At 31.3% G+C, this 128,709-nt stretch overlaps 2 protein-coding genes across 2 annotated transcripts in view; both read left to right on the forward strand.

The window, feature by feature from the left end:
- The window catches only part of LOC129975851 (uncharacterized), a 17,956-nt gene extending 9,050 nt beyond the window's left edge, over window positions 1-8,906 (forward strand). Inside the window, exons 5-9 of the mRNA XM_056089100.1 lie at window positions 1,163-1,625; window positions 2,598-2,666; window positions 2,845-2,916; window positions 6,478-6,640; window positions 8,340-8,906. Of these exons, the coding sequence (XP_055945075.1) occupies window positions 1,163-1,625; window positions 2,598-2,666; window positions 2,845-2,916; window positions 6,478-6,640; window positions 8,340-8,421 (849 nt within the window). The 3' untranslated portion in view covers window positions 8,422-8,906. The remainder of the gene's footprint in view (window positions 1-1,162; window positions 1,626-2,597; window positions 2,667-2,844; window positions 2,917-6,477; window positions 6,641-8,339) is intronic.
- A 17,792-nt stretch (window positions 8,907-26,698) lies between these two features.
- Window positions 26,699-119,643, forward strand: LOC129976160 (uncharacterized protein CG3556-like). Its single transcript, XM_056089589.1, has 11 exons — window positions 26,699-26,817; window positions 72,060-72,197; window positions 77,944-78,072; window positions 81,769-81,897; window positions 86,021-86,411; window positions 91,170-91,432; window positions 103,429-103,595; window positions 108,464-108,665; window positions 109,592-109,757; window positions 116,298-116,485; window positions 118,120-119,643. Exons 1-11 carry the CDS (start codon window positions 26,742-26,744, stop codon window positions 118,182-118,184), a joined length of 1,914 nt encoding a protein of 637 aa, XP_055945564.1. The 5' UTR covers window positions 26,699-26,741; the 3' UTR covers window positions 118,185-119,643.
- Window positions 119,644-128,709: the final 9,066 nt, after the last annotated feature.

Genomic DNA, 128,709 nt, shown 5'->3' on the forward strand with positions numbered 1-128,709 from the left:
CCATTCCGTATTTGCATAAAATTGAATTTATCTATAAACTTTTAGGAAGGTTATTTCTGTTTACTCTACAATTTAAAAATTGACATTAAATATACAGGGTAAAATTGCTGTTTTATCAATGTTGCACACATAACATACCTTTACAGTAATTTGCACTGAAATACATAACTTATATTATATATATATATGGCTAAATACAAGATTCTATGAACTTTTGGGACAGAGTGTGCATCAAATAACATGACCAGATGAAAGTTATAATCCGATTACAAATAAATAAATCAAATTAAATTAAAGCTATAATCCAATTGGATGCACTTACACAATTTGACATCAACTCCAAAAAGCACTTTTTAAAATATAATCATTAAAAAATACAGCTGCAAATTTCTTTTAGCATTAATTAATAGCAGGAGCTGATTTAGTCCTGAGCTTAGAATAAGGCAACTAAAATGAGCACAAGCTTTTAATGCTTATAAATAATTGAATTTACATTAAAAAGCATCATAACTCATCTGTGGATTTATATATAATGTTTTTTTTCTCCATAAACTACAAATCATAGATTACATTACAGCCTGAATCCTATGCTTCTGCATTAAAAAGAATTGAATATTTTCTGAGGTACATCAATAATTGTGTTATGTTGCATTAATTTTCAGTGATTTCTATAGCTAAATAGTTTAATAACCAGCTTAGCATCAAGATAAATTGTAATCTTTTTGCTGAAAATAAAAAAAAGATGTATTATACTTTGAATTAATATCAAATAATGTTAAAAATATTTTATTATGCTTAATTTTAGTTTGGTATTTTTAAACAAGTGCAAAAATATATCAAATTTGCGATACATTTTCAAACTGTATGGATCTTTCTAGTTTTGTTATTTTTACAATAAATTTTTTTAAATGTTTTGTAGATATAACCAAATGGAAATGAACTTCTTTAAAATAAAATTGTGCATTGTAATTTGTTAATAGAAGTATTTTTTCCTGCCTGATATCTGACTTCTCAAATTATGTAACATTTTTTCTTATAAACACTTGAATTTGGTTTATTTGATGCTTTTTTTTTTTTTTTTTTTTTTGGAAATATGGCATTGCATCTTTCAATTTTTTAATCTGTAATTATTATCATGTTTTAATTTGTGATTTTTTTGCAGAAATTACTAAAAGGAACTAAAGAATATATAAACAAATCACAGACATTTACAGACCCTTCTGCTTCTAAATCCAATAAATTAGAATTGCAGCACAAAATGCGTATGCATAAAAACATTAAAGAGGCAAGTGGAGATAAAAGAGTAATAGCTCACAGCAAAAGTTGTTTAATTTCTTCAACAGTAAAAGCTGCAGTGGTATCACGATCAAAGTCTGCTAATGTATATCAAGTTACCAAAGATATTGATAAAGTGCCAAAAACAAATGAAACTGTCACCAAAATGAGTAATACAAAAAATAAGTGCCTAAACAAAAAAAGTGAGCAAAAAATATATGATAAATGCAACTTGGCTGTTCTTTCAAACAAAGACTTCAAAAAATTATTTTCTGATCAAAATGACTGTGACAAACAAACAAATGATAAATTATTGAGTACAGAAAATTTCAATACTCCTCTGAGTTCAGGTAATATGTTAATTTTATATTATTATAAAAAGATTGTTGATATGTATCTTTAACCCTTTAAAAGGTAATTTTTTTCTACTTATGGTATACTAACACATTTTTACAACTAAGAATGATTTAAGAAAGAAATTAATTTATCTTATTAGATAAAATTATTCTCAATAGTATGTTAATTTTTTGTTCCAATATTTGTTTCTGGGCTTGTGTACAATATTTTGTTTTCATTGCTGCTTAATATTTGAAAATAATATGAAAAATCAAAGAATGTTGGAAAATAGGCATAGATAAATTGGGATATTCTGGTGCAGATCTAATAGCTGAAATGATGTTGAGGTATATAATATTTACTTTGTCTTGCTGTTATAGACTTTTATTTTGATTATTTCAAATTTATTATTGTCATTTGAACCAGAAATCAGTTTTAAATTCAAACAACAATGCATTTCTTTTTCCTATTTCACATTAATTTTATTTTGTTAACTCACAACTTTTCTTAGTTAATGAAAATTATGTAGATGATGGTGGCGGTGGAGAGGAAATGTGGGCAAAATGAGATCAGCTTGTGTAATTTACTGAAAAAACACTTGACTTTCTGAAAACCTGATATTTATGTTGTCTTGTGTATTGTGTTAAAAAAAAAATCAAAGTGTACAAATTTTATTCAATAAACAGAGACGTTTTCTATTGAAGATCCAAAATTACTGGGGAAAAAATAGATTTTTAGATTTTTGGTATATGGCAATTAGAATTGTATAATAAAAGTTTACTTAACTTACTTTTTCATTTAAAATTTTGCCACTTCAAACTTTTGAGATGCTATAAAATTATAAATATATTTTATAATTTACTATTCATCAAAACAAATGAAATTGTTTTTACTATTGAATGCAAATGTTACTCTCTATGTCACAGAAGATAATATGTTTTATATATTTGACTTTGTTTCTAAGTTACATTTTCTACCCAGATTAGATTGCTTTCAATTTTCAAATCATCAAAGTTATTTTCCTACATACAGAAAATTCCAGAATGAACTAAAACGTAAATATGATTTTCTTTCTTTTCCCTAGAAAATAGTATCTTTGAATCTTATATGAATTAAAGAAATTATTGCTTTGTAATTTAGTTATATTTTTATACTTGGAAGTTGGATTTTTGCATTATTTTCTTTAGGATGCTGATTTTGTTTTATTATTTATCCACTTCTTTTATATAACAGAATCGTATGCGTCAAAATCTTGTTTTAAGCTGCATCCAAGTGTCATATGGTATCCATATTTAACTGCTAAAAGTAAGTCTTAATACTCTTTTTTCCATAATTTTTTTTCAATTTTTTTGATTGAGCAACATAAATTTATGTGTTAACCAATCTAAATGGGGAGAATTTTATTAATTTGGATTTTAAAAAAATTAAATTTTTGAAAATAGAATTATCGTATAAATTTACTACTAATTTTTTTTTTTTTTACAATTGTCTAAACTTAATAATAAAATATGTGTTTATATATATATATATATATATATATATATATATATATATATATATATATATATATATATATATATATATATATATATATATATATATATATATATATATATATATAATTTCAAAAAAAAATCTGTTCATTAATTGTATAGTGAAAAAATGTAATAAGTTGAATAACAAATAACGATGTTTTGCTCTTCACAAAAACAAAAAAAAAACAGATCAAAGAGTATATAAAACATAATCAAAGGATATAGAACAGTGATTCTCAATCACTGTGCCGCCAAATTTTAGAAATGTATGTAGTAAAAATTATAATGCTTTTTTAAAATTATGAGTAAAGTTTGTTTAAATTAAAGAAAAGGGCACTGTAAAATAAAACTATTTTCCAGAAAAACAGTTTTCAACTGTTTTTATCTTTGTTAACTGTGACCTTTCTTAAAGTGAAATATTTTCCCCACATGAAGCAATTTCAAATGTTCACAGTATCCTTATCTCCATCGCTCAATCAAATAATTGAAGTATAAATAAGTTAAAAAGAAGTAAGGGAATAGTTTCCCATGATAGCCAAAAAAGCTTTAAAAATATTATTACAATTTTCTACATCTTATTTGTGTGAATTCGGATTTTAAGTATTAACCAACATAAAAACGAAAAAAAAGATCAAGACTGTTAAATGTGGAAAATGGTATGAAAGTAGTATTATCATTTTTATGACCAAATATAAATGAAATTATCAAAAAACATCAAGCTCAAATTTCTCATTAAAAGTATTCTTATTATTACCTTGTAATTAATCCCTTAGTAAAAATACTGTTGTTTTTGTAGTACATCTTATATTATTTTATTTTACATTCAAAATTATTACTGTAAACTATTTCACACAGTATATTATAGGTAAGTAAGCATTTTTTAAACTTATCTTTTTTTTTGTATGTGCTGTCAAATTTTGAAATCACTAAAAGTGTGCTGTGATAAAAAAAAAAAAGGTTGAGAATCACTGGTATAGAAGAACAGTGCTTGCAATAAACAGCAGAAAATCATTATTAAACAACAGCAAAGGCACGAACCTTTGAGAGGGACTTCGCTTACTTAATCATTCGAGCTCAACTCAACTGCCGGTTATTGCTGTATGACTGACTTCTCTTTAGTTTTGTCATTCGGCCTTTTATAGTTTCCATGAAAAAGAAGCTTTTTAGAACTCTTGTCCTAATCGAGATATCGCCATAATTCTCGGATGTTTTGGGTCCGTCGCTTTTGTGGCCAAATTTTCTCTTAGGCTGGGAGTCATAGATTCGGCATCCATTCATCACCCGATTACTATATCTGTAAAATGTTTTTTCTTTCAAAGAGAATTACTGCACTGTGAAACAATATTACAAATTTATAGTAATTTATATACGTATATGTTCTGCATCTCTTCTTAAACAATTGAACCGAATTCAACCAAACTGTACAAATTTATTGCTTAAGAGAAGAAAAAGAATATTGTCAACTTTTCGAAGTATATAGAAATTAACCAAAATTTTATCTTTTTTCCATAGTAATTTTAAAGGAAATTACCCCAGAAATTTTTTATTGAAATTTGTTGTGATTCATGACAGTGGCTGATTTATTTTAGGTTGCTTATAAAGGTCACTGATCTGAGGGAGTGTATAAAAGGTTTGGTTGAAAAAAATGTCAAATAAATCTGCAAAAGATACAAATTCCATGAATTATAAAATATTAGCTTTTTGTGAAGTGTGATGGGTCAAATTCCAAAATATTTCATTACATGCACATTATTATTAAGAAATTTATAGACATCAAAAGTCTACATGGATAAAATTGTGTACCGAGTAGATGATACAGCCATATGTCATAATAAATAAAAACATTTGCATTCCTTATTGAAATTGGAATAAAAAATTCACCTTATATAAATCTTGATATTTTGATTATTTTTGGTAGGTTAAAAATGTGTTGTAATGCATAATTCAAATGACTAGTTTTATGTCAGTTATAAGTGGAACCCTATTATATGCACTGCCTTTATCCTAAATTGCTTGAATCTGCTACTAATTCAAAAATAATAAAGATGATTCTTTAAAAAAAAAAATGGCATTCCGATTTACTGCTCAATATTCAGTAGAGTTCTCCTTCGAAGAACATTCAAGTAGCATTTAATACAAACCATTCTCAGTCTTTGTTGTATGTCTCGAATTTTGAGCACAAAGTGATAGAAAATCAACATATTAGTAGAACTTTTGAAAATCCATCTGAGGATTAACAGGTCATTTCAAATTTCCTGTGCTGAGGATTTTAACTTTTTTATATATGAAAGAAGAGTACTATGTTTGTCAAAAAAAATCTAACTCCAGGATTTCTCCACGTTTAGATGATTGCTATACAATTTTATCACCATATTTTTTACCATCAATAATATATTTGTGTGTATTTACCCTCAATAGTCTTTTGAATTTCTTAATAGCATAATATTTTAATATTGTCTGTATTCTGAATATATTTTGATTAATTTAATGTCAAAACTAGAAATAGTAAATAAAAAAATAGCTTTTTTTAATTATTATTAATTAAAAAGTTTATAATTTGTGTCTATCATAAATGCTTTATTTTGTATTTCATTTTATTCATTTCTCTAGAAGTAAAAAAATTCTCATATTTTTAAAAAGCTTTCAACACATTAGATGTAAATTGTACAAAAAGACTTCAAAAAATAATTAGTATAATTGTTATGTTCAAAGTGCCATTCAAAAGTAATAATAACTATTTGTTTCATCATTAAAATTAGTATTAAAAAATTCTGTTTATTTATTAAAATGCTTTTTATCAAATGAAAATTCATAACAAGTTTAATAACTGTGATGTGGAGTGAGTTTCATGCATCGAATTGTTATAATTTTAAACTTACAGTTTAGAATTAAGTCATTCATATACATTGTTTTAATACAGAAATGATCAGTTATCTATAATTTTCTCAAGTGTTCTATGGACATTTAGTTGAATCAAAACAATTACACATTTCCAAAGCAGAAAAAGGTTTAATCTATTTAGACTGTGGATAATATAAACTGGTATCGTAATAAAATAGCATAACTTAAAAACTGTTATTGTTGTCAGTTTAATTATCAAAATTACTGTTTATTTATTATATATTTGTTAAATATTGTTGCAATTTTTAATTAAAAAAATTGTAGTTTTGATCTGTTTGAAGTAATTTTTTGTCCTAATTTTTCTTAATTCAAATTTTTGGATTAATATAGTTTTTATTGTAAAGTCTTTAATTTTGAATTAACCAAGTTAAACTTCACTATTGATTTGTTGTTCCAAACTAATATATTAATTGCATATTTTTCATTCTAGATAAAAGTTATCTTTGCAGTGTTAAGCAATTTGATTCATTTGATAATTTCAAGAAAACCATGGAAATTCTGCATAAAATACAAGAGACAATGATTTGGATAGATATTCTTAATTTTGTTGGAAACACCTTATTTAAATTACAGTTGTTGGATAGAAATGATGAGTATGAAAAACTTTATTTCCACTTTTTTCGTTTTCTAGAAAATTTAAATTAACTTATTTCAGAAATAAATATAAATTGATAATTAAGATTGTTAAACTATCAAGATTAAGTGTTCTGCCAAAATGCAATGATATTGAACAAAATTTTCAGTACATGGTTCCAAGGTTCATACCATCATGAAAAGTGCTTAATTTTTTTAAGAAATGCAAAGATTTCTTTTCTTCTTTTTATTCTGTTTCTGCAGACATTGAATACAATAAATCGAAAGTATAATCATAAACCGACGGAAGGGAAGAATTTGGGAAAGGGACCCAGGAATTTCAGCATATGTTAAGATAATGCTTAATTAACTTTTTTCCATTCCCTCTTTCTTCAACAGTAGGTATCAATATATATTGAAATGGTTATTCTTAAGGGGATGAAATAAGAAACGAAATGTGTATACTTGTTGCTACTTGAAAGAGGTTTGAACATCTTTCATCTTTAGTGTTCTATATAAGGAAGAATTTATTTTAATACTTGTTAACTTTTTATTTAATCCTTTGTGGTTTTTAAAGATTGCACAGATTGGCTCTGATTGGCGAAAAATAAGAATAAAGTAAAATGCATTTAGTATGCTAGAGAAATGGATGCATTTAACATGGGAGAAACTGCTCTAAAGACACTAATGTAAAATATATATATGATATTTAGTCACTTATATTCTCATTACCATGAAGTCTCTTTAGCATGTTACTCGTTCGAATATTGCTCTTGTGAATATGTTGTTTTGGAATGATCTTTTGAACAAGCTATGAAAGAGATTTTACTATAAGATATTGAATTGATATTTATTGCAGTATGTTTTTATGTTAGTCAATAGTGTAAAATCCACTGTGAGGAAATTTTAATTCGATGCATTAAGTTTTCAATAATAGTGATTTCTTTTGTAGTATTCTTTTTAAATGTCCTCATTCCTTTAAAAAAATTTGCTAGTTTTGATAATTAAAATTAATTTTTTTAAGTTTTAAGAAACTTTTATTTTTTAGATTCTATCGATTTTTGCTTTTTCTTTTCTTCTAACTCTTACACAATGCTTTTGGTTTCCCAGTGAAATTTCTTTCTCTCTACATAATGCTTTGACTGACAGAGAAATACACAGCCTAAACCACTGAAGTTAAGAACATGAAATTGAGTGGGAAGTTACTTCTTGGGTATTACAGAATCACTAATTTTGCAAAATTTTAGTTAGAAGTTTAATTAATTAGAAGTTAAAAAAATTAACATAATTTTAACGTTTCCACCATAAATAAAAGATATTCTCATTCAAAAATTATTTTTACTTTCGTAAAGGTTTAACAAAAAGCTTTTCAATAATATTGGTTTTGTTTAAATGGATGCTTTTTTGAGGTTTAATAATTTTTTAATTAGGTTTGGACACCATTTATTGCTGTGATTTGTTTTTTATTATTATAATGAAAATCAAAACAATACATTTGCTTAATTAAATCTCTGAATCATGTATTTTACACTATTAGCAACTATCTGCCACTTGTGTCGCCGTTTGTTATTTTACATTTATTTTGGTAGAGCATGATCTATAAGTCTTTTCACATAAGCTGTGGATTTATTACTTCATTCTGTAATTATTTAAATTGCATTAAATTTTATTATTTTCGGAAATCATTCCAAATAACATGATTTTTTTTTTTATTTGCAGAAATGTCATACAGGTGTGCTCTTATCTGAGTAGCATTTGCCGTAAAGACCTTCAAAGAATGCCCGTCTTAGATTTATGCTGATTTAGATGGCTGTTTTATCTCAAAATTTCTATCACTCTATAAATATCTCATTGAATCATTTGTTTAGTTCTTTTTGTGTATAATCATTAGATATCTTAACTAAGTCTTTTTTATATGCTACAGTTTTAATTCAGCAGTTTTTTTCCCTTTTTTTGTATTAGTTAATAAGAAATATTCCTACTGTACTGAAAACACTGTAGTTTTACAGATTTGTTAAAAAAAAATAATAATTTGTGAATAAACTGCAGCCTTTTTATTTGGAAGTATAATTTAAGCTGCTTTCTAAGTTGTAAGATCTGGTTTGATAAATGAATTGTTTATAATCTAGTCCTCAATTATTTTTCATCCTCTCATTATCAATTTTTGAATAATTTTAATTGTAAAATAGTTTTGCCTTGTAATAAAATTGGGAATTATTTTGTCACAAGTCATTAGTATTTATTTGCATTGTAAAAATCATAAAATATTGCCTCTGATATTGTTAATGCAAAAAAGGCATAATAAGCAGATTTTTTCCCCACCCTTTCATCACAGAAGGGCTTTTATTAAAAATGCCTGAATGTCTCTACAGATTTTGTTTACAAAGTTTCATTCAATAAGGTAAGCAATAGTGTGAAAATACTTTGTGTTCTATTGAAGTTAATAAATTAAATTTTTATGCAGCCATTACAATGTAAAAGTATCAATTAGTAAAATGCTTCTCTATAAAGTTTTTCTAGTTATTTACACTATGCAGAGATAAGCTTATTTTAAAATTTTCGGAAGCTTATCACAAATTTTGATATAGACATACGTTATATCCAAAACTGAGAAATGAATACTTCAGAAAAGTAATGGAATGAAATATAAGAAAGGAAAATTCTTTTATAGCAGTTGTGTGTGCTTTATGCTGGTAATGTAACATGTTTCGATTATTCATATTTATAATAGTAATGATGGCTTAGTTTTCGAGGAATAATAACACCATTTTCCGAGTTCCTAGCTAGAAAACATATTCACAGAACTGTTTCATGATTACAGAAGTATTTACAGATTGTTTAGTGATTTTCCAAGGAAAATGAGGATTGCAAATGAAACAGAAATTAACATTTTGACATTTAATTTCAAGCTACCCTCACGCTATTGCACAAACAGTCATTAGCAAAATTTTATTCTAACAATATTAGAATAAAAGTTACATATTATCAAGAAAAAAAAAACTATTTTCTTATTCCTTCATGTGCAAATAATATTTGTAACATTATAAATTAATAATCATAGATCACTGTAGCATAAGCCAAAATACATTTATGCACAGGGACCATGATTATATTGATATCTCTTCAGCAGACTATGAGAATAGGTAAAAAAAAAATTATCACATTTTGTTTAAATTCCCTTGTATTAATTATATAGTTGCCAGAAATAATGAGCCTCTATCAAGGATGTCAAATATGAGTTGCTGTCAGAACAATAATTTTAATATAAATAAAAGTCATTGTAATTATTATGTAAATATATGCTTCCTCTCTTCCTAAACTACTAGACTGAATTCAATAAAAGAAAGAATACTGTCAAATTTTCAAAGTTTTTGTTGCTTATGGAACTTGTCATAAAGCCGAGTTTTAGTGCCTCTTGTTTCAGTACTGCCATCTACGGCCAAGAGTACGTCTTAGCTCCTCATGTGTCACATCCCTTTCCACGGAGTGGACTTCATTCATGCATTTCATTCACAGATCGTAATTTGGACCTGAATCAGAGCGATCACCTCTGATCCAGTATAAAATTCAGATATTATTTACAGTAGTCGTGGTATCTGGATCCAAGCTAAAGAATAGAGCTGGTCGATGACCGAACTTCATCATCGCGATATATCGTCCAACACATATCGATAATTTTCGATATATCGTGATATCATTAGTTATTTATAACCAATATAAGTTACAAACAGCACCTCTTTACATATTGATTGATCAGAACGACTCCAAATAAAAGGAAGTTTCAATTTATATAATAAAAATATTCGCTTTCTTTTGAACAAAAATAGTTATAAAATAAATGTGTTAAAACCCTTTAGCAAAGTGTGTCAAAGCAAAGTCAGCATGTTACGATTTATAATTTTGCGTTTTTTCAATGTTATAATTTTTTAAATTTTACCCTTTTTACTACTGACGTTAGAAAAACTTGTTTCTTTCACTCTTCATAGGAAAAACTAAAATAAAAACATAATAATGCATTTAACTAGTAAAATTAAGTAGTTTTAATAAATCATGAATTCAAAATATGATGTCTTGAAAAATTAATTTTGCATATGAATTACATAAATTTTTACTCTTATTTTAATAGTATTATTGGCAGATTTCATTTAAATATGCGCTAGAATTTTAAAAATAGGCATGTTATACAACTAAAATTAATTATTCAATTTACTATTTGAAAACTCAAAAAGAGACGAAAAATAGTAATTCCGGAATGAGAGAAAATTAATATTATGGAGAGACAAGTATTATGGAGGATAAATTTATTTACGGACAAATGATGTTAATACATTAAAAATTTTAGAAAAGGTCCTGATCATGTTCAAATAAAAGAAAAATATGTTATTATATAACATTATAAATAAGAATTCAATGAAAAAATTACCAGCACTCAAGTACAACGCTATTTGTAAATTTTAAAATTATAGCCTATTATCTTTTATTTCTTAGTATTCTATCAACATTTTGGCATATTATAAAATTTGAAATGAAATAAAAAATTAAGTATGAAAAATTAAAATGAAGGAAAAAAGTATTATATAAAAAAACAGTTAAAAGACTGAAATTTCACCACTAAAATATCTACATTAAAAAATGAAAAATAATACTTTTACAAAACAATTTCTTAAGTCAATTCCATGGAAGAAGTTTTAAATCAATTCAAAATACTGTGTGTTTGAAAAAAAAAGGAAAGAAAAGAAAACTTTTAAACTGCGTAAAAATTTGAAAAAAGCGCAACATATAATCCAATCACATAAAAGTCAATTCAATTATCTTAAATAAAAAAAAATAATATATTGTATTAAAAAATATATAATGAAATTAAAAAGAAAAAGCATTTTTTTAAAGATATATAACAAGAAAAATTATACACTTTTAGAAATATAAAAGCGTATACTACAGAAAAACAAGCGGATTCTTTCCGTCCATATATAAAACACTGCCTTGGAAATTCAAAAATATTTGTAAAAGATTGCCAGGACTGATTCTCAATAGTCATGCAAATTCGATCAGTATTGAAATCTCGAAATTACGCAAAATTTGATAAGTATCGAAAATACCACATATATCGGAAATTGGATAAGCATCGAAAATGCGATAAATATCGGGGATTCGATAACTAGCGCAATTCGATATTATGAGAGTATGACTGAGAGTGAAAATGCGAGCTGGAATGAAATTGTGAGTTTAATCTGTATTAATGCTTTTTGCTTTTATTTTTGAAGATGAATATTTAGCGATTAAAGAATTATAAGGAGAATCAACGACCTTCTGATAACCGCAATTATTTTTAAAAAATAGTATCATTCGGTTAGAGAACAGTAATCAGTTTATTCCAAAATGACATGCTTAAAAACAAGTGTTTTTTTAAAATTAGAATGACAGTATTTATCGAAATATTCACAAAATTTTTGCATGAAGGTCAATAAGAGCAACAAAAGTAAACACTAACCGGTAACCAAAATGAAAACGTAAATTAGTTGTAAATATCAATTTGTTGTATCACGATTTGTCGTGAGCTGCCAAGTGAAAGCGGAAGTATAACGGAATTTCTTTTCTTAAGGTGGGTTCACACGAGGCTTTTTATTGCGCGCAATCGTTGTCTTTCTACTGTTGTCCCTCTATTGTCCCCGTGTGAACAGTTGAGACAACGTTGATGGGACAATGGCTAATAGTTGTCCCGACGGGACAACCATTTGCCATTGTCCCGTTGCAGTCACGTGATTTTCCTGAAGTAGGCGTGACCTTCTATTGCGCGCAATAATAAGCCTCGTCTGAACCCACCTTTACGCGAATACATTTCAGTTGAAATACATTGAAAATGCGAGCTGCGCATAAAATTGCGTATTTAATCTGAATTAATCCTTTTTGCTTTTATTTCTGAAGATGAATATTTAGCGATTAAACAAAGGACAGTCGACAACCTTCTGATAACCGCAATTATTTTTCCATAATGGTATCATTCAGTTAGGGAACAGAAAACGATTTATTCCAAAACGACATGCTTCAAACAAGTATTTTTATACATTAGAAAAAGACACTATGTATAGAAATATTAACAGAAATTACGTATGAAGGTGAAAAAAAACGAAGAGCAACAAAAATAAACACTAATCAATAAATGAAACAAAATCGAAAACGCAGATTAATATCGATTTATTGTATCGCGAATTATAGTGAACCATTATTCATGATCACGATACCGATAGATCGATATTTTTCGAAAATTGGCGTGAAAATAATCGATTTGTCAAAATATCGATTTTTTCGATAAATCGAAAATCTGTACAGCTCTAGTTTTGACTTGTTCACTTTTAGCAATATACTTACAATATTTGTAGATAGTGAATTTTATCTAATAAGAATATCTTGTCCACGGAAATATTCTCTGTCCTGTATTGCTTCTTGATTTGTTTTGTCACTTTAAATTTTGAAATATTTGATAATTTTTGGTTCCTTTACTCTAGAAAAGCTTTTTTTTTTTTTTTTTTTAAATATATATATATCTACGCGTATCTTAATAAATTTTTGTAATGAAACTTTTTTCTCTTTTAGATATTAAATCTAAGTAATTATTTTGAAAATCAAACTCTTTGTGTACAAATAAATGAAAAATTCTTTAACAGATTTTAATATATTAAATATTTACATTGAATTGTCTAGATGAGTTCTAGAGAATTATGTAGATGTGTTTGAGAGAAAAAAAAAAGAACAAGAGAACTCTTAAATTGTTTAAAATTTTATGATGTAGCAACAATTTTAAGAATTTGTTTACATCCAAGTTTTCTTTGCGCATTATATATATCTTTTATTAAAAAGTCATAATCATATAAAAAGTAAAAAAATAAAACTTTTGAAAAAAATCTAGTGAAATTTAAAGTGTTATAACCATTTGTAAATATCCCTTCTGTAGCCATCAAAGATTCTGAGTGTTGAAAATATGTCGATACCAAATGAACACTTACTTACAAATATGGGGGGGGGATGTTTATTTTTTCACCTTTATTTTCAATTATTATGTGTTTTTAAAGAACTTGATTTCAAGGAGCAATGGGTTTTAGAAAGTCTTTATCATGAGTTCTTTTCAAAAATGTTTCTCTTCTCAACTTATAAAAAATTTATAAAATACAAAAAAATAAAAAATTACAAAATTTTACTATAGTATTCTCCCGCAAGGGAAATAACTCTAGTTATCAACAAAAGGCTAACATAGGCAATCACAAACTACCAAAAAAATTGTATTTGTTTCGGTGTATGAATACTTATTATACACCAATAAATCCCAAAATTTCATTTTTCATATATAATTAAAACTATTCCGATTTTTTCCATGCATTCATATTTTAAAAATAATGTGTGCATGTCACTCATTTGTGTATAAAGAAAATTCGATAAAATAAGCACATCAAAATAATTTCTGTCTCATAGGAATATCTTCAATCTTCACTATAGGTAAGGCTTGAAGGGCATTTTCTTTAAGTGATTAGTGCTAAATAAGCAGTGACAAATAAATTGTCCTGGCTTTGGGGTTGTGCGTCTTCCCCGGCGTCAGGGCATCCCGGGTTCGAGTCCTAGTTCGGACATGGGTGTTCTTTACCCTGTGTTCTTTCTGTGAGGTGTGTGAAAGAGCTCCCCTGTAAAAAGGGGTCGTGCAAGCAAGTGTCGTTTTCATACGAGTTCGAAGTTCAAACTTCTGCTCTGGGGTACTCAGGTGCCTTTACCCTCAGAAGCTACTGCACAAAATTTGGCTTAAATGGCTGACTTCGCCAGCGGGCTTGCCTATGGCAAGTGCCATAAAGTAACAACAACACATTAATTTTGGACAAACACATTAATTTTCATTCCAAATTTCGTAGTTAGATGAATACACATTTGTCATCTGAGTTGATTTCGTTTGTTTTGAATACTGCCGTGGCGTATAATCGCTTGTGTTCTTTTCAGATAAATAACGGTTCGATAGCAAACTTAGAAATTTAGATGTGTCAGAAAAAAAATGCACTGAGTAAAAAAAAAAAAACTTTTTAAAGGAAACATAACTTTTTCCCCAATGGTTTAAGATGCTTGTTAGTGAGCCACAGAACTGAATATTTGTTTATGTTAGGTTTTACAGCGCAAGAGATATATCTTGCCTCTCGGCGATGAAGCGATATTTGTATTTAAAACGTCAATCGGAGGAGGTTTTTTTTCCTCTTGGGATTTTAAATATTTGTTTATAAAAGAAATTTATTTAACGTCGCATTCACTTATATCACATATACCATGCTTGCATTAGTTTTTTTTTTTAAATTAAAAATGAATCTTTCAACAACAACAAAAACTTTATTTATCAGAAATATTAACAGATTCGTAAAATAAATATCGAAATGTACCGATATACTTTTTTTTGCGTGCATTTTAATTCCAACTTATACGTCATAGACTCAATATATATATATATATATATATATATTGTAAGCATATTTACTTTATTGTATGCGAAGTACAGAGAAGGTATTGTAGTCGTCAAAAAGTTAGAACTCAAGATTTAGACGAATCTCCACATTTTAGAGCTCCCTGTACTCCAAAAACAAATACTTTCAAAACATTCGTCTGAAAAAAATAGCTCAAAAACGTTTTAAATTAGATGGATGATCTTTGATATATGATGTGTACATCAAATTTGTAGATTTCTACCACATTTTGAACAAAATCTATTCGGAGGAAGTCCATCTGTCCGGCCGTTCGAACATAAATAAACAAGATTACTACAAAATGAAGAGAGCCAGATAGATAAAATTCAGCACACACATTTCGCATTTATAGTATATTGTATTCAGTATACAAATTTTGAGCCAAATCCATGAAAGAATGGATCATCTGTCGATCGGTACTTTCAAAATTATAATGATTACTATTGATAACTCAAAATTATAAAGATTTAAATGTACCAAATTTGGTATGCGATTTCGTGACTGCATCTGTAGTTGTGTGTCAGTTTGATTTTAATCGGTTTTAAAGCACAAATTCACTTTTATTAGAGAGTTTGGAAAGCGTTGGGGAGATGACTACCGCTGGTGTTTGCTGAGAGCGGCACCAAGGAGCAATGATTTACTAATTATTACGTTTAGATATTTTCATCTAAGTAAAATGATGGATGATTTGATTTCAATAGACAGAGTAGTGACTACAAACAACTGCCAGCTGTCGGTCTCTGAAGACGATGACACGAGTTATCTCGCAATCCGATCGTGCTAGATGCGAAAAAGCGTGGTCTATGAAGAATGAATACAAAAAGAATCTGATCCCTGCAACAGCCCGCTGTCACAAAGCTTTTCAGCCGCGGTTAATGCAAAGGTGCGTGCGTGGAATACAATTCTTCTCTTGGCACCTTCATCTTGTTCGTCGCCCCATTTCATCAGAACTTCACTCATCAGCCATTTTAAGCCATGGTTTAACATCTCTTGTTTTGTAGCGCCATCTCATGTGCCAGAGCCCTTTTAACACGGCGGACTTCATTCATACATTTCATTCACAGATCGTAATTTAGATCTGAATTAGAGAAAGATCACATCTGATCCAGTACCCCCCAGTAATATTGTCTCGACATGGAGGACTTTGTGGACTTTATGGTTTGTGCGTGCACCTGCCACATGTACACGGAGAGTCTTCGGCCGGCGGGGTCGAACTCACAACCAAAGGAATGTAAATCCAACGACATACTAACCAGGTTATCCCGGCCTTATCGCTGTCTCTTAAGCATATTATTTGTCCGACGTAAAAATCACATGGGGTGAAATCAGGTGAATAAAATGGTTGTGGAAGAATATGATGCCTTGGTGGACATCAGGAAGGATCTGTTAGCAGGCGGTTTACAATGAGGGAGTAACCACTACATGCCTTTGACATGAACTATTGCATGTCTGTTATCAGGTTTAGATTAGGTATCAGCATGTTAGTCCCGTTTTAAAACAACACTAGGGCTATTTTGAAACGGAACTCATAATTTTGAACCGCGGTCAGATGACGAGGATGATACCTGAGCTTACAGAAGAGTGTGTATAGACAGAATGATAGAAAAAAAAAAGAGAGAATATCAAAGAAGACGTTGCTTAGTTTCGGCTTAGAATCAGTTCCAGTCATCAGAATTCCTTTCACATTTCTTGTATCATCATCAGAACCTTCTTAAGATAAATAAGGGTCAAACATCCTTTTTACATCTTTGCAAAAAACTAAAATCATCACTGCGATTATCTTTCTTCACTTATTAATAGTTGGCTCCAGATAAATTATTTTTTAATTACATAGAAAGATAAAAACGGAGATAAATAATAGCTACAAACATAACACGAATGACACTTGCTGACTCGCATGCACACACGCACGAATCTGACACGTTACTACGCATTTTAGCAGCAATAATTCATCACGAGTGTCGTTCGTTCTTCTGCGCGAAGGTTTAACTTTTATGTAAATAGTTTTAAGCAACAAATTTCAACATACAGAAAGAGCAAAACGCTTAATTGCAGATCATTTCCTGGAAAACTAATTTCAGCATATCGAATATAAAAATTTAAAAGTAATTTGAGATTTGACAGTAGTTTAAAAAATAATTTGAAAAACTTGAAAGCAATTTTAAATAAAATAGTAAAAAAAAAGTGACGAAACTTATTTTTTAACACAATCTAAATAGAACTTAATAGTTTTTAAATAACAAATTCTATTATCTAGAATTTTTAAAATTCTAGATGAAATTTGGAATTTTTAATTATGAAGCTCCATATTTTATTCTGAATTATAAAATGAGACAAAATAAAACTTGCAAATGGTAATTAAAAATGTTACTCGAATAATGCTACAAAATGAATTAAAACAATATTCGATTTTAAATTGAATAATTTCATCTACATGGCATTTATAATTAAATAAACGAACAAAATTGAATTACTTCTCAAATATTACAAAAAGAAATCACGAGGTTCAGGGCTCTTAGGCAGCTGCCTATTTCGCCAATTTAACAATCCGGCATGTCTCATACAACTTTGATGTCAGAAGAACTCACTCCATTTTATTTGACTCCACATCAACGGAAACTGCACTACATCGAATTCGATTATTATTAGAAAAATATAGTAAAAAATGTCTGTTATAATTGATTAAGAAGTAAAATAATAGATTATATAGTTTCATTAGAGCAAATGCAAAAATAACAAAATGAAAGAAGATTTTATTTTTGTGTGTGTGTGTTACTACTCGTGTATTTGGAACTGATATAATAAAAACAAGTAATTTTCAGCAGCAAATATAAAAACATTTGTTGGTCGCTAAAATGAATATGGGCATGTGAAATAAGGATAAAAGAAAAAAAAAAAAAAAAAAAAAATCACGAATTTCTTTCCTAGAAGGGAAATGAATGAATTTATTATTATTTAGGAAATCCTAGGGCAAACAGCGAAATTGCTTTTGAAGTAAACTTGGTGAATTATCTCCTGCGTAAGAAAGACGTAAAATGAGCAATTTCACTTCCTGTGGTTACCTTCCGTGCCAGCGCTCACGTCCTTCACCGAGGTTCTTTTTCTTATGTCGAAAAGCAAAGGAGGGCGTCGGACGATGCGTTGACGTGAAGAGGCGATGATGAGTTATGCACTCGTTGATGTCCGAGCCGAGTTATCGAGTCCTCATCATCAATTCGTCTTCTCATTAAACTTTGAACTTGCGCTACCTCCATCTTTGGCGATTTATCGCTCCTTCAGGCGCTGTAGCATTTAAGTTTCTTGGTTTCTTTTTTTCAAATATACGTTGTAGCAATCTAATTGAATTTTCAATAAACTCAGGAGATCGCTTACTGTAAAAGACAAAGGTGGATTTTCTATTAAGCTGACTAGGCAGCTTCCGTTAGGCCAAATGGGGTTCACAGGTACGTCGAATAATAAAAGCTATTAGCCTAATTGAGAACTAAATTTGTTTAAAATATGAATTTTAAAATATAAGGTATATGTACACTTTAAATTATTAAATTATTTGAAATTAATTAAATAATTCATAATTACCTTTTTATGACATATTGGTTTACCAATTATGCTTTAAGTAGTTATATTATATTCGATTGCACAGGTCCTGTTAAATAGTAAGTTTTAATAAAACATTTTTAAAAAGTTTGTCTTTCGGCGTCCTGGCTTAGGGGTAGCGCGTCTTCCCCGTGCTCTGGGCGTCTCGGGTTTGAGTCCTGGTTTTGGCATAGTTGTTCTTTATCCTGTGTTCTATCTGTGAGGTGTGTAAAAAGGGGCTGTGCAAGTGAGTGTCATCTTCATATGAGCTAAAGTCAAACTTCTGCCCTCGGGTGCACAGGGGTCTTTACCCTCAGAAGCTATTGCACAAAAACTCGGCTTAAAACCACTGGCAGTCGTCAGTGGGCTTGTATAACAAGTGCCATAAGTAGCAAAAGTTTCTATTTTTAAAATAATTTTTCATAAAAATGAAATGCTTATATTTATAAGTAACGACATCATGACTAATAATGATGGTTCATTTTTCAAGAATTTTATTTTTTGGCAATTTTTTTCCATGAGTTACATATTTAAAAAAATAAATAAAGGCATTTTTACGAAATTACTAAAATAAAAAATAAACTAAAATGAATCATTAATATATTGATGGAATTAAAAATACATTGAAATGTGAAGCTAAATTGACAAGTTGTTAAAAGAGGGATGTGCCTTTTCCAGGGCCACCACTGATGGAGAGTGTAATGCTTTTATGACTGACTGCTTGATTGGACGCATTGATTGACAATGATTTCCCAAATGCAATTTACATCTGTAATTGTATTGTTGGAAAAAATTCATCGCACATAAATAGACGCCTTCTTATAGCTCTTATGAAGAATTTCATTTTCATGTCTTATCAATTAATTTTTAAAAAATATAATAAAATTCATACGCATATCACAGACAGGGAAAGAAAAATTAATTAAAGGAAAATTAGTCAAAGATTGGTTTGAAATAATCTCAATTTAAGTTTGGAAGCATGACGCCATGTCAGAAATATTAAAAATAAAATTTTAAAGAGAAATTCGAAAAGTAAAATTTCAATTTTTGAAATTGTTAAGGAATTTTTTTTATTATACTAGAATTAAAAAAAAAACATTCTTTTGAGACAAAAGCAGCGCTAAACAATCGCTTGTTATATTAACGTCCCGTTTTAAAGCAACACTAGGGCTATTTCGGAACGAACCTCGTCATTTGGAGCCGCTGTCATATGACGAGGAGGACATCTGAGCTGGAGCCCCTTCTCAAAGCTTCCACACCACACCAGCGTGAGGACATTTGGTCCTGACAGATTTAACGTGCACCAGATTCGCTTACACGACGGTTTTTTGGCGGAATCGGGTCTCGAACCTGAAGCTCTCCCCTTCCGAAGCCAAGACCTTACCACCAGGTCACCGCGGTCACTTTCTTTGCTTGGAATAAATAGATGTTAAAGCAAGAAATCCTAGTATTACAAATAAATTTTTCATGAATAGTTTAATAAGCATTTTATCCTTAAGAATAGGCTACAGGTATGATTATTATTTTATTAAAATCACCCCAAATGTAATATAAGAAGTATTAAGAACGACTCAAAGATAAATATTCCGAAAGTCGTAAATTTCAAATTCTAGTAATTTAATTTTGCTGATAATTGGATGAACAAAATACCATTAATTATCAAGACAATTTTTAATGTTATCATGTTCGCATACCAGATACAATACGATTCAGATAGCATGAAATTTTGCGTCACTTTCGTAGGAGAGAATACATTTTAAAATGGAATATTTCCTCTGTCAAATTCAAACATTTGATTTTCTAACCAGATCATAGGCTGAATATTCATCTAATTAACATGCATTTCAACGGTCATTATGGCCGATATTCCGATCAGAGAGTTAAATATAAAAGTAAGTTCCTACTTCACAATTTTAGATAAATCTTACACTTTCTGACGTTAATAAAATTCCTGCGACTAAATCTTTCAAATTCAAGATATATGTTCTTTTTTTTTTTGAAGTGTGAGGAATCGAATGCAAGTGTAATAGTTGAAAGCTCAGTAGTTACCACGATGTGCAAAAACTAAGTTCATTGAAAATTTAGAGACGTTGTCTTTAATACAATAAACATTATTGATTTTGTTTTTACTCAACCTTGCCATTAAAGTGACCTGGTGAGCTTCCTCCCCAATAAATCTGATTTGGAATTTCTGAGACCTTGAAATGATCATTAATCGAGTCAGCACTAAGGTACTTAGTAATTAAATAACCCAAACTCTCCGACTCTCTACAATATTTCATATAGCCTTTAAAGAGGAGAGTTGATAATCGAAACTCCTCGACTCTTCAATATTTGAAAATAGCCGTAAAAAGGGAGAATTGATAATTCAAACTCTCTGACTCTCCACAATATTTTAAAATAATCTTAAAAAGGGATAATTGATAATCCAAACTTTCCGAATCTCCACAATATTTTAAAATAGCCGTAAAAAGGGAGAATTGATAATCCAAATTCTTCGACTCTTCAATATTTTAAAACAGCCAAAAAGGGAGAATTGATAATTCAAACTCTCCACGCTATTTTAAAATAGCCATAAAAGGGGAGAGTCGATAGACTAAATCTTTCTTCGGAGTTTCTACAAAAAGTATTGAGCCCTTTCAAATACAGTTTTTAATTCATTGTTTGGATCTGATTTTATTTTCTTAGTCATCTTCTAACTAGTTTGTTGTTGTTGTTGTCATGTGACAAGTGCAATAAAAATAAGGAGAAAAAAAAGAGGGGGAGAAGGGGGGCAATTAGATTGGGCCGAAAGCATGCAGTATAGCCTTGGCTACTTCTTCAGTTTCATTGGAATAAAGAACATCCCTGTTGCAGTCAATGTCTATTTTGAAGAGGGCTGAAATAATGGAATGGCAACTAGAAATATGCTCCAGATCCAGTTGCACGTCTGGACAATGTCTGCATTCGTCACAGAGTCTGGAACCATCAGTGTGATCCTCATGCCCCTCAGGTGTCTTGCAATTGTGGTTGTGATGTCTTTTTTATAATTTAGATTTGTCAGAGAGAATTTCTTTCGATTGGCACAGAGCCTTTGTCTTGCCACGACATTAGCATCCAGAGCAGTAGCAGATAGAGGATCCACTGCTTTGACCTCCTTGGCAAGATTGTCTGCCTGCTCGTTTCCCTCAATGTCCATGTGGACTGGGATCCATTGCAATGTGCACAACTACTTAATTCCCACAATAGATAACATAAGAACTTCCCTCGGGGGAATCTGTAACCCCTAGAGGCGCGTCCCCAGGTGGGGATGCTACCTTTGGTTCCTCCATTGGGTGGTAGGATGGAAATAAGCCAAGGAGGGCTACTGGGTGATAAGGAACTCAAGTGCACCAATGAGAAAATTAGAGGTGGCGATTTGATGGAAATAAAATGCGGGATTTTTGTTTTGAGAAGATCAGTGAGAGCCGTTTAAAGAGTTCCTATCACAAAGCGTTTAAATTTATTTTTGTGTAGATTAAAAACTTTCTCCTTAAAGCACATTTTTTGATTTATTTTATATTAGCTTTATTTTGTCTGAATATATTTACTAGTAGCTCGACGAACCATTTCTAGAACATTAATAATAATAAATCGCAATTCCATTCACTAGCTATGCGCAGCAATGGTGTAATGGCCTGAAATTCGAAGGATGGTTTGTTTAAATTGCGCTGCCGCCATCAGACAATAAGTAAAAGGAACGATTTCTATGCTATATACTTTAGTATTATATATACAAGGTGTTATCGAATTCGACCGACAAATGAAGAGAAGTGATAGTAGGTACCAAGAGGATAAAAAATCACCATGCAACATAGGGTCCTAAACGACGTTTAGTAGGCAAAAATTGCAAAAATCCAAGTCCAAGGGTGTCCAAGAATCTGAGAACTATAAAAAATTAATCAAAAGATAACAAATCATGTTTCAACTACAAATTTTTTTGAAGTGGAAGTACATTCTTAAAATTTTTTTTTTCATGTAGGTAACATGCGGTTTGACGATTCAGGAGTTCGTACATTATTGAAAATAATAAAGTAGTTTGAATATTACCTGCAAAAATATTAAAACTTGAAGAAAAATAAAGCATGAAAATGTAAGGAACTTCATACTCTTTAATTTGATACAAGCATTTAATATCAAAACTGAAGAGTTTTTTAGATATTCAAGAGAAACTAAAATGGGTACCAGAAAACACGAATTGGTGTCTGTTGATCGAAAGCAATATCTCTACCGATATCTGCTGAAAGTGTTGCCAAATTCGAAAGATCAATTCAGAAAGGTGATTGTAGACATTAATGTGATGTAAAATTGCCATAAAACATAGGGTCGCAGGTGACGTTTATTCGGAGAAAATCGCAAAAACAGATATCGAAAAGACAATGAGCGTGACTAAGAAAATGGCACCATGAATGGGAGGATTAGGAACAAGGTAGTCGAGAAGAAGAAGCCTTCTCATATGGAAATTTTCCGAGCGTGCTAGAAAAATAAAAATAAAAGCTGTGAACAAGTATTAATTAATGAGCATTCTAGAATCGATGGTCGTTAAACTTCATTTGCAAACAAAATGTGAGGTTTCACATTTCACATGGTTTCAAATGTGAAACGAAATGTGAGGTTTCACAATATGCGGTTATCCATTTAATTTATAGCCGAGTGGATGGCAATGGACGCCTAGCACAAAGAATGTACCAAGAGCAATATCCGAGGAGGCGTTGTCCGCCCCATACCACCTTTGCAAACATCGACCGATGGCTGCGGGAGACAGAATTCTTCAAAATAACGAGGCCAAGTTTAAAACAAGAATGCAGTTTGCGCACACGTGACACAAAAACAGAGTTTTGCAGCGCTATGACGAAACCCCATTAATAAGCGCACGATCAGTTGCAACTGAGCTTTGTATTTGGCATGAAACGGCAGGGTTACGCATGCTGAAAACATGAACCTTTTCCACTTACATAAAGCTCAACTCCTATGCGATGATGAGGTCGGCTGGAGTTCGGACGCTGTATGCTTGATTCCACATAGGAAGACGCACACTTTCCTGCAAGTTTTATTTTCAAATGAAGCCTGCTTTACGAGAGAAGGCATCTTTAACAAGCACAATGCGCATATTTCGTCATCTGAAAATTCCCACATCACTCTCTTGTCGGATAAGTTTAATATTAGCATCTGAGCAGGGATTCGCAGAAAGCATCTGTTGGGAGCGTAACTTCTGCCCGAAACTGCAGGGAATAGGGACACCAGAATATGTGATTAATGCATGAAGGGGCATCAGCCCATTTTTCAATTGCAGTGCATATTATCTCGATGTTATATATCCCAGGAGGTGGATTGAACTGTTACTTCGCCTCTGGACCTTAATCCCTTCGAATTCTTCTTCTGGGGCTACATGAAATCACTTGTTTATAGGACACCTTTGAATACAGTGGAGATATCGTCGTCGTTGCTGGAAACATCAAAGCACACTGGATGTGTTTGAAAGCTACCAGCGATCCTTTAAACGTCAATGTCGGCAGCACAATGACCTTAGCGGCAGCAACATCGAGTAATTTTTATAAAAGTTTCTCATCGTCTCCTTTTTGATGTCTGCGCTGTAATTGAATGTTGCATCTGTAATACCATAATCACCTGTAATATCTGTAATCACCATATAAATATCGTTGTCCGTTGGAATTTCTTATCTCCTTGATGCCTACTTTCACCCCTCTTAATTTTTTGGTAGAATTCAGCAACTCCCTCTGAAAACATCGGTAAAGTGTTGTTACCGATCAGCAGGCGCCAAATCATTCTTCAGGAGACAATTTTATTTTTTCTTTAATATCTCAAAAACTTTTCAGTTTTCGCACTACATACTTATATCAAATTAAAGAGTGTAAGATATTTTTACTGACGCCTGTTTTTTTTTTTAATAAAAAATATGAGCACAGTAAAAAGATCGCTTAGCTCTGATAAGTTTGGATCGGTTAGTTAGTAGTATTATCATCCCATTTTAAAACGACTTTAAACTATTTTGGGACGGATCTCGTAATTTTGAACTGTAGTCACATGACAAGGGGGAGATCTAAGCTGGCACTCTTTTTTCCAAACTTCCGCACCAAAATAAATAAATAAAAAAATAAAAATCGATGCTTGAAATAATCTTGGTTTCGCATTACTAAAACTTTGGAACATTCATCAGATTCTCACCACTGTTGCAGAAGTCTTAAATGGCGAATGTCGGCAACAGTGGTTTTGCCTTTTGACAAAAATTTTTTTAGTTTCTTTACAGTAAAACCTTATCTTCGATAGAATATGATGGTTTGGAAACCATATTGAAAAAACAATGAGAAAAAGACAATTTCATTTTTTTTTCATTCGTGTACGACATCTGAGAAATTATTTGAACTTACAGATTAAAGTTATTTAAAACTTGCCGAGCGTACAAATGTTTTCCAATGAGAATGATGATAGTTTTCAGTTGGCAAAATGAACTTTACAAAAACTATACAGGGTGTCTCAAAAACCTTGACCACGGCTTTTATTCTGGAAATATTGATCGTAGACATATACTGTAAATTACAAAGTTGCGTAAAAAAAGATGCAAATTGCTATGAAATCAATTAAAGTTTTCAAGGGATTAAACTTTAAAAAATACAAAATTTAAATTTTTATACGAACCCCGTACAAATAAATTCCCAGTGAGTAAAATGTACCGCATCCTCTAATAAGGTCATGTACGAAATTTCAGCATTTTATCACAAAAAGTCTAAAACATATGAGAGTACATAAATGCTGACTTAAACCATTTTTCGATGCCTGGATATGAGTTCGCAAAGAGAAAAATTCACGTCGGATGTTCGTGTTTTAGGGGTCGTACACATATTAAAAAAGAAAGTAATGATTGAATAAATAAGTAATAATTTTACTATTTATTGATTCAAAAGTATTAAAAATGTGTAGAAATAATAACTTAAAGGAAAGATTACATAAGATTTTTTACAAGTTCACTGACTGTGCTATTTTTAAGTTATATTCTTAATTCATGATATAAAATTTTAAAGTATTTTTCAGGAAGCATAGATTTTAAAATTTGTATTTAAAACTAAAGATATGAAGCATATTTAATTTTCTTATGATGCATTCCTGCGTCGCGTCATCTGCACTGAAGCTGTAAATATTTGCATTTTAATTTGTGATTGATCCTTCTCCAACTTTGTTTTAACATATCTTTGAGAATTTTTATGATAAAATTCCAAAATTTTGTACATGACCTTATTAGAGGATGGGACACATTTTACTCAGTGGGAATTTTTTTGTACGGGCTCCGTATAAAAATTTAAATTTTGTATTTTTTAAAGTTTAATCCCGTGAAAATTTTAATCGATTTCATAACATTTTGCACCTTTTTTTACGCAACTTTGTAATTTTCAGTATATGTCTACGATCAATATTTCAGGAATAAAAGTCGCGGTCAAGGTTTTTGAGACACCCTGTATATGCAACTAATGCAGAATAATATACTAACTAATAAAGTAAATACTCATTTAAAAACTGTAGTTGCCCAATTTACCGTTTTTTATTTCGATTTTCCTCCTCAAAAAACCCCCCATCAAAAAGTACTTTTTTTATTATTATTTCATCAAATTTGAATGCATAATTCATAATTTAATTCTTTGATTTGCTTTGACAGTATCTTATGTATGAAAGTGGGAATGGAAAATTTTTCAAAAAAATAATTTTTAAAACCTAAATGAAATTGAAATTATTAATTTTCTGTGAAAAAAAAAGTAATACGTTTTTTTTTTTTTTTTTTTTTTTTTTTAAAAAATTCAAATAATGATTACATCAAAGAGGACCAAGAATCGAAAACTGGACTGGTTCGAGATGTCTGGTCACTTGATTCACATGAGAAGCAAAACATAACTTTCCGCACAAGGCTTTCTGAAAAGTCGCCAAAACTCTCCTCTGGCGACGGCAACCTTGTCCGGAGAGTTCAAGCAATGCGAGGGCTTTGAAGACAGCGGCATTCGTTTTTCAATCGGTGGCTTTCTTGTGCTCTGTGATGGCGGCAAGCCTTCTAGCCCTCTGCGCTGCATGTTTCGTCTGCACTGCAGCCAGTTACATGCAAAATGACATCCGTGAGTATTCAAGTTTTTTTTTTTTTTATATTGACTGGCAAAAAATTAAAAAAGTTTTAAGTACATAGCATAAATTACTTATAGACTGCAGCAATAAACGATTCTTTTAACATTACGCAAAAAAATTCCTCAAATATTTCATGGAATAATATTTAACCGGTTTAATTCCAAATAGCTCGAGATAAACATATGGTTATACACATTTTTTTCTTCTTTTAAGTAGCGGGGTATGAGAAAAATTCTTTAAAAAACAAGTCTAGACTACTCTGATTTTTGCGGTATTTCTATATTTTTACTTTAGCGAAAAAGTGAAAGATACAGCATTTTTGTAATGGATTAAAACATTCCTTTTTTAACTTATAATATATAAATAATATTTGTCACTTCATGTCGATTCATTTTGCAGCTTAGGATTTCAGCTGTAAAATTAATTTAGTAAAATCATGTTGATAAAATAATTTCAATGAATTTCTAAATTCATTCGCCTTCACTAAGAGTTTCGATTTCTAATTATATTATTGTAATAATATGTATTTGGAATCCCGATTTTGAAAATTTATTTGAACAATCTGAATGGATTTTTAAGTTTTTTAATCAATTACAATTTATTAAATTAATTTTTTAATACACTTTATTTTTTTTAAAAAATACAAAGTCTTTTAATAAATTAGAATTGAAATTGCAAATTTTTTAAATGAAAAATATGTTTTCTCTGAAAAAGAAGTCCCAAGAAAATTTAACTGTATCCTGAAAAGTTGTTTATGCAGTAATGTGCTTAAACATACTTAAATTTAAAAATAGAAAAGATGTTACAATGTTATTCGGTTTTTATTCTCCTATTTGACGTTTTCCGATGTTTGCAACAATAGGGGCTCCTCAAACTAAATTTCACTAAATGCTAAATAAGGTATTTGGTTTTTTCTGCTATTTACATTTCCCTGATTTACAGGTAAATGCAAGGTAATGAAAGTTGTTAAAGCTGTGTAATGTTGTATATTAAAGAATACAACTAAAGAAATAAAGCATAATAAATCTCTCTAAAATTACCTATATTTCCTGAGAGAAATTGTCTGAACAATAATATACTCGATACATTCTAAATTTAGAAATCTTGATTGAAAAAAAAACATTTTAAAGATATTGTCTCTACTAGATTTTACTTATTTGACACTATTTTATCACACTACAATAAATTTGAGCAGCAATATTTTATAAATATTTTTCTCTCATTGTTTATTTTGTAGTAGAGTAATTTCTAAATTTTCTAATTGTTTACTAAATTACATTCAAGAATTTAATAATTTTGCCACACTGCTGATATGTATTGAAACAATGTTTTGCGATATCTTTTATCTCGGTGTAAAAAATATTTCTCTATTTCTTTTTCAAAGTTTAAGCCGGAATATTTAGTAATACAGTTTTATGCAAAATATTTCCTTAGCAATTAAACGTTGAAAAATATGTCACAGAATGTCTATTTCAGTTCCATTTCAGCATTTCACTTGTTGAGAAATGAATCGTCCTTTGTATAATATTACTCTCTTCTCTTTCAGTAATTGCACCTGGCATAATTATTTACTGAATAATTTCGCTTCTTGATTATGCACCTGGCATGGCTACCGGCTGAATCAGCTGTAGTGCCTGTAATTCCCTTCAGGTTGAATATAGAATGCAGGTCCCGCCCCCTCTTTTGTTTTTGTTTTTGCACATTATGTATTTACTCAGAAGAAAAAGGGAAATATGAGTAGTTTAAGAACCAACATGAAATCATTTGGAGCTATTATTTTTATATCTCCTCATCTTTGGATCTAGTTTCTTTTTTTTTAAAGTACAATGTGGACTTGTTGAAAATGACCGGTTTTCAGCACTTCAAACAGGCACGTCTGATACCACCAGTCTATACACAAAGGAAATGAATCATATTCGCAGGAATTAGGATGGCAAACTATCGTTCTCCTCTAAAATAGTTTCATCGTGTTCTACGTAAGGTCAGCGTTGGGGAAATGATTCTCCAAAAGCAATTTTATTTTTACTTAAAACGTTCTTTTTTTTTTTCTCTCTCTTTTAACTGCGCTTGCTTTATATTAGATAGGATTGAATTTTGCAACCGATTGTTCTCTGTCTTTTTTCATGCACTAGAGCTCTAAAAATTTGTTTAATTATTAATCCCGTTGAATATTTTATAATTTTTGAATTCAGAATAAAAATCAATACATTCATTTAGCCAATAATTAGTTTCACATAGGTACTGCTATTTAGAAATTAATTTAAAAATTATAAATTTTTAAGTTCTATAATACTTGCAGCTATGAATTCGAAATACATTAAAAATTTGAATAATTTTAAAATAACGAAAATTGAAAGCTTTTAAACACTCTTTTATTAGTGTAATAGAAAGTAGGAAATAATCTGAGATCAAGCAATATTATATAAAAAAAATTAGACATGATGAAATCACAAAATTAAAAAAAAAAAATCGTTAAAAGTGAAATTATATCATACATTTAATTATAATTCTTTTTATACTAAACATTTCAGTTTGAATCTGCAATTTACAAATTTATTTTTATGTGCATAATTTAAATGAAGAAATTAAAGTGAAAAATTATATTATGAAAATATAATTATATAAATATAATCTATTAAAAATCTATTTTTAGAGTAAGAATATACCAGCTAAATGAGTTACTATTCCAATAGAATATTAAATAAATACCTTAATAAATTAAAATATTTATCCTTAGAAATCTAGAATATTAATGTGAAGCAATTTTCATTAAAATAAAATTGTGTGTTTGTTTAGAATATATGTTTAAACATGAAGAACATTGGCTGATTGGGATGAGTGGTTTGCGTATGTTGTTGCAGAATCAGGATAATGGTGTTCTATTCCCGAATAAGACTAAGGTGCAGAGGTTTTTTCTTATTTTATTTTTAAGACGTAATGAATAAATTAAAAAAATAACAAATAAAAAGTAAATAGAAAATGATGAATATAAAAAAAGATAAATAATTATTTAAAATCAAACATCAATAGATAAGATTTTTTTTTTTTTATAAAAACATGATGCACAGGAAATAAAATAATAACTAATAATCATAAGAAAACAAAACATTCACTAAGAGAAAACTAAGATTTATCATAGATGTGATTATGATTTTTATTTGCTTACAGTTTTTCTGTATGTATCTCAAGCTTTTTGTTTTGACTTCCAGATTTTTTATTTAATGAAATAATTTCCCCCTTTTATGCACTGATAAAAGTTTTAACAAAGTTTTACATTATTTATTTATGTATTAAGCAAACAATTTACTTATAAATGAAAACTTGTGCAATTACAATCAAAAACAATTAATTTAAAATCAGAGTAAATATTCGATATTTTTCAATAGGAGAGAAAGAATAAAAACTTCGGAGAATCTCTGCTGGTGTTGGACGTTCGGTTGTTTTTAATTTGTGAGATATCGAATTATTTACTTTTTACTTTTCGATGCAATTATTCAGGATTTTGTCAAAATGGCAGAACATTTAGTGTAGTTTAAAGTCCCGTATTAAAACAACACTAGAGCAATTTTAGAATGGACCTCGTACTTTTGAATCGCGGTCAGATGACGAGGACGACACCTGAGCTGGCACCTCCTCTCCAAACTTCCACACCACACCACCGAAAGGACGTTTGGATCCGATGGATTTAACGTGTACCATATCTATTTACGCGGCGGTTCTTCGGTGTAAGCGGGTCCCGAACCTGAAACTTGCCGGTTCTGAAGCCGGGAGCTTACCACCAGGCCACCGCAGCCACCGTCAGTAAGGTAGCATTTCTTATAGAATTATTTTAATCTCATTGTTGTTATAACTGAATGGCTTTGCAATTTTGGAAAGGGCGGAGGCAAGGTGTATAGACGCTGTCAGTTTTAGGAGCCGACATGGAGATAAAACTTTAATGATTTCCTGTCACTGTTTACAACCAAAGAGACGAGACGAGCGAAAAACTGTCTCGGACTCTATGTCCACTTCTTAAGTCGCTGCTGGCTCCAGTTTCAGTCTACTGTCACTATGCCACTGCTCGCTCCGGACAGAATTATTTCAATTGTTTAGTGGAAACTCAGCAAGATTTGAGAGAAATTATCACTGTTTCCGCCTCAATTTAATCCCGTTAATACTGTTAAAGTGGAGTTGCGAGAAGAGTTTGAACACAAAATAAAGACACAATTTTCGCTTTGTCAGTATCTTTTAGTTGAAACATTTCGACGCCTTGCGATCTTTAATAAATCTCGAGGAAGATTTGTTTATGCATTCTTTACGCCAATATATTTAAAATCGATGATCATTTTAACTTATTGAAATCGCTTTGGCACCAAAATGAATTTTTTCTTGAATTGGAGGATTTTATTTTTTATAAATAATGCAACCTGAAACTTAAGGTCCCGATCTAGGTAAGGCGTCATAATATATGTCAAAGGGTTGAGACATTTTTCGGAGTTCCATTTTCTTTAGATCCTTTAATATTTGAAAGGAAAAAAAATGATATTTCGTTGCAATGAAATGAATCACTTCGATAAAATGATCTACATAACTATTTTAATTTTGTTATTTATCACTAATTAATATTTGTGTTCCTCATTTTGGGTGTATGAAAATGAGACAGCTTTGCTTTGCCATCTGAAAAAAGGATCTAAAGTGGACTGGGCCGATTACAAATTTTTTTTTTCACATATAAAAACAAACAAACAAACCAAGAACTTTTTTCAACCACACTTCATTTACAAATTTGTGAAATCGCTTACTTATTAACTTATTACTAATTTTTTATTAACTTATTACTAATTACTTATTATTCGCTTACTTATGACCTCTGTAAGTTATAAAGTTGACGAACATTAAGTCTAGGAACTTTTTGTAAGCGCCAGCAAGTAAATTTTCATTTTAATAAGTGCCTTCATTTTCTGGAATAAAACACGATAACTCAAAAGCGCCTTGAGTCGGATGGATGAAATCTGGCAATGGTCTTAACACCAAGTTTCTGGATTTTTGGAAATGAAAATTTTTGGAAATGAAAATAATAATGATTTGTAAAATTCAATAATTCCTAAAACGTATCTAATATTTACAACAAATAAATAATGCAGGTAAAGAACTCTCGGTGAACTTTTTGAAAATGAAAATGATAAATATCACTAAATGTCCATAATTTCTTAAAAGGCATCTAACTCTTAAAAAAATAAATAAAGCGAATGAATTTTAGGTGAATTTTCCGAAAATTAAAATAATAATGACTACGATAGTGTCAATATGCGGAAATCACTCATAAAAAAGACATAATATTATCAGTGATCAGTGATTTATTATGAGTGAATATAAGACGGGGCAAAAAAAAAAAAAATAAAAAAATAAAATAAAATAAAAAAAAAAATAAAATAAAAAATAAAAGATAAAATAAAATAATCCCTTACCTATTGAGGGAAAGAATAAACGAAAATTTGATTTATATATATCTATTTAGAAATAAATGCAAATGTGTTCAGAAAAGATTAAGACCCAACGAGATGTGAATGCTGGCCGTTTGGTAGAGTCAGATTGCAAAAGCAATCAAAATCTGTTCTTCTTACGAAAAGTTCACTTTCGAAGCATCCTGTGTCTGTAAAAATGCTATGGGCATTAAATATAAATGTATCTTATCTACATATCATTCAATTTATTTTTTTTAAGTAAAAGAATGCGATATTTTTTGTTTAATTATTACTTTTAAAATAACTATTTTAATGTTTTTAATTAAAATCAAACTACCTGTATTTAATTAGAAAAAAAATAGTTTGTTTTAAAAGGTAGTCATTTGATTAGTTTCGGTATGAATAGGGTTGTGTATATATTATCGGTGTGAATGTTCCGTTTTGATTCCATATGAGGACGTTGATTGATATATCTTATATGACATATTTACTAGCAAAGAAGATCTATCCTATATGACATATTCTTAAGTAGATGCCCATTGCGTTTTTAACTTCCTTGTTGTAATGCAAATCTGACTTGTTTCATGTTCTGACATTTTTGCTAAAAACTGTTGTGTATCTATATTTTAGAATTTATATTAGTTCAAATTCAGCCTTGTCACTTTCTTCAGGAATATCGTTATCAACTCACCTTGAATTCTGACCGGATAACCTTTCCACTACAATTTAGAAATGCTGTATGAAAGTGAAAGATCATGTTAACATTTTAAAAAAATGAATCCATTTAAATGTCTCTTAAGTTTTTTTTTCTCAAAGTAATATTTGGATTTTTTTCCTTCCGATTTCGAACTGATTATTAAGCAGCAACATAAGTTATTTTGTAAAAATTGTTACTTCAACATTTACTTTTATTTACATTGCCTATGATGAAGAAGAGTAAGAAATTTTTTATTGAAATACTATAGAATCAATTATTTGAACATCTCAACTATAATAAATGTTTTTTGATTGACGTTTTATTTACGTTAAATGTTTGCACAGATGTTTGGACTGAAACATTCCATTCAGTGATCCTCGGATGGCGGTTTCGGTAACTCTATCCCACTAAATCCGCAAAAATGTATCTTTTTTTTATTTATTATTTTTATTTTCTGATTACTTCTTCCGCGTCATTTTCTTCTTAATTGCCTCGCCTCGAATTTGCCTGAGTATAAAAAAAATGTGTACAACATTTCATCTTCCATCTCAGAGATTTGTCATTCTTTCATGACAGTTACTGAGCGTGATTTTTATAATGATCAGTGTAAAATTGTCAATGAAATTTAAATTCAACCCGGGATTTTGAAAAGAAATTAGAAAAATAACCATACTCTGTGGCTTATTCGTCATTTCTCATACTGGTTTATTCGCAATTTTGATATCATTCCTTCTTCATTTATTTATTTAGTTGACTCGTTGCGATGTTTGCAAAGATGCACATTTCTTGATATGTTAGAGTTGTGGAATTGTATTTACGAAAAGATGATACGGTATTGTATTATTTTTTGAACTAAATTATCGAATCATCTGAAAAAAATTGAATCCATACCAAGAAATCTATCTAGCAGTTCATTAAGAGGGAGAGGGTATTGATTCAAGATTCCATTCTCACTATAAAAGTAAATTCAAAAATTAAAAATAATTAAAAACATTTTTTTATTCACTGATAAAAATGTGTTTTCTGAAAATTTATTTTAAATATTTCATTGCCTTTCCTCAGAATTCTGTCGATATTTTTTTCTTTTTGTCTTTATAATGATCCAAATAAAGCTGGTCTGATTTATATTCCTATCACAGTTGTCTTGAGAACAGAAAAGGTTAGATTTCTAATTCTGCTTTTTCTTTTCATCGACCATTTTGAAAACATGAGAACAATCTAAATCAGAGTAGAACACAGCCACATGGTTACCCAAATATTTTTTTATACTTATGGAGCAGTGATTTAATCGTTTTAGAAATCGTATATTTTAGTTTTCTTCTTTCTGGATTGAAAATTAATTTTCTAGTCTTTTTTTATTCAGTTGAAAGTAATCAAATGTATCATCGAAACGTATTTACGGATCTTAGCAGGTGATCATTTTATGTGTTGATTTGCAAACAGCCTCCCTCGATAAGATGAAACGTTGTTATGAGGGGACGTATCATCTGCTGCTATCATAAATGCAAAAAAAAAAAAAAAAAAAAAAGAGGAAGAAAACAGCTTTTTCTTCTTTGTATTTGAAATTGCATTGTTCATGAACTGAGTTCGTTCGAAAACCAATATTCAAGAAAGAAATGAAGCTGAACTGTGCCATAAATATAAGACTATAGGATGGAAGCAAATTTAGGAAGAAAGAAAAATGAAATGATAATGGATAGGTGTGTTTATTCTAAACTTGATGGATAAAAAAAATGAATGGTTAAGTTCCAAATAAATGGTCACCAAATGATCAAGCAAAGATATTAAAAAAATCAAATGTAACAATTCATGAGACTAACCTTTTGATTTTCTTCTTGGGCATTATAAGAAACAAGTAATATATATATATAAAGTCAATTCCTACATTCGCAAGAACTGAACTGGCATTCGTCACCTTCACTTGAAAAACACTGAAAGCCTTGCATTTTACCGATTGAGCTACTGCCTGTTGATTTCAGTTTTTATTACAAGCTGCTAAAACTTATTTAAAGTATTAAAATGAATTAAATTTTAATTAATGAATTAATATTTGAAACAACTGTATTAACATCAAGTGTCATCCACTACAAGTTTAAAAAAATGCATTTGAACTTGAGTGGATGAATAAAAAGTATTGTATTAACGATTGAAAATTTGAACAAGATATATAAATTTATATGGAGAGTGTGAACTAGTAGTAGGAATTGAAAAATCAGTGATGGGAAAACAATAACTCTCTTAGACAGAAACCAAAGATTTTTAAATATTAAATAAAATCTGTGTGTCTGTTAGCGCTCTACAAATAAAATCGTTTGAAGTACAGCCACCAAATTGGGTACAGAATATATATTGGAAAGTGAAAACATACATTTTCTAGCAATTTTTTGAAACTTTCTTTAGAATTTTAATCAATTAAAAATAAGCGAGATTTTATCGTTTTCCCGCTATAACCGCAGAAAATATTATACTATAAAACATTTTTTTTACTGTTTTGAAATTTAAAAAAAAAAAAACTTTTTAAGGAATTCACAAGTCTGTTTTTAAAATTTCTTTTAAGATGGTTTTTTTTTCTCAGAATTCTCAAAAATAGATTTCATTGTCGTTTTAAAAATCAAACCATTTTTATTGTTTCATCAAATATTTAAACGCGTCATTTTGTACCATTGTTGAAAGCTAAGAAAGGAGACTATTTAATGTCTGCAAAATTTTACATGAGGAATTAGAAATTAACAATATCGCGGAAATGCACAATGGCGTCATGGAACGCGTTTCCATTAGGAAGGTGCATGTACGGAATAGGCGAAAGAAGTCAAAACAGCATGTTTTTAATAGCTTTGACAATTTGATGCTTAAAAATAGTTTGTCGATGAAATCCTGAACATGAATTTAAGTGTAAGAAATTTAATTGGAGTTAAATACTACTATTCCATCTGAACCAGCTGATTCAGGTGGCATTAATTATTTATGGTAGGTAGCCATTTAAAAGTAGTTTTTTTTTTTTTTTTTTTTTTTTTTTTTTTTTTTTGCGAAACTACGAATTTATTTGTTTAAAATTTTTAATGTTTGAACAGGTTTCGTTGTAATGCGGTTAGAATTTTGTTTCTAAGTCTATTTTTTTGGGAAGTCACATTGTTTTTTATATTTGCAATTACATACGTTTTAATGCTGTTTTACATTTATAGATTTATTATTTTCTCACATATAGAATATGATTGCATTTTCTTACAATAAACTTCATAAATTAAAATCTGATGCATATTTTTTGTTCAAATTTGGTATAATAATTTTTTAATAAGCTCTGCAATTCCTGAACAAGAAAATAAGCAGTCTGCTCATTTAGAAGTATTTTATGGCTGTTTTAATGCTTCACAATGTTAAAAAAAATAGAAAATTTCGTGTTGTTTATCAGTAGAACGACAATATTTAAAGAATGTATAGAAATAGCTTATTTTTTAGTTCAAGAGCTTGATAATATATTCCTTAAGAATATCCCCAAAGCGTTAAGCAAATCATTTGATAAGCCTCTAAACTAGAAGATGTTTACTTTGTAATTTGATTTAGCCAAAAAATGCCCTTTTTTCCAATTTTTAAAAAAACTTTTGGTACTTAAGTGGTGTATTTTGCTTTCATAAATGTTTTTTTTTCAATCTTTTTTCATGCAAATATTCAAAAATATAACAATTTTTGAACGTTTTTCAAAAAATTCATCCGAATGTTGTCACATACAAACAATAGTGAAATCAGCTGACATCTCTGTAGGAGAAACTTTTGGAAATCCAATCACAGCTTTATTCATAGCATTAGTTTTGCAATTCACCACAGTACTCTCCCTCCAGTGAGTTGCATATAAGTCCAGTAACGATCCGATTTTACCAAAACAGCTGTTCGGCTAGAAGCGCTGTTACTGGCTTATATGCAATTCACCACAGTTTTATAAAATTTTTAAAATATAATTTTTAATCAATCAGTTTTATAATAAACTAGCCGCCTTTGGCGACTAACTGACATTTTAGGCTATTAAAATACTAATGCGGAATGAAATGTCTCAGTGGCACTTTGTTGTTTGATAAAATTAAAAAAAAACATGAATTTAATTGAATCAATAAAAAAATTCTATTATGCATGTAAGTTAAACAGGTATATGCAACAAAATAAAGCGGAAATGATAATTCCATTTCTGACTTCATATCCAAGGAAAAAGATATTATTTGATTTTAATTTTCACAGCAGGAAAAGGACGCATTTTGAAGGATAATTTTGAATTTCATCATGACATTACTGGTCGTGCATTAAATGAAATTAAAAAAATATTAAGAATAAAGAAAAATTGTATAAAAATGAAATTGATACATTGAAAAGATTTTTTTCTCTAATTTTATGATAATCTAAAAAAACCTTTTATGTGAAAAAATAATTTTGGAGTATAAAGCCATTAGTTTTCATTTCTTGATTACTTTTACATCTTCGTTTTTGGTGGCATGCCGGCTTTTCTCTAGAATAATATTTCACATTTTCATTATTTAGCAAAGTGTTGTATTAAGTGCAGCTGCAAAAACATCCAATGAAACAGCTTGAAAGTTCATGTAACAATTTGCTTACATTTCACTGTCGTTATTGTATAATAAATAATATAAGTGAATTCTAGATCACGTACGCTAGCGTTTTATATAGAAATTATAATGATCCGGCAATTTTTATTCTTTCGCGCCCCCGAAAAACTGTGCACTTTCATATTTTATGTGTCCTTATAAAATGAATTCACAAATTTTGTTAGTCAATCCGCTCAGCTTGAAAATGAAATTTGATTTTGAAATTTGCTTAGTTCACATTTTTTTTATTGAATTTATTTAAAAATAAATGAGCCATTTAGTATTTAAGCCAGGGGTGGCATACTTTTCCAAGGTACGGGCTACTTCTAATTTTTTCAAGGTGTTGCGGTCCCCCCAGTGACGTAGGTATGCTGAACTAAAAAACTGGCCTACAATATTTATTATAACTTAATAATACATACAGAATATGTACTTACCTACATAAGTGCAAACATAATAATAATAGCCACAATATAATAATATCAAATGATGCATTTAATATCAAACAATTCAAAATGCATTAGAAAATAAATCACTTTCATCTAAAGTTAGTTATCTTAATTAAAGTTAGTAGAAGACTTAGTCTGCGTATTGTCCGCCAATCTTGAATTACTAACTGCTCATCTTGCACCTTATTCTAGGTGGCCGTCTGTGGGACGGAAACGAACGGTCTTAATTAAATTCATCGTTGAAAATGCAGATTCACACAATTAGGTAGTGCGATGTGAAATGATATGGAGCTTTTTTTTAAAGCAAGATACTTTATTTCGTCCATTAGATTCCAAAAGTCATTCTTAGATTCTGAAGTACGTGCTTTTAAAATGATGCCATTTTGAAAGAGAAAAGTTTCGTTTTCCTTAAGAGAATATATTTATGTTTTCAGTTATTTCTTCTACATCAACATTGCCAAATGGTTAACACATGATTTAATAACTGATTCTAGTCAAGTAAATTGTTGAAAACGTCCCTCGGATTCGGATTTTTTCATAATATTTCTCTTTGTTTAATATACCTCCGTTTTCAAACAATTTGCCGGAAATATTTTTGAAATTTTTCGACGGTGTTCCAAAAATTTGTTCCTTTTAGTATGTGCATCTTAGGTCTTAGTAAACGCAGTCAGCCCAACATGTCTTCGCGGCACAACGATCGATTGCAATCGACTTAATGCCCACCTCTGCTTTAATCAATATATTTAAACTCTCTTATTTTTCATATTTCATTTGATATATTACATACATACACATTTTCCGACAATTCGTGCCCATTTACACACGGTGAAAAGAGCATGAATTGTGAAATTTCGGGTCTTTGAAACTATTTATCCAGAAAACAAATCATACCTTTTTTTCTTCCCCCCCCCCCGAAAAAAAAACACTTTCATTTCTGATGTCTTTCTGGTGAAACTAACTATGCACTTAGCTCAGTGGACCCTTTGGTTTGCAGTATAAACAACGAGAATTATTTGAACTGAAATTACATATTGAGAATGGAAAAAATTTAAGAAGTTCGTTTCTTCTTGGATTTCTGATTCAACATATTTTGTGATCACAATGTTGTGCCATTCAATTTTAAGACACTCTTGAACGGAAGCTTCGAAGTTGTAAACTTTAAACTAGTCTAAATCTTATTAGTATTGATTTTATAGAACATTATTTGGAATTAGTGTCAAGTTTGGAGAAGGGGGGGGGGTGTCGTCCTCGTCATCTGATCGCTGCTCTAAATTACAAGGTCCATCCCAAAATAGTCCTAATGTTGTTTTAAAACGGGGCGTTAATACAACCAAACTAAGCTAAAGTTGAGATTACTGGCAATCTGTACTCATTTTATTTAATTTCTTTTATTTAGAAGCGAATGCTTCTTCAAAATATTTGCTGTATTCGTTTCTCTGCAATTCTTCCAATGCAGTCTTGAATGCAACAGAAGTACGAATGGAAATAACATTTTTTAAACAAAATATTCGTTTATTATGAATTCCAATCATCAATAAAATAAAAGGGAAAGCGAAAAACTTTTTCTCAATTCATTGCAGATGGATTACTTTTTAGATACTTGCGGGGGTGGTCTTCGCAAATAATTCTCGCATCCTCTCCAAAGAAGATGAATTTGTGTTGTAGATGCGTTTTTTCTAATCCATTGGAACTAAAATTTGACACAAAACTTCTATTGCAATCAATCAATCAATCTAATCTAATCGTATCGTAACCCTTTGATATATATATATAAGTCATTACGTTTTTAAGTTTCTGCTTCTGAAAGCACAGACCGATAAACCTTTAACCCTTTGTTGGATATGACTCCAAATTTCATTGGACTCGACAATATAATTGTTGAATCTGTGTACCGAAATTTATTAATTTAGCTCTCTTCGTTTCATAGTTATCGTTTTAACCTATATTTGAACAGTGGGATTGACAGACTTGCCCTGAATGGATTTTGTTCAAAATGTTATAGAAATCTACAAATTTGGTGTCTAGATCATATACAAATTGCAAACGTCTAGATGAAAACGTTTTTGAGTTATCTTTGTCAGAGACAGACAAACATTTTCCAAAAATATAGTTTTCGAACTCAGTGATGTCTAAAACGCGGAGATTCATCACAATCTCGAGTTCGAATTTTTTAAATATATTTTCTCAATACTCTGAATGTGAGAAAGTTAAAAAAAACATTATAACCCCTCTTTACTATATTATATAATTCTAAGCATTATGAAAAAACATTCTAAGGAGGCTTATAATTGTTCAATCAGATTATTGTTTGATTCATTTCTTTTCATCTGAATTCCGGTCGGTTCTACATTTCCAAATGAAGAACAATATTTAGTTTATAAATGGAGTCTAAAATCCTAACAAAAATAATTTATCATTTAGAAACCTGACAGACAATATTGAAATTCTAATACTGCACGCAACTTTCGAACTGAAGTGTCAGATTCCAGAATTTGTTGTGGGAAAAAAACATTTATTAACCAATAGAATGTTTAGTTTTTGTGCGATTGGATAGCCAATTGAATTATGGAGTCTTTAAAATTTCCAAAGGGCCCAGAATTTAAGCTTTGACATGTTAGAATTTAAAAAGAAAATCCGTTTCTTTCAGCATTTGATTCAAATTTATCTATTGAATCATCTTTCATTCTCGTGTGAAACAAATATGGCGAATAACTATCTATTTAATGAACGATGATAAACCTCCAAACTTTATTTTTTTCAAAACCCGAAAATGAATCTCTGAAGTAATATAGTTTATAAATGGAATATGTTGTATTCCATTTATATGGAGTATGTCGAATAATATGTGTATGGCGAATGTAGGCATTTTTGGATCCTGGGCATTGCTTAGTGTAAGGTCCCTCTTTTGATAAGCTGATGAATTGAATTGTGCATTTCTACCCATTTTTAACTTTATGTTGTTAATGATTTATTTTTAGTTTAATAATTTTGTGAATATACTTGCGTTTTTATTTTTTATTATGATTCACGATTCAAAATATTCGAAATCAAGATTTTGACGTCTCCACGTTTTAGACGAAACATGCTTTTTTTGGAAAATGTCCGTCTGTTATATATCTGACAAACGGTTTGAGTTAAACGGATTCATTTTGGTATACAGTCTTTACGCCACATTTGTAGATTTTTATCAAATATTGAGCAAATTCCCCTTTAAAGGACGCCTGTATGTCCAGCTGCTTGAATATAAATGAACATGATAACTGCAAAATGAAGAGAAGTAGATGAATAAATCTAGACATACAAATTTGGCGTCTATAGTCTAGGCACCTGGCAGATTTTGAGTCAAATCCATCAAGGGGTTGACGTCAGTCGGTCTGTAGTTTTAGAAACAGGTAAACTCGGTAACTCAATATCCTACTGTCATAAATGTATCCATTTTGGTATGGGATTTTCGATAAAGGTTGTATAAAATTTTGTTTTTAATTGTTTGGAAAAAACACGTGTTTAAAATTTGAAAACGCAAATTCGATTTTCTGATATGATTAACCGCATGCCAGAGGTGGATCGCCAAAGATCACCTGATAGATTCAGTAAAAATCTAAATTCATGCCAAAGGTTAATACTTCGTAACGAATGTACGCCAATGCCATACAGAACCTCTCTGGGATAACACCTTTATTTAAGAGTATGCGAGAAAGTTTGGGAAGACCACTCCCGCTGTTATATTATTAATTTATTTAGAACTAGCCGCCTTTGGCGACCAGCCGGTTTGCCAATCTTAATGCTCGTTAAAATTTTAATAATTAAATATTTTATATAATTCCTACTTTAATAGCTTCTTTATCAAAATATTTTAAAACTTCAAATTTTGATAGTCATATAATTCACTCATAATATTATAAAGCTCTTCAGTCATAACGTAATATGTATCTCTAATTTTTGTTAGCTCCCGTAGAATTTATGCTTTAAATTAAAGTGGAAATGATGAATCTACAATTAATATAATACAAAGCATACAACTAACCTAAAAATAATTTAAATCAAGTCCGCATCCGTTTAAAATAGTTGTCAACAATCAGAACACAATGCGCATGCGTGAATTTTCAACGCCAGTTGGTAACGCAAATGAGCGAATTTTTCTACGCCAGTTGGGATAACGCTATGCAGGTTAGAAATTTTTAATTTCCTTTATTCTGTTTTATTTTAATTCAAAAGTGCTTCAGAATGAATCTGAAAGATCGATTCATTAACAATGTTTAATTTTAAATGCATCAAACATTAAGAAAATAAACAGAATCGTTTCAAATAATCAGCCGAAAAATGTTAACCCTAGCCTCATTAGAGTGGGAAAAAAAACTGAAACCTTACTCATTTGGCGGTGAAGAAATGATTTATTGGGGAATTAAATGAACGGATGTAAGGCATTGAAGTTAAAATACATTCTCATAGATGGGTACTTTTAAAAAAAGTAAGATATTATAATATTTCTAAGAATAAAATAACAAGTTCATCACTTGGTGGTAAAGAGAAGGAAAGTCTGCTGATTTATTGTCAAAATTATAAGAAATGTAAAAATAGAACTTTGCGTGCAAATGACTTCATTGGCTCTATTTTTTTGGCACTAAAATAACGAATGAACATGAAACGCATAGCTTCAAAAGTGACGCTCTGCTCTGTGAGGCATAGTTATCATTTCGTGTTGCTAGAAATTGAATATCTCATCGTTTCATGCATATTCAAGCGAGTCTTCATGTTACAAGTTCAGTTACGTGAAAGTCATTTCCATTTTTATTTAAGGTCAGTTCCGTTGGGAAATTCTCTTCATGCAGTCTCTAATGCAATGATCTAAATATGAACCAAAAAATAATAATGAAGAAAATTCGCAAGAAACATCCTTTATGGCCTACATCCTGAAAATCAATACTTTTGCCAACATAATATCTGGGCTCTCTTGACTCGTTTGGACCATCTATCATCTTGAATGCCTTTGCGAACGTCTCCACTCCGATATGAATACTGCCATTAAGAGAGAGAGAGAGAGAAAAAATAAACTCTTGTCACAACCCATAGTAACACTCGCGCCGTGATGGACGGTGAACTTGGCATCTTTTTACGCTTCATAACTCATTTCAGCAGCACGTGCTGGGAACGCAGCTAAGCAACGGATTAGGACAAAAAAAAAAAAAAAAAATAGATGGTTTTGACGGGTTTTTTTGCTTGCTGTGATATATCTCAGTTTGATGTCTCCACCCGAATCACACGCAGAAGAAATAAGCAAATGCAGCATCACTTTGCGAGGGGAAAAAAATGGTAAGAAAGCAGATATTCAGCTTGACTGCCCTCGTGAGGGTTTGGCCGGAAGAAGTCTTAACTCCCCACACATTATTTTTTTCTATCAAATAAAAGCATTTATTGTTTATTAAATGGTGAGACATGTTTGCCATTTTCCTGAGATTCGATTGAACCTCTCCGCTCAGATCTTCATCGTTCTTTCACACTTTACAAAAGATTTCGATGCTTCCTTTCACCTTCTTCACTCCACCTTTTATAATGATCTAGTGTTAGAAATCGTTTTTTCTTATAATATTTTGTTTATAAGTGTATTAGGCATTTATTTAAAAAAAGGATTAAACCATGCCATTTTTATCGGAAAAAATTCTATTCAATTGAATCAGACTTCTTGAATGATCGATTCGAAAGGTTGCCCTTTGCAGTAGATGTACAGTGAATGGATTTGAGAATCAGAATACCGAACCAGCTGAGCACCGGAACCATTGAAAAAGTAATAAAGCGATTTTTACTAAGAACCATTGAAAACGAAAATGAAATGTAAGTTTCTGTGATACCTGTTCTAGGTAGATGCAGTGCTAGAATAGGAATCTCAGAATATTTGCCCTGATTTTAAAACATTTGCTTAAAATTTTTTCTTCAGCTTTTCTCTACTGCCAAAACTATTCCATTATAGTGCAATTCTAAGCAAAAAATACAATTGTCACATAAAACAACGATTACTGAAAGCACAAATAAATTTGGTTTTATATATATATATATATATATATATATATATATATATATATATATATATATATATATATATATATATATATATATATATATATATATATATATATAAATTTTGGTCAAATATGCACCGTTTCATTCTATAATTGTTGCCATTTTAAAGACAGCTTCATAATGCCTCTCTCATAAAAGTCTTGATCCCGAAAAGCTCTAGTAATCGAATTTTGCACTCTTCTCTTGATGCTAATATCGTATCACTAAGAAAGTTTTACAGCGCAAGTAAAGCATGGTAATAGCTTGGAGCCAGGTCCGAACTACCTGGTGGATGTATGGAGCAACGAAGAATTAAAAATAAACTCACGCGCAATTTAAAACCATTTTATTATTGAACTTAGAAGTTGTGTGAAAACTCAATTCTGCTTGATAGATTGACTTGTGTTCGAAAGATTTGATATACGCATTATCGTTACCTCTGTTAATCTACGATCTTTATACATAAATGTAAATATTAAATGTTCATACCGTCTTATTTTGAATTGAATTATTTTAACAAGAACACACCTAATGTATGACAGCACTTCTTCAGTTTCTCTTTAGTTATCACATGTTGGTGAACTTGGAAGTGATCTTTTCTTCATTTTGAAATATTTTATTACGATCAATAAAGATATGCGCATATCAATTTAAATATTATTAATTGATTTATATCTTTTATCAAATAGGATTGATAACACATAAACGATAATATAAGTTTAACCATGCAAATAGCAATCCAGAAATAAACAGAGTGGCTATAAAACCACCAGTTTTTTGGAGACATAATCCAAAATGATGGTTTTTGCAACTCGAGGCATAGTTTTCGAACAGTAATATCACTCAAAATTTAACCAAATATAACATCGTCATTGCTGCATGAGACGAAAATGCGCTAGATTTTGTCGTAGATATTTTAACAAATCCACCAATGGATGGTAAATACGACACTTTGAAAAATGCATTTCTTAATAGATTAACCGATACAGAGGAATCCAAGCTAAAAAAAGTACCGACTGATCTTAATTTTGGACATAAACGTCCATCCAATTTATTACGACAAATGAATGGTTTAGCTGAAAATTCCATCTCCGAAAGAAGTACTAATATCTCTTTGGCTGTAGCGTTTGCCGCGGCAAGCTCAAGCCATACTATCTACTATAAGCACTGATTCATCAGATAAAATTGCAGAAATGGCAGATAAGATTATCAATATTTACAGTTCGACAGAAAAATGTTCCGTTAATAGTACCTCCGAGCCAAATAACACTAAGGATGAAAAAATTAATTCTTTGGAAACTAGCATCGCAGAATTAACTCGAAAATTTGACAATTTCATAGCGAGAGGTAGCAAAAATTCTGCGAATTTTTGCAATCGTAGCCGTTCAAGGTCGAATTCTTCTCGGTGCAGATTATGTTGGTGTCATCGTAAATTCGGTAATAATTAGGGATTGCAATACCGGACCAAAATTTCAATACCGGTATTCGGTATTTTTTAAATCTTAATACCGGGATACCGGTTTTAATACCGGTATTAGAAATTTTGGAAAAAGAAATAAAAAACAGGTATTTCTTTTTTTTTATTTGCCAGTTTTGTTAGAGAGTGTAAATATCACAAAAAATAATTTGTAACTTATAAATTATAACAGTATATAATCACAAAAAAGTAAAAAAACATCTTATTTATTTAAATCACAAAAAAAGTGTAAATATCACTATTCAGTTTGTGGTACTATTAAATTTTTGAAATGTGATCTAAAAAAACATATTACATAAATTGCACTGTCATTAAGCCTGAAAAGTAATTTTGTGTAAAAATTACCAGCTGTCGAAAACGCTCTTTCGGCATCTACGCTAGTTCGTGGTACTGTTAGCAATGCGCGATATACTTTTTCCAAGTATTTACCTCTAAATCCCTCATCTTCAAATAAATCGATTTCTCGTCGGATGGTTTTGGATATAACTGATTTCTGTATTGTATTTTGGTTCGCTGAATCTTTTTTATTTATCGCTAATTCTAATTTTTGTTCAAGAGACAATTCCTTTTCACTATCGACAGCAGTGACATCATAATCTTCGATAATTGAACCGAATTCTTCTAAATGTGGATAGGTTTGTGGGAAAAAATTTTAAGAAACGTTACTCTAACTTAATCAGATTTGAATTGGTTATTTTCTTTTCTTCTTTTCCTTTTCATTTATAAAATCATTAGAATTATGTAAATACCATAAGACATTTTCTATTTCTGTATGCCTTTCTTCTGTGCGATTTTTCAATGTAATATATAATTCTTCAGATACAAATGTGTGCTGTTCTTTCAGTGACTGCAACATGAAATTTATTGTTGCATTAGCTGTTAATAAATTAGAATCTTTCCTACATAATGCTTCAAAAGTCAGTTTTATTGGAAGTAGAGCTGATATAGTTCTGGATATTAAGTTGAATTCACTATCTAAAAAATTAATTTACAAGTTTATATAGATTATTGCTTTTCGGATTGGATTTCTCAATTTCAAAAATTGTTCCACCATTAGGAGTAAACTGTTCCAATGTGTTTTAGAATCTAATATTAACATATATTCTGTTTTATTTTCAGTTAGTGCATATTTTAGTAATATATCCTTTTTATAGGTTAACGTTTAAATATTTTAACAATTTTTTGAACTTTATAAATTATAGGAAGCAATTTTTGTTAGGTCAATATTTCATCCTCATTAGCAATATCTTCTTCAACAATTACATTGTCATTATCTTCATTGTCAATATCACTCTCACTCTTACTCTTTTCAAAGTTGGAATACGAAGTTTCTATATCCACAGTATTTGGATTCTTCTGTTCTTTATATTATTGGTATAAATACATCTATTACCACTAATTGAATTCCATATACATAGCACAACTGCTGATTTGCACCAATCAATTTTCCAACTTTTTTCATAATTGTTGCTCCATCAGTCATTATGGATACAATATTTTCTTTCAGGGTAATCCATGTTTCGCTAATTTAGATTTAAGCAATTAATTAAGCCATTAATTAGCTAATTAATTTCGGCAGTTAGGGAGACATAAAAACAAAAACGTATACTACATTGCTATGTTCGCGATACCTGAACATATAGTGGAGACAATTTAAAAAAATTTCTAGTAAATACCGAAAAACCGGTATTTAAACTTGTGAATACCGGTATTACAAAATTGTACAAATGGCTCAAAATACCGGTATTCGGTATCCCGGTATACCGGTATTGCAATCCCTAGTAATAATGCTTATAACTGTAATAAGCCTTGCGAGTTCAATACATCTGAAAATACTTCAGGAAACTAACGGGCCGTTCGATTGAAGAGGACTACAGCCAAATGAATTGCCGCCTCTTTCTTTTTGATAAATCTAGCAGAAAACATTATCTTACCGATACCGGGGCTGATGTATCCGTTATTCCGCCAATAAAACCAAATAAACTGTCTCCATCTGATTTTAAACTTTATGCCGCTAATTCAAGTTCAGTTAAAACTTACGGCAAACAACTTATTAGTTTAGATTTAGGCTTGAGAAGATGTTTCAAGTGGAATTTCATCATAGCGGATATCTTGAATACAATAATTGCAGCGATTTTTCTTAAAACCACGGACTGCTGGTCGATATTAAGCGAAAGCGCTTGATTGATCCATTAACTTCATTATCAGCTCCAGTTAAATTAATTAAAGGACCATCTTCATTTTTAACCCCCCCCCCGGATATTAATAGTCTTGATATAGATACAAATTCTCTGCAAGGAGAATTCAAAACCTTATCTTCTGAAAATTACCCATTCTATTATTACAAAAGGTCCACCTATAGCATCCAAAGTTCGTAGATTGGCTCTAGATAAATTAAAAAACGCCAAAGCGATACTCGCCAACATGCTAGAACAGGGCATATGCCGTCCATCCAGCAGCTGTTGGTCTAGCCCATTACACATGGTCATGAAAAAGAATGGCGGGTAAAGGCTGTGCGGGGATTATCGTTCTTTAAATTCGGCTACATTACCAAATCAATATCTCATACTCCACCTGCATGATTTCACGCCTCAATTAGAAGACTGTACTATTTATTCCGCATTAGATCTCCGAGTTTATTGTCAAATTCCCATGGAACCTGCAGACATAGAAAAAACAGCTATTTCTATGTCATTCAGACTTTTTGAATTTCCCGCTTCGGACTTTTCGAATGATTACTTGCAACTATTTGCCCTGCTTTAGCATGATACAAAACTAGCCTAATAATGATTTCTATCCGGATCCTTGGCAATATTTCGCCAATTTGTAGACATTAAGTTCATTTTAACCCTGTTCTCTGCCCTCATCAATACCATACTGCTAATTTTGAGTACGTAAATTTCCTCATTTCGAATTAATTCTAATCTATTTTTTATAATTCGTATATCCAACATTCTTTTTCTTTTTTCTTTTGCTAATGTTGATTCAGAAGGATTCATTTTATATGCTTTTATTTATATTTTCTTCAGTTATTATAGTCATTTTCCTAGCTTTTTTTTACATAAATTCTAGATTAATGCAGTAGATATTTTAAAATTATATACTAACTACAAAATGATATTTACTGTTTACGAAGCAGGCAATAGATATTTAAGCCACCTCGTCATAATTACTTCTGTCATTTTCAAAGGAAACTCATGTGTTCATTAAACTTAACGAATCAGAATAAAATCTACATATTTCTCTACGCATTATTTCAAAATTTTGAAAACTGCTGTTGTAAATGAGTACGCCGTTTATAAATAACGGAAAAATTAAAAAAAAAAAAAAAAACGAATTTAATATTTATTTTAAAAGATTTGGTGAATTGTTACTTCGCAGTTGGCGTAGTATTGAAACGAGTCCGTTTGAATTCTGTTATATGATATCGCAGCGGCTATTTATAACGAAAATATCAATGTGCCTTTAGCTTTTTTTTTTCAGCGAATGAAGAACTTTATGCATTTCAGTTGTGCATGTCAGTGACTTTCAAACAGACAAGGAACACTCTTCATCTGGAAAATTAAATAAGATCCACACTCTTTTTTTGCGTGCGTATTTTGTTTCTATCTTGATAGATAGAAAGGAAGAGCTCTCTTCTGTGCCAATGACCGGAAACACGTGACCCCTGTCCCATCCATGCACCCTGTCGCTTTTCAAAAGAAGAGCTGAATGATTCTTGAAAAACTTTTGGAATTATTATCCCAATTCGTTTCAAACGAATCTTCTCATTTAGATAAATGAAAAAATGCGATGTGGATTCCTATTTTCTCAGCTCACTCCTTTTTGAAGGACGGCGGCATCGATGCAATTTCTGAAGAGATGAGGGGAAAATCAGGTGAACAAATTTCAATTTGTAAACATTTTCAATCTTGAGCACCTTTTCAATCTTTGAATATTTTTGAAGGCTGCAAACGAGTGGGTGTTTTATAACAATTATACACCACTTGGGTCTTATAACGAGCTGTATAATTATATAATGTGTGTGTATCCTATAATAAGCATCCAATATATGCACCAATCTTTCTTTTCCAAAAGATGGGCTTGTAGGGAAACCAGTTACATTTTATGAGAATTCAGGCACTTCATTCATGCAGTTATCTTTCTAATGAATTGAATCCAGGCCATTTTCTGATCAAAGTATCGTGGAAGACAGTAGATAGGACACCAAAATGTCAATGATGTTGTCCTGTCATTTTAAGAACATCTTTGTTTATTATTGTCATTGGAGATGAATGGAGTCATATCTAGGGCTGGGCAATGACGGAACTTCATCATCGCGATGTATCGTCCAAGACATACCGATAGTTTTCGATATATCATGATAACATTTTTTATTTATAGCAATTATAAGTTATAAATAGCATCTCTTTAACATATTGACTGATCAGAACGACTCCAAATAAAAGAAAGTTTCAATTTGTATAATAAAAGCATTTGTTTTCTTTTGAATAAAAATAGTTAGAAAATAATTTTGTTAAAACCCCTTTCATGAAGTGTGTCAGTGCCAAAGCAATGTCCATTTGTAACATTGCGTTTAAAATAAGTATTTTTATATATTAGATTAGGACAGTATTTATAGAAATATAAACAAAAATTCTGTATGAAGGGCAGGGAGAATAGAGAGAAACAGAAATAAGCACTTACCGGCAACCAAAACGAAATCAAAAACGTAAATGAATTGTGAATATCGATTTATAGTATCGCGACTCATCGTGAACTATTATTTATGATCATGATTTCGATATATCGATATCTTTCAAAAACTGGCATCAAAAAATCGTTTTTTTTTCTCGATAAATCGAAAATTGGCATATCGAATCGGTCCTATCATACTACTCCATTCATTCCCCACCCATCGTTTGTTTGCGCGCTGTTTTGCTAAGGTCTAATACTGCGAGATATGAATTAAAGATTTCAAAATAAAATTGACGTCCTGTATTTTATGAATATTATAAGAGCGGGATCTGACCTCTTAACGGGAGGTCTTAGTGGAGGTCTGACCTCTAAGCGAGATTTGACTTTAACTATATGTATAATTCTTTTTGCCGAATGCATTTTTCTTAAAATACTCTGAAACCACTTATTATCTAATTGTCTTATCCACATCTCAAAATTCTTTGGAAATTTCATTTTTTTACTATGAAATATTGCTTAAATATCTGTGGTTTCGAAGTATCTCGATCTGACTTTTCCCATGAAAGGATCTCTACCGATTATAATCATGTTCCGTGTAATCTTTTAATCTCACACCGGCCTCTTTCTGCTTTTGCCCATTAGGGCTACTCCATGGCGCCAGTTTGTGGTAATACCACGTAATCTCCCTCTTGTAGCAGCATTAAACCTTTATCCAGATAATGTTACGCTATGAGGGTTAATGAACATGAATGTTGAAAGCTAGTTAGCTGCTACACTTGTACAATTAAGAGAAAATTGTAAGGAAACGAAATTGATATCACTAAAAAGATAATTTTTTTAAGTTTAAAGATAATGCGAAGAGTATTTTTATAAGATAATAATTTTGAAAGATATGAACATCCATTTCAGCTGTTAAGTCATTGCGATTGCCCATCCGGCGACTTATAAGCCTGTTTTCGGTCCCAATTAAGGGTTTTTGTTTGAAACCTATTCCTTGACTTTTTACGTGGTCAACATTTCTAGTAATATTTTGCATCTCAATTAATTATCTTAATGAAACATTGAACTCAATGGAGTTATAAAAACATTCGATGAAACATTTTGAAATTCGTACAATGGTTTGTTTACATTTGATTGTTGCCATTCAATAATAAGTAATAAGAGTGATTTCTGTGCCACGTACATTAGCTTTTTTATAAATATTTATAAATTATTTATATATTGGATATGGAGGATTTATGTGAACTCACGATTTTGAGTCTCTAGTTCGAAAGATCGTAGTATGATAATGTGATAGACTCGATTCTCTTGCATTTGTTCGCCCTTTTTTACATCAACCATAGCGTAACAAATAAAAAAAAATAAAAATAAATTCCTCACCTATTTAATTTTACAGTGCTTTTTTTTATATTACTTATCCCACCCCTTTTTGTTACGTTGCCTGTCTTATCACACAGTTAACGCAACGTCGTTATTTAAATGAACTAGAAGGACTATTACGCACTCTTCACTCTTTCTCGCATTCTCTCTAATACAAGCGTTGTCCCGCAATGCTCGCAAAAAGTTATGGATCTTCTATAAGATAGAGAATGCCTTGCTTGATATTAGCGTACAATAGTTACGAAATATTAGCATTTGCCGTGGATGTAGCATGTATGCTGCATCTGTCGTGTGATACTTGGCGAATGTTTTGGCAATTAATCCTTGGCAAACAGCTCATAGTATCCGGAAATCCAATTTGCTTTTTCGAAGCGTTTTTCTCAACCGAAAATTTGATACAGAATCATCAAGTTTTAATTGATCGTAAATGAAAGATGTATTCTTGTGATGATGTAATGTAGTCACAAAATGACGTATCAAACTTGAGTTTTAGACGCATTTTTCCAAACCAAATGGAACCAAAACAGAGCCACATTTATTGTTGCTAAATGGCATACCAAATTTGATATATTGAAGGCGCTTTTGATCTATCGCTTCTACATATGTCTGAAAGTACAGACAATCGGCCCCTTCCCAATCAACCCCTTTTGGACTTGGTTCACAATTCGATTGGCGTTTAAAATATCGATGTTAAATTTGTGTGTTGAATGACATCGATTTCATTTTCTTCGTTTTGTAATTGTTATTTTAACTTATATTCGAACAGCTGGACATTAGACAGACTTTTCTGAATGGATTTTGCGCAAAATTTTATAGAATCTACAAATTTGATGTAACATATCTTTATCATAGAAAGATAGACAACATTCTAAAAAATGTATTTTAAGAATTCAGACTGGCTTGAAAAATGGCGATTCGTCAAAATCTCGAGTTCGAATTTTTTGATGATCACACTATTTTCTCGGCACTTCGTGTGTGAGAAAACAAGAAGTACTCCCACAGGACAAGTGACAACGTTGAAACATTTTTTCCGCTAAGATTAATACGCATCGAATTTCGCAAAATTGTAAGTAATAATTCGAAAAAGCACTTTTTTATATAAAATTGTAAAAGGTATAAATATCTTATTTTAAAATATGGAATATAAAATTATTTAAAATACTTGTATTTAAAATTGAAAAATAAAAGTATATTAAATTTTCTGTCATTGAAAGCCTCCAGATTATTGATACAAACCGTAGTTAGAATATCTTATTTAATTTTTTTTTAATTTAAAATTTGTTTTATCATACGCATGTCTATTTTATATGAAAATTTTTAGTTATATCTGAATTCTTTTCTTTAGCTGAAAGTGACAGTTTTTACAATTGTTGCTTACATATTGAACAGAGATATGTGGTTTCGTGGGAAGATCGACGCATGTTTCGCTGATTTTTTGCTAGTCTTCAGTTCGAATCTCGAAACCGAAAAATGTTTTTGCTGGCGTCTTGGCCTAGCGGTAGTGCGTCTTCCCCATCCTGGGTTCGAGTCCTGTTTCGGGCATAGTTGTTCTTTCCCCTGTATTCTATCTGTGAGGTATGTGAAAGAGCCTCCCTGTAAAAAGGGGTTGTGCAAGCAAGTGTGTGAGGGTCATCTTCAAATGAGCTGGAAGTCAGACTTCTGCGCTATGGTACTCAGGGGTCTTTACTCTCAGAAGCTACTGCACCCCTCTTTCCCAGACCTCTTAGACTTGGTTTGAATTGGAATTCAATCCGAGGTGGATAAGCAACAACAACAATATTTTGAACACCGGCGTATTTATATGACACTTTTTCGGACAATTCTTCAGTTACTGAATGAATTTAAAAAATAATTGCCATTTGATTTTTAATTTCGATTTTTTTATTGTTATCTATTTACTTGTGTAGAATTCAGCGTTTTTTGGAAATATTTGTAAAAGTTTCTTATTACTACAGTACTTTCATGCTATCGCTGTCTTTAATTCGAAGAGTCATTGAGTCATATTTTAGCTATTATTCTTTACAACTATTTCTACTGAGATTAAACTAAATGCATTTTAGTTTTGCTCAGGGAAATGCCAAAAGTTATTCTTTGTGATTTCTAGTGAAATATTTTTTCTTATAGCCACTTCCATCCAATTCACACGCTTGGGGATACTATTCCTGATTCAGATTATTTATTTTATGTTTTCTAAACATCCTGGCACAATAACATCTCATTTTTTTCCTCTCGTTATCTGCCAGTTGTAATAGGAGAGAGTTTGGGACATGTCCTAGTTTGCTGATTGAAACAAAGACGGCTAACATCTGAAACCCGAATTGGAATTTTTTATTTTTTTATTTTTTTGGAATCAGTACCGAGGAATGCATGCGACGGCCTAAAGAAAATAAACACGAAATCATCGTCTGTTTGATACAAAATGAAAAGACCAACACGAATGAAAGCTCCTCGTATTTTTGGAGATTGCTGATTTTTTTTTGTTGCTGGAAGTTATGAATGAATTGCATAACAGGATGTACCAATCGGAAACGTCGATCCAATGAATGGAACCATTTTATGTATCTGAGTCACTGAGAAATGATGTTGATGGCTGCGATATTTTCTTATCGTCTCGTCCTACATCGGATTCGAGCATGAGAATGAGTCGTGTGAAAGATGCTTATAAACAAGATCATTTTGCTGTGTTTCTCCTGGGGATGAAACACTCCCGAAATATCCTATCGATGTTAGGAAATATATTTATCACAAGCGATGAAAGTGAAGCTTATAAGTAATCAATGGAAACAAGCATGCATGCACTGAGTTATTTTCGGGCGGAAAAAAGCAACGTGTGACAGTTTACAGTTTCTTATGTTTTGTGTGGATTTCATGCAAAGAGAAATAAGTTAAAAATCGACTCCGAATGAAAGCCTTTTACGAATTCAGAAAAAAAAAAAAAAAATGAAACATTCGGAGCCAAAATGAAGCAATGTACGACACCAAATGATTCATTTTATGAGAGTAACGCGAATGAGCCCTTCCACTAATTTACATTTTTAAATATCATCAATAAATTATCTTTAATAATTTACTTGCTTCACATTGAAGATTTCTATAGTGCACTGTTACATTTTACAAAAATAATTTTGTAAGTTTCAAAATAATTTGTAATGCTTCTTCAGTTAATTCATGTAGTTATATTTTCGTTTCGTAATAATTTATATTATCTCTTCTGGTAAGAGATACTATATTCGAAAATGCAATGAAAAACGAATATCATTATTCCAGAGTCCGAATGGTTCAGATGTGAAACATTTGTTATTGAAACTAAATCATTATCTCAATACTGCGGATTTGCTTTATTCTATATAATCTACTCTAAAAACAATTGATTGTTAAATCGTCTGAATTATTCCAAAATGGCGAAGAAAAACCAAGACTTTATTATGAATTTATCAGTATTGACTTTTATGCACAATTTGTTTTGTGTACTATTTTCAAAAGTATTCATACTAGTTCATTTGGTTTTTGTTTAAATATTTAATGTACTTTTCTGAATTCGAAAGATATATTTGCTTCGGCTGAAAACTTAAAACATTAATCACATTTAAAAATGCTTTCCCAAACCTCAAAGTAACTGGCTGAAATCATGCATATTATGCACCTAAGTAAATATTTCGTGTTATTTAAACTAATTTAAAAAAAATATTGGAATTGAGAAGTTTTTAGCTGATTTCGAATTCTTAATATGACTATAAATTCTGGGATTTCTTATATTTCGACTTTGATAAAATACTTTTGTAAACTTATTGAATGTAAGTGCTGTATAATATTTACTATTTTTTTCAGTTTTTTTCAATAAATGTTTTAATATCTCGTTAAATATTATACTAAGTTAAAAATTTAGTTAAAAATTTACCACTTACATTTTAATAAATTTTCCAAGTAAAAAATATAATAGTTTGAAGAAGAAGGAAACATAATATCATTAATTATTAAAATGTTTTGCATTTATAAATATTTAGTTTATATAAAATGAAATTTATTTATATTATTCATTAAATTAACTGCAATATGCTGTAAATCGAATATTACATTTGTAACTCTGTTATTCGTGGATAGCACGGTCTTTCCTACAATTGAACTTAACGTGTAAATAGAAACTCAAAGAAATGAACACAATCTCAAATGATTAGTTTTTGCAGTTGCATGCACTGAAATAAAAAATCTGAGATTCATAAGTCCTAAATAATTTTTGTATTTTAAAAAGATAATTTATAATCTAGGGAAAGCTATACTTTTATGCGCATTTTTACAGTCCTGAAGATATTTAAAAGATACTTGAAAAAGAGTATACAATGCATATGTAACGGAAAGCACCATTCAGCTATTTCAAACTGTGCTGTCAACAGGGATAGTCTCAGATAGCAGTAGGTGTATTCTGTGACAAATCAACTGAAAAGCAAAAATGTATATAAAATTCTACAGATGTACAGATCGTATTTGAATGTGGATATAATTTTAAAAAATGTGCTTTTATTATCGGTGGAAATTAATGGCGCCAAATGTATCATAACACTTTCAAACAATGAGGGTGGTCTTCCTTGCATACTTCCTAATAAAGATGCCTTGCTCCCTCCTGCATAAAAAATCTTCTCCAAAGCCACCAGTGCTCAAATTCTCTACATGAAAACGATTTATGCATTTTCAGTGCCTTCTTTTAGATCGATTGAAATGAAAATTTGCTACACTTTTACAATTTTTGTTATAAGATCAAGTATTCAATTTCTTTTATCTGAGTCACTTGTAATATCTTGATCCAGAACGATCAAATAAGAGAGTAGCATAAAAAACAATTCTTTTATTTACAGCCTTATATGTGTACACTAAAAACAACCTTTTCTCATCTGGGTTAATATTATTTACAAAAATCACGTAGCAGTTGAAAGTTTAATCATGAAATAGTGTCTCGATCAAACCGGAGAATAGACAAAAAAAAAAAAAAAAAAAAAAAAAAAACCGCTAACAAGTTGTTAGCTTAAACAGACTACTCCAGGGGCCGCTCCAGAAGCGCACCTATTTTTATCTGATGGAGCCTAACACAGAAACTCGAATCACGCGGAGCTTCTCAAAAAATCAGGAACAACTTCTTCGGACATTGACGTCTCTTCGAATTCCACTTCGAAGCCTCTCGCTGCTGTCCTGCCTCTCCCTAAACAAAACAAAAATACCCCATTTTATTTCATTCAGATCTCCCCTCCAATTTTCTCACCAATAGCTGATCAGCAATGCTTCCTCAATGATCTCCACTCGCTCGTAGGAGTTAAGGATCCATTTTTGTAGCTTACCTCTCTGTAACATGTTAATTATATCACACATGTTATTAAGGACCACATGTTCATTTTAATCAATTCACAGCTAACACCGTCTGAAGACCACAGGCATTAAATGACAACGCCTGCTGCTGATTGATCGTTCCTTGAAGACTTGAGGAGTCTATTCATAAGGGAAAACAGTTTAACATCTGGATGTTTTGATGTTCTTCTCCCTAGAAGACATGATGGATCTATTTGAAACGACGAGATACACATCTTTGACGCTTCACCTGGATATAATAAATGCCCAGACACAATGACTACTAAAAAGAATCCACATCTGGCGGTCCGTAGGCGTTTAACTATGTGTACGAAAACGGGTGATGCTACATCTGGCCGGAATGCCAATTACCATGTGAGGTAAAATAAAAAGAAACGTTAACATTATGCTCTTCAATTTTCGCGCTCCATGAATGAGAATGTATAGACTGATTAACAGTCAACTCATTTACAAATTTGGCTCAAACTTTGATGAGCATCTATACATTAGACCATACAACTGAATAGGAAATATTATCTATCCGTCAAAACTTGATCTAATTCTATAAATTTGATATAAAGCTATCGTGTTCATAGAGTAGGGAAAGAGAGAGAGAGAGAATTCCTAAAATAACTTTTCCTAATTCAGAGTCTGAAATGCAGAGATTTGTTACAATCTCGAGTTCAAATCTTTCGACGATTATATACTCGAAGGTAAGAATAAGCTAATTCAAAGAAAAAAACTAAGAAATCTAAAATAATAAATCTGAATCTATATTTCTCGGGTCTTTGCTTTTCGATAAAAGATATTTTAATCTTCGTATAAAAAGTGTCAAATGTAAAAACATCATATATATATTTAATTTTGAAGTTAATTTTTTTATACAATTAATTCATTGAAGTACATTATTTAATTGTAATTTCTTCCCGACAAACCTTTCAAATTATATTGTAATAGGCTAAATTATTGCAATCAATCAATATTTAATATTTTTAAATTATTAAAAATTAATAAAAAAATAAACAAAAATTTATTAATACATCATTGCTATTACATTGACTAGGATTAACAAAAATGGAATTATGAATTTTTGCTGATGACGTTTTACTTATTAAGAGAGGAAACCATTTATTTGGCGGTAACTTTGACTGTTCAGTGGCTCCAAGTTTATAACTCACATATCCTGCATATCAAAATGAATGAATGACCAGCTCTATCAATATTAATTAGAGATTTAAGATAACGAATGACCAAAAGGTGCCAAGAATGCAGCTGCAGAAACTTAATCTTTAGCAATCACACACTTGCTTTTTCCATTCAAATTTTGGAGTAAAAAATGAAATCAGATCACACAGCTGTGACGTGATGATCCTTTTTATATCCACAGAAATATGTTACGAACAGTGAGATAAATTCTAGTATAAAAGGTTGCTTATCTCTATACGTTTGAAAACTACTTAAATAGATAGGAATTTTGTTAGAAATTTATTAGCATCGTTCACGATGCAGTTTTAATAATAATGAACCTCATTTTTGGTATTGATATTTCTAAATTAGTTTATGTGAGAATTTACTTTTTTTCTGCTTAATTGATTCCCACATTGTAATGAAAAAAGACTCGTGGTGTTCTGCAGATGAAAATACCAGCTTTTGGGAATCATATTTTATTGAGATTTCTTCTAGATTCCACATCACAAGACACACAAAACATACTTAACGTGGAAGAATAAAATATCCCCCCCCACACACACCACTGGTTACAACATTCAATATATGAAGCTACTTTTCAAAACTTTCGTGAATTATTTAACTTGCTAAATAAATTTTGTATTTGCTACGTTTAAAGTACACTAAGACTGTGTGTACTGTTCTTCGATAGGTATCAGATGAATTAATATGTTTTCCTGGATAATTCCTATATTCTTTGCCACGCATTTAATCTTACATAAGGTAACATTGCTTAAAATTTTGACAAATAAATGAAGCAATCGTGACTGACAATTGCATATTCATCGATTATTTTCTCTTCTTAAATATAGTAATTGCGCACGTTTTGTCTAATTATTTGATCATTTTTATAGTGTTTCCATTTTTTTAACCGAATTAAACAAAAATAATTGTAATGGTGCATCTAAGAATGCAATAATGAATTAAATTATTACGATTCTAATTACGGTTTTCAGATGGAAAGTTATTTATTAGCGCCATTTTGTGTTCATTTCCTTGGATAACTAACTATATTTGCCAATATTTCCAAATTTGTAACAGTAATTTGTAAATCAAGATTAAGCTATAAAGTTAGCTTCAAACTGAATGTAGGCAATGAGAAATTTTGCACAATACACCAGAGCATGGCATAAGTTCGAGCTTGGTCTATTGAAAAGAAATGAAATTTAGACTATATATCTTTATTAATCACGAATATATTCTGCATAAATATCTTCATCTATCTAAAAGTTTGCTAATTCTGTTTTTGAAGAATGTGCTTGGCTTTTTCCTTGAAAAAAAAAGGGTGATGAAGTTTTTCTTTCCTTGTATCTTCCTTGGATTTTAAATTTTTGGCATTTAAACTATTCTGAAAAGGTGATAAACAGATGGAGCAATATTAGGAGAATATGGTGGATATTGGGGAATTTAATTTTACAACTTGTGTAATTTTCTCAGTATTTGTTACACAACATGTGATTGGCATTGTCTTAGAGAAAGATTACATCTTTTTTGCTTAAAACAATTGAATGTTTTTGTAGAATAACAATGGAGTCCAGTAAGTTGCTCATAGTATTCGTTTTGATTGGATCTTTTCACCACGTTAAAATAGTTCAAAATGAATAATTCCGACAATTTTTCCATTGTAAAATCATCATTTCAAAATCTATCGAACCAATTTTTTCCATAGTCAGCAAAACAAGAGTTAAAAAAACCAGTGGTTTATACAGTTTTCTCTTACATCTTTCTACAATTCAAAAATCATTACATGTCGAAAATGAGCCTCTTCACTCTCCATTTTTTAAAATTTGTTACACTCAAAACACGACCTATTTTATCAACATTAAATACTATAGAGACAAAAGACACTTTTATTTTTCTAGTGAGCAGGAACACAGCCAAACAAAGCATTGGCATTTCTCTGTAAAGTACATTTTGGCACCAATTTTGAAAATTTTTGCTATGATTTGCTATGCTTATAAGAACAATTGAGTAATGTAACAGTTGTTCCTCTGTATTTCTCTCTGAGTTCCATGCTCAGAAATATTTACATCCTTCAGGAATTTTTAATACTCTGTTTTTGAGGAATGTTTATTCGTTTTAGGTAGTGAAAATTGAATTTTGCTTAGAATATTTGTGTTAACTTCTTTAATTTGTATAACTTTCCTATTATATAACTTTGAATATTTAGAAATTACAAGACCGTGACATGAATATATTTTTTGAAAATTCTGTGTAAGATTTCCAATTGATTATTATGCATATTTTATCTCTAAGAGGAATGCATCAAATACTAATGAGAAATCTATGTTATGTACATATGCCTTTATAAAATATCGGTTTTTTTTTAAAGAAAGCAATGATCATACTTTTTTTTAGTTAAAATGTTAATTATTTTAAAAGAAGCATTGGAATTACGTTCTTTTGTAGAAAGAAGAAATTTATTGTTAGTATTTAAAGTTGATGAAATTTTTCCACGTGTCATTTCCAAATTCAAGCAACCAAAATAGAATATGCCTCTTGTCCTCTTCTAAAAGTTGAAAAGAGCTTCAATGAATAGTTTTTCTATTCCTTTTTAAAAATTTCAAACTTTTGAAGTTAAAAAAATGGAAATATTTCTTTTTTTCCCTACAAGTTTACCGAATTATATAATGTACAGTGAGTGTACAGGCCTAACCTACTTTCTGCAGTGACAGTACAGGTTTTCTGGCAGAGTACAGGACAAAAAAAAAAAAAAAAGGAATGAAAGACGATTACTCTTAAAAGTGGAGAGTATTTTTCAAGTGTAAGAAAAAAAAAATTGCAAAAAGATCTCTTTGTCTAGCCTTTTGTTCCTGATCATAGATTCCACATTAGATTGAGCCAATGTATATATTTATTTTTCCTGTTTATTTTTTTTAATTTTTTAATTTATTTATTTATATTTTTCTCTTTGTTCTAAATTTTTTTATTTATTTTACTTTTATTTTTCTGTTTTCAAAATTTAAACTGCCTATTTTTGGTAAGTTTTATTATTTATTAACTATGTTTCAATGATACTGTTACTGTGGAATATTATGTAGGCTCTTCTGCTCTAGCCATTTGGAACTTCTCCACTTTTTTTTATACCTGGTCCTTTATTTTTAGTTCCGGCTTTTTTTTTATTTTCTTTGGCTGTCTTTAGCTTCTTTTGCATCTAGTACACATGCATATGAAAGATTTTTTTTTTGAATAGATAGTCCTTTGATAGCTATTTAAATTTTTTTTAAAAAATTTTAATTATGATCTTTTTACCAGTGTCATGCCACTTTAGGCACACACCTAATCATCATCAGAATACTAAACGTCACACTAAGAGATTCCAGTGGCTTGGTCAGACGCCGCCAGAACACGACTGTTTTGCATAAAGGCGTCACCATGTGGTGAAAATTGAGTTGTATTCATCCACATGATATTCAGCAAGCAATGTAAGTCACGTACTAGTACTTAAGTAAAAATGGAGTTTTTCATTTGTATTTAATAGCTTGTGAAGTGCCTTGTTTTATGTGGATACAAATTCAAGATCGCAGAATATGTAGAATCCGTAATTCTCGCCATTTTCCCAGTTTCATTAGAATCCCGTTGATGTCTCGGGTGCCATTTCTTCCATGGCCCTTTTCGATACATGGATGCGATCTGCGTTGAATCATGGTCTACTACTTCGTAGACATTATTTCCTCAAAACTTCTTACTAAATTCAATTTTACTGAATGCAATTCAATATAAAAAAATTTTTTGAGCCTTTTGTCCGCATAAAACGTTGGCCATGCAGTAGTTACGAATTCGTCATTCTTGTCGAAAAGTTAAGTCATCAACCCTCTACATTACGACAGTATTCTGCTGGGATCGAATAATGCATTCATTTACTGCTGGCTTGATTTGTATGAAATGTCTTAATATGATGTGTGAGTGCTCTCTTTCGTTTACTTTGGAAATCATCTTTTTTATGTACTACATGGGCAAAAAAAAATCAAATGCCCCTCTGGTGGTATTTACACTAAACTGAAATTTTTCTGAGCATTGCTTTTCTTATTATGCATTTTTACTTATTTATCACCCCGTTTGCATAAATTTTTCCTTTTTTCGTTTTAAAATTAATTTTATTTTATACTTTATATTTAAAAGTGTACCTTATGAATGTACAGATTTATAGCTTCCATTGAATTTATAGCATTTCGATAAAAATTTATAAATTCTTTCAACTGTCAGTCAAAAAATTAAAAGTAAAATATCGCCTTGAGACAGCTTTTCATAATTGCTTTTTACAATCTGATTAAAAACATATTCAGAATTTACCATTTATTCTTCTATAAATTACACATGAAAATAAAATGTTTGCTTTAGGAATGGGCGAAGTTTGAATGGCCGCATCATATATTATAACATTTTGTAATATTTATAATTATATGTAATATTTATAATTTTTAAAATTTATAATTTTTCCTTTGCATATTTGGGTTTTTTTTACAACATGTCAATGCATTTGCAATAATAAAAAAAACCCTTTATGCTTAACATTCAAAATAAGCGAATTTCTTCTGAATTTAGAAATTTGATAAATTGGCGAAAAGTTTATATAACATTGGATTCCATAATAACAATTTTAATTTTTATACTGCGAATCACCTCAGACGTGGAATTCAGAAAGTGTTGGGTAAATAAGCAAATGACGGCTTCCTTGGGCGGTTGAATTGTCTTCATTCGATTTCGGAACATAACCCCCGCGCGAAGGTTTAGGGCATAGCCAAAATTCCACTCTCAATTTTGCAGCTGATAAGTAGGAGGGTGATAGCCCTTTTACAATTATATTATTATTTGCCCAACAACTGTTAATATGATCTAAAACGAATTGAAAAATGACTACCAGTTTTGATGCGTTTATTCAACTGTCATTCGAAATTCCTATCACCATTTTAAATAGCCATCATGCATTTGAAAATATTTATTGGATTAAAAAAGCAAACATATAATTATGGCCAGTTTAAAAATATATGATAAATTCTCTGTAAGCTGTAGAATCATCATACCATTTTTTAAAGTCATACCCTGTTTTTGGCATTAATATTCATATTAATAAGTTATCTGTCTACCATTATTTAGACATATGGTAGTCTAGTCTACCCAAGCCATGCTTGTATCTTAATTTCAAATCCTCTTCAATTGTTTGGCAATTCTAATTTGAAAAAAAAAGAAAAAAAAAAAAACAGAAACAGAAAACCGCAAAATGTAATCACAATAATAAGTAGTAAAAAAAAACAAAAAAAAAAAAACACCTTCAATCGAACTGTTTGATTTTGCATGTTCACTTTCTGGTATGCCTTCGTTGTTATGCACCTGGTGCACTTATTCGAGACATTCATTATCCAAGGACACACCGGGGTCGCCGAAAACATCTCAAGGACACAGTTATGAATTAGGGATTTGTGTCAGAAGCTCTTTCGCTTTATTTATACAAATCTAAAGTTACCGATGGTTGAAGGGTTTTTGATTACGCTGTTTTTGTTGCGCTCTACTTTTTAATGGAATAATGGCCATCGCGAGAATGTTCTCCCCCCCCCCACACCACACACACACACTTGATTCTTTCCTATGTCAACAAACTGAACGTCTCGTTAAATTTAAGCTGAAAGCGTTAAGATCGTGAAATTTTCGTTCATTATTATACTTCAAACTGCCGGTATTCGTTTCTATATTATAGTTTCCCTTTTTTAGTGATTTTTGCTATCATTTAAGCGGAAAATTTATCATGCCTTATAAGAGATGCGGAATTCTGGCTCCATATTAATAATTTTTTTTATTAATAATGTTTATTAATAATTAATAATTTTGCTAACTTTTGCAGCTCTTAAAAATTTATTATTTTTATTTTTTTTCCATGAAAAACCTAAGTGACCTTTTATCAACAATTTTTCATTCAGTAAGAAAGATCAGGGTGGAGTGGTCTCCAAAAACTTTCTCGCTTACTCTCTGATAAATGTGCATATGTATTTCAGACAAGTTTTTCCCAACCAATTGAAAACAAACTTTGACACAGAACTAAAATTGCAGTCGCAAAATTGCATACCAAATTTGATGTATTTACATCATTGCGTCTTTGAAGCTCTTTTGTTTGTCGCGTTTAAATGTTTAAATGCTTCTAAAACTTCAAACAGATTGACGGTCAACTCCTTATAGATTTAGATCAAAATTTCTGTCTACCCAATATATGTTAAATATGTGTACCAAATTTTATCCATGTAGTTCATTTCGTTTCATACTTATCGTGTTATATTCGAACAGCTACACAGACGGACCGTTTTCCTCGAAACGGATTTTGTTCAAAATTTGACTGAAATCTACAAATTTCGTACAAAGGCCGTATACCAAATGTCCGCCTAACTTGAAGCGTTTTCGAGTCATATTTTTCACAGACAGACAGATATTGTCTAAAAATGCGTTTTTCGAACTCATGACAGTTTAAAACTTGGAGATTCATCAAAATCTCGAGTTCGATTTTTTTGTCGATTACAATATTTTGTCTTTAATTACTTCATATACGAGAAAGGGGGGGGAACCGTTGAAGAAAGGAGACGGGGGGGGTAGAGAAAGCTGTCAACTGTAATTCAAGATCATGAGCGTTGTCAGTTTAATTCTTTTATACTTAGACTAACTAAGACTAAACTAAACTTTAACTTTGACTTTAGTAAGACTTAATAAAGTTAAGTAACAGAACAGTTATGTTCTACTGTTCAAATCAAGTTAATACAAATAAAGAAATGGAACGACCTAAATGACTAGTTTAAAGAATTGCAAATGTGATTCTATTTTCATTATGTAATAATCTTTCACTTTGTGGAACCCATGAAAATAATAGGAACTCCTAATAATTTAAATTTTTTAAGTTCCATCTAATTATTTAGTAAATAAGATTCTATGCTAATAGATCCTATAAATGGAATAAAAAAATTCGAAAAATAGAATTGCGCATCTTTTAGCATATAGATCACAAGAATAAATTATTAATGCATTATGAAATGAAGTCCTTAACAAAATTAAAGTCGATATAAAAGCAGCCAAGTACAATAGTATCCAAACGGATTATAATCTTGATATTTCCCATAAAGAACAAACTTCAGCTATCATTAGGCATGTAAATTTTGCTGAGAAAAAATGAACTCATTATGAGTCCTTTATAAGGTTTATTAAAATAACTGATGCGACTGGAAAAGGACTTGCAAAAACTCTATTGGAAATATTAAGTAAGCTTGATTTAGATATTATGGTTTGTATAAGACAACGGTAGCAACATGAAAGAGAAATATAAAGATGTAATCTAGAATAATTGCTCTAAACCTTCATGCAATTTATGTGTCTTGCCTATGACACTCTTTTATTTTATTAATTTGTGATGTCGCTTCCAACAATATATATTGTAAAAACGTCTTTTTTTTGATATATCAAATTTAATAATGCTTATTTTCTACATCTATAAAAAAATGAGAAATTCTACAAAAGAATTTAAGCATTACTCTTAAACCATTATGCGATACACTTTGGGAAGTCAAGACAGATTCGGTTAAAGCTGTGTATACACAGTTTGAAAAAATTTGTAATGCCCTAGAAGAATTTATTCACGCAAATAACGATAATACAGCGTAGCATACGAAGCTGAAAGTCTGTTATCCAATACAAGAAATATCATTTTTTTGAATGTTTAATAGTAGGGTTTGCAATCTTATCCAAAATTAACGCTATCAATAAACTATTTTAACAATTGTTCTTGACTCGGCTTTTAATTTTATCAATAAAATTAAAACTGAAATCCAAAATTTAACACATTTTTAGACGTAGCAAAAGTGATAGAACGCAATTTGAATATTTCAGAACATTTAAAAAAAAGAATTCTAAAAAGAAAAAGATTATATTCCGACATATCTAGCTATTCCGAAGTTATAGAAAACCCAACAGAGGAATTTAGATATTATTATTTAACACTGTAATTGATACTGTTATTATAGAGATAGAAGATAGATTTAAACGTATTTCAAACTAATCACGGATATAAAAACTTTGAAAAACAACAACAATATGAAATAGAAAAATATTCCACAAACTTTGTAAAATTTTATAACAAAGATGTAGATGAAAACCTAATCCTAGAAATTATTTTATTATGGGATTTGATATTGAATGAGAGGGTTGCAAATAACGTTCAATACATATTGCAATATATAATAATAATTATAATGAGTTATTTCTAAATGTATTAATAGTATTAAAACCTTTCTTTATCTTGCCAGTTATCATAGTAAATATTGAGCCCTCTTTCTGCAATTAAAACTAACAAAGAATTATCTTTGGTCAGGCATGTGTGCAGAACGCTTCAATGAACTTGCTATAACTAAGCATCAAAGAAAAAATTGTATTTTTTCTGAAGTAATTAATAGCAAAAAAAAAAAAAAAAAAATCACGTAATAAATGAACACACGCAGTATTAATATGTATTCATGTTTGTAATTTTTTTGATTTTACAAAAAATTTAGGGCCCCAAAAGGTTTTTTGCAGTCAGACCCCTTTGCAGAGAAGGCAGGCTCTGGCTACGGCCCTCTCTTTAATTACTTCAATTCGGATTAAAGCATTTAAAAATAATTACTACGACTGAAAAGAATTCTATGCAATAATAAAGTTTGTAATATGAATATCGTTCATTTTTGCAGAATTCATTGCGCATTTCTGAAATGTGGAAAGATATTAATATCAGTTTAAGTTACAACTGATTATGGAAGGTGTTATTATTTTCAATCTGTTCTCTAAAGGCTTAGCTTTAATGGATTTTATTGTTTTCATATGCGTGGATGAAGCTTGATGAAAAGCAAATGAAAAAAAAAAAAAAAGCAATGGTATACTGACTTGTATCGGTTCCTACTTTTTCTATCATTTTTCCTTAAATATGAAACAGAAGTTCAGGCTACAAAAATATAATTCTAGATGACAAACTAATGAATTCCTGTCTGAAAAAAGAGAGTATTTAAGATCTTCAAAACATGCCATATCTCTTTCGATAAGAGCTAAGGGTTCATTTCTCATTCTCCTTAAAGCGAGTAAAATATTTTTGGTTAATCATCAAATCTAATATATAAAAATGAAATTTTGTTTGTTCGTATTTTATGCGCCGCCTCCGAGTGAGATAAAACTTTGCCAACTTATTGCTTGTACTTACACGAAGGTTATAGGCATAATACAATTATTATTTCTAATACATAAAAATATATTTTTTGTTTGTCCGTATTTTATGTGCTGCCGTACTGTTCATCCGATGTCGATAAAACGTTGCCAATTTATTTCTTTGAGCTTTGAAAATCCATGTGTTTCACATGGCAAGTTGTATATTGGATGCTTACGACTCGGACAGCCACGAAATTTATTTGCTTTTACTGAAACCGGGAAAACAAAAAAATATTGTTTATCCTAAAATATACTTATATAATCAAGTTTAAAAAATAGAATAAATATTATTCATCATTCTCCTTTATATATCATTCAATTTAAATGAATGTATTCATTGTTGACAAGAAAATAAATACTCGTCTTTCTATCATTCGTAATTAAACAAGATAGCTATTTCAAATTTCAAACGATAGTTCCAAAATTATTTCTTCTGCGGCAGCAATGTGCCGGGTACCAGCTAGTTTATAATAATTTAAAGTTCACATTTGCAAAAGTCGTTCCTATGTTTTTAAAAAAAATATATTTTATAACCACATAGATCGTCAAAAATATGGCATCCAGTTTTCTGATCTTTTTAACTTCCTCTCCAATGGAAGCCAACAGAATCTCTTGTACCCACCAACAAAATGTATATTTATAAATATCCACCCTCCCGAAGATTAGGGAAGGATTCTGCGTGGATCTCGGGCGTGAGAAAAGCTGTCTGAGCACACTTTTGTCTCCCTCCTTGAAGCTGTCACAGCGATCGACGTCAGTTAGAAGCAACACTCAGGACTAAATACTTCAGTTTGTATTGTTATCCAATACGAGCCGAGGCGCCTCTTCACAAGCGCATAAGGAGTGCCTTTCACGAGCCAGACTCCCCCCGGACGGCCGAGATAGATGGCAGTTTCCATCTCTTGGGCTGACTAAGCGGTTTCTCCTTCCGTTGTCTTCGGATTCTTGTGAATTCTGTTGATGATCTGATTAGCGCTAAGTTGATGTTTTTGTGGCCTTGGAGTAGTAGTCGCATCCTAACTGGAGCCTCGGGTCACTACAATACCAAGATATGGACTGAAAAATCTCTTAAAAAGGATATATTTTTAAAATTTCTATTCAAATGGCATCATTGTGATGAATATACTTCCATCTGCATAATATCGCGGTTTTACATCTTTACTGGACCTTCAATTATTACCTTTTACAATGACGAAGTCGTTGCAATTCATGTCCGAATTCGTTCATTTCTAGAGATTTGTTTAAATGAACTTGTAAAACTTGACCTTCAAATGCACGTCATTTCACCCCATTATATTTTTAGAAAACATGCTACATAAAAATATTTTGTTGTCATAGTAACAACAGCAAATCAAGAGAATAATGTGAAAGTTGTTATTTACAATTGTAGCAAAGTCCTCATCCTTATTTCATTTCAGTGCGTGTTTATGCATCATAAAAAAGGGTCATAGAGAAATCAGTTATACACTCTTAAAATAATTATGTACATGACCATGGGAAAAAAAGTATGAATCTTTTTTTTTGTGAAAGCTCAATGATATTTTTTATAGAAAAATGATCAAATCAATGCATCTAATGTGAAGAAACATCATGGACTATTTTCTTAACCATTTAGTAAAAGGAAAAACTGTTTCAGCAGGCTGGAAAATTATTAAATTTTCTTCAATGGTGTTTTTTTTTCATTAACTGCTCGTGGGTACCTTATCTTCAGTCTGATTTGCAAAAGATTTTCTCAAAGGTATGCTTTTAAGAATCATAAAAAAAATTAATCTGGCAAATAATAAAATATATCTTTATTAAAATAATTTTTCTCTTGAAAAATATAAATTTATTCAAAATTAAAAGTAACTTCTAGAATTCTCGGAAAAAAGTTGAAAATATAATTTAAGAATACATACGGTCTATAAGAACATTAGTTGTTACTTTTACAGCTTAATTGTTCAAGAGATTTTTTAAGAACAATTCTACATTTTTCGCAGGGAAATACATTGGCTGGCAAGGTGATTAAAGAACAAAACAACTTAGAGTTATTTAGATAATATTATTTTATATTAAAGTTTCAATTTGTCTGAAGAAATTACTTACTTTAATGGCAACAGCAAAGGAAAAAATGAATTTCTTTCAGTTTAGGAAAATAAGGTCCTAACAGCGGCTCTACTTATGTCTCGAAGTAGTATATTGCTGATAAAAATGTTGCATTAAAATATTTGTGTGAAAGAATTATTATTAGTTCAATTTTGCTCATTTATGTTTGGTCTTTAAATAAAAAAACAGTAAAATATATATAATGAGCAACACTGGATTAAAACGGAACCTATGCTTTTTGTAGTCATGGCAAGATTTTGAAACGCCTCTGATTCAAACATCATAATTGAATGCACATAACACTGCTCAATAAAATTTCAAGGAGACGCTTTTAAATACATTATAATGAAATTGCATTTACATTTGTAAGACCTCAGAGAAAAGAATTTTACCATTTCACTGAAATCAGTGGCTCAACGATTTAGGATTTCGAGGACTCTTTCGCTCTGCATTGTGGCCGAGAATTACTGCTCGAGTGCCATTAATGATAGCCAGGTATAAAATGAATGAAATATGCCGGACTACAAGACCAAAATCTTCCACACGCTTACTGGGCAGAGAACTGATATATATGTAGGACTGATATCCATGAGAAAGGTTCTTGTTCACAATGATCAGAACATATTTATATGTAAGACGCTTAATAGATCATAACTTTAATGTCTGGCAATTTGAGGGTGTCATGCACTTGAAGCTAAAAGATTTCATTAAAATGAAACATAACAGTATCCCTCGTGTTTTATGCCACCAGTAGAATTTCAAGTAGGTGTTGCCTTTGAAAGGCTTGCTTCAGCTTTGCATGACTTCATCAGGAAATTTTGATCTCAATCCATAAAACATTCCATTTGTTCCTGCATACTCTTTGCAATATTTTTTATTAGCTCCAGTTTTTAGCTATATGCAGCGGAGGAAGTAAAATCTTCTTATAATCAAGAAATTATTTCGTCTTACATTTTCTGCCTTAGGTTTCTCCACAATTGTCGCTAGTAAAATGTTTCCAAAACATCTAGAACTAATTATCAATACTGTCTATCATTTTCATTTTTAATAGTAACAAATAGCTGTTCGTATTCAATTTATTATTTTGTTGTTGAGCAGTATGATTGCTATTATAAGCCGAAATACAAGCATGGGTGCTTCGTAAGCTAAATGGGAAGAAAAATTTGAAAACCATTCTAATTTGTCTTAACATTTGTAAGCGGCAAGAAATTATACTATACTTACTAAAAACCATCTATCTATACTTATAATAAAGCTCAATGTGTGTGTGTGTGTGTGTTGGCGCTCTACAGGCCAGACCGTTTGACAAACAGCTACCAAATTTGGTACATGTATACCTTGGAGGTCGGGAATGTGCACCTGGGGTTTCTTTTTTCGAATTTTTAATTAGAATTTTAATTATTAATTAAAAACTAACTTTCCCGCCAAAAAAATCTTCCATTTTCCCCACCGCCAACTTTTTCGCCAAAAAAATCTTCCATTATCCCCAGCGCCAAACGAGAAAGGCTTCAGTTTTTTTTTTCTCCCAACAGTAATGAGGCTAGGGTTAAAATTTTTCGGCGGATTATTTCAATCGGTTCTGTTTATTTTCTTAATGTTTGATGCATTTAAAATTAAACATTGTTAATGAATCAATCTTTCAGATTCATTCTGAAGTACTTTTGAATTAAAATAAAACAGAATAAAGGAAATTAAAAATTTCTAATCCGCATAGCGTTACCCCAACTGGCGTAGAAAAAATCACGTATTTGCGTTACGTAACCGGCGAAGAAAATTCACGCATGCGCATTGTGTTCTGACTGTTGACATGACAACCAACGAATGATTTAAATTATTTTTAGGTTAGTTGCATGCTTTTTTAAGTAAATTGTATTTATGTTAGTTATATATTTTTTGCATATGTTTATAGTTTTAAGTACATCGTTTTTTAAGTAGTTTTTTTAAACCTGTTTTCGACCGATTATTTTAAACGATTCATTTTATTTTCTTAGTGTTTGATGCATTTAAATTTAAACATTGTTAATTAATCGATCTGCTCATAATGAATCTAAGAAAATTTTGTTGACCAACTCTTGAGATATTACATAAATTTAAAAAGATATTCTTTAGTGCCCATAAAGTTTAAACGCTGAGTGACTCTATTTTCAGTAATCAGATTATAAAAAAATGCTTTGTTTCAGTAAAAAATATTATTATATTAATTGAAGATAAATTCTTTCCACTTTAATTTAAAGCATAAATTCTACGGGTGCTAACAGAAAATGAGAGAGATACATATTACGTTATGACTGAAGGCCTTTATAATATTATGAATGAATTATATGATAATCAAAATTTGAAGTTTTAAAATATTTTGATGAAGAAGCTATTAAAGTGGAAATTGCATAAAATATTTAATTATTAAAATTTTAACGAACATTAAGATTGGCGAACCGGCTGGTCGCCAAAGGCGGCTAGTAAATAAATAAAAACAAACAAAAAAATATGCAAATTTAAGCTTTCAGTTTGACACCGCTATTTTAAAATAAATAAAAGAGGGCACGAACTTAATAAAGTGTCTCGGATTTTTATTTCGAATAATTTTATTGTGATTTAAGCATGTTATTGTTTTCCTTTCACAGCCAAATGTGAATATCAAGAGCTTCCTTGTGAAAGCGGCCAGTGTGTGGACAGGACGTCCTGGTGCGATGGACCACCGGACTGCTTCGACGATTCGGATGAAAAATATTGTCGTACATTTGATCCAAGTGAGTCGAAACGTAAGTACCATTTTCAGATATATGTACAGCTGAATTTTAACTTTTTGTCCTCCAGAAAAGCGATTCTAGTCAGTGCGTCATTCTGCCGATATTAAAAAAAAAAAAAAAAAAAAAAAAAAAAAAGTGCCTACTGGCGTTGTAAGTCAAAGAGAAAAAGAAATGTGCTTGTTTCATTTTTTACGTGTTGAAGCATTTTCAAGAGCCCTTATTTTCCTTTTATTGCTTTTCGATATGCAAATGCTTAACTGGTGGCATACTGGCGAAATAATTTTTTTTCCTGTGAATTTTATAATCGGTTGCACTCTTATCATGGATTCTCCGATTCGAAGGCCCTCGTAATAAGACCATAGCTTCGGGATCGAAATTTGATTTTATGATAGGTGCAGTTTGTCTCTATTAGCCTAGTGCAAGTTAAAAACGAACGCCGAGAACCTAAAAATTTGGAATGAGAGGTGCTTATTATCTAAATATGTTTCAAAATGAATAATACTCTTGTATTCATTTAAAAGGAATGGACAATGGAATTGGAAACATCCACGAGGAAAATAAGCTAGGATAATTTCATTCTAATTTGACTTTTTAACTTATTTCAAAGCTAACGAAATGCCTATAGCCGTCATTTTAGAGCAAAAATTTCTTATTTTTTTATTTTTTCGCGTGTTGTAATTATCAGAAAATACGAACTCGAGATTTTAACGAATCCCCATGTTTCAGAACTGTTTGAATCACATTTTTGGAAATATGGCTTTCCATCTGGCCATTTCTGTGGCTGCGAACACACGTTAAATTCAAAACTACTTTCAATCAGACAAATGAAATGTGATATGCTGTCTCTATTGAAATGTGCTGATTTCCGTGAAATTTTAAACAAAATCTGTTCTAAGGAAGTCTGCCTATTCCTGTTTAAATATTGACTAACTCGATAACTAAGAAAGCTCGATAGATAAAACGCCTTTCATAAATTTAAAATATAAAGTATAGTATGTATCAAATTTGTAACCAAATGCGAAATATAAAATTTGCTGTGCGATTTTGTGAATAAAATTGTAGTTCTTTTTCTTATTGGGATGGAAAAGATATCCAAAATCATATTCGGTTTTCTGATACTTTTGTATTTACTGCATCCCAACTATTAATCGCCAAAGATGCACGCTAATAGGCACTTTCGTAACTGATTTCCCCGATTGCATACGATTAATAATATAGAGAAAAAAGGTTATAAAGGAAAACTGCCATCCCTCCTTTTCTAAATCATATTATATTATGGATAATTTATTGTTGTTTCTTATGGCACTTGTCATAGACAAGCCCACTGACAAAGTCAGCAATTATTAAGCTGAAACTTTTTAGCGTCTCTTGTTTTAGTTGCGCCATTTTGCCAAGAGTAGTTACTCAAGCGTCACACTCCTTTTTATAGGGTGGACTTCATTCATACATTTCATTCACTCATCCACAAATCAGACCTGAATCAGAAAACGATCACCTCTGATCCAGTACGCCTACTGGTATTGTCCCGACTCGTGGACCACGACAGATTTAAACGTGCACCAGCCACCTTATACATGGAGAGTATTCGGTCGGCGGAGTTCGAACTCATTACCCAAGGGATGGAAATCTAACGCGTTACCAACCATGCTATCCTTGCCACAGATCACTTCCTCATATCTTATCCCATGACTCTTAAGTTCCTTAATAAACAGAATTCTAGATTATTGTTAGCTTTCAAGAAATATGCATAACAAGTCGATGCTAATTTTTAAGAAAAATTATCGAATAAATTTGTTTTCACAATAGGAATGGCTAACAATTTGTATTTACATCAATAATTTAGAAAACATGGGCAATTTTGGTGAAAGTGGTTTTTTTTATCACATATGTACAACTCTCGTCCAGTCACCTGATCTTGATACAGCAATTCTCTTTCTACACGCTTTCTTCTCAAAACTGAAGACACCCATCATTATAAGCATTGCCTTATAGGATTACATAGATAGGCATTCTGCTTAATGTTACTTTGATATCTCAAATAAATGCTTGGGAAAAATGAAGACTCGAATGCTTCAATAAGATTGAATTACCAAAATTTGGGAATTTTTGCCATTTTGTAAATATATGCCGATTTTAGAGCACTGGCATAAAATATTGGCCTAATTTGAAATAAATTTAATTTTTACTTAAAATTAGAACTAAAATTTTATTAAATTAAAATATTTGTACATATTAGGACATTCTACAATAAAAGAGGCATTTAGTGGAAAAGGAACCATAATGGGTTTGGGGACTTAGGACAAGAAAAACAGTTTGGACAAGTGAATATGAAAATTTTAAGGTGCATGGAGTATCCGAATATTCATTTTTTTTTTTTTTTCCCTCACAGAATATTCCTGAACTTGGAATCTCTAGGATTCATTCTCTATCGGTTGAATGGATATAAGTAAAAAGATTTATTAGGAAAAAAAATTTTAAGCTTACATACAATGCACAAAATAATAGCTAGATACAATACAATTATGAAAAAGGAAGTGTTCGGTAGGGAATATGAGTTGAAAAATTTTAATGAAGTTAATATTTCTTGTAGACGGATTTGATTGAAGAAGGAGACAAAAAATTTATTCAGGATTTAGATCTGGGGAGATCAGATCTTCGTTATCTTGCAGAAATCGCACAAGATTTCTGATTTTGACTTCGGACATACTTGTTTCCCATAACGTTGATCCACCAGATTCTTTCGAGTTCGTGGGTGGGCTTGTTGAGATGGAAAGATGTGGCGAGAGGGCAGCTATTGACATAATGAAGAGAACCGCCTTCTTCACTGCAGCCACATTGATCCGATCCTTTAATATTAAATCGACTCAAATACGAAGGGAAAGGGCCGTTGCCGGTTGCAAAGATTATATTTAGCCTGTTTCAAAATGATGGGTTAATTTGGGAGTAAGTTGACAAATGTTTTTGCCAGTTAAGCCATTGTCCCATTCTTCTTGCCTTCACTGTAGGCTCAATTTATTTAATATACTTTTAAGGTAGCTTCTTGGAGCTGTATCTGAATATTAATCGATATTCATAAATAAATATTATGCTTTATTATTGAAATGAGTTGTATAGTGTGAAAATACCGTTAAAAAAGTTAAAAATTGGAATGATTTTATTTTAGACTGTGTTTTTTATGTGCTAACATCACGGGGGAAAATGTAATTCCTTCCTTCTTAAACTTTCACAACATCCAGGTCAGTAGAAATGACACTGATGGATTTACATCTCCACAAAATGTTTGCTGCTACAAGCTGAATGCAGTAAAAAAAGAAAAATCTTCTGACTTTGAAATTCGAGAATTTTAGTAGAATAAATAGCCAATAAGCCAGTAGAAAATTTGTGAGAGATTGTTAAATCAAAGTAAATGTTTATATTTTTAGGTAAGCCTTTTTAATTCAAGAATTGAGAAAATGTCTCAAACATTTAAAACAATATTGCAATAAATTCATTTTCCGACACACTCGTCGTTCTCCACATATAAGCTATATTTAATACTTACTTAAAGAAAAAAATTTTCTTCATAAAATTTAATAACAAACTAGATGTTCAGCTTTTAATTTTAATAAAGAAATTAAATCGATAAAATATAATTTTGCTCTAGATCAAGAGTTTTAAACGTGTTGAAATGTTTAATTAGGAAAATTACCGATTGGTGCAAATCGAATTTAATTAAACAAATTAAAAAATCATGTATTATTGAAACTTATGATTAGTTGACCTCATTTTGTATTCATTTTTTCAAATATACATGTAAAGAAAATTTATAACATAAGGAAATGAAAGATTTCTTAACACGTTCAATGATATGGCTCAGGCTTGCCGTTTGGATTTTTCATAATTAGATGAAATCTTTTAATTATAATAAAGTGGGAATCGTCCTGTTAGGTGATTAAAATGAACCACAGAAATAAGTCAGATGGCGTCAACAACAGTCAAACTTGAAACAAATTCAACGCAAATGAAATCAATCACAAACTACATGATTTTTGCAACATTGTTGTTTTCACAAATTAAAACTGAAAAACAAATTCTGATACTTTTTTTCAAAATTACTTATTACAAAAAAGGAAATGCCTTTCTGAAGCATTTGGTTCAGTTTCGTCATACGGGTTACAGTTTAGGGTAATGAAAAAATTCATAGTGATTAGGTCGAATGAAAGGTAGCACTACTATAATAATAACAAGCAAGACCTTTCGATCTAAAGACACCAAATTTAACACATATATTCTTTGAAGAAGATGAGAAAGTGCTCTTTGAGCGATTTATTTTTGAAATTTTAATTAATTAAAAATAAAACGCATTTTTGGCATTTTTTTCCTTCATAAATTTTTTAAATATTATAGCACAAAAATAAATTTTATACCATTTCAAAATTTTGAAAATTATCTTTTCAATGATACCGGCTAAGTATTAATGGAATTCTTTCAATATTTTGCATTTTTTTCCTAATTTCGACAATGGAAAGACATTTTCAACAATGGACTGCATAGTTGTTCTGAAGTTCAATTTGGATTTATTTGAATTTTTCTGGCGCAAGAGCCAGTGTTTTGACTACGCTGTGCCAAACCTGTGTTAAAATAATATCAATGTACAGTAATTATAAACGGATAGTATACAAAAGTACTTAAAAACAACCCAGTTTATATGAGTGCATAAAATCTGATAGACTTTCAAAATGCAAACATTTGAGCCTGTGGTGTCTTACCAGGTATTAAAGGAAATGGAATGTTCGCGTTTTGAAAAAAATAGCAAACGTTGAGCATTGAAATTTGGGTATTCTGACATTATTTGTTGGACAGACATTTGACAGTCACGTTGTGAACATAGAGGTGGTTGCTCACCTAGCAACAAGTGGAGATGTGTGAATCTAGTATGCCCAATACGTAAACGGGTTAACATTGTGTCTGCTTTTCAATTCGATAATGTAGACCGCAGTTGCGCATGAGGTTTAATAGCATGTAGTCTATGGTTAGTTTCAAGGTCCCACTGAGCTTGCCATTTGAAATAAAGAAGTATTTTTGCGTGCTTCTTTAAGTCGTTTATAGGGATAGACAAAGCCGCTGGAACACTTGCCAATTTGCCTTGTCTGCCTCCTCATTGCCCAGAATTCCCACATGAAAGAGTATCCAACAGAATAAAATAGTAAAATCACGAGAAGTCATCTGGTTAAAAATATTTAGGATTTTTAAAACAAAAGGATAATCATGGGAATGAAGATAAAATAATTTTAGTGATTGTAAAACACTCTTATTGCAAACAAATTCAAATCGGAAGTTAGAATCGCTTTCATTGTTTCGACAAATATTTAATCGCGCTATTTTCTTCCCATTGCGGAGGATTAAGGAAGAAGGAATCTGTTTAACAACTGTGTAGTTTGCATGGTAAATAAAAAAAAAAAAAAAAAAAAAAGGAGATTGCAGTATCCTGAAAGTCAGAAGGTAGATGAACCGGATAGTTAAATTTTAATACACTGCGGTATCATGGAGTTGGTTTCGATTAAAACAGTTCATGTGCACAATGAGCAGAATATGTGTAAGGCTATTAAAATAACACGCCTTTAATATCTTTGACGATTTGATGCTTGAGAATAGTTTGTCGACGGAATCAGGAACATGAAGGGATTCAATTGAAATTCAACATAACCAATATCCCCGGCGAATCGGCTGGTTGCGAGAGAACGGCTAATATTTTAGTAACAGTGTCCTTCTGTTGCAGGTCCCAACAACCTGAATGACTGCAGCGAATCCCGCTACTTCCAGTGCCTGAACGGAATGTGCATCCCCAAGGTGGCCCGGTGCAACGACATGCCCGACTGCCAGGACGGCGAGGACGAAGAGAATTGCGGTAGGTAGGCCCACCCTTTGCTCTCTACACCCTGGCATCATCCAAGCGAAGAGCATTCTCTTTGGCTGGTCGGTGAATGAGACGATGTTCTTCGCCCGATTATCCATTTAACACAGGGGTGGGCATTAAGGACCACCAAGGCATTTTAGGGTGACCGCCTTTACTACGACTTCAGACGCGCATTCTAAAAGAGGCATTTAGTGGAAAAGGAACCATAATGGGTTTGGGGACTTAGGACAAGAAAAACAGTTTGGACAAGTGAATATGAAAATTTTAAGGTGCATGGAGTATCCGAATATTCATTTTTTTTTTTTTTTTCCCTCACAGAATATTCCTGAACTTGGAATCTCTAGGATTCATTCTCTATCGGTTGAATGGATATAAGTAAAAAGATTTATTAGGAAAAAAAATTTTAAGCTTACATACAATGCACAAAATAATAGCTAGATACAATACAATTATGAAAAAGGAAGTGTTCGGTAGGGAATATGAGTTGAAAAATTTTAATGAAGTTAATATTTCTTGTAGACGGATTTGATTGAAGAAGGAGACAAAAAATTTATTCAGGATTTAGATCTGGGGAGATCAGATCTTCGTTATCTTGCAGAAATCGCACAAGATTTCTGATTTTGACTTCGGACATACTTGTTTCCCATAACGTTGATCCACCAGATTCTTTCGAGTTCGTGGGTGGGCTTGTTGAGATGGAAAGATGTGGCGAGAGGGCAGCTATTGACATAATGAAGAGAACCGCCTTCTTCACTGCAGCCACATTGATCCGATCCTTTAATATTAAATCGACTCAAATACGAAGGGAAAGGGCCGTTGCCGGTTGCAAAGATTATATTTAGCCTGTTTCAAAATGATGGGTTAATTTGGGAGTAAGTTGACAAATGTTTTTGCCAGTTAAGCCATTGTCCCATTCTTCTTGCCTTCACTGTAGGCTCAATTTATTTAATATACTTTTAAGGTAGCTTCTTGGAGCTGTATCTGAATATTAATCGATATTCATAAATAAATATTATGCTTTATTATTGAAATGAGTTGTATAGTGTGAAAATACCGTTAAAAAAGTTAAAAATTGGAATGATTTTATTTTAGACTGTGTTTTTTATGTGCTAACATCACGGGGGAAAATGTAATTCCTTCCTTCTTAAACTTTCACAACATCCAGGTCAGTAGAAATGACACTGATGGATTTACATCTCCACAAAATGTTTGCTGCTACAAGCTGAATGCAGTAAAAAAAGAAAAATCTTCTGACTTTGAAATTCGAGAATTTTAGTAGAATAAATAGCCAATAAGCCAGTAGAAAATTTGTGAGAGATTGTTAAATCAAAGTAAATGTTTATATTTTTAGGTAAGCCTTTTTAATTCAAGAATTGAGAAAATGTCTCAAACATTTAAAACAATATTGCAATAAATTCATTTTCCGACACACTCGTCGTTCTCCACATATAAGCTATATTTAATACTTACTTAAAGAAAAAAATTTTCTTCATAAAATTTAATAACAAACTAGATGTTCAGCTTTTAATTTTAATAAAGAAATTAAATCGATAAAATATAATTTTGCTCTAGATCAAGAGTTTTAAACGTGTTGAAATGTTTAATTAGGAAAATTACCGATTGGTGCAAATCGAATTTAATTAAACAAATTAAAAAATCATGTATTATTGAAACTTATGATTAGTTGACCTCATTTTGTATTCATTTTTTCAAATATACATGTAAAGAAAATTTATAACATAAGGAAATGAAAGATTTCTTAACACGTTCAATGATATGGCTCAGGCTTGCCGTTTGGATTTTTCATAATTAGATGAAATCTTTTAATTATAATAAAGTGGGAATCGTCCTGTTAGGTGATTAAAATGAACCACAGAAATAAGTCAGATGGCGTCAACAACAGTCAAACTTGAAACAAATTCAACGCAAATGAAATCAATCACAAACTACATGATTTTTGCAACATTGTTGTTTTCACAAATTAAAACTGAAAAACAAATTCTGATACTTTTTTTCAAAATTACTTATTACAAAAAAGGAAATGCCTTTCTGAAGCATTTGGTTCAGTTTCGTCATACGGGTTACAGTTTAGGGTAATGAAAAAATTCATAGTGATTAGGTCGAATGAAAGGTAGCACTACTATAATAATAACAAGCAAGACCTTTCGATCTAAAGACACCAAATTTAACACATATATTCTTTGAAGAAGATGAGAAAGTGCTCTTTGAGCGATTTATTTTTGAAATTTTAATTAATTAAAAATAAAACGCATTTTTGGCATTTTTTTCCTTCATAAATTTTTTAAATATTATAGCACAAAAATAAATTTTATACCATTTCAAAATTTTGAAAATTATCTTTTCAATGATACCGGCTAAGTATTAATGGAATTCTTTCAATATTTTGCATTTTTTTCCTAATTTCGACAATGGAAAGACATTTTCAACAATGGACTGCATAGTTGTTCTGAAGTTCAATTTGGATTTATTTGAATTTTTCTGGCGCAAGAGCCAGTGTTTTGACTACGCTGTGCCAAACCTGTGTTAAAATAATATCAATGTACAGTAATTATAAACGGATAGTATACAAAAGTACTTAAAAACAACCCAGTTTATATGAGTGCATAAAATCTGATAGACTTTCAAAATGCAAACATTTGAGCCTGTGGTGTCTTACCAGGTATTAAAGGAAATGGAATGTTCGCGTTTTGAAAAAAATAGCAAACGTTGAGCATTGAAATTTGGGTATTCTGACATTATTTGTTGGACAGACATTTGACAGTCACGTTGTGAACATAGAGGTGGTTGCTCACCTAGCAACAAGTGGAGATGTGTGAATCTAGTATGCCCAATACGTAAACGGGTTAACATTGTGTCTGCTTTTCAATTCGATAATGTAGACCGCAGTTGCGCATGAGGTTTAATAGCATGTAGTCTATGGTTAGTTTCAAGGTCCCACTGAGCTTGCCATTTGAAATAAAGAAGTATTTTTGCGTGCTTCTTTAAGTCGTTTATAGGGATAGACAAAGCCGCTGGAACACTTGCCAATTTGCCTTGTCTGCCTCCTCATTGCCCAGAATTCCCACATGAAAGAGTATCCAACAGAATAAAATAGTAAAATCACGAGAAGTCATCTGGTTAAAAATATTTAGGATTTTTAAAACAAAAGGATAATCATGGGAATGAAGATAAAATAATTTTAGTGATTGTAAAACACTCTTATTGCAAACAAATTCAAATCGGAAGTTAGAATCGCTTTCATTGTTTCGACAAATATTTAATCGCGCTATTTTCTTCCCATTGCGGAGGATTAAGGAAGAAGGAATCTGTTTAACAACTGTGTAGTTTGCATGGTAAATAAAAAAAAAAAAAAAAAAAAAAGGAGATTGCAGTATCCTGAAAGTCAGAAGGTAGATGAACCGGATAGTTAAATTTTAATACACTGCGGTATCATGGAGTTGGTTTCGATTAAAACAGTTCATGTGCACAATGAGCAGAATATGTGTAAGGCTATTAAAATAACACGCCTTTAATATCTTTGACGATTTGATGCTTGAGAATAGTTTGTCGACGGAATCAGGAACATGAAGGGATTCAATTGAAATTCAACATAACCAATATCCCCGGCGAATCGGCTGGTTGCGAGAGAACGGCTAATATTTTAGTAACAGTGTCCTTCTGTTGCAGGTCCCAACAACCTGAATGACTGCAGCGAATCCCGCTACTTCCAGTGCCTGAACGGAATGTGCATCCCCAAGGTGGCCCGGTGCAACGACATGCCCGACTGCCAGGACGGCGAGGACGAAGAGAATTGCGGTAGGTAGGCCCACCCTTTGCTCTCTACACCCTGGCATCATCCAAGCGAAGAGCATTCTCTTTGGCTGGTCGGTGAATGAGACGATGTTCTTCGCCCGATTATCCATTTAACACAGGGGTGGGCATTAAGGACCACCAAGGCATTTTAGGGTGACCGCCTTTACTACGACTTCAGACGCGCATTCTAAAAGAAATATATTTATGGAACATTATATTCTCTTTATCACTTGAGGAAAACGAAGATTTTCTCCTTCAAAATGACATCATTTTAAAAGACGTAGTTCAGAACCTAAGAATAACTTTTGGAATCTAGTGGGCGAAGTGAAGTATCCCAATTTTTTAAAAAAAGTCGCATATCATTTAACATGGTTCTTTGGCTCTACCTACTTGCATGACTCTGCATTCTCAACGATGCACATAATTAAGACAACGCATCCTCCCCCTCTCTCAAACGACCACCTAGAATCCAGTGCAAGATTAGCAGTTAATAATTAATTATATACCGAGATGTTGGTGGACAGTATGTAATAGAAGTTTTCTGCTAACTATAACTACAAGGACTAACTTTCGATAAAAAGGATTTATTTTTTTTAATGTATTTTGAATATTTTGATATTAATCGCGTCATTTGATATTATTATATTATAGGTAAGTACATATTCCGTATTTATTATTAAATTATAATAAATATTATATATAGACTTATAGGAATTATTATATATAGGAATAGGTCTTATATATAGACCTACTCCACTGGGTGGACCGCAGTACCTTGAAACATTTAGAAGTAGCCCGCACCCTAAAAATTCTGACCACCCCTGATTTTACAGACATATTTTTTATAATCAGACTCACACTATCTGGATATATATATGTGTGTGTGCGTGTAATTGATTTCCTTTTATTTTAAATTAGACCATATTACTTTATTCTAAAATTTTCTCTTATTTCCTGATCCAAATCACACTTTTTTTTATTTCTAATACGCGCTCTCAACAGTGAATGACTGTGGAGATCCAAGAGCAGAAATTAAAATCTCTATCTCTGAAGGGATTTTTTTTTTGATTATCAAAATTGTTATATAGGAAAATAAATAATTTTCTTGTTGTTAAAAAAATTGTTTCGAAATTCAACTCAAAATGAACTTTCATTCATCTTTATTATATCTATGGCACACAACCAAAAAATGAATAAATAAAATCTTATTTCTTTTCCTCTTCTTATTTAAAAAAGCCGTTCTTTGTTTCCTTGATTTATTTCTGTTATAATAAACATCCACCGGCAGTTTATATTTGAATGCATTTACGGATTTATGTTAAATCAAGTCATATTTTTGTAACTAAATAATGCAGAATAGTGAAATGAACAGAACTGGACTCATTCGAAGCTACCGGAAAAATTTGATTGGGAGTTTAGGAAACTTTTTTTGGAAAATGCAACAAGAGGAAATAACAAATTTTGAATTAAAAAAAAACATATTCATATTTTTACATTCATAATATTTAGTAATTAGCGCACAATGAATAAGTAAGCTATGAAATTAAAAAAATAATGGAATAATATTTATTGATAAAAACTTTACTAATTTTATAATAAACTTATTAATTTTCAAATCAGAAAATAAGATAATTTTTTTTTCTTGCATGCATTTGATTTGCAATCAAGTGCATAAGCGAATTAATGGTATAAAAATTTGTTCAAACACCAATTAATCTTTTTTAGTATTATATTGAAAGGAAATTCAAGGCGACAGATGAACATTCCAATTGCTGACGAACTTGAGTCAAAAACGTTAAAATTCGTATGTTGACATAGTATGATAAGGACCTTTTCTAAAGAAGGTTTAATATAACAGTCGCTATATATTAAGGTGTCCCATAAGACAAAATTCAATTAATCCAGTTGATGGCAGTATTTCGTTGAATTTATTGTTTCACCTTGAGGAAGGAGCTCGTAGAAAATTACGCCTTTTCAATCGCACCAAATGGACAAAAGAATTTTTTGGGGGGGTGTATTAGAGCTCTGTTACGACTGAAACTGATGACACAGACGTCTAGTATATAAGCCTGCATGTTTGCACAAGCAGAGTCAGATAATGTCATTCATTGAACGATGAAAAAGAAACTTTTGGGACACCCTAATACAGACAGTACACTTTTGGGCAGCTTGAAGTCTATATTTCTATATTGATACGGGAATGGTTTTTTCTGACCTTTGTAGCAGTTCCAGATATTTGTCCAAAGAGAATTTAGAGTTTTCTGAGCAGCATATCCTGGCTATGAATCTCTTAAGGTGTATTGGAAGTCATAAATGCTGCAGCCCAAAAGCATCATCCAATGACATCAAGAGGGTCCTCTTAAGCACAAACAATATTGATCCCTTTGGATGCGTGCGTGAGTGAGAAAAAAAGATAGCAATGAATTTTATGTTAAAACACACAAATTCTTCTGTACACGGTCTGACCGCAAGGACCTCTCAGAGTTTTTATGGTTACTGAGGCTTACAGCAAGGCGAAAGATGAACTATTTCACTAAGCAGAAAATGGCGGCCATTATAAGAGATGACTAAACGATGCCCCCCCCCCCTACTTTCTTTGCTTGCAGCTACCTTGTCCTAAAATTGATAACAGTAAAAAAAATTAAAACACATAGGCCAATTTAAAGACATGAAAGTATCCAAAAATTAATTATTTAAAACTAAATCAATATATAACTCTAGGCTTACCATGAGTTGGCATATGCTAGTTTCTACCAAAGGGATCAAAACAACCCCTAATTTAATTAGAAAAAGTATAAATTGACATATCTATTACGAAGTTAAAGTAGAAAATCTTTTATATTTTCAATACATTTGTTGAGGTGTGATCTGATGAAAAGGCAGCTCCTCTGTGTTTATTTACTAAAAAAAGTGTTTATTTTCTAATCTAGGTCTTCAAGACCATCTATTCTACCATCATCTTCTACCAAAACATTGGTTTAGTCTTACTAATAAACCTATAATAGCTTCTATCTGACTGACTTTCGGCTTCTTGCTTCTTATATACACACATTTTACTAACACAAACTTATTTCTATATTTATACCTATATCTGCGTCCCTATCAAGTCGTTACATATTTAAATATGAATGTATGTATTCTCAACAATATTTATTCGAATGGTCAGAATGACCCCTTCGGTAAAACTAGGTATACTATGTACATATCTCCTAAACTAAAAAAAAAAAAAAAAAATAAAGAAGATAAGATTTCCAATTATATGTCTTATAAATATAAGTAAAAATTAATTAAAATATTCTCATGAAATACGGTAATAATTTTCTTGAAGAAAATTAACGAAAAGTTTTCTCAAAGGGGTCAAAATGAACCTTTGGTAAACCTAGTGTTAATATTATAAACATAAGTACATATTTTATAGTACTTGACTCAGGATCTCTTACTTGAGAGGCCTTATTGGAACAATCGGTCTTGTGGGTCAAAGGCCAATCTTGTTGAATTTTAATCTTAGACAATTTTCCCATCTCCAAGAATGCTTTATTTTTCAAAGTTGTTCTTGATATGGTTTCAGAATGCTGCACTTCTTTTTTTAATCACGAATTTTCTTCCTGAGATCAACATCCTTAATTACTTATCCTTTTGTTCCAATTCTAACATTTTTCATTTCTTATTCACATAATTGGTGGTGGGAGTTTTCACCACTAATAAGGGAGAATCAAAGCTTATACGAAAAAGGTTATTTACAATATGTGGCGAGAATTTTGTGTATCACGGGAATAACTTTTATTATTCTCTATGTTGTGTTCCGTCTGTAGCAACTGAGCAGTATTTGTTATTTTTGCAATTTGTGTGTTGAAGATTTATTTTTATTTCTGTATTTAACAATTGTATCATATTCATAAAATATAATTATACGGAGCATTAGGAGAAAATAAACCTCTGCATAATTTCTAGTTTGAGGTTATAGGGATATGACTATTGATTATATATTTTCCTTCAGTTACCGGTTAGCGTGTGAAAATCTAGAATCATGATTATATTTTTATATCATTTCTGGAAACCTTTATTGAATTTTCATATGTCAATATTTTCTCAATTTTAATATATTTTTTGTATCTATCAATTTCAGATTACTTATATGAATCGAATGAGCCTAGTGAAGAAGACACGAAAACTGATTCACCAACTTCTACGGCATCTGCCTTGAACTTGACAACAACATCGACCACTACGAAACCATTTGTTGCAACGACAACGACTGAAGCGCCTCCGAGCACTCTTCCTAGCAAATATATTCCTCGTGGTGACACGTCTTGGATTCCCTCTCGATTCGATGTTCTTCAAAAATCCATTCATCACCTCTTGGAACAGCGTGATGCTCTGTGGGGTTGGGGGCGATCGACGCCAAGAATGGTCACTGCTCTGTACTTGTCCAATGCCAGCTACTTCGACAAGGACAACTATGAAGGTTTGCTAACGAAGAAGCAACTGGAAGTCCAGCTGGCCCTTGATCTGATGAGGTATCATTATTTCATCCATTATGAAAATGCGCAGAATTATTGTTGGAATGCTGTTGAAACTCTCGATGATAATGATAGCAGAAACTGTTCCGTATTTACATTTGTTTAACAGCGATCCGAATTGATATTGAAAATTTCCCGTACGGGTCATATAAATCCAATAAATCATTCGTAGCTCATTGAAAAAGGTTAAGGCGTGATTAGTTTAGATTTGCTAAACTTATTACTATTGGCAAGAATTTTTGGCGACAAAGTGTATTGATATTTCCCCCCAACTAAATTTTGAGGCTTAAACATGAAAAAAAAAATGTTTTTATCTTAAAATAAGTGAATTTTTTCCTTTTCTTTTGAAATACACACCTAAATATATAACGAATGTTTAGAAGTCATAGCAACTCTCAGTCACTGTCAAAGTATGCCAAATATAACTCTAAAACGAAAATCAATAAACTGTAAAAATATATCTAAAATGGTGAACACTTGAACCTAATACAAATACACTTGAACCTAATTATTGCAGGCATAAGAGATTCCAATGGGTTTAAGATAATTGGATTATTTGGATATATATTTTAATTAATTAATAACACATAAATAAATAACAGAATCATGTATAAAATCAAATTTAATAAAGTTTATAGAAAATTATGATAGAACGACTATATAATTGTTATGCGTGCGATTTCAGGGGAAATTTTTACGATCGAGATCCTAGATTGTCTATCTCAGCTATCAGTTTCTTACGACCTTGAGAAATGACGTCATGAATCCAACGGATAATTTACTTCACACTTCCCAACCCTATCCGCTCTGTTTTCAATGAGTTACGTGCAATCCATCAACATCGAATCGGAGAGATGGAGAATGACCGAGAAGGAAAAGAGTTTCCGCTACATTAAGATAAAACTATTTATTCTTCATGTTGAAATTTCAAATTGAGGTGCTCCTTCTCTCTCGCTCAGATTTCTGAAAGGAGTCGATTCTCGCGAGACCTTAATGGCACGACAAATGTAATTCGTGTGCCATATACATGCTATCTTGCGGTGCGCCACGCCATCATCTCTCCTATTAGATGCCAAAATGAATGCCAAATGAAATATTCAACTTGTATTAGAGTTGATTCTTTACTTATCCAGTGAACTTTGAATGAGTGAAAATATTGATGGGAATGATTATTCGCAAGTATTCTTCTTTGCCGCAGTCGAATAAAATGTCTTTTTAGGCATTATCGAATTCAATATTCTTTTCAGGAGGACATCTTTTTCTTTCCACTCTTCAATAGTCCCACGGCGGGGGGGGGGGCACCTCGCAATTGAAGATGAGAAGCTTCCAGCATGGTGGTTGGCACCCTTATGTGCATGTGAAAAGGTGTGGTTGCTACCTGCCATCGATATGGTCTCTTCCTTCGGGAAGGATTGTTCCGTGGTCGGTGATAATTCTTAGGACTCAACCAAAGTTCCCGCCAGTGTTGCTATTGCGGCGGTCTGGTCATTCAAGTTTTTCCGGGTGCTTTCGGGCGGGTCATAGTAGTCAGGCGATAATTTCCTCTCTTCGATTGTAATGAAGAAATCGTTTTTGTGCTTGAAATTTAATGTTATTTTGCAATTCAACTTACAATGCATTTGGCTCTATCCGTTCGATTTAACTTCTGATTTAGTTAGCTGAAGACAGTATATTAACTGATGAAGTTTTAGTTCAATTTTCCAATCTTGATAATCTTTTTAGCCTAAAAGATCATCAATAAATTGCAAGTAATCCTTTGCAGTTATTGGATATCCATTGTCAGTCTATTGTTGAAAAAGTGCCCGTTCAACGTGCTTACCGAAAAAAGACTGAGTAATTTTAACAATGGAAGAACAATAAATTTAAGAGAGCAATAAGGAAGAACAAGAGCAGAAGAAAACTAAAAGATTGATCACCTCACCACTGGCTTTCGGTTCAAGAGGTTTTTTCGGTAAAAAGCTTACAGGTTGTTTTCTTACGATTTAAAATTATTTTTTAACAGTTATAAATTAGATATAAAAAAGATGAAATAATAAAATAAAAAAATTATAATTTAAAATAAAATTTAGATATTTTATTTGATTTCACTCCTTTTTCCAAAACTGCTTCATTATCAGACCCATTTCTTTTCAAGATTTTTTCGCCAATACTTGGGAAAAGTTGTAATTTTAGAAATATATAAATTTTTGTTTCGCGGATTTTTATCACTTCTTCATAAACATAATATATTATCGATATAAAAATAATGCTCAATATCTGCAAATAATAATATCCAGTATTTATATATTTAGTATTATTCTCTTATCTAAAGCCAAAACAAAGGTGTGGATTAAAAATTTATATTCATTGTTCGAATTTCTGCAGCACAGACGTCTTTTATTAGGGAGTTGATAAAAAGAATCATCCGCTAATTTTTATCTTTTGCTTCCCCTTTTATTAACAGAGGCTGGTTTTATGTGATATGGAGATCATTTTTCTTGGCTATTATCATAAAAATAAAAACACGCCTCAAAATGTTTGATAATAAGCATAAAAGTGAAGCTGTACTAAAAAAGATCTCCACTAAGAGAAGTCAAGTCGATTTCTGACCTTCGACTGTATTCTCTATACTTCGTGTACGAGAGAGTAAAAATTGAAACATGTGATAACTGCTTTCTTAAGCTGTCAAGAATTGATAAGAATATCTTAATGCATATTAAATAAATATCATTTCATAATAATGCCCGAATACATTATATAACAATCACCGCTTTTTGATAAATTATTTTGTACATATTAAATTTTTATTAAATTAAATTACCATTGAACGCGAGAGAAAATTTAAATAAATCAATCCTTTCAAATGAGTCTATAACAAATAACAAATTCATCTTATATCGCACATTTCATCTAATTAATATTAATCATTTTATTTTTAAATCAGTGGTTATATGTCGAATGTTTGAAAATAGACCCAAACATAATAAACTGTTACCAGTCTACAAGCACTTTAATTTGTTGTGAAAAGTTTGAAACTGGAATTTGAACACAGATAAGGCGTGTCTTCTAGACTGAGAACGAAGTGGAGAGTTGTTGAAATGAGTTATCGCGATAAGAAGGAAAGGCGCATCAACCGACGAGCTGAGAGTGATGATGATCGGCAAATAAATTACGGAAAAGTGAAAGAAAAGAAAATGTAAACACGATGTTAGATTACAGTAACTGATGTTTGGCTGAAAGTAAAGCGTGAAACGATGTCTGTGGAAAGACCCTTGGGTTTGAATGAGGTGATTTTAATTCTACGGGTCTTACATTGTGTTGTACAAATGTACTATATGCACGTGCACATGTTTATGCTGTGGTTTTCAAAATTTTTGATCGGAAATTTTATTGAATGTTTTTATGTCTGAACCTATTAAATAAGTATAGTTAGTGCCTTGCAGAAACGGATTGGGAAAAATTGTTAGTATATGCTCATTTTTTGCTTCTTAATAGAAAAAAAAAAGCGCAAATTTTGATTTAAGATAAATTAATTGACCCCGTGAAACAAAATATTAGTTTATAAATGTCCGAAACCATACGATGGAGCAAGTTGTAACGTGCATTTCCCTTGTGTTTTGATTTGTGTACAGGTTTGTTATAATTAAAGTTCGCATATTCAGAAGGCTCTAGAGGTGTTCTATGGCTCCAAACGAAACAAAATTTCTCTTGTATATAGAACAAGTAATCCGCTCTGCGAAAATTTAAAAAAAAGTTCAAATTTTTGCCAAAAGGTGGTGCAGCGCCAATATCTATGAAAATGATTTTCCAAATTTTTTTTGTAAAAAACAAAATAAAGAAACATTTATTTAACAGTCGATGGTAAATTTTTCGCAGATTTATTCTATCATTTTTGATTAACCCAGACGAAACACAAAAATTACAAAATTTCAACAAACACTTGAAGATCACTTTATTTAAATCTTCGATGGACTAAGTAGAAATGGCAGAGTTTCACACCTGAAATACGCTTAAAATCAGTCAAACAAGCTAACAAAGCGTGCCTGTGATTCCTTAGATATTGGACAAGTTTATTATTTCTGAAAAGCTATAGAATCTACGCTTTGAGGAAAATGATAACTAAACTGAAAGAAAAAGCCCATCTCGTAAAATTATTTTATCAAAATAATAACAACGCACCTGCAGCTCTTCGAGAATTCCGGAAATAGGAAAATATTAGAAGTGGACCTATGTCGTCGGATCGTGGCGTTCATAAAATGATTAAAAAAAATTGAGGCAACAGGAAGACTCCATAATCTTCCTAACATTAGACGAAAACAAGTGGACATCTCTAGTTTTGAAGGTAGTGCTAGCACTGTCGGAGATTTAGCAAACCATTCGCCATATGTGAATGAGAGTGAACTAACTACTGCAAATGAAGTCGACATATCGCTTTCCACGGTTTGAAAATCGATGCGTCAAATTTTGCGCTACTCTCCATATAAGATTCAGAGAATGAAACAACTAATACAGAGTGACGTATTCGGCTAACATTTACACTATATTTGCTGTATTTCAGAATCTGTTAAACATAACATTTGCTGTATAACAATGTTAAACATAGATGATATGAACTAGACACTGTTCAAATATAATAAGCAAATCATTTATCTACCAACAGGTTTGAATAATTATATGAAATATTGTTAATATACATTCTTTACTTCTATTGCGCTTTTCATTCTCTATATTTGTTAATAATTGCACATTCTCATGTACATTATTTTATTTTGCCAGGCACAACGAGAAGCCCCTCCGCATGCACGATCTCGTCCATTACGTGCACGCCCTCCTGGCCACTTGTGTCAATCCTCGCGATTTCCATGGGGTGAATGTCGTCAAGTTGCTCAAAAAGGCGATGGGGCGGCGACAGACCAAAGGTCTCTTCGTCAGTCCTCTGGCCCACCTGGCCCTGTGCAATGCAGGGGACGCTGCAGACCCCCACCTCAGGAGGCTTAAAAATATGGCGTACAGAAGAAATGAAGAGCCACGCTGGCTTGGTGAGTTCTGTTCTTTTAAATGAGAACTTGCAGAAACATTTTTGAACACTTTCACTTAATTTGAAATGTTTCATGTTTGTAAAGATGGAATTTTTAAAACGAATTCTCAATTATTTTTAGAGTACTAGATTCGTAAACTTTTGTTTAATTCGTTGTTCCAGATTACTAAATAATATTTTAATAATTTAGAGCAATTCGTTATTCATTATTGCATTCATTTAGTTAAATATTTATTTCTTATAAGTGACATACTTAATACCTAATTTGATTAAGATTTTTCTTTTCATCTTATTGAAGTCACTGAATGACAACATTTCAATTTGAAGACTTCACGTAAGTTTCTTGAAGAGCTGTTTATTAAAAATCTACACTGAGAACTATTCTTTATATATCTTGTTAGCGCTCGCTAATCTATCAAAAACTAACTTAGAACAGATTATTATATCAAACATGTAGCCGCAGAATTATTTTTAATTCTTTATCTGCAGCTATTACAATGACCTAGTGACCTAAATGTCATCAATATTTACGAAACACTCAAATGATCCTCCGCCCCTTGAATAACGGCTTTGTATGCGCAAAATGAAAATTCTGAGAAAATTTGAAATGAATTAAATTTTTATTCAAATATTTATTAGTTCATTTTTTAAAAAGAAAGATAAGAAAAACGAGGATTTCTATACAAACTGTCTACTATGGAGTTTTCAATATTCATTTTTGAATTCAATTTACTTTTTGGCATAGAAAATAAAATAAAAATAGTATGAATAATACGAGTAAACAGAATTTTCTAAGAATAGTTAGAAGGAAATTTCCTGTATGATACGAAAGCACTGATTTTTAGAATTGAGGACATCTTTCACTATCGAAATCACCTAAACGACTGCATTCGCGGAACAGTCAACGGTTGCTGCTATATTTCTGACCAAGTATTACAAGAAAATAATTGAAATATATTATTTTTTTACTAGATAACACAAGTGAATAGCACATTTATTAACACCACATACAAGCAATGGTGGACGCGACCAATTTTGATTTTTAAAAATAATGATTTATTTTCTGATTAAAATGATATGGTGAATTAAATCAGTTAGAGAACCATTAGAGAATACTTTTAATTTAATTCGCTGCATGACCATAAATGATAAAAAATAAAAATGAAGCATCTATAGCGTTTATATTCTCGAAATATTGTTTAAAATTGCCAACGAATCATTATAGCGCCTTTTTAGTGCATTTTCTTTTATTTGGCCTGTGAGTTGTGTAATGTCGCACTGGGAAATCTAACAATCAAGGAGCACGATCGATGTGAACAATATCTTTAAAGTATAATCACATTTTGAGATTCTTTAACGCTGTTATCCAATGCGCAAACGTTCCGAATGCTGTCGATAATAAATTTCACATTGTCGTCACAATTCTAGACACTCAAACAGTGATTCATTCAAGCATTTAATGATGGGCTATAGATTTTTATACTTACAGTTAATTAATTTACTCTTTAGTAAAAAGATAATTAAAGAGTAATTTAAGTAAAGTGAAGAGTAATTAGTAGAGTCTTTACAATAAAAAGATCAATTGTTTTCTTTGTCGTTTATGTGTGTATTGTACATGTATGTGTATTTGTGTGCATGGTGTATGTATGTGTATTTGTGTGCATGGTGTATGTATATGTATTTGTGTGCAATGTGCATGTATGTGTATTTATGTGCATTGTGTATGTATGTGTATATGTGTGTATTTGTCGTTTATGTGTGTAAGTTAATACACTCTTTTTAGTTTGTAATTATTTTTCAGTAAACATTTGCTTTCACTCGGGTGGTCTGCTCGCGGATAACCATAATTCGAATGTTTCGATGTATTTTGCGCATGGAAAAATCATTTCTTAACCATGTAATACAGTTGCTTTACTGTCGCTTCGGGAGATAAGCAAGCAAAATAAAAACTTGAGTTGACAGGAAACAGCATTGAAGAGCTAGAAACTGTGCTCAGAATTATTTATTGCATATCACAAAATGTTGTATTTAAAGAAATGTGGTGCCTGTGCCAGGGTTTACGAAGCTGTTAAATATTTGCTAATTTTGAATGTGAATTTGATACTGATAATTTGATAAAACATTCGAGTATATTCTGTATATTTTATAATCAAACATTCTCTTAATTCTATTTTTAAACTATTTTTAATAGTTTAAGAAATTAAGAAAATAGTTATAATTACCCAATTTATACTCTAAGGCCAATGCGATTAATTGGTTGTTATTAATAATTACTAGTTATCGTTATTAATGCTAACCGCAGTTATTATTAGTAATAAGCGATTAATCATGTTAATCTATACATATATATAAGATGAATACTTTTTTGTGTGTGTTTTGTTTTGTTTGCACAAATTCATGAGAAGCGAAATCTGTAACCTGGAAATTTTATTAGGCTATCATTTGTGTTTTTCCAATATCCAGCTTATACGTCTCATTTTTTTTAAAAAATTTATTTATTTGCCAATAACGCTGGTTTATGTTAGCTGATTACCATAAATCTCCAATGGGGAGAAAGGGGGAGGAGCCATTCCCTTTCTCGCGATAAGCGCTGTCATCGGTGTCGGGAACTTCAAGTGGCAGTTCAATGGATAGCTTCCTCAATTTACATGAAGCCGCTATGTCGTCACCGCTGAAGTAAAGAAAGCGCTGCGCAGACAATTTGTCATTCATGGAAAGCCGCTCTGCTTTGAAACATGTTCCTTTTTGCACGCGATTCTTCCATATCGAGCCGCTGCTCCACTCACTTAGTATGCTTGTCCTATTGAAATCACTTAACTTTACGACTTTTTCCAACAGCGACGATTGGCTGGTTCAAAACAGTCTTCTGGAGGGAAGAAGCACTGTTTCAAAAATCAGAATATCAAACTCGCAACGTCTTTTCAATTAATAAAGAAAAAAATTCTCAGTCCGATTTGTTAAAAAAAAGCATTTTGTTGCGGTCCCAATGTTAGAAAATAAATGAACCAGCGAAAGTAGATTCCCAAAACTTTCTCTCATATTCTTGAACCCAAAATTTGACACAGAACTGCAACTGCAGTCTCAAACTCACATGCCGAATTTGATGCTTTTAAGTCATAAAGAGAACTATCGCGTTTCCATGATTCTGAAAGTACAGGCAGACTGACCGTCAACCCCTTATGAATTTAGCTCAAAACTTCTAAGTGTCTACATTATAGACGTTAAATCTGTGCACTGAATTTTATCTATCTAGCTCTTTTCGTTCCATAATTATCGTATTATATTCGAACAGCTGAACAGATAGACTTTCTCTGAATGAATTTTACTCAAAATTTGACAGAAATCTACAAATTGCATATAAAGACCGCATACCGATTTTTATCCGTCTAGTTCAAAACGTTTTTGAGTTATCTCTCCAAAAATGTGTTTTTTAGCTCAGGGAAGTCGAAAATGTGGAGATATATCAAAATCTCAAATTCGAATTTTTTGGTGATTACAATATTTTCTCTATATTTCTTGTACGAGGAAGCAAAAAGCGACGCATTCATCGAAGAGAATCACCTGGAAGTGCGTCTTTCCCTGGCGACAAAAGAAACGCCCTGTCACGTTGTGTTCCGATAGATTGGAAAGACGTCTATGAAGTTTTAAATAACGTCCAAACATTTCAGTGTTGCCATCTTGATAGCTTGAAAATTGTCAGGGCGATATTCAAAAGCTCATTGGTATTGTCTTACATTTCGGTGGTCCTAACTTGGAATGTGTGAATATTTTCACTTCATTTTGCAAACGTTATGTACTTGATATAACCCCAAAATTGACGTTGTATTAATTCCGATTTGAATTCATAGGAATAAAGGACACTTTGAAGGTAAGTTTTTCCTCCGTTGACGTCCGAATGTAAAATCCCATTTTTGTATCATTTGCACTATCTGTTGGACTAAAAAATTTGACAACAGTTTATTCCATAGTAAAAATTTTATAGCATTGCATTCAATGGTTCTTCCCCAATAATTTTGAGTAATCAGGAAAAGATTTTATAGTTATTCTGTATATCATAAACCGCGTTCGGACGACCTGTGCATCTGGACTTTCCCCGCTTTCCTCTCTTGCGGTTTCCCGGGGTTCTTTGATGTCTGTGGACGCAATCCGGAGTTTTCCGAAAATTGTCGGCAAACTGGCGCACAGGTCGTCGGAACGCGGCTATAGATTAACTACTCCGACCAGCCCGAAGGCATATGGAAAAACGTGCATGGCCGGACCGCCGCTAGAGCAACACTGGCGGGAACTGTGGTTGAGTTGTAAGGGCCATCACCGGCCACGATACAGCTCTTCTCTAAAGAAGTACGTCCCGTCGTCGATGGGAGGTATCCCCCCCCCCCCCCCCGATTTTCGTATACCCACAAGGATAGCGAGAACTAGCCATCATACCGGCAGCTTTTTATCCTGAATTATTATGTAACCCTCCCCTATCCGTGGGACAACTATCCTATGTAAATACATTTTATCAAGATGCACTGCTACTTATTAAACTATTTTGACTTTTATTTGATAAATAGGCTGAAAAAAAAAAAAAAGAAAATCTCGCAATTTTTGTGATAATTTTTTTTTTTGAGCAATCCCGTTTGGTTTGTAATCTGTAGCTTCGGGGGTCCTAAAATCGATGTCGATGAACAACTGACCGCAATCCCAATCTCGCAATTTTGGTCCTAAACTAGCCCTTGACTTTACTAGTAGTGTCTGTATATTTCTACTGGAATAAGTTAAATTAGAATCTTTAAATCCGCATCAAATACGTGTCATCCTGGGTGAAATTTGAATGAATCAGTTTTAGTTCTTTTGCAGTTCTTTTGAAACAAGGAAGCTATTTTTTCTTGTGAATAGAAAAAATAGTAAGAAAGAAGGATTAAAATATGAATACATTAGATTTTAATTGTATTAAAAAGAAAATTTAAAAAAACTATCTAATTGATATTTTTTTTTATTCTAATAGCCTTCATAATGGAACACTTTCTTATAACTGGATTTACAGTGTGGTTAGTTTATAAAAATAAGCTAACCATACTGTAAATATATTTAATCATTTTATTCATTTTTGTATTCACTACCAATGCTATTTTAGTATCATTTAATTATCTTTAAGGAATCTTTTAAGGAAATAGCTCCAACTCGCCATCAATAATCTGTGAATTCACTCCTATTCGTTAGAGCATTTCCTGGCTTTCTTATTCGACACGAAGTTTACTGATATTCCGTACGAAGGTAGGAAGTCATGTTTGTTCTGCTTATAAAAAGAGAAAGTGAGTGATACAAATGTAATGAAATGAATCCCCTGCGTTCTTACTGTGGCGTCATTTGTTAAGAAGAGATTAAAAAAAAAAAACATTTCACATCATGTGTATGCGTCTTATTGTTAGATTGAATGTCTTCATTTGAACTTTCAAATCCATCTGTTATTGCTACACACAAAACTGAATTACAAGTTATCTCCTGCTGATACTTTCCACAAACTTCATATCATATCTAAAAAATGAAGCAACTATTTAAATAAATAATGTATTTATATATAAAACAAATACGCTAATCCTTCAGTTGATGAATGAACGTGTTGGGCACATTGTACAGCCTGAGTAAAAACTTTAAGGCCAGTAAAAAATTTTGAGAAAATGTAAAATGAAATAAAAGGGATTCAAATAATATTAATTATCAAAGTTCATTGATAAGAAATAAATGCCATAAGCATAATTTATAAATACATAATTATGAGAAACATGTGGTTATTTACAAAGTTAGTATTTCTGCCTGAGTAAAAACTTTAAGGCCACCAGTCATTTTTTAAAAATAAATATAATATAATCGTGTAATTACCATTGCAACTACTAGCTTGTGACAACGCTGCAATTTTCATATTTGTCATACGTTTCTTCGAAGTATTGGTTATCTTTGTGAAGATGGGGAAGGGTAAGAAGTTAACTGATCGTGAAAGAGGACAGATCGAAGCTTTGTCTTCAACCGGAATGAGTAGTCGTGCTATTGCGATAAAGATAGGAAGATCAAAGACTGTAGTCAACAATTTTTTTAAAATTGAAAGACAATTATGGTAAAAAGAATACTGGGGGAAGACTTAAAGCTTTGTCCTCACGTGATGAAAGAAGAGTTTGCCAACTTGCATCTACTGGAAAGTACTCAACCAGGAAACTGATTCCGACGACAGGTTTAAAAGTTTGTCAAAAAACGATTTATAACAGAATTAGAAGGTCTGGAAGGTTCACTTATACAGCAAAATTGACTAAGCCTCAGTTACTGCAGAGACACAAAATAGAGCGTTTGAACTTTGACCAGAAAGTCATGCCCTGGGACAACCAATGGTTAGAAATTATTTTTTCTAACGAAAAAAAATGTAATTTGGATGGACCAGATGGCTGGAATTTCTATTGGCATGATATAAGAAATGAAAAAGAAATATTCTCCAAGCGCCAATTAGGTGGAGGGTCTGTCATGACTTGGGCTGTTTTGCTTACAATGGCGTGGGCTCAATTGCATTCGTTAGAGGTAGAATGAATTCACAAGGATACCAAAATGTCCTAACAAATCATCTTTTGCCAAATGCTGAATGTCTTGCTGGAGAAAATTGGAAATATCAGCAAGACAATGAATCGATCCATTCGAGTAACAGCACAAAAAATTGGTTCCAAGTCAACAATGTTGAAACTGTGAAATGGCCAGCTAGATGACCTGACCTCAACCCAATCGAGAACCTTTGGGGTGACTTAGCAAGAAAAGTTTATGCAAATTGGAGACATTTTACATCAACAACAGAGCTTAAATCTACTATCGAAGTTGAATGGTATAAAACCGACCCCACCCTTTGTCAAAAACTCGTTTCATCCATGAAAACAGGAATATTTGAAGTAATTCGAAGAAATGGCTCTTACACAACCTTCTAAGAATTTGTAATTTTTTTCTTATATGTTATTTTCTCTGTTGGCCTTAAAGTTTTTACTCAGGCTCAAATATTCATCTGTATGTTCTGTAATATTTTCTAATAGTAAAATATTTGCAAATTAATTTTTCTACTTTTTTTACTTTTATTTAAGCTCATTAATTATCAATCAAATGGTATTTTAATTCCTCAGTTTATATGTTTCCATTTTCTCAAAAATTTTTACTGGCCTTAAAGTTTTTACTCAGGCTGTATACTGATCATATACTCATGCAATATGCCCAGGGAAAAAAACAAGCATTCGAAAATTTAAAAATGAAATTAAAAAATTAAATTTTTATCGCATTAGGTATAATTTTTTCATCAAAAAGGTTAAGTTTTTGGTGAAAAAAATTACATTTATTTTACATAACGATTTTTAGGCTCTAAAGCGCGTATTTATTTTTTCGTGTTTTCTCTTGCGTCGACAGTGTTTTTGCACTAATTATTTTGTATAATTTTATACTATAGAAGCATTGTTCACTTACACAAAAAACTTACTTGTGAACTTTTAGAATTTAGTTATTTTATTTTATAAAGTATTTTTTTTTGTATTTGATATCATTGTCCAATATTAAACATTTATAAACTACTGTAAACCTGTCCGATTCATTCATTTTAAATGCAATTAAAATATTTTATAAACATTAGAAAAGATCCAGAAGATTAAGAACTGTGTTAAATTCAAACTGAGTTCAAGTAACTTAAAAAATTATTTCTCGTTAATATATTTCTCGATTAAATGTAGGGTCTGCCATGTTGATGGTCATTCGAGTTATGATGAAATATACAGTTATTTCTCAGCATTCTCGCACGAAATGCCTTTGATCGAAAACTTGCTTGATGAGAAAGCGATCATTTCCCTCTCGCGGTTATTCCTTCATTAAACGGATTCTCATTTTGCTTTTGTGATCATTTATTATTCTTTAAAATTCCGAAATTTATATGTGCGATCATGTTACAAAACAAAGAAAATTAAAACTAGAAAAATCGGCTCTTGCTATCTTTGAAATTAAAGATAGCTTTTTCATTATTTTACTGGTGCGAATATTTGAAGTTATAGTACAGAGAAAGAAGTAAATTAGATAAAATATGGCCTATAACTAATTTTTACCATATTCGAATTTTGCATGGTTTGTTGAGAGCTTTTCTTTCCTCACGTTCTTATTTATTGTATATATGTATGTAATGATATTTTAAAATCTCAATGAAGCCCTAACTAATTTCCAAAGTTTTATCTTAATTCAGCACATATTAACTTCATTCTAGAATGTTCTCTTATTTCCTGATCGAATTCCACCTTTTTTTTTTATTTAATTAATGCAACAGAAGCTCTGTAAAATTGCTGACATCAACAAGTTCCCACACTCCGAGTGCGGGGATAAAAAATGATCGAGCTAAGACATCCCTAAAATAATAAATTATATTTAAAAGAAAATTTTTATATAATTTTATAATTAATTTTATATAATATAATATAATTAATTAATTAATTTAATATTTAATATAATTTTAATATATTTTATTATAATTTAAAAGATTCCTATAATTCCCTTACCTAAATCGATACGTGTAAAGAAATTCCTATCAGAATCTCATGGTATATAATCACGGGAATGAATTTTTCATCCGTTTTTCCTCTTTTCGCTCTTGTTATGTTTACATGTGCCTCGTCACTACTGCTTGCACAGAAATCAGGCCCCCTGGGATAGAATAAAAGCGAAGATTAAAAATTCAAAGTGTCTTCAGCCACGACTCTGCTTCAAAAATCATGTTTGCATGTATATATGGTGAATTAAAAAATGATAATTTTTTTAATGCTTCTCAAAAATTAGAATTAAAAAGTTTCTGTTTTCTTCTTCGCACCACCCTTCTGATAAAAAATGATTGTCATGCAGCAGAGAGAGAAGACGTGTTATTTTAGCCTAATCCCTTTTAGATACAATCTGATAAATCTAATGGAGCACCCACAATGCCCCGCTTTATCCTTCTGCGATAAGCGGGCCACTCCGTCTGTCTTCAACTCTCTGGTCGGAGGGCACTTGACCGGCGGGTCATGGGGTGGACAGCTCATCGCTTTGATGCGCACCGGCAATCGTTTCTCATGGGAAGGTGGTCGGAATAACTTCCTCGCACTGCTTTTATTTCTGATTCATTGCGTGCATTTCTTATTCATTATTCCTTCAAGTAGCGTATACAGTAAACGGTTCAAGTAACATATACAGCTTCAATCGAGGCTACTGTTGTTTAAATTATATTTTGATAATTTATGCATTTTACATAATGAAGAAATGCCAAACCTTGCGTACAGAAATACGATTCTTTATTGTTTGGCTAGGCATCGGGACACTTTAAAAATAAATATGCTGTTCTTTGGTTTGAAATAAACATTATTCCAAAAAAACAAACAAAAAAAACATATTGTTAATATTTTGGGAGTGGTGAATCCATATCGGTCGAAATGTTTTCTTAACAATTTCGGAACATTTCGTGATCTAGCATTTTCTAGTCCCGTATGTCTTTAACTTTGGCCCAAGAATTGGCTTACATTTTTGAGATAGGTACGTGAACAAATGACAAGTAATGAGAAGGTCGATTTTTTTCCCCTTTTTCTGTTTTTCGGATTGTCCCTTTACTGTTGGTTGCTTTTGAAAAGTATTTTATTCTTGAAAAGTATTTTATACTTGAATAATGCTAAAAATACACAAACATTCATATATTCTACATTATTTTTACATGTTTATTAAAAACTTATAAAAAAAACCACACTAGAGGGTTATTATATCCCTTGTTCGTTCCGCTTTATAAAGCCCCTGCATCACCTTTTGATTTTTGGGATTAGTGAGTGACCTCAGCTCTCTTCGCTCGTTCGCCATGCAGTTATGCACTTCAGTCAGTAATAAGAAATTATATATATATTGTCTTTATTAAAATTAAACTGAAATTATTTGAAACTGCAAGAAGTGTACATTAGTTTTCAATCAATTGATAAAAATTAATTTATCAATTTCTAAAATTAAAATTTGCAGTTGTAGAGAGATTCTAAGATGGTTAAAAATCGAAATTATTTACATTAATCTGTAATTGGTTATTTAAAGCTGCTCTATACACACACTATCTATTTCCCTACCTGGAGCGACAACAGACTGTAATGTTTCCCCTTTTCCTCATATGGTAATTGGCATTCCGACCAGATGTAACGTCCCCCGTTTTCCCACTCATAGTTAAGTACCAACGGACCTCCAGATGGAATCCTTCTCACTTGTAGAGTCATTGTATTTGGTCATTTGTTGTATCCAGATAAAGACCACAGACCACAAAGACAGATGTGCGTTTCGTCGTTTTAAAGCATTGTTGTCATTAAGAGTCGAAATCAGGTGGACTTTAGCCGGTGAATTCATTATAATTAACATGTGTTCGGGAAGAATCAGCTACAAAGATGGATCATGAAGAGAGATTCCTATGATCAACAGGATTGAGGAAGCATTGCTGAGCAGCTATTGGGTAATAGGGAACTCAAGTGCACTAATGAGAAAATCAGAGGCGGAGATTTAACGAAAATAAAATGCAGGATTTTTGTTTTGAAAAGAGAGAAGAGCAATGAGAGCCGCCGAAGGAGGAGTCGGAGAAATGTGGGTGTTCGAAGTTTTTCCTGATTTTTTTTTTGTGTGTGTGTGTGTGAAGCTCCGTGTGATTCGGGTTTCTGTGTTAGGATCTACCCCATACAGATCGGTGGATTTCTGGAGCGGCCCCATGGAGTAACCGTTTGAGTTAACAGCCTGTTAGCGTTTTTTTTTTTTTTTTTTTGGTTTTGGTCACCTATTTGATCGAGGAACTATTTCATGACTAAATTTTCAACTGTTGTGTGATTTTTGTAAATAATATAAACCTAAGTGGAACAAGTTTTTTTGTAACTATGTAAAGCTGTGAATTAAAGAATTTTGTTTTTTTGTTACGCTACTCCTTTATTTGATCGGTCAGGATCAAGACATTACAGACACTCAAGCAAAAGATTTAACTCGTAAGAAGTCCACATACATTTGCACTCGACTACAAACAGGATTTTGCAATATCAAACAACTTTTGCAAAGGTTTATCCTTTCACTTTATTCATTGTCAGGGATTGGAAGTTAAATTCGCCCTTAGAAAGTCCAATGCAATCCAGGATGTGATCCGGCGAAGCTGGATGGTCACAGCATTTTTTACAAGTGTGATGGATTTTTCTACCCACTACTAGTTAGAATACGCCATATTGAATTGAGTTTAGATCTTTCATTTTTGAGTTCACTAAACTGTATTAATATTTCGATTGCAACAGTGTACATTAAAAAAATGAGATACAATCCTGATGGCCTTCTTATATCTGCAACTCTTTTCCACACTGGAAGTGCTAGATTGGCTCGTGGCCCCTCTCATTTCAATTTTCAACTCATTCTTTAAGATAGAGGAAGATGGACATCATAGTAAGGTTTTCCATCCAGCTACGACGAGTTCCCGCGTTTCACAACGGCCCGGGTTGTCCGTTCTGTTAATTTGTCAGTTCATGTAGTGTAGATATGGCCAAATGCCTGTCAGCCTAAATAAAGACCAAGAGCCATATTCTAGGCTATAGATTTAATTACAGTTAAATTACATTATGTACAGGGGTTAACATTTGGGAAATGTACAGCTTTAGTGGCTCAAAAATCATTTCTAATACATCAACAAGCACTACTGAACTTGGTGTCCCCTATTGCTGTTTCTCTCTGCTTTTTCACACCCCGTCGCTCACTTTTTCCTCCTGTCAATGCTTTTCAGGAACCCGGGATATAATATTTGGCCAGATATCACCCTTTTAGGGCGAGAGGACCATGGCCGATCTTTACTATCATCTTCTGAAGCTGGAATTCCTTGATTCGTTAACATTTATTCTTTGTATCTTTTAAACATTTGACATGAAAGAATTTCGGAGTAAAATTACGTTATTATATAATGGCATCAAATCAGCGCAGCCAATTTCATTTCTTTTTTCCTTACAGATGTGCAGACCTATGCTCTACTGGCTATTTCGTGCTTTGCAGCCCAGAACAGTAGCCATGCCAAGGAATGGAGGACCATGAGGAGAGACGTCGCCAAGAACATCAGTGAGTGGCAGCAAGCCGATGGGGGACTTGGCAGCATACACAGTACGGGCCTCGCTCTACAGGCAAGTTCAAAATTTGAGGAAAGATAAAAATTCAAAATATTTGTGGTTTTTTTTTTTTAATGATGATTCGATGGGAGAAGCAAAAAAGTGATATCTTCTTACTTCTTTCGATCGCCCCTGGGGATTCTGTGGTCGCGCTGAGCAGGCTTGCATGAAAGTGGTAAGCCGCTCTCAATAAAGCCCCGTTCCGACGAGCCGTGGCCTTAAGGATTTAGTCATAGATCATAAATTCATTATTTTAATTTCATTTAATGCTGCTAAAAAATCTTTATTTTATTTAACAAACGATTTTTAACAATTTCCTGTTAGTATTTCATTAAGAAAATATACACTATTAAAGTCTAATAAGATATCATTGAGTGATTATTTCTGAAATTCAAAATGAATCATATAAATTTACCTAAAAATGTTTTATTAAAATGAATTAACTACGGAAATTTTCCTCTTTCAAATCAGACGTGCAGCAAGAAAATGAACTATCGAATTATTATTGTATTTTTAATAAATAGTGCCCAATGATGTTATGTGTAGGGCTCTGACGATTTTCGATTTATCGAAAAAAAATCGATATTTTTGAGAAATCGATTTTTTGATCCCACTTTCCGAAAAATATCTATTTACTGAAATTAAAATCATGATGATTCGCGATACAATAAATCGATATTCACAATTAATCTGCGTTTTCTTGTTACCGGTTAGCGTTTGTTTTTGTTGCTCTTTATTCTTATTGTCCTTCAAACAAAATTTTTGTTAATATTTCTATAAATACTTTCATATTCTAATACATAAAAATAGTTGTTTTAAGCATGTCATTTTGGAATAAATTTACTCTCCATAATATTTGTTATTAATGCTTTACTGATTTCCGAATGACTATTTTTTCGTCTCTTTTTGAGTTTGGAAAAAGTAAATGGAATAATTCATTTTAGTTGTATAACATATCTATTGTTGAAACTCTATATCATATTTAAATTAAATTTGCCAATAATACTATTAAAATACGAATAAAAATTTATGTAATTCATGTCTAAAATTATTTTTTCAAGGCATCCTTTTCATAAGATATGAATTCATAATTTATTAAAACTACTTCATTTTACTTGCTAAAGACATTATGACGTTTTCCTTTTTATTTTTTTAAAAATAAAAAATAAAAAAAAACTAAAGGGTTTTTTTTTTTTTTTTTTTTTTTTTTAAGTTAGTAGAAAAAAGAGTAGGATTAAAAAAATATTATATTGGGAAAAAAATCAATTTTTATAAATTGTAACATGCAGATATTGCTTTGACATTTATTAACGGGTGGTTTTAACAAAATTATTTTCTATATTCAAAAGAAAAATATTTTTATTATATGAATTGAAACTTCCTTTTATTTGTAGTCGTTCTGATCAGTCAATAAGTTAAGAGATGCTATTTATAACTTATAATAGCTATAAATAAATAATGATATTACGATATATCGAAAAATATCGATATGTATTGGACAATAGATCGCGATGAAATTCGGGCATCGTCTAGCCCTAGTTATGTGAACAGTTTTCGTTCTGTACATGAGCTCTTTGATCAGTGCTTTTGAAACATTGTGCATGAGAAATTCTCTGCAAATGAAAACACAGCTCTAGTAATAATTATTCTAAAAAGAAACGGCGTAACTTAATCACGTAAAAGCTGCTCCCAACTGTCGAAAGGAGCTCATTACAGAAAAAAAAAAAAAAAAAAAAAATGAATATCCGTTTTAAGGTCTTGTCGTGACAGCTTATTGCCTAGATTTACTAGTTTCATGACGATAAAAATATTTTTTGATTCATTTATTTATTTTCAAAATAGTAAATCAGACACTGTTTCTTCGCAGAATCCAGTTTTTGTTTTGAATCTCATGAGCTGATAATTTACGAATGAAAGGAGAAAACATTTCCATTATTTGTACTTCCGTGAGCAGTTCTTTCTTATACTTCATCAAATGTTTTTTTTTTCCGCGTGAGTTCAAGTGAGTAATTGTCGTTGAATTCCAGTATCTTTTGATAAATTTTCATTTTGAAGTCGCGTGATTATTTTGACAGTTAATTATTTAAAAAAAACTTCCAACTTTCTGATGTTGAGTTTTCAAGAGAACTGCAAATTGGACAATCATTAGAAGTAAACTGATGATTTCTGCTTGTGAACAATTTTATCATAAGATGATTGATGAAAGGATTTACATATTTTCATAAGGATCAGATGATTCATTAAAATGTTATTGACGGATTTTAATTACGCGGCAAATTTTATTTAGATTGAAAAATTCAGATCAACAATTTCTGTGTATCAATTTTATAAGAAAGCAGCGTTCGTCCGTCCAAAGTATCGACCTTTTAAGCTGTAAACAAATAATATGGAATGCATTCTTTAAAAATTTCCGCCTTGAAATTAAAATGGGAATTAAAATCCTACTTCAGAGTGAATGTCAAAATAAAGCAATTTTTTAAAAATCAATTTTAGCATTGCCAAAAGTACGCGATTGAATGCTGTGATGGATGAGTTTAAATTTCAATATAACACCAAGAACACATTTTCAGATTGTACATTATTTAAAAAAAATATCAAAAATAAAGAAAAAAAATATGTGGAAATAAGAATGGTATCTTAAAAGAAAGATAATGTTTCAAACTAACACAAAATCCATTTTTGTTAGAGAAGGCATTAGGAAAATATGAACATCAAATTCCTGGGGCCTCAGTGGTCTGCTTGTAAATTCTCGGTTTCGGAACAGGAGGGTTTCAGATTGAAGTCCCGATTCCATCGAAGAATCGTCGTGTAAAGGGCCTGGTGTTTGTTAAATCCGTCTCGGCCAAATGTCCTTCCCCTGGTGTGGTATGGAAGCTTGGGTATTGAGATACCAGCCCAGGTGTAGTCCTCGTCATCTGAGGGCGGCTCAAAATTCCATCTCAAAATAACCCTAGTGTTGCTTTAAAAACGGAACGTTAATATAATTAAACTAAACTAAAACTAAAGTCTATCTCTCCTAACGAAAATTAAGTCTATTTTCATACTCGATGAAATTTTCTTCTTGATACTTATTTCTGTTATCTTTATTTCTTTTACATTTTCTTTCATCTGACTTTCAAATCCTCTTCCGAACATTTTTAATAATATTTTGCAACTCCATTCATTAGTTTATGGAAGTTTTAAATTAAGTGCACCCTAAAACCGTTCGATGAAGCAGTCTTAATCGTTTGTACGGTAATTTGTTTACATTTGATTGTTGCCAGTCTTTTATAAGAATATCCTTCTAGTATTAAATGAAAACGAAAAATAAATAAATTTTTATTTTATTCCTTTTGATATTAATTTACGTATAAATATCCTTCTAATATTAAATGAAAACGAAAAATAAATAAATTTTTATTTTATTCATTTAATATTAATTTACGTATGAGTTTTTGAATTTTTTTAGAATTAATATAAAATGAAATATTTTTGAATACATCGTCTTTTCTATAAATTCTGTTTGGATGCAGAACATTCTCTGCCTTGCTCCGGGCACTATAAAAGGCGAGCAGTCCAAGCCGAAGGCAATCGTGCATAGAGCCGTCGAGAGTTTTAGAATCGCATAGCTAGTCAACGGCGAATGAGTTGGATCAGTCCAGCGAAGCGTTAGCGTGGTGTGAAGCTCAAGCAATTGCTGAATTGAGCTGTGTGTCGAATTTTGGAGCTTATTATAAAAGCAGAATCGACTCGTTCGAGGAGTAGCCAATCGCATAGTACTGAGTCGGCAATTGGATACAGCTAAAGCGAGGAGACAGTGGAAATTTGCAGCCGTTTGGAGAGATCGTAGAGTGTAGCTGCGAAGATTCCCTCCCCCTGCTGAATTCTGTCTGGCCGCTTTGTGTGCTGTGATTTTTGTTAGCTACCGATTACTACTTGTGAGTTGCTGTTTGTTCTAAGTGTGCTGCTGTGTATTACTTGTGAACGCCCCGGCTGTGTATTTGTTGTCTGTGTCTTCGTGTTCGAAAATTTTTTTCATTTATTACTGAGGTCTGTTGATTGTGTTACACCATACACCCACTACAAGCGAACCCGTTGGCTTTACGGACTTAGTGAAGGACGCTCCGTAACAATATGAATGCAGTGCAGAAGGGAACTTGACGTTTTGTTTGGTTACCCAATAAGTGGCCGATGTTTTCTCAGTTTGAAAATAATTGCTTTGATCACTAACCCTATCTGATCTTGAAGAAGAATTCTGTGACTTTTGCCTGCTACTCAACTGCATATATGAAACTGAATTCATATGGTTTGCCATTTATTACAGAAGCAATGACACTCAGGTAAGATATGATGATGTGAAAACCATCGTTATTTAACTTAGCTTAAGATTTGTAGGAAGGATGCGTGTTTTTATTCTTTCTATGTACTATTTGTAAGTAAATATTGGGCATCGTATGGATTTTTCGGAAATACATTTCACTTTGGATACTATTTCGGAAATACATTTCACTTCGGATACTATTTCGGAAATACATTTCATATTTCACTTTAAAAGGATTTTTTTTTAATTATTAATTTCCTTATAATGACTGAAGTTTGCTTAATAGACGAAGCAAGAGGAGAGATCAATATTACATTTCTAGTTCAAATGGAAGGGAATAAAATAATTTCCAGCTCTCCACTCATTATTTCCAAATTCAGCGTTGTTTTTGATTTTTTAAATTTATATTTCCCAACCACTAGTTTCTGAAGCTTTGTTTTTAAACCTTCACACAGATAAATGCAGCAAGAATTTAAAAGCCATTTCTAATTAGGACATTATTTTGAATGACGTACATTAACCATTTTTTAATTTATTTTTCATTACTGCTAGCTTAAGTTATCACTCATGGATTTGAATTTAGGCCCTGATTGCTGCCGAGGAGCCCGGCACTGAGACCGCCAAAGGTCGAGCTATGACCTACCTCTTGATGAACCAGAACTGGCAAGGTGTCTATGGCAACGAGCTCGACAATTACTACGTCATGCCTGCCCTCAACATGAAAAGTCTCGCCTCTGTACATCACAGGAAATGTAGAGCACATGCTCACGATACGCAAGGCATTGGTAAGCTCTGTGCTTAGTAAAACCTGATTGGAGTCATTAAGTATCGTCATTCAGAAGAGATACAAAAGCATAGCAGATGCTTCAAACTGCCTTTGTTGATCTAATAAACTTAAAAGAACCAGCTTAAAAGCCTCTATACCCGGAATCGGATGGATGGCACAGGCAATAAACAAGAAGGACCATTAAACACGAATTGCAGTTTGAAGTGGTTTTTAAATTTCCAAGCACTTCTTCAAAACCTTTGACGTCATTTAAATCAGTAATACTTAAAAATTGGAAATAAAGTCACTTGTGCAGAAAAATTTCATTTTTCCCGTGATTATGAATCATGTTGGAAAAATAATTTGTTAAATAATATGAATGCTGTTACAGAAATATTCTTAAGTATGTGATTATAAAACAAATTATCAGAGATTAGATTATTGTAATCGTCATTCTGATACGAATGGATTTTGCAAAATTCTTTTGTTCCTAATAAAAGAAAATAATTTTTTATATTAGCGTGCAAACACTAATTTAAATTATTTTCTTTTTCAATGAAAAAATAACTTTGGAAATTTTTTTTTGTCTAAAAAAAACTATAAGAATTTCTTAAGAAAAAAAAAGTTCTTTCGAATTTTGTGATGTGCAATAATCGTAGATCATTAAAATATACGAAAAGAAAACAATTTTTGATGAATATTTATTGTTAGTGGCATTCTCGTCGATTATTTGAAGACTTTCGTTGTAACAGTTGCAGCTTGATATCTCTTCTGACTTCTAAAGTAATAGAACAACGAATATAAAGTGCAAAGAGGTATTTCAAAACATTTGTACTTTTTCAAATATATATTGGAGTAAAGGAATTATTTATTTATTATCTAAAAAGGAAATTTCTTTTTACTATTTTTTTTTTAATTTTTCGTGATTAAAATGTGATTTTTCAGAAGGAGAACGTTCTTCAGCCGAGAATGCGAAACACACGATGGTTCATTACTCTTTGTGGATAGGAGGGGACAAAAACGAGATCCAGACCCTCACATTAGCAATGCCTCGTCATTCCAATTTTCTCGACGTCATGGAAGCGGCTCAAAAGCTCAATCCGCACTTCAAGTATGTTAGCTTCTTCCTCTGTAAGCAGATCATAGACATTCCGACTGTTATTTCCGACTGAACTTTACCACATAAACCTGCAATCATATTTTGAAATGGCATTGTAGATCTGAAAAAAAATTCTCACATTTTTGCCATTTAAAACTTTCCAAGTTTCTTTTATATATATATATATATATATATATATATATATATATATATATATATATATTTAGCTAACCTATTCTACAAATGGATTTACCATTTAGTTAAAAACAAATATTAAAGAAGCCTCCTTCTCGAAAGTGGGTTTATTTACTTTTTAAAAAAATAAAAGTAATGATATAAGTCTTTGAATGTAAGTAGTCTGTTCTTCTATATTGATTCATTTCTGTTTATATCTTCAAAACTGCAAATGAATTTAGGAACTGAGCTCCCGAATACTATTTTCTTCACGTTATATTTGAATATTTTGTGAGTGGTTTTAAACAATGAAACGTAGTTATATCAATTTACCTTCATAAAACTATGTTTGTTTGTTGCCTATCCCCCTTGGAGTGAACTCTAATTCACACCAAGAGATCGGTGGAAGATGGGTGCAGTGACTTTTGAGGATAAAGACCTCTGAGTGCCCGAGGCAGAAGTCTGATTTTAGCACATATGAAGATGAACTCACACATTCGCTTGCACAACCTCTTTTTGCAGGGAGGCTTTTTCACACACCTCACAGATAAAACACAAGATATACAGCAGCATACCCGAACTAGGACTCGAACCCGGGACGCCCAGATTACGGGGAAGACGCGCTTCCCATAGGCCAGGACACCATCTTAAAAAAAATATGTCTCATCTATGTATCATTAAATATGGAAAAGCATTTATTAATTTCATCGGTCTCATTTTCATTTGACACAATTTTTTTAAAAAAATGTCTATTTTTTCATTTATAATTTAAAAATAAAAGAATTTTTATATGCGCCGAAGTAGTTATCAATAAATCAGTTTATAATATCATTACAAATTAATTTATATTAGCTGTTTTCGGCGATCAGTTGAACAGTCATCGTGTATACATTTAAAATAATTGACAAAAACAAGGACTCAATTCCCCAGTTAAAACCACTTTACTGATTTTGACAATTCTTATTTCATATAAAAATTATTGATAAAAGACGTCTACTTGTATATTCTCAACTGCTCTCAACCCCTTCCATTTTTGAGAAAAATCTCAAAAATATTATTTCATGATTCAACCTTCATAAGAAAATACTTTTACAGAACTCTGTAATTGAAACTACTAATTACATCTCATAATGTATTGATTTCGTCAATTTTTTTGTCGTGTGAATGCTAATGACCCCTAGCAATATCATCAAGAATTGCCTGTTCTTTCTGCTGCGTTTTAAAAAGATATTACAAGTCCCGAGCTTTGACAGCTAAACTGATTTTTGTCGATTCATTTTGCCACTTTGCAAGCGTCGCTAATTAATTAATAGTATTTAAAATATTATTATGGAATCTAATTTAAAATAGTACTTGTCGAATAGTATGGAATCATAATTTAAAATAGTACTTGTCGAATAGTATTGTGGAATCATAATTTAAAATAGTACTTGTCGAATAGTATTGTGGAATCATAATTTAAAATAGTACTTGTCGAATCATAATTTAAAATAGTACTTGTCGAATCATAATTTGAAATAGTACTTGTCGAATCATAATTTAAAATAGTACTTGTCGAATAGTATTGTGGAATCATAATTTAAAATAGTACTTGTCGAATCATAATTTAAAATAGTACTTGTCGAATAGTATTATGGAATCATAATTTAAAATAGTACTTGTCGAATAGTATTATGGAATTATAATTTAAAATAGTACTCGTCGAATAGTATTATGGAATTATAGTTTAAAATAGCATTTGTCGAATAGTATCATAATTTAAAATTCTGAGGATGCGAGAGGAAAACCACTGATTATTTTGTGCTGTGAAATAAAACAAGCGGGAACGGTCTCCTCAAAACTTTTTATCATATTCCCTAATAGAAATGTGGTATCCCAGATAACGTCTTGCTTGCGAAATATTAAAAATTGGCGTGAATTTAGCATGTTTGCTTTATACATCTTGTGATTCTTAGTAAGCGTTTTGTCAATTAGTCCCTAGCATATGATTAATAGTATCTGGAAACCGAATTTCTAATTTTCGCGTGTTTTCCCAACCGATTGACACATAAATGCACTTATAGTCACCAAATTACAAATCAAATTTGATATATTTATGTCAGTGCGATTTTTGAGCTATCGCTTCTACATATTTTTGAAAGCACAACTCGACAGAGGATCAATTCCTTGTTGAATTTGATTCAGAATTTGATGAGAGTTCACAATACAAATGTTAAATCTGTATACCGAATTTTATTCATTTAGCTCTCTTCGTTTTGTAGTTACCGTGTTGATTTATTTTCGAGTAGCTGAACAGACAAATTTTTCTGAGCGGATTATGTAGAAAATTTGAAAGAAATCTACAAATTTGGTGTAAAGACCTTCTACTAAATTTCATCTGTCTAGCTCAAAGTGGTTCCTAAAACATTTAGATTTGTCAAACTCTCGAGTACCGAATTTTTTGACGATGGCAATATTTTTTTTAATACTTCCCATACGAGAAAATAAATAAAAAAAAATAAAAAAAAAGGAAATCTCAAGATTCAGTTGAATGAAGAGCTGAGCTTCAAGTACACTGGCTATTTTGGTTTTATTTTCACTGAATCATAAATACTTGCCGATTTGCGTACTTAAAATTAGCTGGTTCATTTTATATACATAAGAGGGAAAACTTCATGACTCTTTAATTGCTTTATATTTTTATTCACGCGAATAGTGAATTGAAAAGCTCCTCAAATCCGCATTCAAGCTGCATTGAATTTGCTGCGAAGAAATATCAGAATATAATCTTTTCATCTTAAAACTAACATCCTTTGATTCAAAACTAACGAATTAAAAAAATAGGCCCCGGTTGCAATAACTAAGAATATGGTAAAGGAGGAATAAAATGGTATATCTGATAGTGGGATGCCTGCTGTGAACATTGATCTGTTTGTTCATCTAAGTAAAGAAAAGGAAAAAATAACCGAAACAGGTATTTTAAATTTGACTCTTTCACACTGTAGAGTTAATCAAAGGATTCGTTTATTCGTTTTTATATTTGATGACTCCATCTCTTTCTAACTTCGATTAAATTAGTTAACGGATAATTGACGAATGAGAAGGGTCATGATGTGGAACGCATTGTGCCATTTTTGAAAAATAAAAAAGGGTTTTAACATCACAATTTCAGTTTATTGAGAGATAGTTAGAATCTAAAATGAAACGGCCTAACAAAGAAGGCATATTTATCTGTCAAAATTAGCTTCGGAAGTTCTCTTACCAAATTCCTTGTAAAAAAAAAGAAAACTTTGCAATTGCGAGTACAGTAACGCTAGTATAATAGCATGCAAATAAAGTGACTTGTGCGAATTATATATTATTAAATGCCCATACATAAAAAGCATTCGTTCTTTCCTTCAAAATTAGTTAATATCTTTCATTTTGATAAATAAAATAAACTATTTAAAAAATTATGTTTGAAATGTTTCATCATTTCCATTCAACAGCCATTCTGTAAGCGTTCCATCAATATCCCTCGTTTAAGGCATTGTGAAAAAAATAGCGCGCCAAAAGTATTGTCATGCTGGTCAGATGAGTATCACTTATTCTTAAATTTGTTTGATAAACGTAATATAAGATTGGTGTTTTCGTAGAAATCGTAACATCACAAAATGATGAGAAAAGTGAGCATGATTTTGATTCCAAGAAGATGATTCATAGATTTCATTTGCTTATTTGAAATCTTCAACTATTTTCAGATTAGAGTCACTTAAATAACCATGATTTAAACAATCCATCATTTGAACTGTTTCAAACTAATGCGGAGCTTTGACCTTCATCGAAATTGTTTGAGATGTCAATCGTTCCTGTTCTGCGTTGTTGAAAAAATACCGACCCATGCAGACTTGCCATTCATATTGTTTGCAATTCGGGACATTCTATTTCGTGAATCGTAGACAGTTTCATGTAAAATCATGTTTGAAATAAACATGCAATGGTGAAAGTCTATAAGCTTGTATGAATCATTTTGCGATTAGAATTCCATCAAGATGTACTCCATCATCCGTAAACATCTTATACTATTTTGATCATTTTAATGTTATTATCTATCATAGATAATTAGTTTAATTGTGGATTAAGTTTAGATGTTCTTTTCTTAAACCACATAGCAAACAAACAAAAAAATATATAAAAAATAATAAATACAGAAAGCTTAAAAAAAGGTTTTAATTGTTTATGAAAAGGAAAAATAATTTTAAAAAATCAAACTATGGAGGGGAAACCAAAAATCGTTTTCTGTTCTTCAAGCTTTTGCTATAGGAGAGTGCTTCAAAGTCATAGTGAATATCATAAGTAAATGGGACATTCATTTTGTTATGTATAACTCTCATATTCAAAAATTAAATGGGTTTGATTCCAATACTTTTTTCTAGGCCTTTTGCCATGACCTCCTCATTTTTGCGTTAAAACCTTTTTTTTTTTTAACGCATTGATAAAAAGCGTTTTTTAAAAGAAGTTTTTGAAAACATTTTTTCATTCTCAAGCATTGCTTCACTGTATGTTATTACACCTTTTTATTGTAATTCCGTATAAACATCCCCAGTCTTCAAGAAAATCTGCCCAAATAATCCATACCTTGGCAAGCGAATTGCTCAGAATTGAGCCATTTTTTTAATGAAAAAAAAAATTTTTTTTTAATTGCAAAAAATTGCAATTGTAAAAATTGAAGTAATATGTTCATTAATTAAAATCTGATATCTCACAGGATTGTTTTTATTAATTTGCTATGAAATTGTAGTGTATATAATTAATTTATGGTATTCTATGGATGGTATGATGATTCGAATGGCACTATATTCTCATCTCGTGTATCCAGCAAATGTTTTCTCTGTCCATTTTAAATGTTCTTTTAAATGTTCTTCTATTCCCGGAATACAGATCCCATCTTTCGGGCATACGTGACGCTTAGCGTATCCGAAGAAAATTGGAAGGATGACCCCATGCATTTGGCACAAATTCAAAAGGACTAGAAATCAGTGACTGCATTTGTCCCTAATTGAAACCTATCGAGAAAAGAATACCCAATTGCCTCCAATAAATGGAATTTAAAAAAAATCAGCCTCTGGTGACAGATGTCACGTCTGGAAGAATCATCCACGGCCGGCTTAGAAAAGAGATAGATAACGTTGGATACTTAGATATAATTATAGATTGTAGCAAACTGAAGTGATTGCGTACGGAGCTAAATTATATTAGGCTATTTTAAAGAAATTGGAGTGGTCAAATTTAATTTATCTTTTGGCGTCCAAAAGTGAATTTAGACATGAAACAAAGGGAATAGTCTCCTCAAAGTTTTTCGCATACTCCCTAATAAAGGAGTTATCCCCGAAAACGCCTTGCGTGGCATTGGCGCACAATAGTTACGAAATATTCATCTTTGGCTTGAATTTACATTTTTACCTAAACTATATTATAAACTTTGGTGATTAATACTGGGCATGTTATTATAAATATCCGAAAATCGAATTTGGGTCAAAATCGCATGCCAAATGTGATATATTAAATCATTGCGTTTTTGTCTTATCGCATTTATACTTTTCTGAAAGTACAGACGGACAGATGGTCAACTCCTTGTTAGATTTGGTTCAAAATTTGATGAGTGTCTACAATATAGATATTAAATCGGTGTACCGAAGTTTTATCTGTTTAACTTTCTTCGTTTTATAGTGATAGTGTTCACTTATATTGGAACAGCTAGACTGGCGCGTGTATAAGTCTGTCGTGGTTACAAAGTCCTCCAAGTTCAGAGTAATATTACTGGGGATACTGGATCAGGGGTGATCGTTCTCTGATTCAGGTTTAAATTACGATCTGTGGGTGAGTGAATGGAATGCATGCATAAAGTCCACCCCGTAAAAAGGATTGTGACGCGTGAGTATCTAAGTCGTATTCTTGGCTCTAGTAACTCTAAAAACAAGAGACGCTCACTCGACTTAAATCGCTGACAGATAACTGTCAGCTGGCTTGTAAAGTGCCATAAGTCACAACAACAAATTTCATTAGAATTAATTTTTATTAATAATATTTACTTTAATGCCCAGCATATTATTTACAAAATTGTTTTATTGATTGCAAAATTGAGTTTATTACAGTCAGTCGCCACTATTCCTTGCTGCAGAAATGTCTCTAAAGATTTTCTTTCTTCTAATTTCCATTACATAACGTTAAAGTTTTTAAACATAAATATTTTTTTAAGGATTAAATTATATAAAATATTTTTTCCATGTTCGACAATGACTTTATAGGAAATTATAGAATTCTTTTTGAAATTGTACAGAATTTTCCTTAAAACATTGGATCTTTTTGTGCATTTTCTGCTTATAACGATACTTTAAGAAGATGATGTTGTATTTTTAGACATGAATTTCTGACTGTCGGCAAGAAGACCACTGTTCATGCCATTGCCGGACGTCATTCGGACATAGAGCGGGGCGTCTACTGGACTCTCTACAGAAAAGTGCCCGTTCCATTCCGGCCGAGACTGTCCAACACAACGGCAACAGAAGCACGTCTAAAGCTACTTGGGGCTAAGAGATGGACCAAAGGTATACATTCATTCTTCACTAATAGTAATCATATTTCTTTATTCTCTCTTACTACCAGCATGTTTGAAAGTTACTTACGCAAAATTGTATACTTATAAAGAAAAAAGTAAAGCTTATTTTTATAATATATCAGAATCAGAAAATATCTCTTCAAATTTATAAAAACCACTGTTTAACGGCCATGATTGCGTATTTAACAAAATAAAAATGTTGCATTTTAAAATGAAGTCAATTATATACATTGGTGTATTATATACCTGGTGTTAGAACTAATTAAATTCTGAATCCTTCCTAAAAAATCGAAAGAAATCTGTCAATGTAACATGAAAGGTGTTTTCATTTTAATTATTTAAAATACTAGATTTCATTATAAAGTATAAAATGATCGAACATGATGCATTTGAAAAAACTGCTCGATTGAAGCATCAACTATTGAAGCACTTTGAAGTTCGCAGTCTTTGGGAAGCTCTAATGGATGTCATGACCTGCTCATTTGACAGCACTCTTTTCATCTGTTGATCCAGTGAGCAAAACAGTGGATTCTGCCGAGGTGTGGGGTATGGCAACAATGTACCAATTGGGTGGGGAGCGATCAGCCAGGGAGGGTATTCCAAGTTTCTAGATAACCTGAAACTCAACATAACGAGGAAATCTAAAGTGAAGAACAATTATGCGCCTTTTCAGATTGTATGAAAATAAAATCTATAACTAGTCTAGAGTAATCTTTTTCACTCCTTAACAATAAACCAGTCACGAGTTGTTTTATACTTATATAAAAATAATATGACAGTCCTATCTTCTATAGAAAAACTAGGAAGCAAACAGATTAGGGTCACTTTGTTAATGAAATAAATCTTAATGGCCTGCTAAAACGATAAATGTACCTACAGATAAAAAATGTCTGCCAGTACAATCAATCAACGGCAGTTTCCAACGCTCTACGTTATTGAAAAGTTAATTATCATGTATTAAAACCGAAATGTACTGTCTTTGAATTATTCTGTTGTATGCTCATTAGAAGTGTATTTAATATTTGGTTATGCAGGGATTGTCTTCGTACAAACTCATTTTTTATATGGCAACATAGCATATATTTAGATATAATGGATAGATATAGTAATTCCTACTTTCCATTGAAATACTGCAGAATTTCTGTATTTTTTTCAGTATTTTTGTGTCATTTACATCCGCACGTTTCTAGATGAATACGAAAAACATTTAAACCTTTAAGTTCATTCACTTCTTTCTATTTCGCCTGCAGTGTTCTCTAACGCAGTACTCTGACCTCATCACAGTATATACAGAAATTTCAATTCATTAAAGACATTTCATGAAATTAAAAGATGAATATAACAGATATGATAAAAAAATTAATTTATGATTTTATTTGAATGAAATAACACAAAATATTTCTGGTAGCCTCGATTCAAAAGTTCCTAATCAGATTAAAAATAATTCTTCCCATGCAAATTTAACCTGCGCAGTTTATCTTCTCTAAAAGTCCTGCGTACGACTTCCATGCATATTTCGCTGTGTTCCATTGGATCCATCTGTTGCAACTCACCATTTATTTTGCAGAAGATTCGTGACGCAGTGAAGATAATCGAAACTCATTTTTTAAAATTTTGTTTCAGATCTCCGCAAACTTCACCCAAGAGATGGAGAAAACCTCGCTTTCTGGTACAAGCCTTACTTGTAAAAGAAAAACTGTTTCCACTTAGTCTTCCAAATGTCCACATATATTTGAAACGTGTGAGAAAAATAATATTTTGGCTTTAAACTCATCAAGACTTTCAACGTGTGATTTATGTTCGTGCCTCCGTTAGTATTGTATTAAACTTGAAAGATAAGACGACGATTTGATAGCATTGTCACCGTTACTTTATTGAGCCATTTTCACAATCACTTGAATGTGAAATTTTTGAATTTTTTTTTCCTTTCTTTCTTTCTTCTTCTTCTTTTTTTTTTTTTTTTGATATTTGTAAATGATTTTTTTGTGTCTTTATTTTGTTTGGCAGCGCTTTGACGAGTGTTTTCGAGATGGTTTCTTAAATTTAATTAGCAATGTTAGTAGATGGCAATCCAAGTATCAAGAATTCATTTTATTTGACAAAACCTCCTTATTATTCAGGCGGCTAACAATTTCGAATAATTGAATGCTTTTTGTATAATCCTTTGACTTCACTTTTAGTTTTACCCATTTGCTTTCCATCTACTTATATGCAATTATACTGTTTTATAATAAGTGAATACCTTATATTATTAGAATGCTTCTTATGCATAAATGAAGGAGAGAGAATTCTCTGTACCGTTTTATAGAAAATTTTAAACATTTTAAAAGAATGAATCGTTTTTATTCCTCTTATACCTGATTTATAAAAGTGATTTGTTAGTAAAAAGAAGGGGAAAAAAAGTATTGGTCCCATTATATGATGAAGTTTCATATTCTTCCAAAATTAGAAATGTTACATACATTTTATTTTTAAATTATTTTTGAACAATGCACAGATATGTTTACAAATGTAATATCAAACTCGAGTTGATTTTTATGTATGCTTAGTTTCGTGAGAAAATAGTTGATTTGAGTAGCATTTTTGATTTTCATGACCATTTATTTATATTTGTTGGAGACAAATGAAGCACGTAGAGCTTATTTTTCTAATGACAAGTTACATTTGAAAAAAAATATTTGTCATTTTTTTTTTATAGAAAATAAGTTGCAAGCTCGGTTGTGCTTGAAATGTAATGTTTTTCACATATACAGAATTTTTTTTAAACATTGTGCATTCTACCTCATCTCAAATTTTTTCTTTCCTTTTTTGTTATCTTTTCTGTGTTTTAGAGTAATTTATTTTAGACCTTCTTTTGAGACAATGGTAGCATTAGAGGAAATTTCAAGTTTGTTATTTCTTCGTCCATCAGTTTCGTTATTTTTTTTTATTAATCAAATATAATTTGCTGAAGATTTAGCGAAGCTTTTTGTGATCTGAGCTCAAGTATTTAGTCCTTGGTATTGTGTCGTTTATTTGATTCATATCCGAAATTTTTTGTAAAGTTTATTTGTAAATATTTAATATGAACTATTTTTATATTTTGCTTGTATACTGGGATGTATAGAAACTTGTGTTTTGTAATAAATGTTGTTTTCTTGAGAATAATTTGATTTTCTTTTATACGCTTCGTAAACTTAACTATTGTTTATTTATTCCCCTCCGTGTCCTTTTATACAGAAATGGGCAAGTCAGCTAGGTGTAATGAGTTTTATAGTCGTTTGAGATCGTTTATGTAGATGATCGTTATAGTAGATATGAGATCGTTTCTACTGACGTCTAAGAATGTAGAAGATAACATTTCTAAGTGAAAAGAAAAATTCAGGAAGGTTCATTTTTCACATTCTTACCATAGTTTCATTTTCACGGGCCATTAAAAGTGGAAAATGAATGGGGGCCCAGATTTAAGTTTCTCCTTGAAGTGGGGATGAATTTAAGAATGGATTGAATGGATTTAAGAATTATACTATAATGCTTTTGAAGATTGGATATTTATTGGAAAATACTGAGTATTTAGGGTTAAATAAGGAAAAAGCGCTTAGGATAGTAGAAAAAGAAATCTCTTTGTGTCTTTCTTCTTTACATCATTTTCCCGTCTTTGCTACATCATTTTGTAATTACAAGGAAACGAAAAAGTTCTTAATTTAACATAATTTAAATATTCCAGAATTGGATTGCAGAAAATGATTTCGACAAACACGAAAAACTGCGACCTTTTAATACAGCTGGTAATGCTGGATTGTCCATAAATTTTAAAATCTATCGAGATGAAGAAAAATTATACTTGTTTCATCTACAAAACTATCATGATCATGTCATCTAAAAGCATCATTTTTCGGTATCTTAAATTATTCATCTGAGTCATTTGCTTTCGTTATGTTATGAAGATCTCAACATAGAAAAGTGGCAATCTTTTCCAACAAATGAAAGCTAAAAATGTTGTCTTTTAGCTACAAAGCAATAGAAACATCATCATTTGCAGTTATGTAACAGGAGGTTGTGCATTTATCTTAAAAGCGTGGCTACTTGATTCCATGATGTTCACAATGTGTTTCCGTGCAAAATATGCCTCAAAACAATCGCCAAGCGTCTAGGGCAATTGGCTAATTTAGAATGCTAAGACACTGCGCTTGGAAATGCCTGCCTTTATTGTCTATACTAATCATAATGATGGATTTGTTTGTTTGTGTGTGTCGGCACTCTATGGATCATATAATTGGAATTAGGAGCAATTTTTTAAAATTTTTTAATTAGAATTTTAATTAATTAAAATTAAGTTATAAGTTAAGTTTTCCGCGATACCTTCCACAAATATTAACTCGCAATTTTATACGGTGCAAATTTTTGTAAACTTTAAATTTTTTTGCCTGATTTTCAACAATAATGACATTATTGCCCGGAAATTCTAACCGGTTTATTGTTTCATAAAATATTTAATCACCTGATTTTCTTCCATTGTTGAAAGCTAAGGAAGAAGGGTTCTGTTAAATATCAGTGTAGTTTACAAGACAGATAAAAATTGAAGTTACAGTATCTCGGCATTCAGTAGATAAATGGACCAGTTATTTATATTTTCAGTAGAACTATGATGTTATGGAATGGTATCCGTTTGAAAGGTTCTTGTATATAGTATAAAGAACTTAAGGCAATTATAATGGCACGGCTTTAAAGTCAGACAGTTTGGCGGAATCATAGACATGAAGTTATATCTAAATGCAAAGATAATCAACATTCCGGGCAAACCAAGTTGTCGCCTGAGGCGACTAATTAAAAAAAAATAGATATAAGATGTGATTCTCATGCTGTATCCAATTAGGAAGTTATTTCAACAAATGAATGACATTAAAAAAATCTCTCTTATAGAAAATATTTTATTTCTTGGATTATCTTATTAAAACATACCTACCTTCGTATTCAAACGCAACTTCTTTCTTATAGTGAGAATTTAATTTTTCAAAAACTATAATCACACCGTGACATGATGTGTGCCGTATGTTACCATACATATCATCAATAAATGCAATTTCTTAAAATGTTAATATAATAATATTTAATGGTTGAATACTGTCTGTTAAATTAGGTCAAGAGCTCCGTAGAAAACACCGTTGAACTTAGAGCTACCAAATTTGTCATGTGATTACAACTTGTGTAGTTGGTCTCAATAATAAAAGGTTTATTTTAAAATTTTAATTCGAAATTTATGAAAGCATATTAGCTCTTCTATAAGACCTTCAAAGCATATTATAGCACAAAACTAAAAATACTTTAACATATCTTAAAAATAGAAAAAAAAATGTCCCATGATATTAATTATATTTTCGCACACCTTTTGTTCTGTTTTAATAATTTTAAGTCTATTTTACAATGACACTTCTCATTGTTTTATGCAAGTAATTACTTGCTTTATACCCACATGCGTTATTGCATACATTTCTGTGTGTTTCAGCTTAAAAAAATAGTATAAAAATAAGTGAATTAAGCCTAAAATATTATTATTCCGTCAAGATATTTCGAAGTAAACGTTCGAATCTCTTTCCAATTTTTTTAGAAGCCAGTAGTCGTATTTGAATCATCAAATTTTAAAACTTGTTAGGAAATTCGTTGGAAACTAACTCTTTTAAAATTAAATCTAATAATTTTTTTTTTAAATTTGAGCTGTATTCATATAAGCAGAAAATGGAAGTCATCTATTTCAACCCAACAATAAATTGTCAAAAATTATCCAACTCATTCACAATTCAATTATCAAAGAGACGGCTTGTTCAGTTTCCTTTATTGAACGATAAATCATTCTTCATAAACATTATATGAATGTCATCATCATTCATCTGAGATCATTCACTTCAGATACATTTATTTTGAATGGCCATCATTACTTATGAAAATAATGCAGTATGAAATTATTTAAAGAAAAAAAAAGACAAGAATATTGTTAGCTTTAACGATTAAAAACGATCAAATAAGAAAAACCTTTCCTTATCTCTAGTGTTTCCCCAGTGACCTAGAAACGAAGGTCTCCATTCCGACTACAATTGAGCAGTTGGTGTCAAAAGCTCTCGACTGCAGACAAGAACGTTAGCGAGGTTTTTTTTGTGTGTGTGTGTGAAATGTTCAAACCGAGCCGCTGTTCGGCGCCAACAGACATTTGAGCTTTTGCAGCAACAAAAAGCGATGAAGTATTTGCTGGCGCTGATGTTCACTGGTGCATTGTTATAAGGCAGACTTTATTCTGCAGTAGAATAATGATTCTCATTATTTCAGATCGATATTGTGACATTTATTCCTTTTCGGCAAAAATATGTTTTTACTCTTTTCAGTCGCATTAAAAAGGAAAATTATTTGAAATTTAATGCTGGTATATACATTGACGCTTAAAATTAAGATAATTTCCATTTTTGTTCTATTATCTCAAGAAGTATTGGATGGATTTTTAATGAAATTTTTATGTACACAGCATGGTATAAAAAAAACGTAATAAATTTATGACTCACTAAGTTGCATCCTGATAGAAAGCGCAATACAGACGTTACAAAATGGTACAGATCTATTTTGATTGGGGTTGTTTTCCTTTCTTACAGGCACAGAGTTTCCAAAACGCGAATTCATTAAGTAGTCTCTGAGCACTTGGGGTAGTTTCTCCAATTACTCAAGTTCCAGAAAAGAGAGACGAATATGAATTCCCGTTTTTTATAGTGTCTAAGATAGGCTGTATATAATTTAAATGCATCATCCTTAATTTTTGGAAATTCATTGACCAGTTTGAAACACATTTTACCATGGTTAAAAACAAAACCAAAGCCTATTGTGCCCCTGAAAAAGACAAACAAAGGACTTTAAGATTTCATCCCGATATTGGTTTTAGAGTGTCTCATCTCTTCGATGGAGGCCTGGCGGTAAGATCTCAGCTTCGGAGCCAGAGGGCTTCAAGCTCGTGACTCGATTCCACCGAAAAACCGCCGTGTAAGCGGGTCTGGTGCATGTTAAATCCGTCAGGGCTAAACGTCCTCCCGCTCATTGGTGTGGAAGCTTCGAGAGGGGGATGCCAACACACATGTCGTCCTCGTCACGTGACAGCCGTTTAAAATTACGAGGTATGTCCCAAAATAGCCCTAGTGTTGCTTTAAGAAAGGGACGTTAATATAGCTAAACTAAACTCTTCGACTCAGCATGGCGCAGATCGCTTCGAAATTGGATATTGGATCAATTGGAGAGCATTCGATTCTCGAACGAGCAGAATGTAGGGCGAGATTCAGCTTAACAATGATTCTGGCTTTTCATTCATTTAAAGGGGGCTAGAGACTCGCTATTGGTCTCCCAACATCTGAAATCCACTCCATGACAACGGCGATTCGAAAATTCGGCAGGCGCCCTGTACGAATACACAGACTTCAAGTGTTTGGAAAAACGTTCTATCACCACCTGCTATCAGATGAAGGTATCAGGTATTGGAAAGAGCCTTTTTTTTGTGAACGAAATAATAAAGAAACTGTCGCAGTTGTCAAAAAATTCGAACTCGAGATATTCATGAATCATCATGTTTTAGATTACCTTGGATTCGATTTTGGATTTTATCCATTTGGATTTTTGCCGATTTGCCCGTCTGTGACAAATCTTCAATATTCTCCCCAAAGTCTCTCTTCAACCAAGTAACTGGAAGATATTCTTTTCTTGACATTCCATGGACCATTCCCCTCATATCTTCGCCGTTTTAATCTGATCCTTAACGCATTCTACCCTTTCTGAAATCGATGCCATTCCGATCCACTACGCAACAGAATGTATCCTGACTTCTTCTTTCCACGTGACCAAGCCAACATTTGAACTAGAACGAGTTTGGTTTCGTAGTGGTGCCTCTTCCCATGGATCCAGGAAGAAAATTCAGAGATTGATTCGTCAACTCGAAGAAAATCGATCTATTTAGATTTAAAGAACACTATTCCCAAGAGTAGCACTGTCCATATATATATTTATTTTCTGTTATTTTTGTGTTTGTACATAGTATTTATTTATATTTTCTGTTATTTGTGTGTGTGTGTATAGTATTTATTTGTATTTTTTTGTTTCTATCCTCATTTCTATCAGCCGTTTTTGTTAATCGTATTATTATTATTTTTTTTGAACTTTGTAATCACAAACAAACTGTTAAGTCTGTTTATGTAGATTAGCCTAAGTTTTCAGTTTCTGTTTGATAGTTTGACTACTAAGCGAAAGCCATTTCTAATTTGAATTTCAAACAGCTCATTGCTCTCGGCTTTCTTTTATCCATTACCAAATGTTAATGAATAAATGTCAAACGTCGAACATTTGGGTGATAGTCACATCGATGGGTATAACAAGAGGGTGTTTCGATGTCTCTCCCACTTTTTGCTCATTACACTTTAAATAACCATTAGGTTATAGTTGCAGTGGCATGAAGCGATATTGTGCTGTGTGTCTGTGACAAATATATCTCAAAAATGCTTTGAACTATTGTGAAAAATTTATTTTCGTTTGGAAATATTACACATTCATTCACTACAAATAAGTTTATAAAATTCTATTGAATGAACTTTCAGGAAACCTACTTTTTATTGAAAAGTGAAAAAAAAATGAAATGCTTTGAAGGATCCCTCTTGGAGTATTAAGAATGGCTGATTGGATGATATTGTATGGATGGATGGTTGAATTTTATTTTTAAGAATTGAGATCTGACTGTTTTAATTCTTGAAGTGACAAACAAGCAATGTGCGCAAGATACTGTTATGGAACTTCAGGGTTCTTTCTGATTTGTTGGTCGATGAAGAAACAGTCCTTGAGTAACGAACGACGACTTTTATTAAACAAGAAGACAAGAATACGCAGACAACAAATATACAGCCAAGTCAAACACAGGCAACACTTGAGCGCTTTATAAAAAAAATGATAGAATTTTGTTTTAAAGTCCATCTTTTAGAATTGACATTTATTTTTATATTTGTATTTATATACGTTTTAAGGCTATATTACTTCTTTAGATACTATTTTCTCATATTTTAATCTTTGGTAGAATTTTCTCACGGGAAACCTCATAAATTAAAATCTAATGAATACAGTTTTTTTTTTTTTTTTTTTCAAATTTGATGTAATAATTTCTCAGCAGGTTCTGCAGGTCCTGAATTAGAGATTACCCAAGCAGCAAGAGAAGTCGCTAAACGATTGGCCAAGCATCGCATCCATCTGATATACACCGCCCGTATGTTGCCAATGTCACCTTTGCATTGGCGCGACATCGGATTCTGACCATATTTTTTACTGTCGCCTCTGAATCGATAGATCGCTTTTTCATCGGGGCGAACTCCTACGGCGACTTAGTGAAAAAGACCGGCTCAAAGCAATCGGCCCATAGTCGCCTCGATGTCTGGAAAGTTGTTTTTCCTAGGCGGCGCTATGCGAACATATTTTAGAAATTTCCCATGAATCACCTGGCGTGTATTGGATTTTGAAATTCAATCAGCAACGTACTGTCATTTCAAGAAACTTGGTAAGTGTAAAGTATTTATTATTATATATTTGTAAATAATATATTATTTATTCTAAATAGTGAATAAAAAATTTTATTTTTGTTGAAGCCGTTCGAACTTGTTGCTTACCTGAAACATGGAGTTGCACGTGATATTATTAGCGTTAGGCGTAAGCGACCATTATCATTTCTTTTCTTGTTTGTATTCTTTTCAAGTGATTTTATTTCTTATCTTTTTGTGTGTGTGTGTTCTTAAATTATTGCAGATATTTTTCCATTTCATTTACAATGCCTTTCTTTTTGTTAACAACAATTTCTAATGAAAAAAGTTTTAAAAAAATATTAAATTGCGTTCTTATGTTTTGGTTTTGCATTTTTATTTCGACATAAGGCTAAAAAAATAGATTAGCAGAATATATTTATTGTAAATTTCAAAAAAAAAAAAAAAAAAAAAAATCTTTAAAACTTGCAATTATGTAGTTATATTTCAATACTCTTATGTGAATAGTTTATAATTATTTCACCTTTCATGAAATAGTAACATAAATTTTACACCCATTAGTTTATATTATTTTTCTCTATTGTCCTAAACATTATTATAATATTTGCCTATATAGTTCATTATCAGATTGAAAACATTATCAAGCTTATGAAGTTCTATAAGACTTTTACTCCTTATTTACATATCTCCAATTCTCAACAAATATTTTATTTGTACTTTTAAAAGAAGTGAAAGCTCAGTCATTATTCTAATTAAGGAATATGTTTTTTAGGTTCATCAAATCTGCAAAAAGAAGAGTGGACTTGAAGAAAAGTATATGTATAATTCTTTATATGTATTACCAGCAAAATATGAAATCCAGTATTCTATAGAATGCCCAAGCATTGTATATAATGCCTAAAACAAGCCAGTAATGTATGAAACAATTTGTATGAAACATTTTCTAAGCATTCTATAGAATGCCAAATGACAACCTGGCAAAGTATGAAATACATCTCTCATTCAATGAAATAAAAATTTTGTGCAACCTTTGTTTCAAAACTGAAAATGCAATTAAAGATAAAATAAATTTTAAAATTGATCTATAAATATAAACAAAAAAAAAATTTCTCACTATTTTTTTGGAAACTACTGTGCAAGTTTCTATTCCTGACTTCAAAAAAGAGCAAAATATTGGAAGTTATAATTAATGTGAAGGAGTATGGTTTCTACCTACTTGGAACATCAGAAGGAAATTTAAAACAATTATATGTGAGACAATTATATGTCCCAATTCACTTTATATCCTAAGAACTTGTTTAGAATTGAAGATATTCCAAATCACAAAATTTCTCTCTGGTCAGTTGCAATTACTCAGAGCAGTGGAAGCAATCAAGGATTTATCAGATGTTTGTGTTTAAGTGCCAAAATATGTAATGTCTTTTCGTGAAAAATGTAGTAAAATTTCAAAATGTTGCAATGTGATAGGCTTGAATAACAAGTAGGTAAATTTTAATTTCTGATTTTTTTTATCTGAAAACTTATTTGCCTTAATTAGAAAGGCATAAATTTTGTTTTGTACAACTTTTATTTTTCTATATAATTTGAATAAATTTTTTTTAATGGCAACCTCATTATTTTTTCAGACTGACAATTCAAGTGATTTTATAATTCTATTTAGCTTAGTTAATTTTCCTTTTCATTTACAATTTTTCTATGAAAGAAGTTTAATAAAGTATTAAATAACGTTTTTATATTTTGGTATTGAAATAACATTTGTGTAATTATTTTTATTTTGACATGAGGCTAAAAAAAAGTTAAGCAGAATGTATTTATTTAAACTTCAAAAAATAAAAAATAAATCTTTAAAACTTGAGATTATGCAGACACTTTTGAGTACTCTTATATGAATAGTTTCAAATTATTTCACATTTCATAAAACAGTAACATAAATTTTACTCCCATTAGTTTGAGTTTTTTTTTTCTTTCTTATCCTAAACATTATTATAAAGTTTGCTTACACAGTCCAGTATCAGAACAAAAATATTATGCTTATGAAGTTCTATAAGACTTTCGCTTGTTAATTACTCATCTCCAATTGTCAACAAATGTTTTATTTGTACTTTTAAATGAAGCGAAATCTCAATTACTATTATAATTGTTTTCTAGGTTCATCAAATGTAATCAAAAAGGAAAAATGAAATGTATAAATAAATGTATAATTCTTTATATGTAGCTGAAGATTCAGTTATATATTCATATATATAATATTTATATAAATGTGTGTGGATTTATAGAAATTTCAAACTCAAATTTTTTATAAATGACTTTGTGTCAATATTATTTATTCTTATAAATTATAAGTCATAGTTTCAGGATTTTGCTTGGGTGTATAAGTCATTACAGAAAATTCAGTAAAAAATTTCAAGTAAATTATTATTTTACTTTGTATTTCTAAAATATTATTTAATGAAGGTCTTTGTAAATAAATTGTTTTGCATAGTTGTTTTTCTTTTCTCCTAAAAATAAAGAGGGGAAAATAATAATTAAAAAAATATTTGTCTAAAGAAATTTTGTATAATTGAAAGTAGTGTTTACATTTTTAGGTATGGAGTTTTTGTGAAATATTCAGAGAATCATAGATCAAATTTGGTTCTTGTGCCATGAAACAAAACCAAACTAATCATAGATTTTAAAAAATTGGAAATTTGAAGTA

This window comes from Argiope bruennichi, chromosome 7 (genome assembly GCF_947563725.1).
Source record: "Argiope bruennichi chromosome 7, qqArgBrue1.1, whole genome shotgun sequence".
Lineage (NCBI taxonomy): Eukaryota > Metazoa > Arthropoda > Arachnida > Araneae > Araneidae > Argiope > Argiope bruennichi.

What these genes read in the sequence shown, in the direction of transcription:
- LOC129976160 (XM_056089589.1), top strand. Translation starts at nt 26,742, where the DNA reads ATGGCGGCAAGCCTTCTAGCCCTCTGCGCTGCATGTTTCGTCTGCACT. An exon ending in TGATCCAAGTGAGTCGAAAC is followed by an intron (nt 72,198 to 77,943) that starts GTAAGTACCATT and finishes CTTCTGTTGCAG; the next exon opens with GTCCCAACAACCTGAATGAC. An exon ending in TGAAGAGCCACGCTGGCTTG is followed by an intron (nt 91,433 to 103,428) that starts GTGAGTTCTGTT and finishes TTTTCCTTACAG; the next exon opens with ATGTGCAGACCTATGCTCTA.